This window comes from Amblyomma mixtum, chromosome 6 (genome assembly GCF_055824585.1).
Source record: "Amblyomma mixtum isolate Tamu chromosome 6, ASM5582458v1, whole genome shotgun sequence".
NCBI classification, from domain to species: domain Eukaryota; kingdom Metazoa; phylum Arthropoda; class Arachnida; order Ixodida; family Ixodidae; genus Amblyomma; species Amblyomma mixtum.
Window position 1 is genome coordinate 158,342,415 of NC_143017.1, and position 123,450 is coordinate 158,465,864.

The 123,450-nt window shown below is 46.6% G+C and overlaps 1 protein-coding gene across 5 annotated transcripts; it reads right to left on the reverse strand.

The window, feature by feature from the left end:
- Positions 1-12,064: 12,064 nt before the first annotated feature.
- On the reverse strand, positions 12,065-109,757 carry LOC149340955 (sodium-coupled monocarboxylate transporter 1-like). 5 transcript variants are annotated; one of them, XM_089549893.1, is made up of 18 exons: positions 109,636-109,749; positions 56,760-57,044; positions 42,448-42,639; positions 41,671-41,739; positions 41,551-41,602; positions 39,683-39,750; positions 38,662-38,742; positions 36,210-36,283; positions 34,281-34,421; positions 28,071-28,200; positions 25,007-25,095; positions 24,614-24,723; positions 23,704-23,771; positions 22,830-22,916; positions 19,462-19,622; positions 17,833-17,930; positions 17,073-17,203; positions 12,065-15,949 (listed from the first exon to the last, which is right to left on the reverse strand). In XM_089549893.1, the coding sequence occupies exons 2-18, from the start codon at positions 56,904-56,906 to the stop codon at positions 15,839-15,841; spliced, it is 1,809 nt and encodes a 602-aa protein (XP_089406019.1). In that variant the 5' UTR covers positions 56,907-57,044; positions 109,636-109,749; the 3' UTR covers positions 12,065-15,838. The 5 variants fall into 5 exon arrangements, 4 of the variants coding, with proteins under 4 accessions (XP_089406019.1, XP_089406020.1, XP_089406022.1 ...); XM_089549894.1 differs by lacking the exon at positions 109,636-109,749 and adding an exon at positions 108,216-108,331; XM_089549896.1 differs by lacking the exon at positions 56,760-57,044 and having other exon boundaries at positions 109,636-109,757.
- Positions 109,758-123,450: the final 13,693 nt, after the last annotated feature.

Genomic DNA, 123,450 nt, shown 5'->3' on the forward strand with positions numbered 1-123,450 from the left:
ATATATATATATATATATATATATATATATATATATATATATATATATATATATATATATATATATATATATATATATACATGCAGGACTTAGAACCAGCGAGAGAAAAAAAAGTATGCAAAGGAATGTACAGTAAGACAGGTGCTATATCTGAAATTAGTTTTGATGTGAGAAATGAACATGTATCTGTGTTAACTCGGATAGCAATGAATGACAAGGCTGCCCAGTTTCGGACCACTTCCGTGAAATACGAAATGTCTGCGATTAGACATATTACATGCGTTTTAATTGTGCGGCAACAATGAATGCCTACATTGATATATATGTTGCTTCTCGCTGTAGCGAAATAAACCGTAAATCCCTGCGCAAACCTCATTTCTTGCTGTTTTAAAGCTAAGCTCGCAGTCAGGGGCTGTACAAGAAAGGCTGCCTGGACTAGCTGGTACGGATTCATTTGAATTTTTTCGCGGTTGTTTGCGCTTAAAACGAATCAGGGACAGCTTGCTCTTTCATATATTGTCTCGTGAATAATTTACTGCCGGTTGCTGTCACTGAGATCAAGTGTTTCTCCGTTATAATAATACGCTAACAAGTTGGTACTAATATGCTAACAACATGTAGCTTTGCTATACGAGGGCATTGCTGTACAATTTTTCGCAATACTTAGAGAGCTTCGAGTCAGCCTCTTGGGAATCAAACACTAGAACCGCGACCCGGTAGGCGAGAGCACTGCAAGCCGCTGTGCCTTATGAAGATTTTAGATACAGCGCTTCGTTACGTTTAACGAGGCAGAACGTTGCTTCCGGTGTAGTCAACCCCGCTGAGGGGCAACGCATTCTTAAAACGCCCGCATCGACTCATAATGTACTAACCGCATGAAACAAATCTTCTCCACCGTGGAGGATTCCCCTAGATGTTTGATGAAACATTTGATATCAACGATTAATTGATCGCGTTTACCCGTCTGGGCTATTAACAGTCAGGTACGAGCTGTTACTTTTCTTTTATGCGTGGCGGAACAGCCGTCCAACATGCCGCCGTCAAAAGATTTCTACTACTTCACTCGCGCTGAAACTATTGTTGTGGCCATTTTTTAAATTCACCTGATGTTGACTATTGGTTTCGGCGCTAGCCAGCGGCTATCGCTTAGATTAGGTTAGGTTAGGTTGAACTTCGTTTCTCGGAAGTGTAGATTACAACGTTCGCACCTCGCAGATAAGAGAAATTTGCCGCCAGTTTACGTGCCGACGCTGCATATGGGTCACGCGGAAAGCCATATGTTGAAGAATTCAGATCAATTGCACCCACCTGGTGATCTTTACCCTGCTCCGAAATCTCAGTACACGGACGTTCCTGCATTTTGCTCCCATCCGAAAACAACTTTGCTAGCTCAACAATAACGCAGACTGAAAGAAAGAAAGGCCAAACACGGCACGAAAGCTTTCGACAACCTCGAACTAAGCAAGATAAGTGTGTAAAAAGTAAGCGTCCTTATTAAGCGGCTGCCAACATCTCGAACCGTGTGAGGAATTTTCAAACAGCACATCGCAGCGAAGTGTTGCCATGAATCAGCCTCGGTGCAACCTCGCGGCAACTAAGCGAAACGCACGTTTGTTCTTTTACTGAACACGACTGAGGTGTGTGCGCGCCTACTTGCATGTTAAACGGTTGTTGCAACAACGTGCATAATGCTGCATGCATGTGTGTACGTGTGTACGGACCGGTGACGGGTCCGTGGGGAGCACGGTGGTCAAGAGATGCAAGGCACGTGCCAGCGAGGGCCGCCGTCCCCACTTCCGTCGCCGCCTTATCGGGTGGTCAATCACTTTCCATCCTTGTCGGGCCGGTGTGGGGCTGCGTTCTCATCGACGAGTGGAATAATTTGAGTATCTCCGCCGTTTAACGCAAAGTGCAGGTCATCGTCGCGCAAGCCGTCGTCTGCTTCCATGGCGGCTGCAGCTTCACCATTTCAGCACTGACCACTGAGGAGGAGCACAGTTTTCCTGAACTTTCCTGAACTAGAACTGCACAACATCCGCACATTTTTGAAACGAATGGCGTCGTGCAGACTGCGCCATCTTGCACCGCTGAAACGAATGGCGAAGTGCAGCACCGCGAGAACCAGTTCACGTAGGCGAATCGAACGGACCTAGAGTGAGGACCATTCACTTTATGAGAACAAATAAGGTCATGACCGGGGAACCTTCACACCTATATACGAATTCTCCTAAATGGAACCTTGCTGTCGCTGAAAACTAAAAATTGCTTTGCACTTGGGCTGTGAGGAACGCCGTAGTTGAGGACCCCGGATAAGTTTAGACATCCGGGGGCTCTTTGACGTGCGCTGAAATCGCACATCACACGGGAGTTTTCATATTCCACCTCCATCTAAATAGGAGCGACGTGACCGCAATCCAACCCGCGACGCTGTGATAAGCTGCTGTAAGCCAACGCAACCGCGCTAAGCTGTAGGGGAGGACTTTAAGATGAGGATGTGGCATGCGCAATTTCGAACAACGGATTGCAGTTATAAGGGACATTGAGGACGCACTGAAGCTGGCCTCTGTCGAAGGTTTACCGAATTCTTACATGCACCCTACTTTCGATAACAACTGAGCTTTAATGAAGTAAAAAAGGGCGAAAAACAAAATTCAGTTGTCGGCGTCACTGGCCGATTTCGTAAGGAGACTGCACGCATCGACACAAGTTTTTGGCTCGTATGCCACCGGCTATTCACTTCAAAATGGTGATCTGTGTCCGTTTCACTGCAGCATCACGAGTTTGAAGGGAGCGACAGCAAAATTTTTGAGTGCAATTTTCTCAGCAATAAATATGTCCTCTCTCTCCGGAGAAACGTCAACGTAGCCAGAAAGCTCGCACCATGGAATCAATTTTCGCTAAGAAGAGCGTTTAGATGTTGTTGCCCTCAGTGTTCTTTAAGGCAGTTCTAGAAGGTACGCTTTTCTGGCCATTCACTCCTGTGAGCGATAATTTTTTTTGTGCGCACAGAAAAAAGTATTCATCGGGTACAATGCTTCTTACATGGCCTTTCTTCTATAGTGTCAACAAGAATGCGAGGAATTCCCGCCTGCAGCAGATAACAGTGGCGCCTACATATAGCTCGAAGAGCATCGCACTGCTTGCGTGTCTTTCTGTGTATCAACAGAGTCTAAAATAAAATGTTTCGCGCAAGCAAGCGAGCTGCTCGTTTATTTGTTGATATTAATGCCAAAGTGTTAGAAACCTCATGAGGTCAAATTCATGCGGTCAAAAACTGTCTAATTGACGCACCCATTATTGCATTGCAAACGCACAAGGTAATTGCAGAGGTGCGCGAATGTACGAAAATTTCGAATAGCGAATCGAATATCTTTCTATTCAATTTTTCGAATGAATCGAATAGTGTATTTTCAAAATTATTCCGAATGAACCGAACAGTGTAGTTTCAAAATTAGTCCAAAAGTTTCGCAATATCTTCTTCAACAATCGTTTCCTTAACAGCCGGCTACTAACTACCACTACATATGTTTCCGTCCGCATCGGTCACCTCCACAGAGTAGGCGCTCCGGCATGCCATAATAAACATTGCTTTTTTTTTATAATGATTTTTCAGTTTGCAGTGCAATAGCGTTAGCAGCTGGTGAATTTTTTTCCGAAAGTGACGTCACTTATGGTCTGGTGACGTCACTTTCCTCCAGCCAGTGGAAATGCTCCCGCCTAGTGACGTCACCTCTATCCAGAAAATGTGCGAATTTTATGACCGACGACGCATTTTTCCCCTAATTCGGCTTCTAAGCAGTCAATAAATATTATCTTTAAACATACTTAAACGCTGGTCGAACCAGCGACTAGCTAATTTTTGAGACTTATTGTGCAAGCATTATCGACAGTGCCAAGATGGCGCCGCATCCTCCACTACACGCTTTACTCCCTTCTGCCGCCGCCTGTGCGAATACCGGAGCACCGGAAAGAATTCTGCCGACGGGTGACGTCATGCACATCCATCCCGTATTTGATTGCCCAACGTTAATGCCGCTTCAGCTTGAAGGCATATGCCCTTTAAAAAATTATCGCTATAAATTTTCTGCGAGTGCCAAGACGTAGAGAACGCAAGTCGTTAACCTCACTGCCTTGTTTTCAAATCGCGGGCCGCCTCCTTTTTTTGTTTACGTTTTGCTCAAGGAAGTAAAAGGCCCGAACAAGGTGGGGCATATTCATCTTCGCTGCGGTATGCGAGGCTGCTTGTCGTACGTGCTCTGACGTGTTTGCCTCGCACTTGTTTGCATCTCCTTTGCCAGATGTATTGGCGAGAAGCAAGGGAAAGCAGACACTACTCCACGCGCACATGTTCTTTCTATAAACGAGAATCGCTCATGTATGCGAATCGTCGCACGACGCCGAGCCTCCTTGGTGCAAAAGAAATAACCCGCGCGCACAACCGTGAGATCTGCGCACAGCACTGAGGAAACAGCCCAATGTGAAAAACAGCAGCAAACTTTCGATAACTTCTTGCCAGTTGTGTGGCTCTTATCAGTTTATCGCAGCCGGAGGTGACAATACTTCGCGAAATCGGAGTATAACACCACGGTCTTTTCGCTCGTGTTCATACATTCCGCTGACGCAGTATCGTCCGTGTTATTCTGTTCTCATTAACGTGTGACACTGAACCCCTCAGTCACGAGGGGATCATTATCATCATCGACTCAATTAGGTGCACTCCAAGACAAAGGTTTTCCCCATGAGATCTTCGATTAACCCTTTTTGTGCCAGCAGCCACCATCTAACCTCCGCGAACATCATATCTCATCTGCCCATCCAAGCCCACGAAATGTCGACAAGGGCTTCTAGTTTCTGCAGTTTCCACTACGTGCTGCATGGCGCTGAGGATCAAAACTTACTCTGGGAATTTTGAATGTTTGGCACATTTTCATAGATTTTCTATGGCTGTCAAAAGTCCTGCGGTGATGTCTATAAAACATAAGGCAGATTCTGTAGCGCACAACGAGAGTAAGCCGTTAGTATCGATATCTTCGGACACTATTTCACGGGAGGTTGTCGTTTTCTCTCATTGTCATTTTAGCCTAATTACAAATGATATCCCCATTCAGTTGCGCGATGTTGGCTCCATGTGACCGACCGATGGTGCCAGTTGGCAATTTCCAGGAAAGCTGAAAATGCATCGCATGCCCTGGCCATAATCATTTCCTGTTTATGCTTTCAGTTATAGGATTTCATTGACGCTCGTTTTTTCCCAAGTCCATTGTTTTCCGTTCCTGTCCTACAAAGCTATTGCTACTACTTTTATCTCCACAGCTCGCTGCAGTGTGATCAGCTTAATTTCAAGCCACGAAGTGACGAATGCAGCAAAAACCAGGACCTGCCTCCATTGAGTATAAGAACTAGAATATACAGACTCGTGTCCCTATGCTGCAGCTCAGCTTTTCGGCGACGAAGTTCACCGCTTTCCCAGTACCGGCGGTAACACAACGGGCTAAAAGAAGTGACTGACACTGTGTCTCGCAGCTTGTAGTAACGTGGTGCATTTTGTACAGGCTGAATTGAATGGCGTCAGCTACGTATTCGCTTCTTCTCCTGTTTTTTTTTGTGTCATAAAACACAATACAACTCTTTCTTTTTTTTTTCTCGTTGTCACTCAACCTTGCCAGGTTAGACCAGCAAGCAAACGTAGCATGCTCAGTTCTCGCTTCGAACAGTTTCGAACTGTCCAAAAGTGACTATGCTGATTACTTTTGCTCAGAGGTAATTTAAGAACTAAATTAAGTATCAAACAACTAAGAACCGCAGAAACGATGTCAGGTATAGAACAGAATAGGCTTGGGCAGGTTGGTAATTCATTGCAACAGCGTAAACATAGCGCGGGAAACAACACAGGACAAAGACGAGACGGGACAAGCGCTGACTTTCAGGTATAGACAGCTATTACTGTTCCGAACAGAAAGCGAAGAAGTCCCGTACTTAGGTTCACATGCGCACATGCCCTTGTTCTTGCTGCCGGGGAGGACATGTGCACCCGTTGCTGAGCACTGGACAAGACAGAGCTGTGAAAATTTTTTTGCCAGATCGGCCACTATTGTACAATTCAACGTAGGAAGAAACTAGAGATGTGTGTTTCATTAGGTTACTCAAGTCCACCTACACTGATATCTTATCACTAAACTCACAGCAACTTCGTCAGCTGGGCAGTAGTTTCTTACTTTTTCCACCAGTGCACATAGCCCCTGTCTGCGTGGGTAGTTCCTGTGCACTATGTGATCTGTTATAAAGGTTGCCTATTTATATATCGAGCAAGGGAATCTTTTGTACCTTTATTTTTTTGTATTCCAACCATTTTGGTTTGCCTCAGCATATAGTAAACCCTGTGCACATATTTCCGGCAAATATTTAAAAATTGGTGATTGCATCAGGTGTCGAGACACAACATAATGGCTTTCGTGGGCGTACAACAAGAATCCAAGTTTTTGGCTAAAGGGCGCCTTATGGCCCTGACTCCGTTCATTTATGCGATGACAAAAGGTACAAACTGCAGCTAGTATAAGCACTAGCACATACTTCAGAATGAATTTGCGTGCTGTTGAGATCGTTCCACACCTGTTTAGAGGTCAGTCAACTGCTAACATCTGCGCGATGAACTGCTAACAGAGAAGGCAAGAGTAGCAGGGGCCATCAGGAAGTTAGGTGGGCGGATGAGGTTAAGAAGTCTGCGGGGATACGGGGTCGCAGCTGTCAAAGGGCTGGGTTAATTGGAGAGATATGGGAGAGGCCTTTGCCCTGCAGCGGCCGTAGTCAGGCTGAGATGATGTTGATGATGATGATGATGATGTAGAAACAACGGACGCTCTTACATCGAAGCTTTATATATGTGAGCAGCAGACAAGGTCGGTTTAATAAAGTCGGCGACTCCCTGGAATCTTTGATCCCGCCACATATGCCCGCATGCTCGCGGACTCACCTGGAAAAGCAACCTTATCCGCGGTCAAGCTGCCAAGGTGCAACGCGGCGTAGCGCTGCTGTCGCTCCCCGTAAAGTGCGGCATAGGCGGCAATGCCAGTGGCTACAGGGCGCCCCTGTTTCCGGCACCCACGTCTCTCCCGCTCATGATTCCATACACCCTGCTCCAGAAAACGCGCTGAGGCTCCCAAGTCTGCGTATGGATGGCGCTCCCGGCGCAGTAGTGTCGCAGTCCTCGAACTACAGACTTTTCGTAGCTATTTCGTAATTTTAACGCTATCTTCGTGCTTGTGCATCACACCCAACTATGTTAAATAGATTTGCCAAAACAATTCCTTCCTGAAAAAAAAAAAACAAAAAGCAGCATGCTTGCTCTTACCGTAACGATACCCTCAGAGGCATCTGACGTTCTCGATCGGTATATATATATGTGTAGAGTCGCCTTGCAGCATGCATGCCGGCTCCATTGCTAGCTCTCTCTCCTTTGAATGCGATGCATCTGGGCCGTGCGATTCGCCGCCACGGACTTTCTTAGCCCGCGCAACTATCGCGGACAGTGCGTCGGGCGCTATATACCAAGGCCTGTCTGGCCTTCCTCCTGCACTCGCGGTCTGGACTGGGCGCTCCCAGGCCGGATGCACTGCTTACTTGCCGTCGGCATGAGTCGTTGTGTTATTTGGGAAAAATTTAGAGTTGCGAACCTTTTTTATCATTCCTGAAGTGTTGGTGCTCCGGCAATCTTTATTCGGAAAGCGAATACGATTTCAATAAAAATTTGCTGAAGGGATAAAGTTCAAGCGCAGAGCATTTACGAAACGTAATATTTTCCAGGGCCGACGCCACTGAAACGTCAGTAGAGCTGTCGTTTGTTTCATGTGTTTAAAGTGCCTGACTTGGAGTTTCTAGAATGCTACATTTGCGTCTTCGCGGGGAGGAAAAAAAAGAAGAAAGCAGGCCAACGTGCATGTAGCCAGCCGTACAGGGTTCTTCAAAGGTTATTTATAATCTTCAACGTTAATTGTTGTACACTCTGTTTGCCTTCCTCTCTCTATATATATCTTTATTTCTGCGCGGCAAGCGATCTGGCTCGCAATTAACCATGATGGAGCATTTTTTTTTCTTTTTCGCGAAGAGAGCTCGCAGTTCAAACGGCTGAAAAGAGGCCGTCGAGCCCAAGAGGGTTCTCCTTGGTCGAGCCCCATAAGCTGAATGGAGGAAGAGGCGAAATGAAGAGGTGTTCATATTTCGGCTAGCATTAAAAAAAAAAAAACGCGCAAGAAAGAATGTCGACATCTATAGCGATTTTGTTCCCTTTTCCACCTAATTTAATATTCTAAACCCTGAATCATTGTTGGACGCCCATACGTACCTCGCATTCATGAATATGGAAGATTTACTGAAAAAGCAACTCACTCTTCTGTGGAAATTTTTTAGGTGCAGCGGTTGCGACGGCGTGCAGTACACCTCTGGGTCCCGGCGCGCACTGCTTCTTCGCCTGCGGCTGTGCGCTCCCAGCTGCTGTGTTTTCAGTGAAGTCCTCGGCCTTCGCGCCACTGCTTTACGTGAACCTCCCAAAGACGCGCATGCAGCCGTTAATTACTTAATACGCCTCCTCCCTCTCATTGCCATCTCTCCCTCCTTCTCGTCTTCTTTTCCTTTATCTTCAGTTGTCTGCTACTGTTCACTTTTTTATTCTCATTACTTGTCGCTTTATTTCGTTGTCATAGCCCAGCACTCTCATGAGGCGGCTGCTATCAGCTGCTGCCGAAACGCGCGCTTTTATCCTGCTACAGCTCATGTGGCGCCATCTGACTGTAATTCCCCAAGTGATTCGTGCATGGCCTCCGGGATAGGTGCACCGCGCTTTTCCGAACCAGCGCCTCCTTTATTTTACAGGAGGCGCTGTCCGAACCTCAGCGACGCAGGTGTTTCATCCATGTACGCCCTAGGTGCGTTTCGACTGCGTTACACAAGAAGTCGCGGCAAAACCACAAACGCACTAGCACAGCAATTGTGTACTTTACCTTCGGATGTCCAAGCAAGTTGCTTGCGTGATGTCCCCCGGGAGTGGATTCTTGCCTTCTAGGCTAGTATTCCCAGTTCCAGCTTCTATCTGGCATCCCACAGAGTGATGTCCATCTTCGTCGCCGACGACTGAGCCTGAGGAGTGGATTTCAGGACTCCTATCCTCGGCGCCGAGCCCGATGGATCTGCCTCCCGCGTTTGCATGCTCGAGAAGACAATCGACCATGTTGATTTCGCCTTTCCTCTCACTTTCACTTCAAGGACACGGCGGCTCCCTGTCTCGTTGGAAAGGCTCGGCGATCTATCACTCCCCGTTACATAACACCCAGAGACACCAGCCTCGCCAATCGACGGCGCTGCAGGCTGCGAAGGTTCTGCTCCACTTACATCCGCGGGCGTGCGCCGCTGACATCGCTGACGCCGCAGCGCGCTTTCTCGAGTGTGTTTACGTGTTGCACTATTGCGTACTTTCCTGTGCGCTCTTTGTGTCCATTTGATCCGCCTCCGCCAATGTAGGGTAACAGATCAGATTTAGCTCTAGTTTTCTCGCTCCCTCCTCAGTATGTTGCTGTCTCGCCCTCTTTCCTTGACATACACTGCGATGTGTGATTCGCATTGTTCTGCTGCATTAGTGGTCGTCACCGCATCTAACATTGTCGTAGTAAACGCTGGAAGGAAGTTGCACACCTGAGCGCATGTACAGGTGCCGTCAGAAGTAAATGGAAGGCAATATTAATGAAAAAATATAATCACTGCCCCCTGAATTCATGCATCCTTGAATACACATGTGCAGCCTAATTGTGATTGTGCGAATTGCGCTGTGCATCAACAAAAACGGACCACTGTTATGCTTTAGATTAAAAGAAATTAAAATTTTTCGACAACGTCGCCTTCCATTTACTTTTCACGGCTAGCGTACCTAGGCGCATGTCACTATCTGTGTTGAATGAATAGGTCCAGGAGTGCCTTTTTTAATGGGCGCTGACCTCAGGGCAGGATTTGTGCGTGGTAATTTTTCCTGGCAACCATCCATCATAACCGTCTCAAAATGCTATCTTTGAGCTCGTGAAGAGTTTACTGATGGGCTAGTTGGTTTCCACCCATTATATTGATCTCATTTAGCGCTAAACACACACCTCACCAAAAGAAAGAAGCACGCAAGACAAAACATGGGCGCTACTCACAACGTATTAAATCAAGGAAAGATCAAAGCGTATATATGCTCCCTGGCGTACGCAGACGCCAACTTACAAGAGATCTTGCAAATGAGCACGTAGGAAGTTAACGGATGAGATGTGAAAGAAAATATTCCTCCCTATAGTAGAGAGCAACGGAAGTATCAGTGGTAACCATATGGGCTAGATGGTGTGTATCAAACACAACTTCACCAGCGAAAGTACGAGAACACCAGGAGAAATAGAACACAAGACAACGCTTGTCCTGCGCCCTCTGACAGCGTTCTTCTGTGTTCTTCTCCTCCTGTTGTTTTCGTACTTTCACTGGTGAAGTTATGTCGCAAGTATCAATGACACCATCTTGTGCCGCTTTTGTGATAAAATAATCCTCCAATGTTTCGCGAGGCGTTTTTTTTTTGTTGCCTACTTTTGCCTAGGATTCTTACGCAACGGAAATGTGATGTACAATCAATGCAAGCAATGCAATGGTCAGCAAGATGAGTTCGTTCAATATTAACAATATTTTTTATGTGTTCTCTGAATCGGTCATTCACACATCGTCCCGTCCGGCCGATGTAGGATTTAGCGCAGCCCAAAGGATCTCGTACACCACGCTGATGGCACAGTCGACAAAACGCTTTGCATGCTGCATCTTACAGCATTGCTTTCGATTCTCGCAACTGATGCGACTGCTCAGCTGAGCAAGCTTCTTGGAGGCTTAAAAACATTCGGAATGTTAAGCCGACTAGCCACCTTCTTCAAGTTGTGGGAGACCTTGTGCAAGTATGGAACCACTTCCGGCCTCTCTTTTGCATCCGGAGAATTCACAGCAATCATGCGAATGCCGACCTTCATTTTCCTCAAAAGCGATTTATCCCCATCCACATCCACCACGAATAAATCACGACTGAATAAATTGGTTGTGAATAGTGCCGGTTTGCGCTAAATGAGATGAAAACTGGGGGAAAGCTTTTATGAATAGTAAAAAGAATTTGTTCACAAGAACGGGATGTTCACCCATCCCTGACTTCATTTATATCTCGAAGTAAGGTATAGCTTTGTGATTCAGGACTACAGTCAGCCTAATTCCTCGACTTGGAACACTGGTCCCCCGAGTATTTTCCTTAATTATTATGCCTTTTTCACCTGACCAGCCTTGTACAAAAGCATCTGCATTGTTGCACTGTCAGATGTTGGTGTCCTTTTTCCTATTACCAAAAACTGTCACTGCGTCGAAAACGTGTCTTGTATTGCCTTGTTTCACAGGTTGCACCTTCATTCAGCGCTACGAAATCGCCTCATCCGTCAACCATTTTATGTATCCCATCGCACTGACCGTTGTCACAAAGTCCGCATCGATTCATGCAAAACTAGATACTTCTACCAATCATTTTTGCCGCCTACCTCATGCGACTGGAATCACCTTTCCGCAGATACCGTAGGCATTAATATTGATGTGAAGTACCGCGTTGCAGCAACTAACATTTTATACTCAGTTGCAATTTGAGTATTTATGCAAATACAGTGTTTAGTGTTTACTTCATTTTTATGTTTTTACCACTCCCACTGTGTACCAGAGCGCAATGAGTGGGAAGTGTGTGTTCGCGATTTTGTGAACTATGAAAAATAATTACAGAGAAGCGGTGCAATGCTATAATGATCTTGAATACGTTCCGGCAACATAGCTCTAAATTATGTTCGCGATTAACGTCGCGGCAGGGGAATCTTGCCGCTCTGACGCTTGAGTACTGGGGCATTTTGACCCTCGAGCGGTCAGTGGTCGCACAGGTACCGTAGTTGCCTCCGATTTACTTTTCACTTGGAAACAAAAATGCTGGCGAAATTGGTTTCAAAGCAGCAGCAACAACAACAATTAGAATAAAAGTACGAAGAGGTATAATGTGGACAACTTTTATTTGCAATATTACAATAATGTATTTACATACAATAATGGTTTATGAGATAGCTGATGTGCATAATGCATGGGATGATGTCAATGAGCAACTCGCAGCAACAACTCGAGACGTGCGTCAGGTAACAACTTCAGAATCGACAGCACCAACACAACAATAAAAACTTATTTGCAACAACTTTAGGTAAAAACATACAAGGCACAAAGCGCGGAACTATTGCCTGCGTGTTAACATTACATAAGGGCACATCAGGACGGAGCACAGTTGATGTCTGCGCTGTCCTGACTCACCTGCCTTGTGCAGTCTACATCAACGACTAACATTCTTCTTAGTGAGCAACACGTGATTTGGGTGTGACTATACTGAGGGTAAGACAGGTCACATTACGTACTAGAGGCACGAACCATGGTCCGCTGCTTCAAAGTCCATGCTAAGATGTTAGACGTGGATAGGCAAGGCCTTATACTGCAAGCCCCGTGAATCAGCTCTGTACATGCGCGCATATTGTTCTGAGAGATCCTCGTGCGCTATCACCTGGTTTACCAACTTAAATGTTTCGACTGGCGAGGTATGCGGACAATCTGTAAGCACAAACAGCCCTAGCATATAGGGGCAACTCATCTGCTTCCACTGTGCAGCGGGTAGTAACAGGAAATATGACTGAAGCAAAAGTAAGAAGAAATCTCGGATAATTTCCGGCGGTCTGATTGCTCCAAAATTGTGTCTTGAGACCAAGAACACATGAGGAATAACGGGGCAAGTGGTGTACCGTTCTGACAAAAAAATACTCACCATAGCGTGCCCTAATGCGCTCAGCGACTAGGAACGATACGTGGAATGAGCATAACCTTAAAGGTGCCCTGCGACGTAGATAAAGCATGGGGTCTTTATTCTTTGTATGCAGAGTAAGGGACATTGTGAGTCCCGAACGCGCAATGAGATCACCGAAATCATAATATTTGATATTTTAATCTTCGCTAGAAATGCTTGTTTCGAGCCGATGGTGTCGCAACGCGGCGGCCATTGGCGGCAGCGGAAATGAGGCGGCATCCAGATAGGGCGCTGCCTTTCTCATTGGTTGGGCGTCCAGTTTACATATTGTTCCTTTATACTTGCGAAATGAATCCAAAATATTATGTCTCTGAGTACTGAAAGCTTTTCGCATGCCACAAAAACTGGAAAGAAGCAGGGAAAGCGAATGAAAACTAACAAGAATACAGCTAGGGGCGACATTTTCCATTCCGCTTCAAAACCTTCGTGGCAGCCAGCGCTGTTCAAAAAACCTTGGCTCAAACCAGAAAGCGCGCGCATCGAGACCGCCCGTGACCATACCAAGACGGCAGCGAAAAAAAAAGCCAGTCGACAAGAAAGGCCGGACAGGAGACCGGAGTCGAGTTTGGGGGGGAGGAGGGCTACTGCCTACCGCCTTCCAGTCCGACTAAAAAAGAATCTTCGGGGAGCTTCCTTTGTTGTTTGTCACCCCTGCCCTGAGTACGGCGTCGCGTACACGGGGGGAAGACGCCGTCAAAATGAGCGGATGTCTACAGCCCCGACAAAGCAACAACTGCATGCACGCTTCCGCTGCGTGTGCGCCAGGCGCGGTTCTGATTGGTAGCGCCCAATCTCGGTACTGGGTGAGTGAAATGGGCGAGTGAAGTGCGTTTTCGTCTGAGCTTTTCATTTCGAATTTTCAGAGTGGAATAACTTTCGTTTGCATGCTCCGATTTCAATAATTCTTTTTGCTCTGGTCTCTGGAAAGCATGATGAATCTATTTAATGATATTAACTGGTACCGAGGAAATCATCGCGGTGCCCCTTTAAGAAATCATGGCCGCAGCAAAAAAAAAATACCCAAAAAAGCTCACAGGGACACTAACTTCCATTGTGTTGGCAATGCGACTGCATTAGCATTTGTTGATGCCTTCACCGGAAGTGACGTTACGTCTGGTCTGGTGACGTCACTTTACTCCAGCCAATGGGCGAATTTTAAGACTGACCACGCATTTTGGCCCGTTGGGTCTTCTAATGCTATCTACACGTTTAATGTCGTCGAGCTCTGCCAACGCATTAAAGTTGCGTGGTCCGACTATACTGTTTTTCGAACAGCAGCTTCGGCTGAGACAGTCGGCTCATGTTACGTGCGACCTTTCACAGTGAGACTTTCTGCCAGCGCCTTCTGTATTCTCCCTTCCAGTGTTGGAGGAGGGGAAGGCGAAAAATTGGAAAGCTTTCTAGGCATGTCGCCGTGCGCGCCTGCATTTTTGTGCCGCAGCTATCAAGTCCGTCTTTCCTGATCATGTTGGCGCAGTCGTTCTTTAATTTCCTTGAAAAAAAAAAAAACGGGATTCTTGCTAAAAAGCGCCGCTATAGTTTCTAACTAAATTTTTTTTGTCACTGTCCTCCGTTTGCACACAGTGGCAGAAATATTCATGGCGCTTCTTATGGTTCAATCATTAATTTTGATGACCACCATTTGCCTCTCTAGATGAGGTAAGTAGACTAGCTAGCACCGATCCAAATGACTACTTGCACCGCGCCTTTATCTGATTAAGGATAAGCGCTGAAGTAAACGCTTTTGACATCGGAAAAAGAGAGAAAGTACGTTCGAGAGCAATTCTGCAGGGGATTAATTCAGGATGCACTAAGGTGAAACAAAAATTCACAGGGACATCTAATTACTTGCAATGCAATAGAATTAGAAGCTGTTGACGCCTTTACCGGAAATGACGTCGTTTTCCGGTGTGGTGACGTCACTTTCCTCCATCCGATGGCAATTATCCGGTTCGGTGACCTCCAGCCAATGGGCGAATTTTTTTGACCGACACATTCTTCCCCGATGAGTCTTTAATGTGATCGCGTTAATAAAGGAAGCATGGCCGAATTAATAAGAGCAAGAGAATTGTGAAGTGCGATAGTCCTGTGAGCGATAGATCGTCAAAAGCATCAGAAGGGCAAGAACCCTGCGCCCTCTAAGCGCTCGTCGATCTTTCTGAATTACGTAGTTAGGCCCCTTCTTTAGGCACAGGTACAACTCACACAGGCTTCTGACGTGGACAACTGTCGGCACATTCTCAATGACTTGTAGTTGTATGTGTCTTCCATTTGCGGTTCATTGATGTAGAAAGGTTTTATCCTTCCCAAGGAATTGCTCCAACTGATGTGCTATTTAATTGGGCCTAATGAGTTTGGACTGCTCTGGTTTCTAAGATCCCTTACAAACTTTTAGCCGTCATGACTGTTTTTAAAGAAAAGGTATATGCAATACGGCCGACAAGCCGCTATACTGGGGCCAGAACGGATCGGCAGATGGCATGACGCATTGAAATGACCTCATGGACTCAACAAAAAAGAAAGGGTGGGAGGGCCATCACGAGCAAGGAGCATGGTGCGATAAATATGTCCGGGTTTGATGCTTCTTGAAGCATCAGAGCCGACCGTGTGGAGTCGCCAAGATGTGACGTGAGGCAGTGTAAATGACATGTATGTGCCTTTGTAATGCAGGGCAATCACAACAGCCCTAGCCACTACTTTGGATCGCATGCTTGTATATGCGTCATATTTGGTCGGTGCCCCGAGGCGAGCACTTTCAATGATGTGGCGAACGTAGCTGATTTAAATCCTGTACAGAGCGTATAAAATAACCGTTGATCAGCTCCGTTCACAGTTGCAATCAACGCGTACAAATCGAGGTATGCATCAAGTGAAGTAGATAGTTAAACCGGGTAAAATATTAAAATATCACAGTCTTTCCGGCGCCTACATGGCTGTGTGTTCCGTGCCGTCGTCGTAGGTCATGGCGTAGTTGACGTGACCGTTTCGGTAGCTGCTAATCTCATGCGCCTTCTCTGGTTTCTCAGTTATGATTTCCTGCAAAAAAAGAGAAAATATTTGTTGCAATATAGCATGAACCAAGTGTTGGTAAATTCTTTATGTAAATTAAGTGGTCAACTGTACAGTGCAAGGAAGATAGACGTTTCTTTGATAGCACCTTTCATATTTGCTCGCTTAATGCGACCCTTACAGCTTTTCCTCCAAAACTCTGCAGGTGCTGTCCGGAATTTCGGGCAGAACATATCGCTGTTATATCTGTACATGCACTTGGCGCCATCTTTCGGAAGCATCTCCAACCAGAGAGTTTCAGGCTACTATGTGTACCACACGGTGCGACACATCAGAAGCAATTTTAAGCTGCTATTGGTGTCGCCGATAGGCAGAAAAAGCAAGAAATAAAATGTTCACTGAGCGCTGCTTTAAGGTGGCGGTCCCACTCTGACGGTGAGCGGTAACCATTTTTGGTGATATTTGTACGTCGACTGTACCTCGCTCGTTCGCTTCATAAATATGGTTCAGATATCTCCGAAAAGCTACTTTTCTCTGCTTTCAAAAGATGCATTTTGTTTAACGGTAGCTGCAAATTTGTTTCAACTGTAAAAGAAAACGCAAAGACGAAAACTGGCAGTTGAGCTCAACTTGTCTCAGGAAATGCAAAATTGTGAAAAACCTCTTGCACCAGTTCTTTTGTATTATCTCTATGCATGAATTATGCCAGCACTACTTGTAAAGAAAGAATGTGAAGAAACTGTTCATCCGTGCTCATTCCATAAACTGAGCATTATATTGTTACGGGCGAGAATACGACGAAGCGGGCAATGACACGTTACGAAGCTCTCGCGTAGGGCCGCTGTCACCGTATCTGTCAGGTCACGTTCTTTGGCTTGCCTCCGCGCAGCATTCGGTGGAGGCGTTGGGCGATACGGAGTTTCAGCGAAGCGCGATCCGTGGTCCGCTTCCACGATGCGCTCCCTTTAGAAGCAATTTGCGCATGCGCAGATAGTCACGAGGAGCCAGGTGAGGGCGGGTACCTGCCACGGCGCAGCAGGGTCCTTGCGTAGCGGATAACGATAGCAGAACACGGATCCCGCTGTGCTCAAACTATCCAGTATCTTGCCTCCGTGGTATTACCACACGAACCACAGTTCTGTCTACTAACCTCCACTTTCGCGGGCGCACATTTTTGTTCCTTGGTGCACGGCTGTTCCTCCTTGTGCATTGTCCTCAAGTAGAACTTCCTCATGGCCGGCGTTACTAAACTGGGGTCTACTTCAGCCGAGTTCTTGAGACCTGCGAGCAAAAACGGCAACTAGGGTCACATATGCCGCCAACATGTGAACGTCGCAGTGGTGGACCTCAAGGACTGTTCTGGTGCCAGTCAAGCTTGTATTATAACGAGGCGATCCACTTGTTTCCGAGGCAGCAGTTAAAGAATCTTTCCAAATTATTTTACTTTTGTGGAGAAGACAGGAAGGTATATCTGCTGGATTAAATGACTACGATCTTTTTCTTTCGCGGAGTCCTGGAAATTTGGATGACTAAGAGTGGTTTAACGGATTACTGGGGACAACTCCATCCAATTACTGTTCTTAGAACAGGATCTGACCGAAACGTGGATTCCCAATAAATGTTTACTTAAATGAAGCGTTTCTCAATTTCGCATATATATATATATATATATATATATATATATATATATATATATATATATATATATATATATATATATATATATATATATATATATATATATATATATATATATATATCTATATGGAGCGCAGAATACCTACGAAACTGCGCCAAAACTGAACGCGGTAGAAGGCTGCCTCTCTGCATTAGATGTCATTGTACGTGTGACATGAATGAAAAACAGTTTATCTCTGCGATCTCACGCTTACACGGACGGGAACACTCACCAAGCGCAAGCGTGATGAGGATCGCTACGAAAAACGTGACGAAGAAGCTGATGACTGGAATCCACATGTACGATATATGGTATAGGTCATATATGCCTCTGGAAAAGGAGACCAAGGAGAATTATTTACACACTGAATTACTTCGAATTCGAAGCAGCAAAAAATATTAAACTGGTTCTAGTCGACCTACCACACGGCGGCGCTTAGCTTCGTGCCGTGTTTAACGCGGAAAATTTTCGTTACAAATCCTTCCGGATGCCGGCACGTCGCGCTTCACACGCAAAATTCAAGGCCAGCGCGCGCCGCCGTTGCGTAAGGCAAGTAGTTTCTCGGGCTGCAGCATAGCTGATTACTTCTACACAAGGCGCTGACCGGCTCCGCTGGGACGGAAACGCATGAACAGGCGTAAGCAGTACGAACGTGAACCCGCAACCGGGAGTAGCGGCAGGACAAAGGGGCGCCTGTGGATGTTCTAAACGTTGAAGTCTTGCCTCTTGCGTGCTCTCTTCATAAACCATTACAGTAGTACGCACTATTTGTCTCGTTTCGCGTGTTCTGCCTTCTTAAAACCTTGAAGCTCATATTTTATAAAATTGTTGCTGCTCCTGAAATTGAAGGCACGATCCACTGCAAGCGCCAGGAGGAGCCACAGGCACGCGACCGGCCCCCTTTGGCACATGATAGCGTGTTGCCTTTCGTAATGTTCGCGACTGAAGGTTGTGTTTTATCAAACAGCGGATGCAGCAAATCTCTGACGCACCAGATAGGAGATGAAGCTTCAACCGCAGAGTAGAGTGCATTTAGTTGTTGACATGCCAAATAATTGACAATATCGCGCATACAAAGAGTTTACAAGCTAGCATCGAAGAAACTTACTCTCAGAACAAAGGTTTCTCGCATTGTTGCTTGAATACCATCACGGACAAGCATGGATGAAATTGAACTGCATTTAGATTATCGTAATTATGGCTGTATTACTGATACCAAGTAAGATTGTTACGCAGCGGCCGAAGGTACGTTAAGGTTTGCGGATTGCATCACATAGATTTAGCGCGGTAGCGCTATTCAACTCAAAAGTCACTGCCCATTCCGTGCCCGATTTGACTTTGGTTTAACCTTGACAAGCACAGCACAGCAGCAGTTTGACTTTGACAGTCAACGACCTTCGCCTATTTGGACCAAAATCGATGTCCAACCATAATTCAGCGTGCCCTACACCATGGCGACCACCGAATTTGGCCCGGGCCTGTGCCAAAATGCTATCTCTCGACCTTAGTATATAACCGTGGTTAAATAACTTCTTAAAATTCAGTTTATATCCTTCGGCGGGAGCACTATGTTTTCTTAAGCGTTGGCGTGTGTTATCAAGGTAAGGTTTTTGTTACTGTTACGTCCCGCTAAGCATGCGTTAGGGTGCGCATTGGAATAAATTTTCTGAGGGCACCAACCCAACCGGATACAGCGAGCAGAAGCTAAAAACAAATCCCACACTGGCCACAATATTAGGTATATTAATTGAATGAAGGTGCGCTCTAGATAGAAGCTATGAAAGTAATTAATGCTGACTGGCTTGCAAGCAGCCTACGCGACGCCGACAGCGCGAGGGACCATAAGCACAGAACTGCTTACCCTGAGTAGTAGGTCCGCGGCGGAAACACCCTGGCCGTGTAGTTGAACGGGCACTCCTCGAGTGTTGTGCGGGCGGGAACGGGGGCGCGTGGGTAGACCATACCTCCAATGGCGACCCAGAAGGCCAGTCCCATGCCCGTGAACATTGACAACAGGGCGGCCTACAAAGGCCGAAATGAATGAGTCATCAACGCGAGTCATTAAAAGCCTTTATGGCTTGGGCAGACTTGTCTTAAAGATTGTATTCTGTTCTCTGAAAATAAAGGTGTTTATTATTATTATTATTATAGCGCACCACCGAGTGTTCACTTCTCTCTATCCGTCTGCGCAGCGCATGCGTGGTGACGGTTTGCAACGGCTTCTAATCACAAATAGCGTATTGCCAGACCACCAAGCATTTGCGCATATCGTCTCTCCTGACTAGCTCTCGCCTGGAAGATCAGGAAGCACTGGCTCAACGGGCGAGACAGGCAGCCGTCTCCAATAAGGTCCTGGACTAAGGAGTCCACTCAATTTCTTGCTACAGAATAAATAGTTTAGTCATTAATTCATCCGAGCAAATATTGATGCACTCATGCTTGGCATCTTCACTTCGATGGAGGTGTAAAGGCTGGTTCACATGCAAGCGTCTGGGCGAATTGAGCGGCGCGCTGCAGAGAGAGGTTTCAACCTCAAAGGCTAGGAGTCGGCCGGATCCCTTGGGACCAGGCGGCAGCCTGGGCTTGATTTATGAGTTCTTTTTGCTTATCTGGGTCTGAACTACAGAGCACCAGAGCCTCTCGTGTTTCTTCATTTATAATGGTCCCTGAATTGTTTTCTATATGTGCGCATGTCCATATCATGCGGATGATGTTTGCCTGCCCCCTGCAAAGTTTGCATTTTTCGTTGTATTGCTCCGGGTGGCATTAGATTATTATGTGCGGATTCGGGTATGTGCCCATCTCTGTAACCACCACCAAATTGCTTCCTCCTTTTTGCTGAACCTAAAAATCGTGCTTGATGTCACCGCCGCCTTGTGTACATTGTCCGCACGTGCACAACTTCCTCGCTTTTGCCATCGCGCATCCGGCTTCGAACGCACGGTCCACGCGTGCATTGTTCAAGACCGCGGTAGGCTACTGTGACAGGGGTGCCGAACTGCGATATTTTCGGATGTCGCAAGCCATGTACTAGCACGTGCTTCGTGTTTGGGTCCTCGCTGCTAGAGCCTTGCGCGTACCCTTTGTACGGCTCTCAAAGGCGGTTTTTCTTTTGCACCTAAGACTCCCCCTGACGGATCTTAGTACAAGTGTCACGTGAACGACAAAGTTGCTGTAGCCCGTTTACACTCGGGTCATTGTCGCTTATTTGTTAGTCCCCTGAGGTGCCAAGCACGTGGGATTTCGAGGACGATAGAAAAAAGCATCATCTCGTGAGTTCAGGCCCCAGGCTGTAATCGCAGAAGCGTCTCTATATGTTAATTTTATTCCAGATCTCACTTTAGATCGTTAATAAACCATAAAGCAGAGCTTATATCGTTGCCGGATAGGAAAGTTTGGCGCTTGGACGGGAGGATATCTTGTTCAAACACGCCTATAAATAGTAATGTATTAATTACCTAAGGAGGCTATATCAACTTACAATTGCCTATATTTTTAAGGCCGCTTCTTCACTCAATAAAATTAAACGCCTCGTACAGCCTAAAGGTACCGTTCAGACATGCGAAAAAGAAAGGTGGTTCTGCGGTGAACACCTGCGGTGATCACGGTATTGGCCACAAAATGTTACACAAGCGTTTGTAGCCTGAGGTGCCAAGAACGTGGGATTTCGAGGACGATAGAAAAAAGCATCATCTCGTGAGTTCAGGCCCCAGGCTGTAATCGCAGAAGCGTCTCTATATGTTAATTTTATTCCAGATCTCACTTTAGATCGTTAATAAACCATAAAGCAGAGCTTATATCGTTGCCGGATAGGAAAGTTTGGCGCTTGGACGGGAGGATATCTTGTTCAAACACGCCTATAAATAGTAATGTATTAATTACCTAAGGAGGCTATATCAACTTACAATTGCCTATATTTTTAAGGCCGCTTCTTCACTCAATAAAATTAAACGCCTCGTACAGCCTAAAGGTACCGTTCAGACATGCGAAAAAGAAAGGTGGTTCTGCGGTGAACACCTGCGGTGATCACGGTATTGGCCACAAAATGTTACACAAGCGTTTGTAGCCCTCGAGGCGGTAAAATTCCATTTTCCTCTTGCTGCTATCACATGCTGCGCACCTCATTAATAGCTCCTTACCGTGCAGTTAGTGGATGGCAATTTTTCAGGAATTGTTTGGGAGCAGCGGGCTGGAGCACAAAAGTGAAAGTAACCTTCACTTGTGGGAGCTCCACAACAGGTACGAGGCCTTCTCGTGGAACGCAAGTCTGCCTACTAATGCCCTCGTATCGTTCCGTTTGTGCTGCGCTGGAACCCCTGAAGGGAATACAGAATGCGATGCAACTGCATCGGCAGCATTCCAATGCAGAGACACAAGACAGCGCACGCACTGCGGAAAGAAGAATGTTTTTGAAAAAGGGCGCTGCAACTGTCTGATTTCTGTGTCGACATCCGAACCGCACCGATAGGCAAGGGATGCCTGTAGGCGTGCTCGTGTGTACAGTAAATAATATGCGTCTGGGGCACGTAATCCACACCTTTCTAAAATATATACTTTTTAATGACGCACTCAAGACCTCCAAACATCTAAGAAGACATGTGCCGCGCTGGCCATTGAAGATGCCTTTTGATGAAGGAACGTGGGATGTTATGAGGAACCAGACATTCGAGGAAAATCGAAAGCAGGCAAGGCCATGAATACTTTAGCTTATAAATATGCAGCGTGGGACTTGTGTGTTGTGTCATCAATAACGAGCACCACAGTCAGCCGCGGTCTGTACTACTAATGTAGTAGTTGCACTGTTTACCAGCGAAGCTTGTGCGCCCCCCCCCCCAAAAAAAAAAAAAAAAAAACACCGTCAAAGCAGCAACCCTGCAGGATCGAACCTATAAGCAAAACACACTATGGAAACATCCTATTTATACACAGTCTTTGATTTTGCGTCTTTAGACACCGTCATTGGAAAGCATTGACATTTAAAAACGATAACCCCAAACACACTCTCATGTTCTAACCGCGAACAATGCCTGTCAAAAACAACTCGCTTGGCGTGTGGCTAATACGGGCAAAAAGAGAAGCACTTTTCGCCATCTCTTCGACCATGAAGCACTCTTCCCGCATTCAAACTCTGCTAATCTGTTCTTCTTTCTGCAAACATGAATGCATGTGGCCGGATGTGTGCACACTTCAAGAAACAAGTGCTTGTGCATGCACGCTCTAAACTCTCACCTGGCTTCCACACCAGGGAAAGAGAAGTCCCAGGAAGAAGATGGCCCCAGAAGCGCCTCCGAAGGCTCCAGTAGTGATGAAAGTCGCCTGCGAAGAGGGCGAGAGCGAAAGCTTAGTTTGTGCAGCAAGCTTTGTGAATAGTTAGGAAATGGACATACAAAAACTCTGCTTTGGATCATTTTAGGGCAAAGTTTAGTAGGCAGACAGCTCAAAACATAAACAAACACAAAACATTTTAGTGATGCTCGTATCTGCGCGCATGCCGACAAATCCTGTATTTAGCCAGTCTGATGTTTTTTTATCCTTTCTCCTGCTTTGGGTCTCCGTTGCTTTAGCCAGACACGCCTCGTTGGGGGCTGCAGCTGCTCGGTACACGAGGGCTTTTCGTGCTGACATGAAAACATTAAATGTACGCTTCGACTTCGCTGTAATCCCAGCCTGGACAGCTTTTCGTTTTGCTAGTTCGCCGCATGGTTTTAAATAAGCACATCACAACATCAGGGTGTCATTCAAATGACAGAGGTGAACATGAGTCACTCTGCTTCCCATGACGAACTGAAGCTGTGACGCTAAGTAATTTAAGACTCAGACTTGTAGCGGGTTGCTAGCGACGAAGTAAGAAATAAAGTAAGAAAATGCATTAAGAAAGGATAATATTGTAGTTTTACCTTTTAGCATAGCGTTTGGAGCGACGCGCTACCTTGAGGTTGCAGGTGCAAGCGCACATCTGCCACGCGTGCGCAGCTTGCTCTCCGCTCAAGCAAGTTGCGCACGGAGTATCGAGCATCACGCTGTGCTAAAACTCCCTGTTTACTGCTGGCACGCCATACGTAAAATGGTGCCAAAATGTAAGGGACAGTCAGTGCTGTCTTACCTGAAGGATGGAAGGTAAGCTGCCGGCGAGAAATGCGATGACCACAGTGAGAAGACCGTACGCAGCAGCTGAAATAGAAGAACGGAACTTCTTACTATCTATCATCCAGTTAACAGATGCACGAGGTAGCGTGAAATACAGTTTCTTTCAAAGTACCACATCGCACAAAAGATAAGTTTATCGATTGGAATGGAAGAAAGGTCGGCCGGAAAGGTTAACACTTGGCCTGCTTTGCGGAGGGGGAGAAGAAAGAGGGTCGTGATGGGTGACGATCTGATGAGAAGAGTGACGGCAATACAAACAGGCACATTTGTTGGCATCACAATCGCGAGTCAAAGCTGGTATTGCTCAATAATGGTGAAAACGCCTGCATTGCGTGGGGAGCTTTCCTACATAGTTGAAACTTGGTTCAGCGCGAAAGACGAACACAAAGAAAGGAAACGACACACACGGAGCGCTTTGTCGTTTCCTTTCTTTGTGTTCGTCTTTCGCGCTGAACCAAGTTTCAACTATGTCTCACCAACTAGCCTAGCACGAAGTTTTGTTAAAGCTTTCCTACACTCTACAGACATCACACAAAATTTGCAAGATTATGTAGTCATTGGTCATCACCGACGACCAACGTTGCTTTCACAATATTGAGGCTACAGCGATGAAAAAAAGGGTTCTATCCGTTTTTTGTTTCCAAGAACTAAGAGGAAGAGCGAATTATTAGGGGAGGGGGGGGGGGGGGGGCTTTATTTGTGATACTCATTAACAACTCAGTGCTATAGAGGGGATTTCATTTGATTGATGTGATTTGTTTTGACACCTGCAGATCAAAGGCATGTTATTTGGTATGGAAGGACGCGATTTTATTTCCTGTGGTCATTGCAGGATGAGCTAGATTAATAGTAATGCCTCCACTCACCAATCGCCTTTGTTGTCCACATGACGGCAGTTGGAGACAGCTTCAGTCTGGGTCTTAGGAAATCTTCCCACGTGATGGCTGCCAAGGCGTTGTAGCCAGATGACATCGTGCTGAAATCACGGACGCAGAGTGATCAGTGCACATCGTAGCTGGGGCTGACTGAACTTCAAGGATAGCCATGTTCTCCTTCCACTCGCAGTGCTAGGCCAATGGACAGGTGCCTGGCCAAAGACTCAGAGCTACGGATTCAGTGTTATTATCGCTGGAGTTAATAATTCGGAATTTCCCTTTCTTCCGGCTTCGATATGCTTGCCTTGATTGATAAGCTTATTTGGTCATTAACCAAATTTGGCGTATTTGGGCAGTAGAGATACAACAATGTATAAGTCCTACCTGAGTGATCCGCTGTAGACAGCCGTGACGAAGAGCCCCGTCAAGCCGGGCAGGTAGCCCATCGTGTCCATTACGAAGTACGGCATCAGCTGCGTCCCGAAGAAGTTAATTATCGTCATGCCACGGCTGATTGAACTTGTTTTAAGTATGAGGATATGATACAAACGGCATGTACATTTCTCTTGTTCCACCTTACTTAAAAGACGTAATTTGATCTTGTTTATGAGCTCAGGCGCTCGGCTTTAACGATTTGATATTGTCACTAAATGGCTTTAAGGTGCAGTCGTTGTGATGCTTTAGTTACAAATGGCCGTAAGGTCTGAAGGTGTTCAGCGCTACCCACTGCATTGTTTCTGGCGAGCGTCCATGCAATTATTACAATTACTATTTTCCGCTCCATTTGCGAAAGGCAAGCAAAGGTGAGTAATGCAGCTGTGGTTTACAATTTCCTTGCCGGTTCGTCTCCTTCCAGAGGGCTTCTAATTTACTCCCACTGCGGATGTTGGCTCGCTCCTCTTGGCAGCCGCCTTCAGAGAGCTACGGAGCAGGAACGAAACGGGAGTAGAATCGCATGCCGCTCATCATCAGCGGCGGCAGTAGCGGCTTAACTACGTCCTCTGCAGGACAAGGGCCTCTCCCATATCCCTTCAGTAAACCCTGTCCTGTGCCATCTGCGGCCGTCTCATACCCCGCAATCCTCCCGATTTCATCCGTCCATCTGTATATCTGCCGCCATCCCCTACGCCTGCCCTCGCTTGGAATCCACTTTGTTACCCCAAAGGATCACCGGTCTTCACTTTGTATTCCTTGCTCATGACCATTCGTTCGTTTTGATTTCGACTAGGATGTCATTAACTCACGTTTGTTCCTTGATACACTTTGCTCTCTTCCTGTCTCATAACGGTACACATATCATTTTCCTTCGACAGCTCGCTGCGGTGTCCTCAATTTAAGTTCAAGCCTTTTCATTAGCCTCCAAGTTTCTTCCGCAGAGGTGGTTAGTCACAATATTGTCACCGACAAACGCAGCAGGAAGCGGGAAGCACAGCGTTTTCTAGAATGAGGCTCGCTGAACCGCCGAGCTCATGCAGAACAAAGACGACATCGGCCACGCGCTGGGAGCCAAGGTTCGGCCACCAGGTGGCGCCGGCAGAGTGCCAGCAGTGTGGCAATATGAAACTGTACTACACATCTTCTTCATGAGGGTTACTAGTAAACTGCTATTCATCACCTGAAGGTACCTGTCAATCGCAGTCCACGCTATCCTTATCCTCTGAGTCATTTCTATTTCGTGTTTAGAATCTGCGATAACGTCTGCCCTATATGTAGACTTTTTCCTAACCGCTTTCAATGCTTCACTGCCTGTCGTAAACTGTTGTTCCCTTGTTCCCTTCCAAGACTGTTGAAACCTTTTTCTGGCCAATAATTTTTAGGCCTACCATTCTGTTATCAGCGAATCGGAGATTACTAGCGTTTTATCTGGTAACTTTTGCCCCCAATTCTTCCCCATCAAGTTATATACAAATGCCTCCTGTAAACACGCGGCCAATAATAGAGGAGAGATCGTGTATCCCTGTCTGAAACCCTTCTTGATTGCTGTTTTATCACTTTTCCTGTGGAGGAGGACAGGGGTCGCTGTGCAACCGCTACAGATATTTTCCAGCGCATTTAGATATGTCCCTTGTGCACTCTGGTTGCACAGGTCGCCACTCAAGCGTAAAATGTTAATTAGAACTTGAACCTCAGATCTTTTTTCTTTTTTTTTGCGAACTGCAGGCCCCAGTTCGCAAAGAACTACGGCCTGCACTCCAGCGACCTCTACCCCACTCAGCGTGCGATGCTTTTGAGGGTTGAAGCGGCGGATTTGGCACAACAGTCCGAGCACCGAGGAGTCGGCAGTGTCGGCAGCAAGTCAAGCTACTGGTGCGGCAGCTGTCACCAGCGAGACACCGTCACTACTAGTCGAGATTGGCGGGTACGGACATATTTAAATTCTGTAATGATAGTCCTCGTAGCGCTGGTTATGCAGCCCAGCGTCTTGGTAGGTTGACGAAGCGAACACGCCGAGCGATGTGTTTACTAACGTGGAGGCTCGTGCAACATTAGCTAGCCAAATGTGTTTTCCTCGTCGCAGCTGCGTGCCGCGGCGTGAACTTCGTCCGAGGAGCACTTAGAGGGGCACTTGGAGTTCGTCTGCTGCTCTCCACTTGTAAATCGAGGGGCGTCAAAAACGAAATCACGTGGGCAAGCAAAGCGCTTAACCATGAAGCGCCGAAAGATAACGAAACTCGGATGGCCGCTTGTTGCACCGTTAAAAGTTTTCTTTGGCTTCCACGGTTGCGGTTTTCTCTGTGTGATAAAAGTGCACTAGCGGTTTCATAATAAAACGCATTTGTATCCAAACGCGTAACCTTCATGCTCATTTGTCCGGCTCAAAGATTCGTGGCGGTTTTCGGTTATTTCGTCATCGCTCTTGTACGTACGACATTGGCCTGTGGCGGCGATACCTGGATTTTAGTTTTTGCTCTTTGTACCTTACAGGAGCACTTTAGGTAAGAGTGGTCTTTTTGTGGTTAGGAACTGGTGTTCAACCGATACAAACCTACTTCAGTTTCTCCCTGCTGTACTTTTAAAGCTAAGATAAGTCGATGACTTCTTTTGTAGTTGTGTCCAGGGCATCTTAAAAAAAAAACAAAGAAAGATATACAAAAGACAAAATTCCCCCGCGGTGGATCAGTGGTTATGGTGCTCGGCTGCTAACCCGGAAGACGCGGGTTCGATCCCGGCTGCGGCGGTCGAATTTCGATGGAGGCGAAATTCTAGAAGCCCGTGTTCTGCGCGATGTCAGTGCACGTTAAAGAACCCCAGATGGTCGAAATTTCCGGAGCCCTTCACTACGGCGTCTCTCATAGCCGGAATCGTTTTGGGACCTTAAACCCCATAAACCAAAAAAACAAAAGAAGAGAAGGATGGTAGTTACGCAACAATTTGATCCTTAAAATCACTGCGTGTTTTTAACTCTAAAAGCAAGCGAAAGGAAGAACTTTCTTTGTTCGTCACTTGCCTCGTCGTATTTGTTGATAACGGAAGCCTTGACCGGATCGCACTGATGGTAGATCGCAAAAAGCACCAGGCCGCACAAGGAGGCGAATGTGAGGATTCCCGCCACGCCCAGCATGTTGATGTACAGCGCCCTGCGGGTGAGAGCGTGAGGTGTGAACAGTGTTTCGCAATACGCACATGGCTGCCAGAGCGTGATAGCTCACAACATACGGTGCTCAGCATCCAAGAGAGCGAAGAAAGACTGTTTCGTAGAATTACTTTTAAAGCTGAGAAGGCAAATAATTTGACTACTTACACAGACAGACGGTTGTGAGTGGTGCCAAAAAAAAAAAAATGAATGGATAGGAAGTTGCTGCGCGACAATCTGCTTCACAGCGATAATATTGTCATGTGTGTTATTTGTGATTTTCCGCTTACTCAACGTGATCCTCAACCAGCGGGGTGCAGATCCAGTGTCCCCACGACCCGCTTCGTTTGAGCTACTCGTGACATTCTGGCGGAAGTGCCGTCTTATGCGACGTCATCCCCAACCTCCCGGTGCGTAGAGTCCCATTCCCAGCACCGGCCACCGCACATCTGCTGAGGAGGCCGAGATACGTGCCAGCCGGCGAATTCAAGGACTCAGCCCCGAATTCGGCATCTTGCGCAATTTACCACAAGGTCCGTCCCGGCAGTGCACATGGCTCGACCTACCGTGAGCCAAGGCCAGCAGACAGATTCTTCGCCCGTGCCTGCCGTGGTTTACCGCCTTGTCGCTCCTCGTTCAGCTGTCCCGTTCCGTGGCGAAGCCTCCGAAGACATCGACGATAGGCTTCATCACTATGAATGCGTGGCCCGCCACAACGGCTGAACTGCGGAACAGTGCGTGGAGAACTTGTATTTCTGCCTCGAGGGCACTTCCCGTCGCTGGTACGAGAACCACGAGCACACCCTTACGTCGTGGGATACCTGCAAGAAATAGCTGCGACACACTTTTGCTAACCAACATCGCCGCCAACGCGCAGAGGACCTCCTGCAAACCAGGTTCCAGGTTCCAGGTTCCCCGATAAAACTGTCACAAGTTTCGTCGAAGATGTGTTGCGGCTTAGTGCCCGAGCCGATCCCCGAGCAACCGAGGGAAAGAAGGTGCGCATTCTTATGCGGGGAGTAACGTCCGACATTTTCGGCGGTCTCATTGGGGATCCTTCCAAAACCGTGGCCGGCTTTATATCCGAGGCGACTAACATCGAGCGCGCCCTGGCAGCCAGAGCAGATCGTTATCGTCGGCTTGCTGGAGTTTCTAGTGCTTCCAGTCTTTGCGCTGACCACTCGGCGGCTTACCCGGGTGGCTTACCCGTCGACGCCATGCACCTACGCGAGGTAATCCGCGTAATTGTTAGGGAGGAACTCCGGAAGTGTCTGCCACCCAACGCTTGCTGCTCTTCGGCCCCCTTCACGGAGGTCGTCCGAGAAGAAGTGCAACGTGCACTTTTTCCTCGCTGCCCCGTCACCCCTCCTCCGGCACAGCCCGCCATGACGTACGCCTCCGTCGTCCGTAGCTCGTCGCCGCCTACGGTCGACCACCCGTCCCCCCCTCTGCAGCCCCCTCTATGGCAAAATTCTTCTTGAGGGTCGTCTGCAGCTGCTTCTTGACAGGAGTGTTGGTGTTGCTAGAGGTGTCACGCGGCTTCACTCTGGCTGCGCCCAAGTTCTCGTCACCAACTTTCGCAGCGCGCCGCAGCACCTCACCAAGGGCACAGTAATCGGCCTCATCGAGCGCCTCAGCGCCCCTGTCGACGCTGAGACCCTGACTGCGGATCCTTCCTGTCCGCCCCCTCCCCAGCACTCGGTGCCGCCTTTAGGTGTCAGCATTGCGCCGCAACTCTCTGCTCAGGAGAGAGACGAGCTCGTCGCTCTCTGGGTGAGTTCTACGACTGCTTTTCTACGCCACCAGGAGTTCGCTAGACACCAATAGCAAAACCCAGAATAATTACTGACGACGCTGTACGTTCCGTTCGTCAGTCACCTTATCGGGTTTCCTTAAAAGAACGTGAAACCATACAGCGTCAAGAGCGCGAAATGTTAGCTGATCATATTAACCTACCATCTCACAGCCCGTGGATAGCTCCGGTGGTGCTGGTGAAGAAAAGAGACGGCACCCTTCGCTTCTGTGTTGACTACCGGCGCCTCAGCAGAGTCACGAAGAAGGACGCATATCCACCTCCGCGCATCGATGACGCTCTTGATCGCCTGCGTCGTGCCCGTTAGATTTCGTTTATCGACCTTAAAAGCGTGTATTTGCAGAATGAAGTGGATGAGCGTGAACGAGAGAAGACTGCTTTCGTCACCCCGGATGGACTGCACGAGTTCAAGGTGATGCCCTTCGGACTCTGTACAGCTCCAGCGACCTTCCAGCGCATTATGGACACTGTGCTCACCGGCCTGAAATGGCAAACATGCCTTGTGTACCTTGATGATGTAGTCATTTTTTCAAGCACGTTTCATGAACATCTGGTTCGCCTAAAAGCGGTCCTGCTGGCTATCAGGAACGTCCGGCCTCACCCTCAAGCCTACGAAGCGCTAGTTTGCCTATGACGAACTGAAGTTTCTGGGTCACGTCGTCAGCCACGACGGCGTCCGTCCTGATCCCGATAAAACAGTGGCCGTTGCTTCCTTCCCGACGCCGTCGCACAACAACGCCGTGCGGAGATTCCTGGGCCTCCGCGCTTTCTACAGACGCTTTGTTCCCAACTTTTCGGATATCGCCGCGCCGCTTACTCGCCTCACGAAAGCGTCCGTCCACTTCCAGTGGTCTGATGAAGAGCAGATTGCATTGCACCATCTAAAACGGCGCCTGCCGGGTTCCCCTGTACTAGGCCATTTCGATCAGGACGCCGCGACTGAGGTACGCACTGACGCAGGTAACACGGGCCTCGGGGCCGTCTTGATCCAACATCAGAACGGCGCCGAGCGTGTCATCGCATACGCCAGTCGTGTTTTGTCGAAGGCGGAAACCAATTACTCGACAGCCAAAAAAGAATGCCTCGCAGTAATTTGGGCGGTCACAAAGTTCCGACCCTATCTGCACGGGCGCCCATTACAGGTGGTCACAGACCATCACTCTCTGTGTTGGTTGACCAATCTAAGGGACTCTGCAGGCCGACTTGCGAGGTGGGCTCTAAGACTGCAAGAATCCGGCGCTTCGATCGTCTATAAGTCTCGTCGTCGACACACTGATGCTGACAGCCTGTCCCGCGTTCCCGTCGAATCCGCGCCTACTGATACGGACGACTGTGACATCTTCCTAGGAAATCTAAGTCCTGTAGATATGGCGGCGCGGCAGCGACTCGACCGCGAACTTTACGACGGGATCTCACATTTGGAGGGTCAAGGAGGCGTAGTTCCACGTCCTTTTGTACGCGTACTGCCTAATTTATGCCTTCGAGACAACGTTCTGTATAAGAAGAACTTTGCCCTGAGCCCGAGGTCATGGCTTTTGGTTGTGCCCACTGATCAACGCGACGAAATTATAGAAGCGTCTCAGGACATTTGGGGTTCAGTCGAACGCTCGTGCGATAACGTTCGAAGTACTATTGGCCACAGCTCGACAAGACCGTTCGCCATTACACCAGGACCTGCCGCGAGTGTCAACGACGCAAGACGCCACCCGTGAAGCCTGCGGGACTCCTTCACCCCATCATCCGTTCCAGCAGATTGGTATGGACCTATTCGGACCTTCTCCTAGGTCGCAATCGGGGAACCGCTGGATCGCTGTTGCGACGGACTACCTCACGCGGTATGCCGAATCACGCGCTCTGCCGTAATCAACGGCTTCGGATGTGGCAAAGTTTTTCGTCGAGTCAGTAATTCTTCAATACGGTGCCCCAGAGGTCCTTATCACTGATCGTGGTGCCGTATTTATGTCCCAACTTCTGTCACAGGTACTGAGCTTAAGCCGCACCGCCCACAGCAAAACTACCGCATACCACTCGCAAACAAACGGGCTGACCGAGCGCCTTAACAAGACCTTGGCTGACATGCTCTCAAAATATGTCGACATCGAGCACCGAACCTGGCCGTACCGAAGTGTCACCGAAGTGTTGCCATACGTCACTTTTGCGTATAACATCGTGGTTCAAGAAACTACCGGATTTTCACCATTTCGCCTGGTGCATGGCAGAGAAGTCACTACCATGCTCGACGCTATGCTGCCCCACCAGCCAGCCGTCTACACATCACGCCGACGCTCAACTCGTCTCCCAACATGCGGAAGAAGCCCGACTGTTGGCCCGCCTTCGCATCCAAGCCCGCCAGCAAGTCGATGCTCGCCGATACAACCATGGCCACCGTGACGTTTAATTCAATCCTGGTGATCGAGTGTGGGTGTGGACTCCAATTCGCCGCTGTGGCCTTAGCGAGAAGCTGCTGAAGAGATACTTTGGCCCGTACGAGGTGATTCGCCGTATAGGCGGGTTAAATTACGAAGTGCTGCTGGTCGTAATGCGGGCATCTCACCGCCCGCCTAGTTGTTCACGTCGCTCGCTTCAAAGCGTACTGTGACCGCTCGGAGCACGTGGCCTAACTCTTCGGGCTTTACACGTTTTTCAGCCTTAATTTTTTTCTCGCTGCGTATTGGGACGATGCGCCTTTCGGGTGGAGCAGTGTCATGTGTGTTATTTGTGATTTTCCACTTACTCAACGTGATCCTCAACCAGCGGGGTGCCGATCGGCGGCAAAGAGCAAGAAGCTCGGAAGGAATCGCTCGTGAGCCCGGCCGCGACCGCTTGGGCTGTCTCTCGCGCCTCCTCTTTTGTGGTCCTGGTCCTCCAGTGTCCAAACGACCCACTTCGTTAGAGCGACCCGTGACAATATAATATCAGCCAAACAGCAGAAGACTCGAGGCTGGCTAACACCTAAGTTGTTCGTCAGCCTTGTGTTGTGTGCTCTTCTGTGTTTCCTTTCTTGCTTGCTGTTACTATTTTTGCGGAGAATCAGTGTGGGAGTTAACATTTTCTGCGAACCAAAAAGAAATTACTTAATCGTCGCATAAACAGGCTAATGTTGAACGAGTGAGATGGGACGTTGAAGGCGACTATCGCAAGCGGACACATGATAGTCGCTTCATCGATAACTTTTGCCAATTTTTAAGCGAGGCTTGTTTACGCTCCTTCTTCTAACTTTCTCTCCCTTTCTCATTATGCTAAAGGCAAACGTCACAAATAAAAAAGTGCTTATTTCCAGGCACTGTGTTGTAATATTCGCATTGCACGGAACTCTCAGTACAGAGGGCAAAACACATGCCTAGAACGTCCGAACTTTGTCTTCAGCAGGTCCCAAAGCAGCTGCGACCAGGGAGGCAAAAAATGACGATTAAATCCTGTTAATTTCACTGCACATGCTTACATAAACAGCATTTTGAACCAAATGTTATCACTAGATAACACGTGTTCATCTCGAAACACGCCCAGAACGCGTTCTAGACAAGCGTTTTGCCCTCTCTACATCTCTGTTGACCTCGAACATGTCACATAACGAAGGCGTTTGCTGAATAAAGATAGGTAGTCGCTTTATCTGTAGATCTTAATAACTCAGCATCAATGTTTCATATGCCAACCTGCATATACACTTGGTTTCGACTTTCCAACACGTAACTGTCCGGAATGCACGTTACAAGAAGGAAGATAAATTAATGCTAGAAGTCAAGCGTGACTGATGGCGTAAGGCTTAATAATAACGATACTCTGCTGATCAAAATGTACGTTGCTGTGCTCTGTGGTGATTTTTATTAATATTCGTAAGGTTTATATGCTTCAAATGATGTATCCCAGTCAGTGTAACGAATGTAATGATGGGAACATGTTTCGGGCTCATTGCGATTCCATGGAATGCAGCGCCCGACAAATAGCAGTAACGCCTTTAGACAAGCAATAGCCTTCATCCGCGCAAGTTAGCAGTCGCACTGCCGCGATAATGTCGTTACTGGCTTTGATTTTAAGACCTTTGATTGACTACGCATGCGCAAAGTATATTACTTCTTGGAGAAGTTTATGTGCATGGAGCAAGTTAGGGCCGCCATGTGCCGTGAAACCAGGGTTGCACCCTCTATAGGAGCTGTAGGACACAAGTACTACATGTACCATGTGACATTCACTGGTTGTCAACCCTAGTCTACTACGGCGTAGCGTTACTATCCAGCGTCCCCCCTGAGTGCGGTTATTGAGAAAGAACTCACACACGGGCCTTGCGGATGGAGCCGAGACTGCAGTACCGCTGGATCATGGTCTGGTTGGTGCAGAACCCCATTGTCCAGGTTACTGTTGCCCCGATGACGACGCTCCAGAACGTGAACGTCTTCTGAAAGTTGAAGCTCATGCTTGCCGTCGGAAGCAGTGCAGGAAAGCACGTTAGCGTAGACTCTAACCGCAGCCACTATCGCGTATAGGCATGGAAATAGGGCTCACGTGTTTTGTGTACGAGACTGGGTTTGTATACATCGCTAGCGACGGAAATGGCAGTCAGGTTTATTGAAAACAAGTCATTCATAATAGCAGCGACTGGGAGAAATCAACGACGAAGGCCCGAATGATAGAGCGCACGCAAATGCGCTGTCGTGTGCATTATATCTTGTTGATTGCGCCGAGTCTTCGCTACTAATTTTTTTTTTTTTTACTGAAGTGCTTAGGTGACGACGGCGTAGCAACGCACTTGACTCATGCGTGATAAACGTTGACCATTTTGTGATCACAATTACTCTTCCATTGTGATAACATTTAACATAATGCTGACAATGGCAAGACCTCTCTTCTCTATATAGACAGCAACGGCGGTGATGTTGTGTTGTAGGACCTTATAATTCTTTATTTTCCTTTAGGCTAGTGTGGCTGCACGGTAAAGACGCAGTCGTACTTATGCCAGACAGTTGTTTACAGGAATCTCGCATGACAGTTTAAAATGCGCCCAAAAAATTTCCACTGAATTGCTTCAGCTGTCAGTATTTAAACGTTAAAGACTTTCGGCGACGATGCAACGACTACATTCTGTATACTTCTCGAGCTATTCACGGTAACTTTTGTGGGATTGGCTTGGCTATAGTGCCAGTTAAGTTAATTAACAGGCAAAATATATTAAATCAAATACATCCTAATGACTCGCATGTAAGGCGCCAGGCCCTGTTATGTAAACTGTGAAACTCGTGGCAAACACTGTAGCTGTGGCCGAAGCTTCATCACCCTCATTCAGTTTAAGTTTTAAAAGTGCACTGAGTTCTCAGTGCCTCAGGGCTACGCTACGCGAACAAGAACTTATGACCCACTGGCCACCAGTGACAAAACTAGGCTTGTTATTTTCGTCGTGTGTAACACGGTGCCTTGCAAGTTGGTATTAAGCGGAAATTGAATGTGCGAAAACTTGCGAGAGAAAACATACGTGCTTGCCTTTCTTCAAAGATATTTTTTTTTTCTTATAGAAATAGACGCTGGTGCTTGGTTTACGCAACAAACTCCCTATAAAACATTGGTTGTTACCTTGCAGACGTGTCACTATATTAATTAAAATCTTAAGCGCTTAATCATAGGCTGTTATTTTCTTGTTTAGTTCACATTACACTATCTTGACGCTCCACAGCAAGCACGCCTTTCATTTCGTCATCATATTTTTCCACGTTGGTGTGTTAGCACGAGCAGGAACGGCAGCACAAAAGCTGATTATTCCAGAACTGTGGCAGACTGCCCAATCGGGCTGATTTTCTGAAGAAAAATTGTTTTTAACCTCTTTTAGAATGGAAGTTTGCGAATAACGAAAAGATTATTAGTCTGCGTCCAGTGCCTAATGTCATGACCATTTTTATACGTTATCACATTACAACGGGCTTCTGCGCGGAAGGGAAACGCTGTAAAGCTGAAATACACTGCCAAATTCGCATTTCCGCGATCAATTTATTGAACATCCGCATCATGTTAGTAACACCATGGAGCAAATACTGCGGTATGCGCGCTGCCAATTTTGTACCACATTTACGTTCTTTGTCTTTTTTGTAATTATTTATTGATTGAGCCTGCATGGGAAAATTATACGACACGCCGCAACGGTGAATTGGCCACCGCAAACACATTTTTCTTTACCATCAATGCTTTCGTGAGGTGTGGTGCATAAGTGTACTTACTCAAAAAACTCCAGCAGTCCATGCTTATCGACAACGCTGTAAACCCCGCTGGGCCCGCCAGTCATAATCAATCCCTGCAAAGCGAAAAAGGCGCCAACGATACTGATTTCGTCAGCGACGCAACAAATCTTCTTTGGTGAAACTACTCAGCAGTTGAACGTGAACCACTCTGCTACGCTATTCCATTGAAGCAAAACGGCCCAGAACAACAAAGAAAGGAAGAATGAAAAGCCACTCTTAGTGACTCACAATCATTGTTTCACAAACAGTGTGAAGTCTCGTTGTTTGTAACTCTCCTTTTTTTTCACACGCTAGGCGACTAGTCAAGGTTATGCCATCGCGTTTATTTTTTTTTTTTTCATAATGGTTGCTCTTTCTGGCAATTACTCCGCCGCGGTGGCTCAGTGGTTACGGCTTTCACACAAGGGCTTTCAGACACTGATGTAGGACGTGTTCTAGAAAAGGGATCTATATGAAGGGTATTCACGTGACATCACGGGTGCCGTTTTGTTCTACAGCACACAGCTAAAGCGGTGCAGGTGATAAGCCGATTAGGCATGCGCGCTGCTTTTCGCCATGCACATGTAGTACGCCATTGTGATGTCGGTGCATGCTCCCTTTATAAACACTTCTCACTTCTTCACAGCGGTGGAAACAATAGTTGCGTGTAGAGTAGTAATTAAGCGATTTGCTATGTAACGCGGTGCAATCAAAATACTCCTTCAGTAAGCTGGTATACTTTTCTTCGCGTCAAATTTTTAATCAAATAATGAAACTGAACCAACCAATCAATTAAATAATCAGTTAAACTGACACAGGGCAAGTTTATTTATGTCCACAGCCCATATAATGTAGGGCTCGAGCTGAACAATGCCGCAGTGTACAACAAACGCTTTTTCTGAGATACGACCGAACACAGGTCAAGGAAATGCGAGGTATGCCCACACTTTCTCGCAGGTTATAAATACTCTGCCGTGCACTGCTGAGAAAGTGTTTGTTTCCGTATATACAGGGGCCTTCTACTTCATTGTTTTGCGGAGAGATAGAAACCTGGCCGAGTTCGTTATCAGATAATAAAAGAACTGGTCCACTGTATCTCGGGAGTCTCATCGTGGAACTGCTAAACAATTTGGGCTAACAGAGATTATCTTTCACTGGCTGTGTTTGCGTGCTGCTCTTACAATAGAGGGCCTCCCTCAGGTTTCATTCTTTGATAAAACATACGCATAGCACAGCTAGAGTGATGGCCTGCTTCTAATGAAGAGCCTTGACCCCTACAGGAGATGTTTGTGCAGTTCTCAGACAACACGGACAGTATGATGCTTCCTGTGCAGCCTACACTGTGGTAAATCAAAATAAACGTCACATTCAGCCATCTGAAAATATGCGAATGAAATGTCATTCCTGAGAGATGTTATGCTGATATAAAAGAAAAACAGCGCGCACAGATCGTTTCTTGCACTAGTTGTCTTCATAACAATGAAAGGAGACTTTCGGACGTTTAATTTTTTTATGACAGTATATTGATTAGTTAATTCTAAGTTACAACTATCGCTTGCTGAGAGAAGTCAAATGTGCCCACAATTTTGGCTCCCAGGTAGCGAAATGAGCGTCCCAGCTGCAACGAAACTCTTTCGCCCATGTTTTGTTACCCTTGTTAAGGAATGGGTCATTTAGACGGGGAGCACTAACTTCAGATCTGCTCGCATTTGTGCCCTCAATATGCTTGCCAAAATAGGGTTTCAAAGCGCATCGACTGAGCCTGAGGAAAAGGCTACGCCGAACGACGAGCTAACTTCCCCCTTTCCTACCGTGGTGCGCTATGTGAAAGCTCATCAAACAATCGTGCGAAATAAACTACAGACATTTCTACACAGGGAGCCTGCTTGAGTTGCGTCACACTTCAGTTCTATACATCATCTGGATCATCCCATATCACCTTGCGGCTACGGGTGAAGTTCTATCATATCGGCTTGAAACAGTACCTCTGCTTTGTGAGCTTTGTGCGAGTGAACACTCCTAGCTGTCTGTGCGTGTCCTTAACTCTCTCACACAATGTTTCGTTCCAATGCTTATTGAGACTGCCTTTAAATCTCATCTTAAAAAAAAAATGATGTTCGTTCGCACTGTTTACGAAGTACAGTATAATGGAATGGAATAATGAAATAATAGATTTTTTTTCTATCAGAAGCTAACTGAATAGCAGTTGGATACATGCCACACTAGATAGTCGTCTGACCCATCACACGCTTCCGGTTTGAGGTTGTGCGCGGGGTCTGCAGCGTCAGTAAGTGTGACAGTGAGATTTTCTGAAAGTCTCTGGCCTTACATTGGTTCACAACTACGGTCTCTGATCGTAAATGTCGAGCTTGAATTATGCCGTAACAAATAAGGATATCATTTCGGAACCGCCAAAGTCCACGTCAGCGCTGTGGAAGTAAAACTGGAGTACCTTGGTTGCGACAAGCAAGAATCCGCAGACCATCAGCACCATTTGTATGACGTCGGTCCACACGACAGCTTTGATGCCTCCCTGCGAGAAAAAGAACGCCATAGTAATATATGCATCTGCAGCCGCTGTCCATTGGCAAGATATGTACAGCCAGCAATCTATTGAGGTAGCTTTCAATAGTTAAAACACATACATAAAAAAAACATACATATGCGCATATGCGTATGTGTGTGCGCATACCTATTTCTGGCATGAAAAAGAGAACTGCCCGCATCGTCAGTGTCGAGTGGAGTGCTCGTAATGCCTCTGATATAGAACAGCTAGGAGGGAAAAGGAAATAAGGAGGAAGAAACTGGACAGTAAACGGCCCAGAATGAGCTAAGGCCGGCCCGCCCGAGTCAATAGACATTTTCTTCATGAACATTCATACTATTACGCACATGTTTGACATTGTCTTCATGTGAATAATTATCGCTTATGATCGTTAACCACGGAGCCAAGTATGTGGTTGCACCAAAAAAAAAAGATCCAATTAGCCAGGACAGCAGTTTGCTTGGAATTCCGTAAAAGTGCGTACGACTCAGTGTCTGACAGTCACACTGGTCTTGAGCCTATCTTTTCCAGGAAAGGACCACCGACTTAATGCCCACCCCTTATCCTTCATCATGGTGCTTTTATCTTTATCAAAACGCACAGTGCGTTGCTGCGCCATTTCGGTTTACTGGGAGAACCAGCACCCTCTTTGTTTGTTTTTACGTGATAATTTCGGTGTAGGTTAGTGCTCTCCGCGTGTAAGACGCCAATGCGTGGGACTAGGGGTCCACTCGAAAGTGACAACAGCGTCATATTTTCTGGTGCCTTTGAAAGGAAAAAAAAAAATGATACTGCGGGATTCCTCGGGGTGCGTGGTTGTCATCAGCTCATAAAAGGCGTTCGCAATGCGCTATTTACTCTGAAATATTAAAAAGCACCGGTTTCTTGATCAATAGATAAACTGAGAAGAATGAGAGGCAGTGCTTACGATCGTCGTGTAGAAGGCGCAGACGGTCCCGTTGAGCACAATAGAAAGCCACACTGGGAGTCCAGTCACTGCGTACGGCACGTGAAAAAAAAAATTAAAAGTGTAACGTTGTCAGTATCAATAACACTTGGCCTGAGAGGCATGACACACCCTTTCTTTTGCTATAACCGCAGATGTGAGTCCCGAATATCACCTTGCGTCAGCACCTTACTACTCTGCGGCGCTCAGTGCTTATAGAGAGAATGCTATATAAGGCGGTGCACAGAGCATAGCCGCCATTTATTTATTCTTTTCACCTTTTTGTTGTTGGGATCGCAGACATAGTTTAGAAACGTCACTCTGTGTACACACATCACGCCACTGCTGCGCTCAGTAATACTAAGGAAGGCAATGTGTAGTGTATGACCGCTTTGTGCTGACAGACCCCGGAAAATGTATGTATTAGCCCAGAGCACAGAGCGTGTTGCACCGAGGGGAGGAAAAGGCGAATTTCATTTTGATAAAACAACATTAGAAGCATCCTTGCTGGTGTGTACTCCTCGCAGCGAACATTGCGAAGCAACTGACTCGTAACAATCTGATTGAGATGCTTTACCGCCGCGTGATCTTTCCTACGGTTGCACATGTCGACGCATAAGTCTTCTTCCTGACAATACCGAAAAGATTTGTACACATTCCAGTTTCCTTTTCTGCAGCAGAAAAAAAAAGCAACATCAAGCGACATCAAGCGACATCAAGCGACATCGAGCGACATCGAGCGACATCAAGCGGCTTCATTGCGCTATGCAGATCAGGTACATCGGAGTGTGACGAGCTTTTTTCGTTATCGTTCTCACGTCGAAAAAGAGAAAGGAGGAGCAACGTTGATGAGGCCGAAGTTTGCAGCTGCGCTGTAAATCGAAATAAGGCAAGAAGGACGAACAATACACTACATAAGACAATCTTCATGGTAGTGTCATACAACTCGATTGAAACCTTTGGTGGTGTGGGTACGCGTTGTGATTTAGTGCGCCTATTGCCTTTTCAGTGTGACCACGTAAGCATGAAATTGTACTGAAAATATAAAAAATCATGATCATGATCTTCAGCTTGACTGCGCCCACTGCTGGGCAAAGGCCTCTCCCATGTCTCTCCAACTAACCTGGTCCTTTGCCAGCTGCGGCCACCGTATCCCCGCAAACTTCTTAATCTCGTACGCCCACCTAAATTCCTGCCGCCCTCTGCTACACTTGCCCTCTTGGAATCCACTTCGTTACTCCTAAGCACCAGCGGTTATCTTGCCTTCGCACTACATGCTCTGCCCAAGCTCATTTCTTCCTCTTGATTTCGACTATGTCATAAGCCGCGTTTGTTCTCTCACCCACTCTGCCCGCTTGCTCACCCACTCTGCCACGTTACACCTATTAATTTTTCATTTCATAGCTCGCTCCGTTGTTCTTGACTTAAGCTGAACCCTTTTCGTTAGACTCCACGTTCTGCCCCTTAGCTGAGTACCGGTAAGTTACAGTTGCTGCATACGGAAATCATACTCTGTAATTAAAGCACGCTGTTCAGACTTTACGAGCGCCTCGGGGGAACTCGGGGGAACAGACAACAATAATGCAGTTAAAAAGTAGAATGATATTCCAAAGATTATTTCGCATGGTGTGGTTTTGTTTCCAGGTGCTGTCGGAACTACTCATTTTCTTATTTCGTAATTATTCTTCTTAAACTGCAGAGATTGATATAGAGTGAGGGTGCGCCTCGTCACTTTCTTTTTTATTCGTGCTCCAAGTGTACGCTTTGCTTCCGCAGCTAATGATGTTTTTTTTTTTATTCCTTTATGTCTCGAACAACACCGATAAAGGAGAATGCAGAGGGACACTCACCCGACCCAAGTGCCAGCGACGGTCCGTACAGGACGACGCCCATGTAGAAACACTGAAACGCAAATGATTATAACATTATCGTTGCTCTAACTGCATGCACCAGGATTTGCGGGATATTACCATCTGCACAACGGTCATTCCAGAAGCAACCTTTCGAAGCAACACGGAGTTGAACCGCTTCTCCAGGTACTGCGCAAAAAACGAAAAAATAATTGAATATGTTTTGTCGGCAACAAGATTCCTATTACGGTTATGTGTCATTGTTGCGGTACTTACAGATCAGTCACAAGCACTCAGCCTGTAACTCAAATTAGCACTAGATTTAAGTAAATCCTGTCAGAAACATGTGCGAAATATAGTTATTGCATTCGCAACTGCCAAGTGGTCCTTATGTGGTATTTCCTTGCTACAGACCTTAAAGACAAATCAAAAGTATACATTAATTATATCCAGGCTTGTTGGTCTAATCAGCTCACCGATTTGGACTTGTTATTGCCACGTGAAATTTGCTTAGCTGTTAAAATTATGCAAGCTTTCTATGCTGCCCAACTGAACTTCATGCTTAAGCATAGCAGAAAACAAGGCATAAGGGAGACGGGAGACGCCACGAGCGCTGTGTCGTCACATGTACAGGTCGAATCAGTATAAAAACGAATGCATTATAGGCTTTCAGTCAACGATTACTCCTCAAGCATACGGCACAAAGATATTGTTTGTTTTTCTCGGTGTACGTCTCTTCCATACAAAAGATACCTTCAACATATTCTTTTCTTTTAGGATCAATGCAATGGAAAAAGAAATTTGATTTTGGGTTGCAAATTAAGCTCTCCTTTTAATATTGTTGAAGCATGTACGTTTGTATTGTTCTTCCACCCCACTCAAAACAACATGCCCTACCTGATTCACACTGATCATGTCAATCTCGTAGTACACGGGCAGGAAAACATGAGCTGCCAAGAAGATGCCGATGACGACGCCGATGAAGTTAACCATATACTGGGAGCCATTGACGAAGCTTTCTGAAGGAACACCTAAGATGGCGATTGCGGACAAGAAACTGGCCATCATGGACACCGTCACCGGAAACACCTGTTCAGAAAAAAAAAACGAGAAAAAGAAGTGATTGTGCTAGCTCGTCTCATCACTGACGTCCACAGTCGATTGTGTTTATTCTCCAGCAATGACCAAGCGAAATTCAGGGACTATAGTCACTGAATTTGGAGTGAAAACACTCATTTCCTTGTAGCACGTTTAACGGCCACAATAGTGTTTCATCTGTTAACAGAACTATCATCCGTAACAAAGTACTTACATATACATTCTGGATACTGCAACGCTTTTATTGAATAAGTGTCTCATGTTTAGAACGTTTAAGGATTAGAAAATTAAGTAATACCATTAAGGCGCATGAGTGATTTTGTTGCGTCAGTGAGTTTTCCAGGCAGCTCCCGAATATATCCGGCATGAAATAAAAAGTAAAGAGAATCCATATCGGCATGGTGGCATGGACCTTGCTGTCTCTTCTGCGGTGGTCTTTCTGGCCGCTCCAAGATGTTCGAGTGTTACATTTTATTCGGCTTCCTAGAGCATAACGTGAAGCAGTCGTAGTGTTTGAAAAAGCATTACAAAGGAAGCCTAACTCAGGGCCATCTCCATATCTAATGTGAGACATATAGCGATGGAACACTCTTTCGCGGTAAAGACATATGTGCAGAGTATTCTTGTTGCTGAAATAACTAAACGATGACTGCGGCAGACATGATGCGATCAGTTCAATGAAATACTGCGACCGAGATGTGGACCAGGAAGAAAGGAGATCGGAAGTGTGTTTTAATAACTGCTCCATCATATGGTATATATGATGGAGCAGTTATTGCAGGAAAGGAAAATTTTTCTGCTTTTTTCCCAGCCATCCCTCACTCTCCCTTTCCTGCACACGTGAAATGATCTGTGAAGGTTACGAAGACCGCAGAAGGTCTTTGAAAAGCCTTACTTATACAAAAAGAACAGCTCACGGTGGACGCAACGGAACAAAAAGAATCACAGGTGCGGCCGCTGTACAGTAACGGCTGCGGACAGGAAATGCATGCGACATCCAAGGTCCACAATGCTGGCACACGTAGAAAATGCGTGCAAGTTAATGCGAAAGCGGACTGCGCCTGCAGTCCTTGCTCATGTCATCAATCTTGCTGTAGACGTGATGATGGCACGGCGAAGACGTTGTGATATATATCGCACCCTTAACGGCGGAATTATTCGAGGTTTATTGCTGCCGTCATCATTAGCACGCGGTCAATCTTCTTCGCAGATTCCTTCGTGCCTTGTTGCGTTCAGTGGATGTCATTCGCGGCTTCGCGCTCCCAGACTCGTTGTGGCGCCCGATTGTCTGGCCTAATGACTAAATTATGCCGCGGGATTAGGAAGGCGTAGCGGATTACTCCATTTGTTGTCAATGGTGTCTCGCTTTACTGCTTGCCTCAATGAGAGCTGGTCAATATTCTCGTTGCTTTCCTTGTAGGAGTTAGGCCCTCATTGTTCTCTGCCTGAAAATGGCGCTCCCATGAAGCACAGATGGTCTGTGGTGTTGTCGCAGTGCACTTTCGAAACAAAACGGATCATTATTAACGAAAGATGGGCTGAAGGGGAACAGCATGCGTCACAACTCATAGCGAAGTTATGCCACAGGTGCGCAGAACCAGCTGCTTTTCGCGCAGCAGTTGCGTGCGTTGCGAAGCAGCCGGCTGGCGCATACTGAATGCACAGCGCCCCATGGGCAGCGCTGAAATCATGCATCAACTTAGCGTTTTTCTCATTCTTTCTGCTCCTGTGTCTTTCTGGGCCGGTGCACCTTAATTATCAAAAGGGGAGCAAATTGCTGTAAACGTCATCCTACCCTGACATGAATTTATTCGAACAAGGTGAAGACTAGTCACTGGCAAAGCCAAAAGCGAACGAAAATGACTTTTTATGTTCCATACGGAACAGTTGTTTACAGTAAAGCTGTTGCTGAAAAAAGGGGGCTTATATAGCCTTCTGCATCCCTCGTAATCTTATCATTAAATGTGCCTTGATTCCTGCGATATGTTTCGGCCGTCGTGTTGACAGTTACGGACTCTTAATGTAGTCTTGTTAAAGGTTTTTTTTTTTTTCTGGTGAAACGATGCCAGCCTTATCTTAGCCTATCTATGATCGGGGTCAGCTTTGCGTGGCTACGCAGGGGAAGCCAAGAACGCGTACTGTAACATTTTTCACCACCACCACCAGCTTAAACGGCTGTCTTCTTCGTGAGCGCGTATTAAGAGCGCGCTTGTGAAAGCCTTGAGCATAGCTCTCGTAGCTTCCACTGCATAGCCAAAGAAAGCTGCCCCCGAGCATAGTGACCGGCAGTCTGCACATGTTTCGAGATCGCATTCTTTGCTGCACGGCTAGCTTCAACTTTGCCGCTCTTGTCGTGCTGCCCTCGTGCGTTCTAGTTTTTTCATCACTGTGCTGACAGAATTTCTGGGGTAACCGTTTCGCTCGAGATCTCATTTCGTCCTCTTCAGTTCCCTACCGAGGCATGCCAGATCGGAGCTGATATTTCTTGCACAGTTGACCAGCGACTCAATCGCTGATCGTTTTTCATGGGCTCTATAGTGGGCCGATTCAGGATCCAAGCCAATAGGCGATGCGCACCGCGATTTATGAGCACGTCCAAAAAAGAAAGGTGACCATTCGCTTTTCCTTCCAAGGCGAAATTTATGGATGTCCATGGCATTCAGGTCTCCAAGGAAGTCTTGTGGCTGCTGCTTGTCTAAAATGCAAGAACAGACGTCGAAGTACCTCAAGAACGCCTTCGGACATGGCGTGAACGAGTTTAGGGCTTTGTGTTTAAGAGCCTCCATTTTTAGCGTAGCAGCCGTGACTGAGACTGACGCTCCCAATGCGTTTCCAAAAATTCTGCTTTTATAAACATGTATTGGCAAAGCAGAAGTGAAGGGGTTCGCTGGTCTCTGTGGCGTTCGAGTATGTGCGATCGGTAAAAGATGGGTCATTCTTTGGGAGCTTTTTGCAGGTATCTACGGCGAGGTCAACCGAAATATTCGTCAGCAGCGAACGGACACCGAATGACAAGAGTTCAAAACTTTCAAACCAAAAGAAATTCTCGTTTCAATAAAGTTCTTTGAATTCTTAATCTGAGTCGCCGTTTTTCCTACCAACGTAGCCAAAACTTTCTGCTGATAGCCCAGCAAGCCGGAAAGGGCGATCTTGTTGAGTCTGCGATTGACCTTAACTGCATTCCACTTTAGCGAATTTTTGACAAGCCGTATATCGCGTGAACCGATCCATTAGTACTAAGGCGCCTGTAGCAAAGCGTTCTTTCGAAGGGCTGGAGGCCTTTGAAAATGTCAGAGAAGTTTCTGAATCTTTACTTTACTTTTGAAGTCGGGTCATTGCCCAGCTTACAGTAGCTCGTCGCGGCCGCGAACATGTCATTTTACTGTGGTGCGCGGAGCTGTCGAGAACAGCAGACACATCATTTAATTTGTCTGCGGGTGGGATGGCGATATTTTCGTTTCTTTACAATTATTCGCGGATGTTATTTGCTGACGAGGGGGCTTCTTCATTTTTGAAGCGACAGCTTCACTCTGCTAGGTAAAGCCGGATATTGGCGTGTGTGCAACATCACGAGCATGACTGGCAGGTGACGCCAAAATAGCAACCCAGGAGGCAGGTTTGTCACCTATAGGTCTCATGACTGCAGCGACATCACAACCTGCTCATCGGATAGTGAGCAAACTGCTCATCGTGGTAGGTGTCCATTAAATTAATGATTGGTCGCTCGGGAAGAGCAACATGGGCCACAAAAAGCACACCGCTATAAGCGCCTGCCATCCCAGGGCAGTGGCGCATCGCACTTAACCGCTGCACCACTGCACCACTGCGCTAGGAAGAGAACGAGGACTCCCAGGGGCCTATGTATGTATAAAATATAGAATGGCCTTCCGCATATATGGGAATTACCCCAGTACGCTATCGCGTCATGCTCTTAAGGCGGAGCTTAAGTGACCACTCTTTTAAGATTGCCGACCGGTTTCATTCAGGCTTCATCAAGAAGGCTAGCGAATCATTCCATGGCGCAATCTTCGGTTTATCCGACGGTTCCCCCTAATACCAGTGATGATATTACAACTATAGGCACTGAACTTTTAGGGTTGCTCTTTTTTACTTCTTTCCTTTGTAGTCCAGCAAACTGCATAGCTTTCTTTTTATGAAGACTTCGTGCTTTTTTGTTGTTCCCATCTTCTCTCCGTTGGCAGCGAGTTGTATCTCAGGAAAGACATCCTTCATATAGAATTCTAGCTGTCGTTCTGAAAAGAAAGTTTCCTGTTGTAGGTGCCTGAAGGTGCACTTATGTTTGACATTGTGGGCATGCAGGAGCTGCCGCTCGTCCTTCGTCACGACCTTGCGCCCGAAGTTGGTGTTCAGAGGCTGACGAAGGTTCAGTGATCTTGGGGCCACGTCGCAAGGTTTGCACTGCAGGCTGAAGCGTAAGCGCGTGTTGAAGGCTGCTAGGCGTGCTGAGTTGCTCGCGCATTTCAGTGGCATGCCTGTTGACCCAATTGGTGGCGAATGCTTACATATAGACTGGCGTTTAACCGAACAGCGCCCGGTCAGGATGTATTGAATCGACTCGCGGAGTACTGCTTATAAGCACCGGATATGCTGTTGCATTTTGCTTTATAGCGTCCCACGGAATTTCAGTCTCGCTGCTAGATGAACTCTCGTTCGGCTAATTTGCGACGCGGATAAAAGTTCTGCGCTAAGCATTGACTCTAAATTTGGGAGCGATGCCGTTCTCACGTTGCTTTCTCTTTTAAACTTGAAGGTCTCGTCAATGGCTGCTTAGATGAACAGACAATTTTGTGCCTTTTTTTTTTCAAATATGCACGCCTAGCTCTAGATCAGGTTTCAACACAAACAGGATGATGTCATTTTCGAAGAACATGGAGTTTAGGCCATAAATGAAGAAGTAAAAACGATCTCCCAACATTTTTCGGTACTCCTTTATCGCCAGACACAGACCAAAGCCTTTTGTTCCCAAACATTTCTTTTGTGCACTCAACAGAAGTCTCAATAACAACGCTGTACGCGAGCAGCTGTAGCGCTTTACATACAGGCAGTGCTGCTGAAATAAACGCGGACATATAGCAGCTTTTCGCTTGTTGCAGTATTAAGGCAATAAACGTTTTAATTCTTTCTTCACAGGTAAACTGCCATCGCTACATTTGGACGAGAGTAGGAACACTTGGATTTAGGCCGTTATTTGCAAAAGGAGCTGTTATACATAACACTCTGAAATTTTGCATTAATTTTTTTTTCTCTCACACACCCAGATCAAGCATATTTCGCTGTACCAACATTCAGATTTTCTTTGGTCTTGTCGAAAATAATGTGTCTGATATTGTCATGAAACCTGAAAGCACTCTCGAAAGTGAGGCGCTGAGTCGTGCCTGACCTTCTCGAATATAAACTCAGAAACCTTGATCCAGAAGCCTGGCGCTCGTTCATGGAACCATACTTCGAAAAAGTGACCTTGATCTACGATCCTGGGCTCGAGAAAAGCGGCGTAGTCGAGTTAATGCAGCTGCGTTTAGCGAGGTGCATGGTAAGTGCCACGAGAGGTTTAACGGCACTAAGCTGCGCACGAGATACGAGAGACGCCATAGCGGAGGGCTCCTGATCAATTCCGAACCCGTGGAGCTCCTTCTTTCACGTGCACTTAATCGCACAGCACAAGAGCGTTTTTACATTTCATCTCCTTAGAAATTCGGCCGCTGCGACCAGGGTCCAATCTCGTGACCTCGGCCACGCCACAGCCTCTGAGTATAGATATCGCGCCAGTATATCAATGGCGAAAACTTATATGCAACCGATAGATGCTTTCGCCGCAAAGAGTGCCTTTAAATATGCTTCAAGCGCGCTATTTTGCGTGGTTTTGAACTATAGACTTTTTCATAGTTTGGACTTGCACATTTGTATACGCCAGGGGCTTACGAAATTTTCAGAAATTCAATCGCATTATAGGACTCTAACGTCCCAAAGGGACTCAGGCTATGAGGGACGCCGGAGTGAAGGGCTCCGGAAATTTCGACCCCCTGGGGTTCTTTAACGTGCACTGGCATCGCACAGTACACGGGCGGGCCTCTAGAATTTTGCCTCCATCGAAATTCCATGACTGCAGCCGGGATCGCAGCCGCGTCTTTCGGGTCAGCGGCCGAGAGCCATAACCACTGATCCACCGCGACAGCTATTTTAAAAAAGTTGGCCTTTGTCGTTGCGGAGAGTGAATTTGTTAACAATATCCCTTATACTATTACATGCGCCGAAAGAGAACACCTCGAATACAGCGAACTAGATGCGCTACTTTTATTTCTCCCTACTTTAATTTCATAGTTTGAATGCGTCACCGCGTTGGCATGGTAATTTTGCGCATATCACCTTGGTTCATTCTTAGTAACCTTAGTTATGATATTATGGCTTATCTCGCCTCAAGGTGGGCGCCTCTTGGCGCGGCCAGCCAACGACAGAGGGCGCAAAGTGTATTTGTCTTATGCTTCGGATTCGAGAGAGAAGGCAATGAAAAAGCAAGCAATTTCAAAGGATGCACACATTTACGAAAACGCACTGCAGCTTACTGCATTAATCAGTATAAATAGTAAGCAATTATACAGTCGTTAGATGAACGCCCACCAGTTCCCGCCGGGTTCCATGCCCGGTAATTTAAATCCGACCTCGCCGTTCGAGTGACTGAACTCGATAAGCCTAAAAGCTTGGGGCGACCAGAAAAATAAAACAGTGCTAGTGTCGTTTTTCTTTTATCTTCATAGGTTTTTTCATTATGGGTTAAGTAGCGGCGCGTTTAGTATACGCGTCATCTGATACATGCTGTGCTGAAAAACACCGCGGCGTTGCATAGATTTGAATACTATATCGCAGTGGACCAAAACGCGCTGAATGCCAACTGCACAGGTTTCAGTGTACCGGTTGTGTGCATAGCCCATTAATCTCTGCCTAGCTTAACTAGCCTTCATCACGTTTGCACTTCTCTGCTAGTGCATATGGATCAGCTGTGCTGGCTGTTACTCAAGAATAGGTAAGTTTAAAGGGATTGCAAATGGCAGGGACCGACCTCCGCACCCTGCCCCTTTAGCGAGGAGAGAAATATTGCGTTGAAAAAAAAAAAAAAAACACCGCCCTTCCTTTACTCTAAGAATATAGGTAAAAAAGATGCATGGTGCTTTCGTTACCACAAGGCCGACGCCACCCATACCCACGGGGTGAGTTCTGTTCTAGTCATGCATGCGAGTTGAGCGGTCGCCGGTAGCCCAACAGCGCGAACATTGCCACCGCTCGTTTACCACGTGTACAGAGGTAGACACCTTGACAGCGGCGAAGACCACTACCTCTTGAAGCGGGAAGCCGCCCTTAACTCAGTGTCAGTCGTGTAAATTGTCCTGAATCGCTGTCGAAGGACTGAGAACGTTAGGCGCCTTTGAGCTGTGCACAAAAAAAAAAGGAATTAGATGGCAATAGGTCGTTCACCACTTTTTTTTTTTTTTGCGGTCCGTGTTAGCGGGCGCTTGTGTAGATGGTTTAATATTAGCGCAAGCAAGGCAGCAATGGGGGCTACAGTGGGATACAACTCAAGAAGGCAGCGGCTTTTCCCCGTCGAAAGACCGCCTTCCAGACAATGACGTCGGCCGATTCTTATGATCCTGCTAGCGTGACAATGCAGAGAGCGGCGCTACAAGGGAGAGCGGGGACTGTCCCCGACCATAGAGGAAAAAAAACTATCCCCTTTTATCTACCACTCCCTGCTTTGTCACGCTAGCGGTGACAGGAGAATCAGCCGATGCCATTGGCTGAAAGCGGGTCCTTCGACGGAAAAAAACACTAATTTCTTAACTTATATTCGAATATAGTATAGGTTGGTTATCTGTAAATTAATATTAAAGCTCTTTTACTTTTTATTCTCACAGAGACTCGCATCCAGCGGGTGAAATATAGAGAAAGAGAAATGGGGTATCGCTCTTGGAAAGCGAGCAGATCTAAATGCTATGTGACTGGTCATTTAATCTTGTCGTGAATGCTTACTCTTTGATGTTGTGACTTATGGTACCTTTGATTTGAGCGGGAACACACACACCGACAAGCGTGTTACAGGTGTTATGTGCTCACATTTGTGATGCATCTTTCGCGCTTCTTACACCATCGAGTAAGAGCTATGGGTTGGGCAGCTTGCCACTTTATGGGGGAGTGTTGTGGCCAACCCGGGTCTTACCCATCGGTAAAAGATTGTGCCTATTTATCGCACAGCAGTAAGAAACTGCGTTGTTTCTATACCGAAAGCCACCATTCTCCGCACCCCCAAACCTCTGTTGTGCGCTTGGGCGAGCTTTCAGCGCTTGCTGTCATCTTCTGATAGTGTGTACTCTTATTAGTAGCCTCCTCAATTCGTACTTCTCGGTGCGCTTATTCATCTTCCTTCCGTGACACGATCTTCGTTCAGTAATCTGCCCGAAAGAAAAGCTTACTGACAGAAGATTACATTGCGAAGATCACCATTAAGTAATGTTTCCGGGAAAAAGTTTACTCCATCTCAGTTTCTACTGAATGAAATCAGAAAGGAAAGACTGCTGAACGATGTTACAATGCGGATAGGTTACATTACGAAGGTTGCCATTTCGTAGCGAAATGTTGACGAATGATGACCGGTACTGAAGGATTTCCGAAAGATTAAAAAAAGTACGAATATTTCACCTGCAAAAAAGCGGTGTTCAAAAATAAGTCATGTCAGGTCAAAGACCTAGCATACACGCGGGCGCGTAGTTCACATTCGAAAGGCCACAGCTTGCGGAGGGATAAGTTGCGGAGGGCGTCACTAGGGGCAAGCTGGAACCAGCTGACACGCAAGCAACGAACATTGACGCACAACTGTATGAAATATACATTCCTCTGAAGCTGCACTCGAAGTCAAAACAGACAAAATATTACGGAGGCCAGTATTTTTAGAATCCAATGTGTCGCAAAAATTACTCGTCCCTGAAAGAGCACCCGTTACTCCCATTAGAAAATAACTGCAAACGCAATATCACCCACAGGTAGTGTCCTCAAGGAGTAACATGCTTCGCGAGGACTAAGCGGCGCAGTTGCACTAGATTTACTCCCTTCTCGCTTGGAATGTGTGGTAAAGACTAGAACACGTGTTCAACACACTTCTGCAGAAATGCGATCACGCCAGTGAATTCACTTGCAATAAGCACGCCACTTCGTGCTGACTGTGCGGGTTTGCCGGGTAGCAGACGTGCAGGTGTTTTCGCTTCTTGTAGCCCGAAGCGCGGCTTCTCTCCGGTGCTGAGTGTCGGAATACGGAGAATCCATCCCTCAGTCGAGAGCCTCTGTCGTATTATACGTGCGTTCATGATCTACCGCGCTTGCTGCGCTGCCTCCTTTGTGACGGAATGTCTTCGTCGCAAACTCGTCGCCTCCCTGTCGAAATATTACTTGCGAGCAAGCCTTCCAGCCAACAACTTTCCAACACTGGCTAGAAATCAGCACTTAAAAAAAAAAATTGGTTTTGATAAATTTTAGATTATAATGGGGAAAAAAATGAAGGTATCAAATGCGCCGGCCGACACAGAATAACAAAAAAGAGCGTACAGCCAATCCCGTGCTTGAGAAAGAGGAACGTGCATTCAGGACTGCTTCAACAGCCGTTAACTATCATTGATATTGTTAGCGTCTGAAGAGGCGCCGCTTATATTATACCTTTGGGAGATTCACAAAGAGTTAGACGGGGACGAAATAGTTTTTTAAAAATGCGGCTTACCTATATGGACAGTGTTCAAGTAAGGTGCAGATACTCCTTTACGTAAGCCAAATTTAGAGGTTTCATGGAGAAGAACGCCCTAAATCTTGCTGTTTTAGGTTTCAAAGAAACATTTTTCTCAGAGTGGAGGCACAGAGTGAAGACCACCTAACCTGATCATTGGAGTGACTATCCTCGAGACTCCTAGACTATTAATCGCCATTCTGTCTGATCTTTAGTTTGATGTCCGAGAACACTCTGTCATTTTTGAAATCGACTACCATCAGCGCCAGCAACACGCTGATGAGCTATCGGGTTTATAGCTCAACACTAAGACAAACCAAAGCCAAACCAAAGTGTATTGGTCACTGTAGTTGACAAGTTTGAAGTGGAACTGCTTGGACCAATTAAGCCGGCGGGCAAAAAGAAAAGCAATTTCAGCTAGTAGCTAAGCCTGCCACGAGCCCTTCTCAAAACTGGTATGTCGATAGTTTGATTCCAAGTTTTTTTATCAGGCTGGTACACGGCTACCTGGTTTTCTTCGCTTTATTATCTGACAGCCACTGGCGAAACACATTGAACGAGATAGTGGAGGCTATATGATAGTGCACATTCTATCTGAAAGCTGAACGTCGACATTGTTTGTGTGAGATCCGGCCACAAAAATCGCACCTATGTGCATTTCTGCTGAATACCAGAAAGATCGGGCGCCTGCAAGTAGCGTTACACTTTCGACAAGAAATGAACCTGGGCGTACTACTGGGCATGACAATTCGCAAGAAAATTCTTGTCCGACAGCAGCACTGTGATAAAAACGATGTGCGAATACGCTATCAGCAAACTGAGAGAGACAGTGACAGCTCGGGCACTATTTATCGGGCACTATTTATCGGGCACTACTATGTTTTCTGCGCGTGTCGCTGCATACAGCGGGAACATCTGAGGTTTCCTGCACTTCTCAACTCAGGTTTCAGTGAAACTTTGTATGCTATAAACAAATAAAACGAAGCCCCCGGGTTTGTTAGCAAGCTTCTTTATTCGCAGCCGCTAATAGGGGCTGTTCAAGGCAGTAATGATACACTTGATGAGGACGGCAACCAGGTCTTAGTTTACGAACGTTAACCCCCGGGATATGGCATTGAGGGCTCGAAGAGTACAAAAAATGTTCTCACTCATGGGCATACATTTTAGATGATCATCTTGGAAGGATAGTTAAGATGCATACGCAACTGGACTGCGTTAAACACTACGCAAATGTCTGATATAACTTGATGCAGGACACAAGCCTCAGATAGCATTACTCTTGATGATGAGGGATGAGTGACTGGAACCTCAAGTCAGCTCAGCGAGGAAACTCTGCATTCATAGAAACCATCTCACTTTACAACTTTCTTTTTGTTTATTTCTATTTGTCCGAAATTATTCTTTAGAGCTGTCCTTTTGCTTTGATTTTTTTATTTTGTTGAAGCCCGTGAGCATTAAGTGGCACGGGCTTTCCGGAAAGCTTTACATTTTTATTGTCCTCATTAAAGTCTCACAATAGAAAAGAAAACAAAACGTGACAGTTTAGTCAAACGTGACTACGTTTTGTTTTTCTTGTATCGTAAATGTAACGGGCGGTTGATAACCAGGCTTAGTTACAGGCAATGTGAGCGTTATGAGAAAGGATCGGCACTGGTTCTGTGAACTAGGTCGCACTGCTTGCAAATAGGTTTTTATTGCAGGCGACCACGACGTTAGCGTTCTCAGTCAGAGGAGCCAATATTCACTTTCGAACGCCTTCCTCCATGCCGTTCAATAAGGTCTGTTGGTAAGGCTGTGCATTGGCCTATGTGCGGGCAACCTGTGTAGCTCGAAGCCAAGCCGTTAAATTGAAAATGAGTAACTAACAACATGGTGTTTAGCCTCTTAATGCGAAACAGGTACGAATTATTTCAGGTGAGACCAAATAGAAAGACAATCACAGGCGCCTTCTTGCCGTGTTGCTCAGTACTAACAGTCCGAAAAGGAATTTCCATCGAAACATTCGAAATACAGAGGCGATCAATTTTCTTCCTCTATTCTCGTTCCAGCACCATGTACGCATCCACATATAGAGAGTTTTCATGTGACGTCATGGACGCCATCTTTGGATGCAGCAGATCCTAGGCAGGAAATGGTCCTTTGTCCCCTTGCTGTGGGTAGTGGCCTCTTCACCACCAGCGACCATGCACCCCATTCCCTACCATTCACCCATGGGCACCACTAACCTACAGTATTGTCTAACCTTTCTGACTAGTTTGGGCTGCATTGCCATAAAAAGTAACCGGTTGACAACAAGCGGAGTAGGGGAACAGCCAGGCTTTCGCCGTGCTTTCTGGACCCAAAGATGGCGGCGGAACCTGGCGTTTGCAACTCAAGAACGAAGTGCTAGATGCCACTCAAAGGAACCCCTCCAGCCAATGGTGTCGACCGAATCTCCCTCTTGACCGATCCCCTTGGACCTGCCAGGGTGAAATTGCACGGGCGGCCGATTCACCCTGGTGATTAACCACAGTTTAACCCATAGAGTTTCTTACTATTACCTAGAGGGAAAGCTGGCGGCGCTGCACTTCAGCCACCATGGACGCCCAAAGCATCATGGGGCGGTGAGCTACTTGTTGCGGGACAGTCGTAGTTTTTCGGGAACACAGAGTGGTACTACTCAGACGTTTCATTTCAAAAACGTTGTTCGTGTGTGCGCAGACGACTTTCGCGCGACCGCAGTGTGCAAAAACCATAGTAGTGAAAACGCGACGACACACGACGCCAATAAAAGGTTTTACTCTTCCAAAATGCCATTAAAAAACCTGTTAAAGTGTCTAAGCAACAACATTTTTTTTGAAAACATATTTACTTTTAAAAGTGCGCTTGTTAATTACGAAATATTAGTTTTTATAGCGTTCATTACTTGGCCAATAGGAGAGCGAGTCGTCTCTTATTTTGGGCAAACTTTGCACTTAAATGCTTTTCTGCTCGTTTGTTGCAATCATTAGACCAGATATTGAATGTTAGGACGTTTTTAGTTATCTAAGAGCTTTATTTTTGCATTATTTTTTGGCCAAAAGTTGCAGTTCCGCAACAAGTAGCTCACCGCCCCATGATGCTTTGAGCGCCCATGGTGGCTGAAGTGGTCTCGAGGGGTCGCCATGCAAACTCCCATAGACGGGCTGCCAGCTTTCCCTCTAGGTAGTAGTAAGAAACTCTATGGTTTAACCGGATTAACCACGGCGTCATGAAAATCGGTCGACGCCATTGGCTGGAGGGCCATCTTTGAGGGGCATCTCCAGCATCGGTCATTATCTCTAATCTGACTGCAGTTTACCACGTGGGAATCGCATGTATCAGAGCAGAAGGAAGACGTGAGCTTTCAACTGACTTATAAAGTGCATAAATTTATTTTTCTTTCTTCGCGTTGCCGATTTTGATTGAGGAGGGCCCTAAGAACCAGCCTGGATGAATGGGCCTGCTTGCAAGGCGTAATACATTTTGCTGGCGTTACCCGAGAAAGGCGGCTCTGATAACAATTGTGAAATGCCAAGAGCTCTAGTTTTTCTTTTGTTTCGGCAATAAACGCCAGTTCCAGTAGCCGAGCGCATGCTCGGAGAATCCAAATCCATGTTCGGCCACTTGACTCCGCTGTATAGTCCGGCTGCAAACGGCACCCTATCACTGAGACACGTGTATATTCTATTAAGTCTCGGCAGCTGGAGAAATAATTCTAAGGAGGATGACCCGAAACAAAATGCCCTGCTGAAAATTTTATAAAGCGGCTGGTAGTCTGAAATTAGAAATAAAACAAAAGCTGTGTATTTAGACGGGGGCTTATTATGAAAGGCAAGAACCGTCCAGCTGTGTACTGTGCTTAGAAGTCGGGGCCTTATTTCGCAGTGCCGCGACGGGCGGAGTTGAAAAGCCCGTTTATGCAGAGTAGCCTCGCTGACCATTGGCGGTGCTCATTGGGATGCGTTTCGTGAAATGCTGCCCGGCGCCCTGCACCGTGATCGGACTGCCGGGCTGCTACGTATTTCTTCATATTGGCGTGGCATGAGTAAGAACCTCGCACCATGGCGCTTACGAAGTTCGTCAGCCAAAACAGTGAGGACCACAGAACTGCATCATTTGGGGCTTCCGCCTAGCCCACTGAAGCGGCGAGGTGACTTAGGCTCAAATTAGAGGCAACATTGTACGACACCTTTAAGTTTCGCTTGGTGCTCTTTGGCGTTTAAATATATACGTCTCTTCACCTCTTACGGATGCACTACGCAGGCAACAGTGAAGCTCTACCTTCTGAGCTAGTGAAAGAAAAAAAAAAACCCTTGCGGTTCGATCAACTCACATGGAGCTGCCTGTTTCCCACGAGGAACTCCTTGTTGTTGGTGCTTCGCCGATCCTTCCAGGCGAAGTAGACGCCGATGAGCGACGACACTCCGAGCACGGCGACCAGCACGCAGTAGTCAGCCGCGTCGAAGTACCGCACGGCCATGGTGAAACCGCAACACTCGAGGCACCACCAACCAGCGCGTTCACCACTCGACGCTCTTAGATGGGCACCAAGCAGCGGACACTCTCTTCCTTCCGTCCGCTCCCGTCCAAACCCGGGTCGTCGTCACCGCGCACTAAGCTGCAAAAGTGCGAAGAGCGCCGTTAAAAAAGAAACTTTTCTTCCTCTCTCTTTTTCTCTCCTCTTTCGCAGTCCCAGGTGCGTTAAGAGAAACTGCGACGGCAAGAACGAAGCAATCGGAGAGATAGATGCGGCTCCTTGCTCTTTCCAGAGGGACTGCGCGTTGTCGTCAGAGCGCGGTTGTTCCCCTTTCCACCGCTCGTCACACAAGCGGAGCTTCGGGTGCGCACGGGTGACCGCACGCGCGCGCGCGCTGTATGCGGTTCTCCCGTCTTTCGAAACGGGGCCGTATTGCAATACAGGGGTGTGTCTTCTGTACCGCGAGGGCGATTTAATAAAGGGAAGTCAAGGAAAAAGCTCGGGAAGTACCTGTTGCGCAAAATAGATGTCACCACCCTGACGGATTGCTAGACCGACAGAGCCCGCGTGCAATGTAATGCCCAGCGATTATAACCAACGTTTAACAAAAAATGTAACCAAAACGCTAGGCACCATTACTGCAGCGCAAGTGATGTTGGAACCCGATAAGTGTTTGTCGTACCGCGATCAAGTTGCCTCTTCGATAATTCTGTAGTAAAATTATCGCTCTTAGCAGTCTTACAACATGACTTGTTCGTCTAAATCAGTGTTGTACTCATGCCGGTTATATGAGGTGAGGCGGGTCTATTGGTAATTTAGTTGTGTAAGTACTCTGTCACGTATGGGCTTGAATAAACGCGCAAAAAAAAATGATGCGCCGCCACATTCTGAAGCTAGGAAGATGCAGACTTGCGGAATGAAAGAAATAGAGAATAAAAGCTTTGAGATCGACATTACACGGCTTTCTTTTTGCCTGCGTCCAAGGGTATGACCACACTTGAGGAAAATCTGTTGATATACGCGCACAGCCGGCTTCTTTTCCTTAGGTCTCGCGATGGTATGTATTAATAGTTTGGGGCGCTTACCTCCGCAGAAGTAATTCACAGGAGGCTGTAAAACGCAAACAGTACCGTCGAGCGTGAGGCAGTAACTTCGCTAGTTCGACCTATCGTTTGAGCTCGATGCCCAGCTCTCGGCGATTGCGAAATACTGGAAGCCTTGCGGAAATTCTTAAAGAGAACGCCAGAAAAGTCAGTCTGAAGAGAAATAAAAAAGAAAAGGGTCAGACAGTAGAGGGTTGGGGTGCGGGGGGTGAAAATGCCTGGCGTGGTGACGCAGACGTGGTCGCTTCCCGTGACGTCAACTCCTCACGGAACGGCGATCGACTTCGAGAAGCGCACCATTGTCGAAGCGTGTGTGGTGCGGCCTTGTCCGTGACGTTCAAGGCCACACGTCAGTCGCGGTTCCAGCTTCAAGCGATGGCGCTTCTGTGACACGTCGCAGAAAGGCGAGGCGGAACACTGTATACCCGCTTGTTTATTCTCGAAGCGAGAAAGGATCGGGGGTGAAGGGAGCGATTTGCGTCCAAGTCGGTTGTATTTCTAGTGAAGAATAGCTGAGGAAAGAGGACGCGGAACTTGTTAATCTACTCGCCATCTGACCTGTTCAGTTGCTATCTGAACAAGGAAATTTTTATCTGGGCCACGCACAGAAGAAAGAGATATGACGATAGGGCGAAAGCCCCCGTGCAGTGTTAAGAATGCCTGGAATCACTTCTGACCTGATCAGGTCGCGGGGCTAGCGATAAGGTCGCTTGACCACAAGGAAAGCACGGTGGGCATGAAAACGTTTCAGAAAGAATTTCGGCGCGGTCAGATTTGAAAATAATAAAAGATCACAAACATCATGGTCTGGGTCGGCATTAGCTTTGTCTGTATTCATCCTTCTCGTCTCTTTTTATCAGTTCAATGCCAATGATTGACAAGGCTATCCAGTTTCGCATCACTTCCGCGAAATACGCAATGTCTGCGATTAGACAGAATACATGCGTCTTAATTCAGCTACAACAAATGACTGCCTAAACTCATATCTTGTCGCTTCTCGCTGCAGCAAAATAAATCGTGAACATCTGCACAAGCCTCGTTTCTTGCTGTTTTAAAGCTAATCTCACAGTCAGGGACTGTACAAAGGCCGTCTGGACTAGCTGGTATGGATTCATTTGAATTTGTGCGTGCTAGCTTCTGCTCAAAATGAATCTGAGGACTTCTTGCTCTTTCATATATTGACTCGTGGATAATTTACGCATTCTGGGTTTTTTTGCGCAAAAGACACGACACAAAAGAAACGAGGTAGACAGGTATGTCTACCTATCTACCTCGTTTACCTGCATTACCTGCGAGTATGTTTACCTCTTGCGAGGTAAACATACTCTCAAGATAATTTACGGCCGTATTGCGGGCACTGAGATCAAGTTTTGTTCAGCAAAACAATGTTTTGAAGAGACCGGTCAGCTACTCCACACAATGAAAGGCAAAAGTCGAAATACATACACGCTTGTAACCACGCTCGCAAGAAAAATTACGCTTTGCACTTGCCAAGCGTAAATTTAAATGGTACATCTGGTCAGATGGCGTCGTGCAACTCTCAGTCAATACGAAAGCTATAAATTCTGCCATATGTCGCTCTGCTATTCGAGAACATTGCTGGAAGATTTTTCGCTATACTTTGGGTCAGCCTCTCGGGCATCAAAAACTGTAGAACGATGACCCAGTAGGTGGGAGCACTCAAGCTGCTGTGCCTTACGGTGCTTTAGATTGAGCACTTCGTTACATATAACGGTACAGAGCACTGCTTCTGGTGGGGTTCAACCCCGCTGAGGGGCAAGGATGCTGCATTCTTAAAGCGCCCATTAGGACGCATAGGGTTACTAACCGAGTGAAACAAATCTACTCCGCCTTGGGGGATTCCCCTAAACATTTGACCAGACCTTTGAGATCAACGGTGAATTGATCGCGTTACCACGTGTAGGCTATGAACAGTCTGACGCGACCTGTTACTTTCCTTTTATGCCCGACGCAAGAGCCTTTTGTTTTGCGACTCAGGCGTTTTCACTAATTAGGTTTGATTAGGATCCTTTGTTTTCAGTTAGGTTAGAGCTTCGTTTATCGGGAGTGTAGATTACTACGATAGCACGCCGTATATTAGAGAAAGTTACCGCCAGTTAACGTGCCGACGCTACATATGGGTCATACGGAACGCCATGTATTGAAGAATTCGGGTGAATTGCAGCCGTCTGGCGTTGTTACCCTGCTCTGAAATCTGAGTGCACGTACGTTCCTGCATTTTTCCACCATCCGAAACCAACTGTACTAGCTCAACGATAACGCAGACTGAAACGTGGAAAGACCAAATTCGGCACGAAGGCTTTCGCCGACCTCGAACTAAGGCAGAGAAGTTGGTAAATAGTAAGCGGCGACCGTTCGAAAGAGTGCTTGGGAGACGAGGCGGCAGAAATGGTGGAAGGAGGAACGACCCATGTCATTTCGTGAGTGGAGACGACAGGCAATACCCCTTGCCCATCCTACTCATTTGCACAGGATAGTGTTCTGGCACAGCTGCTAGCGGTAACAAAAGAAAGCCTCCTCGCTCGATTTCACCAAAAGTTCGCCTGGTGATAATGACGGTACTTATGCGTTTGCAATCTCTGCAACTCGTCGTTTTTTTTTTCTGTGCGTATGCGTGCGCGTGTGTGTGTGTTTGGCTTGGTGCCAAAGCGACTCAGGCTATCAGGGACGCTGTAGTGGAGGGCTCCGGTAATTTTGACCGCCTGGGGTTCTTTAACGTGCACTGACATCGCAAAGAACACAGGCCTCTAGAATTTCGCCTCCATCGAAATTCGACCGTCGCGGCTGGGATCGGACCCACGTCTTTCGGGTCATCAGCCGAGAGCCATAACCACTGAACCACCGCGGCGTGAGTGTGGTGCGTGCGTGCGTGCGTGCGTGCGCTGTATATTGCACACGGAACTCGATCTCTACGTTGATCTTGCGTAACCATGTGCGCAGTTTGAGAACACAGTGGCTACACTGTAAAATCTAGATCACGTGCTGCACATAACTGCATCAGTCCACCAATAGGAGAGCTCGATGCCACTTTGAAACGGCACTGGCCCATCCAGGCACCCTAACAGCCAAGAAAACGCAGCGACGTTCGTGGTAGCGTTTGAAATGCCGCTTCTGCCTCTGTGTGGAGATTTTTGCAGCGCATAGCGCTCGTACCTACCCTGTTTACATAACCTCATTTCCGCTTTCGCAAGCACTTAGGGGTGCTCCTGCGTGGAGATAAATGGCGTATGCTTGCTGCATATAGTCCAAACGTCTGTTAGCAGAATTCACGCTTAACTGGCGACTTCTTTCGCAGTCTGACCTCCTAGTCGCATAAGGTTGTCTGTGATGCTATCACCGTAGCACAGACTTATTGACGGACGTCGTTTTAAGCTGACGACATAAATTGCCACAACGTGCGCGTTGCTCTTTTATGGAAGTTGAAGGATGAAGAAAAAATGTGTAAATTTCAATTGTAACTGAAGGTTACTCGGAAAACTTAAGAGTCTGATAAATTAGGTTACAAGAATGCATAGTGGGAGCATAAAATATCTTAATTTTACTGTGCAGACAGGAGCATGCAAGTATGCTCCGAGTGTGAACAGCGGCCCGTTGCCCCTATTCGCTACACTCATAGAGAAAAAAGAAAGAGAGCAGTTTGTGATGTAACACATGCAGAGCTTTTCGTTTGTTTCGCTCACTTAGAATGCGTAAAATGTGCTCTTCACATACACGTGGAATTAAAATTGCTATTGTGCTGTAATATCGAAATGCCAAAAAGCGACTTAAACGTTTGACGCTAGTGTGCTCATGTACACCAGTGTGTCTTTTTTTAAAAGTGAAAATTAGCTTTTCTCAGTTTTCAACACCTCGATTGCTAACTCAGGCACACTGTGGGTTTTGTATTTTTGGTCATTTTAATGTTGAAGTGCATTCACATCTGCATTGTGAACAGGGCTGCATTATATAGCTTTTCCTGTGTGAAAATTACAGTGAGTAGATCAAATAGATTGGGCTGAAATAATATTGCCGAACGTAGCATGAAACAATCTGCATATCGTTCACTCGTCGACTTGAAACATTCCGTCTGAGTTGTAAGCGCCGTTAATCAATGCCATGTCTTTCTTGGAAACGGTGATGTTGATTGAATCGACGATGTAATCAGGAAATTTTCGCACAAGTATTTAGCTGTAACGTGTGAATTTAGCGGAATGTGACCAAATTATCACACTCTATTGGTAGGCAGCCTAACAGAGCCGAAAAATGATGCGCCTGAATAGAGAAGTCTTTTTATAATACGATGAAACAACGACTAGCCCATCTTTCCCTCGTGACCTCATTCGAACACCACCCCAGAACAGAGGCAAGAGAAGGTAACCCGAAACTGTAGCAAATTTCCGCCCGAGGTTCTTTGGTATACTGAAAAAAAATTCCGACGATTACCTTAATTCCTAATGCGAAATTTGAGCGCAGCTTATCAACTGTTTCAGCTTTTCGATAGATTAAGGCAAAAAATTCGAGCAAGACATGCATGTACAATTACAGACAACTTGTTATCTTTCACACATATTCATTCTTCAAGAAACAATCCAATAACAGTTCTTAATTGCCATGAAGGAAGCTTTGTGGACGGAGAAATAGATGGATATATGCTCGACTTGCTGCAGCAATGCCTGGTTCTCAAAGACGAGGTCTGCGCAAGTATTTCGCGAGGTTGTCACAGCTGTGGGAGCCGTTACGAGCGAGAGGAATGGGATGTTCTCCCGCATAAGTGGCAAGAAATTCCCGCTTCTCTTTATACCTACATTAAAGTACCCACCCACTCTGCCACCCTGGTAGGTGGCAGCGTTTCTGGCACAACGCTGTCAATGCCAAAGCATGCAGCGCACATCTGTCACTAGCGCCGCGTAGCCTTCTCTCTGGTGCAGGTGTCCACCGAGATGTGTGAGAGAGGTACTACGCATTTCCTTTCCTCAAAAACCAATTTACAAATTTTACCCTCTGCTTTCCAAGACCGCCCCCCCCCCCCCTCCCCCCCTAAAAAAAATACCGAAGACACTTCGGAAATTCTAAAGTGTGCTTGGCGAAGGCCTTGTGGTCAACCCACTGCCGCTTCCTCGGACCGCTTGGCGCGGAATCACTGGGCCGCTTCGCAGCCATGCGTCTCACTCACTCGACTGCAACGAGACGTCTGGCGAATGAGCGGCGGTGCAGCTGCCACCGCCGACGCGCGCGCGCTCGTTCTGCCGCTACTGTGTGACGTCACGGTTGCTATGCACAGCTGCGCCCCCCACTGGCGCGCCGGTTGCTAAGTAGGGGAGGAGGTTGCGCTATTACTTTCTCATATAGTGAACTAGAATACTATAGTGGCGCGAACGGAAGGGCGCGGGCGTGCTCTTTGGCGTAGAAGCCACCAGATGGCGCCACTGCAACTTTTTCCAGCGGCGGCGTCGCGGCTCCGTTTGGAGCTTGTGTATGTTTCTCCACGTCGTTGTGTAGGTGTGGGGCTCTAATACGCCTGTAGTTAATAAACATGCATGCCATTTGCTTCAACTAGCTTCAAAGTAACCTGAGAGGCACTTTTTTTTTCCCGCCGTGCCCCTTGGACAGTTCGGCGATGATGAAAAACTGCGTCGTTGCATGCCGTCTGCTACCGAGAACGGGCAATCAGAGAGGCTCACGGTTTTGCCGGTGGGTGTTAATTGTCTAGATGCATATCTTACCAGGCTCATTTTGTTTACCTGCGATTATAGTTTGGTACTATGGGGTTTAATGTCTCAAAGCAACTCAGGCTATTGGGACGCCGTAGTCGAGGGCTCTGGATAATTTCGACCACCTGGGGTTCTTTAAAGTGCACTGACATCGCACAATGCACTGGCCTCTAGCTAGCATATCGCCTCCGATGAAATTCGATCGGCGCGGCCGGGATCGAACCGGCGCCTTTGGGGTCAGCAGCCGAGCGCCATAACCACTGAGCCATCGCGGCGGCTTACAGTTATAGAAAACTACATTCCTCATTCATCTGTCCGCGCGCCTACGTGTCATCTAGTTTACAGAAGTCAGTTTTTTTCTGAGGCGGTTAGGCGGCCTCAGAAACATATTTTGTTCACTGAATGTTACTCACGATTGAAAATATTTCCACCCCAATTTTCGGCAAGTCTTGTAATGTATGCATGACATATGCCAAGTTGAGAAGACACGGGAGGCGAGCATTGTACCCTTTTTTTCATTTATTTACCCTAAAGGCCCACCTGGGCATTACATAGGGGGGGGGGGGGACATCACGAAAGAAATACAAAGATCAAAATACAATGCATAAATTCAAAGATCACAATACAAATACAAAGATATACAAAGAACAAAAGACGACAGGTAAATAAAAAGGTAAATTTTACATACCTACTCTGCCCCACTATCTTTTAGTATTGAAAGAAACTGGTCGCGATCAATAGTGTTAACTACAGAATGGGGGAGGGCATTCCATTCTCTTATCGCCAGGTAAAGAAACGAGAATCTGACTTGGGTCAGTTCGCGCAAATGGAGGTTCGACTTTTTTATTGTGGTCAAGTTGATGAAATGTGCGCATGGCAGGCCTAATTAGTGGTTCGGAGTAGGGTGTGGGGTCAAAATATAATTTATGAAAAAAGGCAAGGCGTGATATCTTACGTCTGCTTTCCAACGTAGGAAGGTTAAGGTTCTCTTTTATTACGGTCACGCTTGAGAAACACGAGTACTGACGCGCGATGAATCGACTGGCCCTGTTTTGCAGTGTTTCTAATTTGTTAATAAGGTGCAGACATGTGAAAGGAAAATTAAAGCGAATATTGGTTTGATGGGAGGCGCATTATTGTCGTAATCAGCCGAAATTAGGTTACATAGCAATGTCATCCGCGGAATCAAGGCTGGGCTTGTTGCTTTCCTAACAAGATGCTTCGGAGATCTAAGTGCAACGACTTTTTTTCAGGTACTTAGCTTGGCGCTTCCGGTTGTTGCTGCTATTGATGCTTTTCATAAAAAAAGTTTGTTGGTTTGGTTGGTTTATGGGGTTTAACGTCCCATATCGACTAAGGCTATGTCGTAGTGGAGGGCTCCGGAAATTGAAGGCGGGTTGTTATATAAAAAGCAGTGAGCTCTGCTGCCGCATTCTCACAGTGGTCAGGACAACCAAGCCGAAGCTCTGTTTTTGCCTTAACCACCTGTTCAATATCAACGATATTGTCTGCATTTAGTTCTAGGAGGCTAAAACATGTCGTGAAGGCATTTTTTTAGGTCAGCTACAAATTTGTAGAGGCGAGCAGCGGGATACAGAAGACCACCGTTGTCTTTCGTGCGAGTGAACGGGGCTAGGTTTTAGTTACCAGCCGCCTCTTTTGTCAGCAAAAGCAAATTCAGGCAGCTTTCACAGCCCGTCTTCAGGCCACATTTTCTGGCGACATAACCAGCTATATAAAATATTAGCCGGCTGTCACTTGATGCCACAGTGCATGTGACACCCTCTGAACCTCAAAACTGTTTGGGTTGGTGTGGCTAGATGTGATCCCGTACAAGGCTTGTAATGCAGCATTTTTGCCATATAGAGCAATGGCTCTGCGGACCCTTTTCAGTGACACCTGAAATGTAGAAAATATATTACACAGATGTTCTCTTCCTGGTAAAAATACTGTGCGGCGAACAAAGACGCCTTAGGAGCTCCCGGATAACCGCTCCGACAGCCCGGAGCAAAGCAATGGGATTCCGTCTTCCTTTTCGGCATCGTGCCTCTCTGTAATATATAGCACCAACTTCACACACGCAATACGATTTTCTCCGGATCACTCACATCTCGAGGAGTCACGCCGAAACGTAGAACGCACAGAAAACACTTCGGTTCAGCGCCCGGAGAGCCGTTCTGATCGTGAGAAGCAGCACGGCAGCGGCAGCGCAGGCTGGCGCAGGGCTAGTAAAAGGCGCAGTGGCGCCCCTTGCGGCGAGGAGCGGCGTTTTGCTTCAGCCGCTACGCTGCCGCGCGCCTCCGTTCGCGCCACTAGATGAGTATTCTAGTTCACTATACTTTCTCATTTCCAAGCTCCCACTCCATTGCTTTCGCAGCTTAAACGGCATCCAATGCTGGTTACAACGGACAACGGCGACTGCGACGGCAACGGCGACGCCGCGAAACGCAGAAACGGGCGCCTAAGAGCTGCGCTCTAAAAAACGAATCGAAAGGAAGACTTTCGAAATCACACCGGCGCGGGCTCTCTCCGTGATTTACTGACGCCTTAGACCACTCGGTCATGACTGCTTTTTTTTGTCGACGTAGTATTTATTAAAATATCAATGATTTTGATTGTAAGAGAACTACGGAGGAACTATTGGGCGGCACCGGCCGAACCTAAGAACAGAAAACAAATTTAGCGCAACAGTACACTTGGATTAAAGGCAAGCCCGAGCAGACGATCAAATGTAGGCGCCAGACCTATTTCCAGGGAATGTGGCCATAGACGTCTGTAAGATAAACAATCGATTGAAAAAGGTGGGAAGAAACAACATGCTCACAACTGCGATCTATCATATGGCCTATCCATAAGGTCGGTGTCTAAGAAGAAAAAAAAACATAGGGATGTCGCAACGGAGTGTTGTACACAGCGCTGCCAACCCTACGAGTTTTTCCCTAGATCTAGAGAATTTGGACGTTGTTTAGGGGAAAAAGGATTTTTTGTATTATCTAGGGAAACTTCATTCGCCCGGAGAGTTTTTTTTTTTTTCTCTCTCAAATTGGGAAGACAGAACAAGTTTTTCGTTGTTTTTTCTCTACAACTGACGGAGGCCCGCAAAACACCGCCGCGCGCTCGGGTAAAGCCTGTTTCACATGCAAGTGAAAACGCTTTGTTGCTGCGACGCAAAAGCTATATAGAGCCATCGCGGCTGCTCCAGCAGTCAGAGCGGCGATTCTTCCAACAAGTTAAAAAATTTTTGAAGCACTGTGCTACTCGATTTTCAGTCGCTTCCATGCGAACCAGTCTTTACACTGAAATAATCGGACGTGTATGGTTCCTGATGTGGCCAGTGGCACCCGCTGCTCTGATCTCGCTGCACGAGCTCCCTGCACGACGTGAAATTCCTATTTACTAACCATACCTGCCTGTTTATTTTGATCAGCAAGGAGCGCTTGCTGGAAATCTTAGCTAGTCCAACTAGGGGAACCATTCGCAGTTCTGCCGCCGCGGTGGCTCAGTGGCTATGGTGCTCGGCTGCTGACCCGAAAGACGCGGGTTCGATTCCAGGCCTCGCCGGTAGAGTTTCGATGGAGGTGAAATTCTAGAGGCCCGTGTACTGCGTGATGTGCTGCACGTCAAACAACACCACGTGGTCGAAATTTCCGGAGCCCTTCACTAATTCACCCTTCACAGCCTGGGACGCTTTGGGACGTTAGACGCCCCAAAACTATAATTCCCAGTTCCACCACGACGAACAAAGTGAGTTGAGGTCATATGAGGCGCACAAAAGCAGTAACAGTCACTGCTTCATTGTTTTAATTGACTCAAACTGCTACGTCAGCCACCGCCTGGAGCAGTCGCAGCAAATGGACAAGCAGCTTTTACATCCCAGTTTACGTACATTCCTCAAGCGACCTCCAGTCATTTTGTACGTGGTATCCTGCGGCTGAAGTCGAAACCGATGCATTGTGAGGGAAAGAAATTCAGTTAATTCTACATTCCGATGCTTGTTTACTAATATCTTGCGTACAGTTATAAAAAAAACACATACACGATATAGAGCCGTTAATTTGTAATTTCCAAAGAGCGCTATGCGGTTTATCTTGTAGCTTCAATTTAGAAGTTGTTCATTTTAGATCCTTCATTTCAAATTTACAGCTAATTTTCTTATCAACGTCTGGTAATAGGGTAGCTGCATGATAAATCTTGCTACTGAACTACGCATAAATATACATTTTTTCCACAATTGAACGCTATTTTTCGTATCTAGGGAAATCTAGGGAATTTTATATTGCAAATTGGAGGAGAAGCGGCGCTGGAGGGTGGCAGCACTGGTTGTACAGTAGGTTAAGTCGCCGCATGGGAATTCAGATTAATGCACTACGTCAATCTTTTTCGGAGCATCTTGGAAGAGTACCACATCTTTACAACTAATTAAACAGCGTTCAGTTCTTTCAGGAGTGTCGCTGAGACAACAGTTCACGCAGCATATAATAATATCGTTTATCCTTTTCCTGAAGCCACGTTTTCATCGGCAAGGTCTGAATACGCCGCTTATAGAAGCCAGCCTTTGTGGATGGTGAGAGATTGGAGAGTGAGAGAAAATTTTATGGGTTTATAAAATGTAGCACGAGTCAGGTAGGCATTTTAAAAATGTATGCATAAAATGGCAGTCAGGGCAATAAAGAGCCCAACAAAGACATAAATATCAATTAATAAAGAAAATTAACCAGCGAACCATTAAAACGCGATGCTTATAGAAAAAAATATTGGCATTAATAGGGACTTTTTACCAAATCCTTATAAAACCCTTCCAGCTTGCCAGAGCCTGTACGTTCAGAAAAGCAGATGTAGAGGAGACGGAAAGAGAGTTTTTCAGATTTGCTGAGTGTAAGACAATTTCTTTGAAGGTTGTTATGCTGACGAAAACGCAGGCTGACGCAACCTGAATAGCAAGCTCACGAAAACGGGCGGAAACCAGGAAAGGAAAGGAGCAGTAGCGACCTCACTTAAGTGTACGCAGCAGGTGAAGAGGAGGGTGTGAAGGAGGGAAAGTGTAGTGTTCTGCGTAAGTCTCGTGACAGCTGTCCGGCGTGGGCAGTGCCAGGAAGTCGAGAAAATCTGGCATGTGCGCACTATGATGACTGATATTACTATTGTTTGACGTCCTGCACACAAGGCGCTTGGAACATGTTGTTGTGCCGCGCGAAGAATGCCGGCGCCAAAAAAAAAATAATAAGATAGTGTTGCCCAATTTAGTCGTCTGCTAGGCCTAGAGGGCCCAACAAAGCGAAAGATAAGCCACTGGAGCACCAATAGCAAAAGTACGCACATAAAAAAGAAAACGCAGAGCAGATATTGTGCATCCGTGCGAATTCATGGGAAGGTTAGACCCCGACGTCCATTGTTCGTCCCTAAAATATGACAGCTTAGGACAAAATAGGCTTCTTCCACTGAGCATACCTCGCATTTCGAAGACGAGTAAAAGCAGCTCGTAGACCCATTGTTGTAGCTTTACAAGCGATCAGCCCAATCGTACACTTCTTGATAAAGCGAACCAGATACATTTGACTTCGCCAATATGTTTTGTTCTCTGCGGTCTTAAGATGGTAATGCAAGAAACGGCACATTTCTCAATGCACATCAAACAATAGCTAATTGCACCACACATTAAAATATTTTCTGATACGACAAAAGTGTTGTTCGCGCTGCATATTAATCGTTTTTCTCTTTGCTCTGCGAGCCATGTCAGTGCTCTCACCAGACTGTGAGACAGACAGTGTGTGCATCCGCGACTGCCCTTCGCTTGGCCGTAATTGAATTTATTCCTTTACCTTCCATTCATCCATCAATACCCACACTTGCACGTGCTGGAATTACAGCCACCAACAGATGACACATGTCAAGGTATCTGGTTAGTTGAGTGCCCTCATGTCGCCTACTGTATAATAATCTTTTTTAGGCTCAAGAAAAATTATATGTGCATTACGTAGGATAATAGTACAATCCGTTCCTTCCCATTGCGGGCAGCTTATGCATGTAATGCTCAACTGAGACTGTGCTTCATATTCTCTTCGAATGTCCAGCGTACTAAAACGAACGTTCCAGGAGGAAAACGGCGCAAAAAAACGTGGACAAAAGAGACAAACACGACAGGGTCAGCGCCAACTTGCAACTGAATTTTATTTCGCACCAAACCCGCCTTTATGTAAGCCAACACGCCGTAACATCCGTGTAATCACGCACAGGCAGTAGAAAAGATCACTGTAAGATATCTAACACATGAAGAGCGATAGCAATCACGTAACATACTATCATGGCTAAAAAAACCCAACAAATGTATAGCAAACAACACTAAAGCGGTCATGGCCAAGCAACTCTTAAACACCAAAAATGAAACACACTATGAGTGATACGAGATGACCAACAAGAAACGTGGAAAAAAATCTTGGTCATCTCGTATCACTCATGAGTGTGTTTCATTTTTGGTGTTTAAGAGTTGCTTGGCCATGACCGCTTTAGTGTTGTTTGCTATACATTTGTTGGGTTTTTTTAGCCATGATAGTATGTTACGTGGTTGCTATCGCTCTTCATGTGTTAGCTATCTTACAGTGATCTTTTGTACTGCCTGTGCGTGATTACACGGATGTTACGGCGTGTTGACTTACATAAAGGCGGGTTTGGTGCGAAATAAAATTCAGTCGCAAGTTGGCGCTGGTCCTGTCGTGTTTGTCTCTTTTGTCCACGTTTTTTTGCGCTGTTTTCCTCCTGAATCATGAACCAACTAGCCCAATCTAGAGTGCTTCTTAAAGCGAACGTGCGCACTGTGAACAAGCCATGCAGTCCGCCACACAAGTTCCACTCACAGTGGACTCTATATTAGGTCCTTTAGGCTGCTACGGGGAGCATCAACGTGCAGTGAAATTGTTACCTGCCTATTTAGACGCTATTGGTGTCTTAGACAAACTTCAAATTGCCCGAACACTTGATCACTCGCTGTACATGCACAGAAATTCGGTCTCATCCAAAGAAGCCATCATGCAGTGAACTATTGCGTTATAACCTTCCTCAATGACATGCACTCTTTTCCAGCACCCTTCTCCCATCTTTACTCCCCTATTCCTTCCCCTACGCAGAGTAGCACGTCAGCGAATATTCACGCTCGCTAAAATGTTTTTCATTAAAGAGCCTTCTCTTGTTTTCTCCAGTGCTGAAGTGAGTGGATTTCATAAATTGCCTAGGAAGTCTGAGCCGTGTTTACTGAACCTTGGCCTTTTGCTTGCTGCTCGCGTGACTGAGAGGCCAAACAACAAACCAGCAGCTCTTCGCAGCGCTGACATGGAAAGGACACCCAAAGAGGGCAGTTGTCTCATGTGGGCGCACAAAATACATCACGGTCGGCTGGAAGTCCGCGAACGCAGAAGGACTGGTAACTCAGATGCACTATGCGCGTGGAGATATCGCGCACAAACCTGCAGACTACCCTTACTTGCAGCGCACATTTTATGCGCGGGTGAGGATGATGCGTATTTACTGCCTCGTATATAATACTCTTTCCGCCTCTTTCATCGGTTTTTGCCAAGAACGTGGGACACGCTGCTTGTCGGCCATATTTCGTTTCTAAATTTATGACTGGTATTTTACTTGCTTACGCACTCTTTTTTTTTTGTTTAAGTTCTCTCCTGTTCCTGCAGAGGCTGTGTTTAAAGGGAGACTGAGGATAAATAGACCTTCGCCTGCATCAATGGCGCAATGGGGTTTAATCACAAAGAAACCACTCTTAGTCAAAACAGAGCTTCTGTAAGCTCCAGATCCAGATAAAAAAACAGATCAGGTGTCGCCATCACCGGCAGATCTCATAAGTAAAATGTGGACGTTAACACCGTATTTTTGCCGTGAAATTTAGAGGCTACTCTGCACCGCCATTCAGTTCAAAACAGTGATCACGGAGTCCTTTTCCGTAAAGGCGTCGTGAGTTTGAATCGACTGGCGGGAGGATTTTAAAATTAGTTTTTCTCGGCCTTAATGCGTGTTTTGCAGCCGGACAAACGTCTGCATAGCCAGAAAAAGCCAGATAATCAATTTTTACGGAACAATAATTAGATCGAGTTGATCTGAGCGTCCGTTTAAAGAGAAACTACCGGTTGTTGTTGTTTTTTTGAAAATTTTGAAAGACCACATTGAATTTTTGATAGCCATGCCACAAGCGCCCAAGAAATGTCAGAACATGTTTAATACCTCAAGTTTGTTGATCCCATTATTTTGGGAGCTCTTGCTACGCGCCCCGATTTAACGTCTTTTTACGTACCTCACGAAGGCGATAATCCTTTAAAGCCAGTGAGAATGTTTACGTGATTATAAGCTGTGGTAATGAGCTGAAAATCAAGGCAAAGTCGTCCAAATGTAATATAAAAATTATTTAGCAGAAAATGGCCCTGCTTTTGCTTCAAACGTCGAAAAAGTAGCCGTAAACTCATGTGTCAGTGCATAAGCTGAGAGTATGTCGGATCTGCGGGTGGAAGCTGCGCCAGTCGCACAGAAAATGCAATATAGAGGTGTCTCATCGAACTGAAATTTTTGAGTAACTCTTTTGCTACTTGTTGTTACCAACAAAGTGGTACGCCTTTCTGGGTATGAAATAAGAACGGCTGTAAGTATTTCTCGGACGAATGGGTTCTGGCGAACTGTATACGTTTCGAATGACAGTAAGACTAATGCCATTAAATTTGGCGCATGTGGCACCGCGCCATTGCCATTAAAACATAAGGCAGCAAGCATTTACCATTAAATTTGTCCGTTTGGCACGGGTTTAAGTCCCCTATATCCATTGGAACAAATCATTTTTTTAATTGCCAATTATAACTACTTCAGCGAAAAAAAAATTAAAAAATGAAACTGCAAAATTGGCTCCGTGGCAAGAGCCGGTGCTTAGTGTGATGCAGCCACGGCATCAGAGACATCTTATAGTAATAATATTGCTCGCAGAATGGCTCAAATAACGACTACAAACAACTGCATTGGTCTTGAAACGTCTGAGATGATTTTGCAAGCCTGGAAACTTCTCTTCAGCATAATTAGAACCGGTAGCTTTAAGCGTATTATTAACGATAAAACAAGAAAAATTCAAATAAATTGCTCATTGCTCTCCACAAATCTCTCAGTTTGGTGATACTACCTTTAATTTTGTTGCTTACCTGTTGATTTTTTGGTTTAAGTACAGTCTTTGTCGAAAGTAACCATGGTGCATGGTTTGCTTCTAGCTCGTACAGTGGAGCCCTTACAGCTTCCCTGAAGCTTAAATGGTCGTTAAAGGTAAGGACTGGGGGTCTCCTTACCTTCCAACACCTTTCGGTCTTTAGGAAAGCCACAAGGGCTCCACTATACAAACTAGAAGCAAACCATGAAGCCTGGTTACTTTTGACGAAGACTGTACCTTATTGTCATAACGGCTTCAACAGTGCTGTAGTTCGGGGGATTTCCCTGTGGAGTTTGTTGAGTATATTCTTTGGTGTTGAGTAAATATGTTCGTTTCGCTAACATCGAAAGAATACCTTCCAGTTCAACATTTCAAAATTTAGAGTTCCAAGAACTTATAGTTTCCAAGTCTGCGCCACTTTGTAACTGCCTCTCGACAGCGGAACGCCATACACAACAGATTCTGCGCCGTCAGCAAAACTATTTTGGGTCGCATTTTCCTTTTTGTTTTTTGCTAGCACTCGTCAAACCACTCATGTACAGCTTTGTGTTGTCATTTATAACCTTATTACTTCTTAAAACCTTTTAACTCTTCTTCCCCTTCCCTCTTGAATACCTTGTTGTCTAGCATAAGGGCTGCTTCCTTCGTTAAGGTCGGCTGGAAACAAAGCTTGCTTTTATGTTTTCTTGACTTTTAGGGACATTTTTATACTCCGTGAAACAAAGTGCAAGCGCAAAGAACGATGTCGCTTTGGAAAGAGCGCAAGACCGAACTCAGCAATGCTCGGCTGTCTGTCCGAAAAGCTATATACTCCCGCTCAAGTATCGACAAAGCGACGTCTCGTATTACGAAGGATTCTGTCGACGTCTTGCGCCGCCAAAGATTAAAAAGAAAAGCAACATTCTGAACGTATCCCCTGGTGGCAGCAATATCAAAAGCGCATGACAAAGGGTGTAACGATCCGAAGCTCGTGACGAACGGTGGAGTCGGCTGAAAAACAACGGAACAGTCGCTGCGTCTTCGCTATGCGCGCAATGCCGCGAGACGTGCTTGCCTGGCGCAACACACCGAGGTTACCGAAGCGGAAAATGCATGTCTACATATACACAGCAGCGGTGGGGGCCACACGGGAAGTGGTCATTGGCCGGGCCTAATTCAATTTCCCAGCTGTGGCAGCGCCGGCGAAGACGTGTCTACACACTGATCTGGCTACAAGCCACGCGCACGCGGCGACAAACACCAGACCAATCGGTGCGTAGGTGTTTACGGGCATGCACCGAACGTGGGTGACTGCCTTAGTGACCGCTGGGATCGGTTTAACGCATTTTGCGCGATATCGTTAGGAACTCTGAAAACCCGGAGCTCTGAAAAACCGTCGTCCCTCGTTGGTCAGAAAAAGAAATCCTAGAAGTTTCAAATGAAGGTCACGAATTGGGGTACGGTCCAAATGAAGCCAAATTTAGCGAGGAGGTTCCTCTAAGTGGGTATTTTAAATATGGGTGTGATTCATTTAAAGGAATTAGCCGGCATTGGGGTTTGAGAACCCAATCCCTCGGCGGGACAGGCGGACACGCAACACTAGGCCACAAAGGGTCGTTGGATCAAACGCGTTTGAGGGGCAACTATAATGGATGCGTTATGGTGTGCATTACTTAGTAACGTGTGTTTCGGATGCGTATTGATGTTATAGGAATTGTATGAATATGTAGTTGCGTAGTATGTCGTGGAATGTGACCTAGAGGAGAAGGTTCTGTCGACTCTACGCTTACGGCGAAGCTTAAGCGTCCTCCTAATTTTTCAAATTTTCCCTCCCGGCGCAGCCATATTGGCACTGCGCTGTTGCCACGGATAATGGCTCGGAGAAGCAGGCTGTGACGCATGCGCAGCACTATCTAGAATGTACATGCGTTCAGTAAACCTGTGAGCTGTGAAAATGTCTAATCTTTAATTTGCCAATCCGTAATTAGTATTGTCAACTATTTTTCAGTGAAAGAGAATTTTTTGTAAATACATTCGTTTCTCAGTATGCCTAATATGCAACGGTAGTTAAGGACAATTGAGGGGAGTCGCTATGTGCAGCGCCAAGAAAATAGTCTCATTATCGAGTTGTGAAATTCGGCTCTGACAGGGCAACGCCTGTAAAGCAACTTCTCGGCGAGCAATTACTGGAACACCGCAGAGGCTCGTTCGGCGTGTGCGCTGGTCTACTCAAGAAAGAATTGGTCAGTAAATGCCATTGATTGGTTAGTGCTAGGTTCACGATCTTCCTTGCTTCAACTGTTCTCCGGAGCGAATTCTAGTAGTAACCTCAAAGCACCTTCCGGTTTGGTTTCTGTCCAGTCATTGTTCTGAGTGACTTGATCGCCAGAACTTTGGCAGGGTTAAAGCTGTTTAGTATCTGCCTCTTAATATGAAAGTACTGGGTCCGAATGTTACGTCGACCATGAAGGAACTGGATATTCTGGAGGTGAAATGCTTGGAAATAGTGCCAACTGATATCGTACCGAATCGTTCCATCGGCTTTATCAGCACGTGTGTGTGCAACATAAATTGCAGCAATCTTTTTCAAATGTCAGCATGCGCCGAAACTGCGAAGGGAATCCTAAAACCAAGAAAATTTAGCTGCGCTAAGCTCAGCTATACTCGCTGCGTGAAATAAGAACGTTTTACGAGAGTTGTGCAAGAACACGAGGGATCGCGACGATAGACACTTCTAAGAGAGTGGAAGCGTTCCGAGAACAAAAAAGGGGGAAAATATGATGCGAGCTGTAACGCGGATACGCCCTTCAAACCGCTCTTGCTCGACTCATGTCACATGACGTCAAGAAGTTTTCCGTCAAGTTTCGCCACGCTGCCTTCTGGGCCACCCTCCTCTTTTCTCTCTCAAAGAGGCCCTAGCGAGAGGAGGCCAGAATGGGAGAGGAGTATAAAGGTTCTGGACAATGATTTATTGTGTCACCGATGGGAGTTAGCGCAACTTGGCTAGCGTTGTTCGACATTGGACCTAGAGAGGGGCGCGTCGGGTGTTTTTTTCGTCACGGAGGCGAACTTCGTCCGGCAAGGTCATGCGGAAGAGAGGGCCACCGCTGCGGACGCAGTTAGTGGTCAGTTCACCGGGAAGCCCGATACTCTTTCTTGTCCGGAGACAAGTACATGAAATATTAGAGTCGGCCGAGCCCCTGCAGCGCTCGGCTGCCGATGGACGAGACGAACGCGATACGCGCCGTTCGGAATTGAAACAATAGAAGGCTGAATATGAAAAAAAGAAGAAAGAAGCCGTTCGAGACGTGACTCGCCTGAGTGCGACCGCAGGAGGAAGTGATCTGGCTCGTGCGTTGGAGGACTCTCAGAATAGATTTGTATATGTGTGAGTTTTTCTTCGTTTGCTTCACGATTAATCCATCATGCACGCGTGTGACGTTCGATAGGCGCTATAAAGAGGTCTACAGACGGTTCGAGCTCAAGCGCTTGCGTATTTGTACGCTCGCTTTCATGTCGGACTGAACACGGTGAAGTGGCAACTGGCTCTGCTTCGCCAGAGCGGTTGATTCTAACGACGTGTTAATGGCACGCCGCCAAATTCTTATTCTCGTTTATTGGTCCGTGAGGAAAACCCTCAGAAGTGCTCGGCCAGCCTGTCGAACCTGAACGTCCAGAGACTGGGACTGTACAACAGATTAGCATACATAATCACAAATTGCGACTGATGCTAGCCTAGAAGTTAGTCAGCCTCTAAGAACGTCTGAGCGTAAGAACGTACACCACGTCCTTTTTAATAGTGTCAGATTCGCATGACTCAACCCCGTTAATATTTCCTATGTTGGAATTTCCTAACGATTTCCTAGCTTGGGACCTTCAAAATCGCTAACCTTGGTAACAGTTGCGACAATTACAGGACGAGGGAAAATGTATTCGTTCCTGCCTGCTTCGAGAAAACAATTATACGGTACAGACGAATCCCGGACAAGAGCTCACCGCTCAAAAGCTCGCCAATTTTTAAACGGCCGAGACAAAAACTCACTGCTTTCTTCTGTCGCCCTCACCTCACCTCCATCGTAGCCTAATCCAGCACGTCCTTAGCCTTTCCTGCCCCGAACCTATCGTAACCTTACTATTAGCCTAACCTTAAAACTGAAAAATGAAAACCTAATTCTAACTTAACTTCACTTTAGACCTAATCTATAACCTATCCCTAACCAATACACTAAACTGTCATTAATTTATACAGTCAGTACAAGCTTTTTGCGGTGTGGTCTTCTCTAGTGAGCTTTTGTCCGCGCCCAGGTTAAACACATGCGTAGGGCGCGTCCCAGCAAAGGTCTCTGAGCGGCTATGCCTTGGTCGACAATAATCGGGTAAGTCGCGTATAGAGGGTGGAAGTTATGCCATTCTTCCTGTTCGCGAATTAGGTTTAGTTTTCAATACTTTGGGTCAGCCTCAGCCTATGGAATATTCGTGAGTAAGAAATGTGAGCCGTTGGAAGCAGTCGCCAACAGATTTAATTGGCCGCAGTGCAGTCAAATAAACGTGCATACATGCAGTGTTGTAGGCGTTACCGAAAAAAAGTAACTAAATACGTTACTCGTTACGCTAAGAAAAAAAGAACGCGTTACCGCCCTACGTTACCTACAAAAAAGGTAACGCGTTACCGTTACCGAAAAAAAGCATCGCACGTTACTTTGCCGTTACTCCATGGCAATAAATATTAATCAGTGCATCTTCGCTCTAACTGTAACCTATAAGTCGTCTTCTCTGCAAGGCTTGTTTTCCAACCAAAAGATCTCAAACCCTAACGACACGCTCATATTCTTCAAGCGAATGAAAACTCCGGTTGGTCGCACTCTGCTTGCAACAGAGTTTAGGCAGGAAAAGGAGGGAGGCCGTCATTAGTCACAGTGCTGTGGGGAGTGCGTTGTTCCTTGTTCTGGCTAGGGGAGAACGGGGAGGTATGACTATGACGGGAGAAAGTTGTAGCGACAGTGTTGTTCAGCAGGAAATTTTTAGAAAGTTTAGTGTGAGGTGGCTTACTACTGCCGGCATAGGAATTGACAAAGGCCCATTTCCTTTTTCCTCTACTTCGGTGTTACAACCAGTTGACTGCAATCCCCTTTTCTTTGCTGTACCATTGTACTCTTTCGACGGCTCTCTTGAAGCCATCTTGAAGTAAAGTGGCGACATTCCTGAGTTTTCTCAGAAGAGGGAACTGCTTCCACAAAGAATGCGAGAGTGTCGCCTGGGAACGAGACCTTTTGGCTGGAAAACAAGCTTACGTAGAAACTGACTTACAGATTTCTGCAAATCGTTCATTGCTGGCTCGGCAGGCGTCCACTCTTTAGAGAGTTGTGTGTGTGACTGGTTTGGGGTTGAAGGCAAGTGTGTGAATGCGTGTTCGTACTTTTTTTTTTTTCAGCTGAGTGCGTCGTCAAGGGCAGGTGTTTCTGGCATGCATGCGAGCCGCAGCAAGGGTAGTCGAGAACACCGGAGGCGGAGGCGGAGGGGAACAATTGAAATAAAAAGGAACTAGTAACGTGACACTTCACGTTACCGGAAAATGTTACCGCAAGTACGTTACCCGTTACAGTTCCGAAATGGTAACGAGTACGTTACTAAGTTACCGAAAAAAGTAACGCGTTACCGGTAACGCCGTTACTTGTAACGCGTTACCGACAAATGTATACCTACTAACCGCCCATGATCGCTATACAGGTCAAAGTCACATCGGCCAAAACCGTCATCGTTAGTCTGAAGCTTGCTTTGCGCGTGAACGAAATACAACAAAAGGAGTAGGTTAATGGGTTCGTATACAAGGATTTTCTTTTAGCATTCAGTTAAGCGCGACTTTTTTTTCCCTCTCATCAGAAGCTGACGAAGCGGGGTCGGTAGAGGAGATGCTACGTAGCAGAGACAGCGATAAGAGAGAGAAAGGAATTTTAATGAGGGAAAGGTGGAGAGGTCGGCCGGTGGTAACATGGCCCTGGCCTGCTACTCCACACAGGGGAAAGGGAAGAGGAGGAAAAGGAAAGTGCGAATGAAGGCTGATGATGGCATAATACAATGAGTTTCTCGGGTGATGTCTACACACACACACCACACACACCACACTGGCTGGCACTCGCATCGCGGTGAGTAGACGCACATAAAACTCATAAAACTGGTGTCAGCAATACAAACACCGACACATGTCATTAACCATGTAGGTTGTGCACAGGCGGTCACAGACGAGTATCCAGGCCTGTTTCACGCAAAAAGGTGAGCAGGGCCTTTGTCACACGGCACCAATCAGAACGTCTCGTCCTGGCGCCCAGAAGAGTTTCCTCAGAGAGAGGGCGAGAGTCCAGTCGTTTCACGGTCGCCTCCAATGTTGTTCTTTCAGCAGACAGCGATAAGAATCTCGTGGGGGAAAAGACGTGGTTTGAACCAACGTTAATGTTGGTTTGAACGAGGTGCAGTGCGATCTTCTTTTGCATTGGTGAATGGGTCGTCCGTTCTTTCCTCCGAAACTGAGCGAAATTAAACAACTTATATCCTGAACTCACACAATGTCGAGATATGATCCACAGGCGCGCGCGCATCCTATTTTGACAGAAGCTGATAGCTGACTTCCTTAAATATGACAGAAGCCAACAGCCACAGAAACCAAGGGGCACAGGGGATCCCCTGTGCCCCTTGGTTTCTGTGGCTGTTGGCTTCTGTCATATTTATAACGAGCCCCTCAATCCCCTTCCCTTGTTTGCTTAATTCCTCAAATATGGACATTTTAAACTTGTTCGATGTGATTGAAGAGGGGCTAAATATCTTGGTCTTCCTTTTTTTTTTTCATTCCATTGGAGAACGAAAAAAAAGAAAAAAAAATGCGATTAGAAAGGTGATAGTTTTGAAAAATTCTTCAGGGGGGAGTTGTTTTTGTGGTTTAGAATTGCTATCGAAGAAAGAGTTTCCTTTTTGTGCGAGCAGTCAAAAGCATGCATTTCGCGAGCAAGCCACCTAGAAACCACGACGTTCCCATGGTTGTTTTCGAGTGCAAGCGCCAGCAACCACTTCTTTTATTTCAAAAGACATCGGATGTAATCATTTTTTGCTATTAACATTCTTAATTCACATCAAATCCTTAAAAAAACTGAGGCAGACCCTACACACGCCACGCAACAGGAGAGTTTTTAAAGTGTATGTAATGTCCACAAATATTATCGAGACAAAGTAGGAAAGAACGTACCATATGACAACTCTTCCTGTTTTTATTTTTTTTTAATAAAAGGGTTTGGTTTGGTTTATGGGGTTCAACGTCCCGAAGCAACTCGGACTACGAGAGACGCCGTAGTGAAGGGCTCCGGAAATTTCGACCACCTGGGGTTCTTTAACGTGCACTGACATCGCATAAAAGGGGGCTGCGGCGTTACGCTAACGAGCATTTATTTTGAAACTGTGCGCTTCTCTGACGACTTTTATCAATCTGCCATATGATTTTTTGCACATTAGTATTTCGCGAATAACAGCTTAACCCGCGTAAATAAACTGGGAATATAATTTAAAAGAGTACGCCTTTTTGAACTCACGAGTACTAGACTGGCCAAGGCTGCAAGTATTGCACTGTGAAATGATCTGGTAGGTGGAACTGTCAGATGAAGTTGAAAGACTCTGCAGAGAATAATTTATCCACTATTGAACTGACCATCATCAATTATAGTAGCTGATTTGGCTGGTTGGTGAAATATAATAAGCGGTGCGCAGGGAGGCACGAACAAGACCCCTTATTGTCGTCAGACATGTTAACACGAGCCAAGTTCGTTCATTGAAGCTGTCAATCACTACCCCGTAGAACTCAGCTCATTCTTATTTTTCCCGCGATATTACACTCAGAGGGGACAATGTGCGGATATTATCCAAGGGAACGAGAAAGGCAGCGCGACTTTCCTTCCGTGTTTCGTCCTCGTCAAGCAATGTCTTGGCTAGGTGCAGTCTTCCGAGCCTTCACGCAATTTCATTTGAAAAGTGCAAGACTTTTCAGAGCTACTTCTACTCTCAGATTTGAGCATGCACAAATTTTGCTAATTTAAGGAATTTCCTTGCCGGACTCTTCTGAAAAGCTCGTCTTCCAACACCTCTTTTATATAAAAAAAAAGTTATGGTGTCAGTGCGTCCTCAATACGAATGAAAGTGGGACAAGGACTGCTGGTAGTCGCAGTTTGACCGTATTACAACTGTTTTCTCTTCATTTTTTTTTTGTTTTTCATCCTTCTATTCTAAGTAACGAGTCCACCCAGAACGTTAGATGGCGTTATTATGCTTTCTCCGTTCTGATTCTTTATGTTCGTCGTTTCATCTCTAAGTTTTATTTGCTCTTTTTGCGAGGCTGTAATGGAGAGCACTGTAAGTTCTTTCAAGTCGCACATCTTTCAGTGAAATATGACATATTACGCTGTGAGTGGTGGCATTGAGAAACTAATGCAGTGAGGCCATAAAGGCCTCGGGACAGCACAATGGACAAAGAAATCGCACACTCTGCGAAATCCTTAATTCAACTCTGCAGTGAAATCGCAGGGAGCTGATACGGTATCAACTGTCGGCAATATAAAATTGAGAACCCATAAAATTCGAGTGTATGACGGTATGTAACTATACATGTCACCGTCAGGTGAGTAAATACAAGAACAAAAAAAATTGCCTCGGCTAAGCCCTGGTTTAGTAGGTATCGTAGATATTTATGGCAAACGGATTCTCTCGCATCTACCGTTCAAACTCGTTTGTCGCTTCATCTCAGGTGCATAAGCGTTGCTTGAAGTGATTGGCTGTTTGGTCGCAGCTGCTGTGGCTTCTGCCTCCTCCGGCGCGCCTTTGTGATGTACTCGCTATTGCGTGTACTTTCGAGACGGAGAGCCATCTGTTAGCATTTTCGGGCGCATGACGGCAGACGGATCGTCGTTAGCAGCCGAGAGGTCTGGGGCGAAGTATGGAGCGGTAGCTGTCAATTCAGCCTCCGCTCCTGCGCTCTTACGTCATACGCTATTTGGCGGTGACTTCAGACCTGCCGATGGTGGTGTCATACAGCTGTGCGCTGCAGGCTGGCTTCACTGAAGTTTTGCGCCTGGAGACTGCTCTTAAACGGTACAATATAGAGCTCTCGCTGTAAAACATATCGCGATTTTTTACACACGATCCTGCAGAGAGCGCGGATTTGAAGTTGATAGAACAGGATTAAGGGTGACAGGAGTAGAAATGGGATTAATTGGAACCGAATCAGCAAAATAACTCGTTCTGACACACTGTGAGAAAACAATATCAACTGCACGTTGCTGTGGCCATCTAGGAAAATGCTTAGATATAGTGTCCTCGCGAAATTCCTTTTCACTAAGTATTTACAACTCCTCCGTGTTAATGGGCCCACAAATGTCTTTTCATTACCTAAGCTGGATGATGATGATGATGAAAAGCCTTTATTTAATAAAAGAGGTGAGGCTCTCTTAAAGAACCCCGCAATGGGTGGAGTCCCTATTCCGGGACCCCATTGGTCGAAGCCGCCAGCTTAGCCCTCTTGACCAAAGCCTTTTGGGCCTGAAGGTCCGAACAGCCAAGCAGGGCCGCCTCCCGTTCCTCTCTGGTAGGGTTGGGGTGGGGGGAGAGAGCTGAGTTGCGCTGGCAAGCCCAAACCATGTGGTAGGTGTCAGCCACCTCGCCACAGCGTTTGCACCTGCCAGTGGAAGCGTCGGTGGGATTGAACGGTTTTCTCTATAAGCGCGAGGATGCGTTAATATTGTGCAGTTCCTTATTTTTCCACGTAAAATGATCAATCGTGGAGAACAGTCGAAGTTTGTAGTGCATGCAGAAAAGATGCACACGCTATCTGATACGGAATCGTTCGGCTACAACCATACTACGTGCGGGCCCCTTGGTTATCAGTCCATCAACTAATTTCATTGCTGTTTTATTCTTTTGAAGGAACGCCTCTGCTATCGCTGCACTGCTGTGCAAAGACCAGTGCTTCTCTTGTCATGCTCCTCTGTCGAAAAAGCTGCAACACCTGGCGCTAAGAAGCGACTTTGAAGAGTGCGTGCAAAACAGCCTGCCTGCACAGAATTCGAGGATGTCTCTTTGGCTGAAAAAGCACCTTCCGTTTAAGAGGATCACAACAATAGGCGTTCACAGAGTTCAAGTGACTCGTTACCTGATAGGAATAACCTTTAATGCCCACTGTACACTACTGCGACGCCCGATGGTACCCATCATTGTATAAAATTCTCTTAGTGCTCCATGCTTTAGATTGCTTGCAGCGTCGACATCAACGAATTACAGCGATCCACGTCATACTGAGCATCACTGGCGTAGGGGAAGTCCGGCAGCTAAGATTCCCTACCATCACCGCATACCGCAGGTTCGTATTCGATCCTACTAAGCTATTCTTTCATTTCTCTCCTCCAATCAGAAAGCCCGCCTCTCACTAATTTATAGCGTCAGTGTATTCTTCATAGAGACCATTGAATTATAAAACTTCCTATAATCACAGCTACTTCTAGTAGTTGTTGCTGAGAAGTGTCCCACAGCATCCCCTCTCGTGGCTCCACCTACAGCCTGCTTTCGTGCTGAGTGAAAACAAAACAAAAAAAGAGCCACCGTGGTGGCTCAGTGGTTATGGCGCTCGGCTGCTGACCCGAAAGACGCGGGTTCGATCCCGGTCGAGGTGGTCGAATTTCGATGGAGGTGAAATGCTAGAGGCCCGTGTACTGTGCGATGTCAGTGCACGTTGAAGAACCCAAGGCGGTCGAAATTTCTGGAGCCTTTCACTACGGCGTCCCTCATAGCCTTAGTCGCTTTGGGACATTGAATCCTATAAACAACAAACCATAACCATCAAAACAAAAAATGGGCAGGGTAGGACCGCTGTACCTGTCCGTGCTTCGCAGTGACAACTGTGGGATTTGATCAGAGTGGGATTTGATCAGGGATTTGATTTGACCCTTCGTTTACATTGCTACTTTTCTCTTTCTAATTTCCCCTACTCTAATGGTGGAGGGTTCAATAGCCGAACAAGGGATTGAAAGCACTTCATTGCGCCACGATATTGCAATATTTTTTTTTTTCTTCGATTGTTTTCCACTCCAGCCGTCTGCTTCACCGATTTGCACACTATGTTGATGGCGAAGGCGTGGCTTCTGTGGAGCCTACAGAGAGAGCTGATAGACAGTTTTATTTGTGCGTCCGCAATGGCTTAGCGTCCGCAAGGAGCTTACGGGGACGGGAGTGCGCACGCGCGGAACGCTAGCGCGAGCCCACTGCTTTGCGCTCGTACGCAAACCAGCGCAGTTTGAGTTGCAGCCTTTGCGGGGATTGCGTAGTTAACGTTGGCAACATGGCGCATTAGCCCGCTTCGGACCAAATATAGCGTCGCTGCTGCATTCTTCGACCTGATAGCTCGCTTTGAATTCGCTTTCAATTTTGCGCATTGTCATCGTAATGGTGACACAGGTGACAAATAGTCATTGTTTTTAGATAACTTGACGATTTTCTCTGTTAAGAGCCTATGTGCGACGTAGGCTGTCGTCATTGCAACGACACTGGAAGTAATTTCCCACTTTCGTGGCGGCATTTACTTTTTCATTTAGTCGATTTACTTTTTAAAAGAATAGAGCCTTACAACTCTCGTCTGTAATTAAAACTTAATGCGTGACTACGGTGGAGCAGTTGCCGGCTGTCTAACTCAGGGTTATTTAACATGTAACTATTAACAACCTCAACATCAACCTCGTTGGTCAAATGTTTAGAGGAGACCCCAAGGTGGAGTAAATTTGTAATAAAGGAGCCGTATGGCTGCCCTTGGGTGGATGCCAATTGGTAATTTGCTTCCTTGTTATTAATTACTCCACCTTTGGGTATTCACGTAAACACTGACCAACACTGTTCGCAATTTGAGTTATTGATCAATTCACTCTCGCCCTACCATATGCTAGCCGTACCGGTCAGCTCAGTTGGTAGAGCGACTGCTTCGGTGAAGCCGTGGTCCCGGGTTCGGACAATGGACGCGGACGAATTTTTCTTGAACTAGGAGGTTTGAGTGTAAGCTGTATGGCTTTCCTTTGTACCCGCGTGTGGAAGCGTTTTGGTGGATGCTAGTGAGTAATTTGCTCCCTTATAGCATCAACCTCAAGCGATAAAGGAAGTGTGCCATGCGTTTCAGGCATGCACCGTCGTCACCGTTGATGTGGGCATACCGGTGCTCCCTGGAAGCTTGCGTATGGTACTCGTTTCATCGCTTCTCATTCAGAACGGCGTGCTGGGGTAGATCGGATGGGTGCGTGATGGACAGAGAGAGAGAGAGAAAAAAAAGAAAGGGGGCTGCCCCATCTGCGAGTTGCTGAAATGTCCGATGTCACACACATCCACATGCATCTTGTCCCGGCCTTCTAAGCACATCGCCCGCGTGCACGCTCTCTTCCCCGCGCAGCTCATGACGTATTTTTCTGAAGCTTTCCCGCATCCGCATGTCGCCTTCGGTGCAAGTTTGCATTCTTTCGTCAAGGACGTACACGCGGGCGCCGTCATGCTTAACAAGGTCACGCCTGATGCACATTTCTCGCCTTTTCGGCCGGAAAGATTTATTGGTGGCTGACTGTTTCGTGCGCATCCTAATGCAGTTGGTACTGGACAGCAATGAAACGCGCTTTTTGTATTTCTTTTTTAGCTTAATGATCAGGAAGAAATAGACGCACGTTTCAGCGTTTTCAGTGACCATGACGACGCCATTTGTCCTCCGCAGTTTGTCTGCGTGTTTCCGGTTGGATGCGTGTTTTGACAGGACAGTTGCATTAAAAAAAAGAGAGAGAAAAAAATACATGCGCTGCTTAGGCGCGTTCGCGTATACAAATGTGAACCCATGCACATATCGTTACCTTTCTGCGCATAAAATACACATTAATGAAAACAGTGCACTGACGTTGCCTGAAAAACCATGGCGGTCGTCGCTGATGCAATGTGAGATCCGGGATCAATGGTAGGCATGTTTTTTTCGTTCTCGATAAGCCTAGAGCAGGCAAGTACGCTCGAAACGTGTGAACGTCATGGAAAGTGAGCAGATTCAGAAGGTCATGAGGCGCGCCCGCATGCATGTCTTGTGGAGTCGGCTATACAGACCCGCAACAGCGTCTTTCCGGCGCTCTTGGTACAATGACTTTCTTGCACCCATCGTCAAACAGGTCGTTAAAGAGTATGTGAAACCACCTCGGCCAACAGTACGTACTAAGCGATCGCTTACGGCATTGTCGCCGAAGCCTGTGGGCCTAGCTAGCAATTGAAAAAAAAAAAAGCAGCCTATGTTTTATTGTTCATTGTTTAGCTGAAATTTTGCGTTACTTACTTCGAATAACACATTCTGGCTTTATCGAAGATTTGGGTTGATTTAGACCTCCCTTTTTTTCCCCTCTGAAACACGCGCTCGAGAATTATGAAACGCTTAAACTATGTCGGAAATTTATTCGTATAAATACGTTCTGTGCCCTTACAAAAATTTTTATGTCTCAACACGCGCTGCGTTCTTGCTAACCATATAGTGCGTTCTAAAGCCATGGTTAAGTTAGGCTTAGCTACACTGCTGCAATGAGGCATGATTCAATACAAATTCAAAAGAAATTAGTGAACAAATATTGTATTCACTGAAGTTCAATAATAACTGTGTCGACAGAGCGTGCACAACTCAATTTAAAGTTACTCTACAAATACTTCGTTGTGAAGTACTCAAAGACAATTTGGTTAAGAGGTAGGTGAGTGTATTCAAGGACTGTTAACTTTACGCTGAAGAACGTTGGAGTCAACAGAGCCACAACACAGTATAAACGGAAAACCAAAGCTTATTTTTGTAAGAGTTTTCATCTGATGGAAATTTAAAAAAAAAACAGGAGGGAAGGGGAGGGCACAGCATTAAACAAGTATGAAGGGACAGTACCTTGATTTAGGCTAATTGGTTTATAATCGATCAGAGCGGGGCGCAACGGTAGACCAGCGCACTGAAAACCAGAGCCTCATGTTTCTTGTGTGCCTTTCTGCATTCCTTTTCCTCTGCGGCGCCGTGCATGCCTTGTTCTCTTCAGTAGGGAAACTTTCACAATGCAATGATCTTGCGCGAATATGTCTGGATTCCCAGTGGCCATTTGCTGCTTCTCTTGTTTACAGATATTTCCAGTCGTCTCCCGATAGTAAACTGGTTTCCTCGCAGAATTCCAGTGCAAGAATGCTCTTTGTTATCTGCCTTGTGGGCTCTGTATAGAAAAAAGCATGAATGGAACTTTCGGAAAATGTTCTGGTCGTTCAGTCCATACCCACGTATCGGCATGAGGACTCGGCGCCTAAAGGAAGAGCGTTACGTTACACCGGAGCCGCTTATATTTTCAATCGCTTTCCGCATTTGCAATTGTAAAAAGCCATGGTGCTTCATACTAATTAGGTCAACACGTATTAGTAACTGCGGGCTTTCATTTTTTTTTTTCTGAGCTAGGAAAGCTGTGAAAACAAAGAAAATATAGGAGATGGCATGAAACAGGGGAACTGTTACGCCAGGTGTGCGGTGCGCATATTAGGCTTAGCAGTTTGAAAATTGCAATGTTGTCACTTTCACCTTGTTGTGTGGGTGAGTGTGTCCGAATTAAACGCGAATGGCACCACTTAAAGAAAACTATCACGTAGAAGAATGCTTCACCGACACTGCATTTGGTCTCGAAGCGAGAAAGCATCACGCCACCACGTTGTTCACCATAAGCTGTAACGTGCCCGCGGCCTATGGTTTGTTTCCGTCCTGTGTTTCCGCGCTAGGGCTGTGTGTCAAAATAGACACTTTTAGTTGGCCGTACGTAACGGGCTTACGTACGCAACGCTCACTACGTTGCGTACGGTATGAATGGCGCGTCCATCACACTTTTAGTTAGCCGTACGTTAGCGGTCTTCCAAGTGGACGTACCAAGCGCATCCTAAAATTCTCCGCTGTGCTTCTCCGCGCCATCTGGCGCAAGAAATAAGAACTGATGCTTGAAAAGTTCTTGACATCAGCCAAGCCAAGCCTCTCGCCAATCCTCCTCCAGCCGTTCTCGCTGTTTTGTTTGCTTTAGGTTGTGATTCTCGTGTGTTGCGCGACTACCACAGCAGCTATCGAAATGCCGAGAAGCATTTAATTACTGGTAACGAAGGTGGCTGCATCGGAAATCTTTTTTTTTTTTTGTTCCAAGAAAAACTATGCAAGCAGAAGAAAATGAAATAATTGACTGCTCCGCCAGGTGTCGTTGCTACGAGGTAAACAAACACGGTTAGGCCTACAGCTTGAAAATCGCCAAATTATTTAAAAAAACAGGGGCTAGTTATCGCTTATACTTCTGCGTGTGGGCGAGAGTGTGCAAAATAAAAGCGAACCGCTACCATTTGAGCGAGCTATCCCGTCGGAGAATGCAGCGGTTACATGCATTTATTTCGAAGCGGGCGAGCTGGGCGCCGCCATCTTGTCAACGCAACCCGTAACGCGCCCGTGGCGTACGCACGCAACGACACGATGCGTACGTACGTACGCAAGCGGCCCAGCGGTACGGAACGTTCTGCGCATGCGCACTCGCGACCCGCAACGTTCCTGCGTACGTAACGCCGTTCCGTATGGCCAACTAAAAGTGTCTAATGCTATGCCAACCAGCCCCAATCTCCACTTCGCTACGACGTGCTCCTACTGAAACTGCCGTTGAGCCTGTTGATCCTTATTCCCGAGAAAAGCGTAGGAGTGGGTCGAATGAATAGGAGGGATCAGCCAGACGGGCTGATCCCCGTCTGATCAGCGGGCAACATTGATCAGCGGGCAACGTCATTAAGACGTTCTCCAAGAGGATGAGAGCTGGTGAAGGCAGGCACTTGCGATCGCTTGCGGCACATAGGGCGCGACTAGGGATAAAGCCCTTCAGCCATCTGCACACATCCGTCGCTAGGCTTGGAAGCACACATGATCAGTAATAGACACAAAAAAGCAATAAACTAGATGCCGTTAAACGTGTTCAAAACTGTGAGCAAGAGAATAATTGGCGGACTCCTCCGACTCAACTTCACTCCGACCAGCTGCTCGGGATTTACGGGCTGATGGCTCTGAGCACGCAGCAAAAAAAAAAAAAAGAAGACTGTAAAGTCGACTCCCCTGTCGGAGTACGCAATTGGTGCTTCATTGGGTGCCTCAGCTTTGTAGCGCATCTGATAGACTGCGTCACGACCTAGTCTTGCAATCTGAAGTAGAATTTTTCGGAGCACCGCATGCCTCCTCTCCAGGCCAGCGGATGTGGAAGGTATGTACAGCCTTTCTCAAAAGTTTAGAGCCCAGGGGGTTTGCTTCTGGACCACACTGCTTTGCTCGTAATGCGTCCTCAGCGTCCCAAATCTCCTGAAGGTAAAGTTTTTTGGTCCTGCTCCCTCCGATGCGTAGGACTTCTTTAGTGCTACAGGAGCGCCACAATAGTGCTTAGAAGCAAACCCCCTGGGCTCTAAACTTTTGACAAAGGGTGTACATGGTTGGTTGGTTGGTTTTTTGGGGTTTAATGTCCCAAAGCGACTAAGGCTATGAGGGACGCCGTAGAGAAGGGCCCCACCTGGGGTCCTTTAACGTGCACTGATATCGCTCAGTACACGGGCCTCTAGAATTTCGCCTCCATCGAAATTCGGCCGTCGCGGCCGGGATCGAACCCGCGTCTTTCGGGTCCGCAGCCGAGTGCTGTAACCACTGAGCCACCGCGGCGGGTTGGTGTGTATATGGCTGCCACTTCTTGACATTGCCCGCATAGCAATCACGTTTTAGATTTTCTGCCTGTCCGCCTTCCCAACATCTTTATCATAAGCAGGAAATTAAACTCCCTTCTATCTGGCTCACCCGACTTCGGCGACAAGACCAGCTTTCTTGTAATAAATTTTGAATATTAGAAAAGTGTAAGGTACTGTTATGGATACTGTTATGGTAATGGTCCATTCTTCCGATCTGTAGCAAGATCTTTCTTTTAAAGTTTTTCTATCGCTCTCATCGACTGGCATAGAAAACCAAATGGAGAAAGATTTTGACGATAGTAGAAACGTAAATAGGAAAAAAAAATGTAAGCCTGGCGAGGGGAGATCTGCAGCTATATTGATTGTTATAGTGAAATCTGACAATATATGAAAAACAACCAGTTCATAAACTTTTTCCCGTTGAAAAATGCTTTTGTCCAGAATTGCTGGGTATGTATCGAGAAGTAACATTAAGAGGAAGCGGGAACAAATAATTTTCACAGCACGCTTCAGCAACGCCTATATGCGGGTCCTGTAGAGGACAGCGCGGAAGCTGTGAAAGAGCTCTGTTGAACACATTGCAAGTCCCCGAAAACGTTGGTTGTCGCTTATCTATATCTGCTGTTTCATACAATGTGCTATGGACATTGTGTATATCTTGTAGGCCACGTTTTGTCTTGTAGTGAAGTCCATTCGGTCCTCAATAAATCTTAGTATCAGGCGACGTTGGGCTGCGGTGGCTATACACTCTCCATGAATGGCGGTTGGAGGAAAAGGAATGCGGTACTTGGAAAACTTATCTCAAGCTCTGGTAGAGCACGCCCTCCTCGCCGACAGCTGTTATTCCCTTACAAAATTTTTAAGACAGTCTATAGACTGTCCATAGACTTCTGTCTATAAAGTTTATAGGCTCTCTATAGACAGATCTAGAGAACAGTATATAAGCAATAATAATGCTATAGACAATCTATAGATTTACGGCCATACACTTTTAGTTGATGTTGGTCTATAGACAGTCTATAGACTATTAATAGACAAAATTATTTATAGGAAGGCAATAGAGTCTACGAGAAGGCTGTAGACTGTCTATAGACCATTTTTATAAGAGTTAGCAATGTCGACATGCGGCGCGCCGTTATAACGTCTCCTAGAGTTACTGTATAGATCCCAGATTTGTGCGATTGTTTTCCTTGCGCCCCTCGTTTCTTCTATTGGCTAAACGCGATCACATGGTTGAAAAGCATACATGCATTGCGAGGAAGCCAACTCCTTTTCATCGTTTAGCACTAAACTGTTCTTAACGTCCATTCGCATACCTACTGTTCACATGCTTTAAAGCATTTTATTTTCCCGGAGTGTACATCGTCACTCAAAACGATGTTTTCTTATCAGTAACACACAACGTTTCTGATTTGTGGCCTTTACAACAGATTGCGCCACCAATCCACTTGGCGAGTATTTTGTTCATCACTCGTTGAGATAGACCTTGCTGCAGCCGACGCTTTAAGAGCAAGCTTTGTCATTCAATGCAACAGTAATTTGCCCAAAATAAAGAAGGTTGGCAGCCAGAAACAAGTGAATTGAGCCTTCACTCGCTCTATTCACTGCACCAAGTCCGCCTCTTGCGTGCAAAAGTTGCGGCTTTTCCTCATAATTTGGAAGCTTTCTGCTGCAACTCTGCAGACCTACACGCAACTCCAGGTGCGAACAGTAACTCCAGTGTGTGCTAGAGTTACTATAGGAGCCAGAGTTTCGTATCTGTTTTCCTTGCGCCACTCGCGCCTCTCCTGGTGAGAAGCGATCACATGGTCCAAAAACATCCATGCGTTGCGGAAAAACCCAACACCTCTGCGTCGATTTGCACTTGACTGCTGCCGAAAGTTCCTTAGTTCGCCTACTCTTCTCGTGCTCTGCGGCATTTCCTTTCGCCCCAGTGCACATGTCCGCTGAAAAGTCATTTTTGTGTCAGGAACATGCCGTTTTATGACAAGCTTTCTCGAAAGGTATTTATCAAGGATGGCGCAATCATCCACATGGCGAGTATTTGTTCGCGCCTCATGGTGCAGATGGTGCGGCCGAATCCACTGCGCTGAATTTCTTTGGAGGAGAAATTCTAGGCCCGTGTACTGTGCGATGTCAGTGCACATTAAAGAACCCCAGGTGGTCAAAATTTCCGGAGCCCTCCACTACGGCGTCTCTTATAGCCTCAGTCGCTTTGGGACGTTAAACCCCATAAACCAACCAACCAACCTAATTCGCAATAATCACGCAACCGTACCGCAGAGGGTGGGGGACCAAAACTTCGCGTCTTTAGCGCCATATCGCGGGAAGCTTCTGAACCTTTTGCAGTACTCGCTCTTTCATTGCCAGAGAAGCTTGTCAAGGGGAAACAGCACAACGTATTACATCCTGCCGTGATGGTACCTTTCAAGTAGGATTACGCACTGTAAATTGGCAGAAGCATCAACCATCTGTGAGCGTTACGCAGTGTCAGAATAAGGACGAATTAAGTTATGTATGGGTATCTGTACTTCGAGAAAAGGCGCCACTTTTTCGCGGGTCCACTGTCCTACGTTTACATGCCCCAGCAGGTCAGCCTGCAAACAGGCTAATGCGGCGCATCGCGACGCTCGCCGAGTCCGACCTTCCTGAGTCCACATCAACACAAGAAGAAAATTTTAACGGTACAACGCCCCTACAAGCAACTTCCCCGAGTTGATATGAAATAACTGCACAATAACATAATTTTAATCCATAAGAAAGAAGACGTCGAGGGCTTGATAAGTTACAGATCGATCAGCTTATTGTCCGTTGCCTATAAGGTATTTACTGAGGTAATCGCTAACAGAATCAGGACAACGTTTGACTTCCTTCAACAAAATTATCAGGCAGGCTTTCTTTCGTAGAGGATACTCGACAATAGACCATATTCATACTTTCACAGGGGATAGACAAATGTGCAGAATATGACCAACCACTATACATAGTATTTCACCTAAGATTTTACACAATTTTTAAAAATATACTTTTTGAGTTAGAATAGCGCTTTTTTGGCATAGCGTTGTCAGCGGTGCAGTACATCACCATACAGCTAAGATGTGCTAACTAGTAGGCTGGTTGACTTATATTGAATAGTTAACTTTTAACTATTACTGTTCGCCTCCTTAATTATTGAGAGCCGTGTAGCCTACCGTAAGTAATATTCATATCAGTTTTTCAATTTTGAAAACGTTGTTACTCTCTGCGCTGTCACCCAACAAATTTCTGCTATTTTTTGGACGAGTTACATGCACCTGAGAGGGGAGAGTGGGTCAGGGAACAAACGCGGTTTAATGTGACATCCTAGTCGAAATCAAGAGGAAAAAATCTGCTTGGGCAGGGCACTTACTGCGAAGTCAAGATAACCGACGGTCGTTAAGGGCAATGGAGTGGATTCCAAGAAAAGGCAAGCGTAGCAGGGTTCGGCGCAAGTTGATAGGTGGGCGGATGAGGTTAAGAAGTTTGCGGGGATATGTTGGCGGCAGCTGGCACAGTACAGCGTTAATTGGAGAGAGATGGGAGAGGCCGTCTCCCTGCAGTGGGCGTAGTCAGGATGATGATGGACTGTAGAATCTAGAGCATGAAAATACCACTGGAAATAGTCAAAATTCTTAAATATGTTTTACCCATTATAATAAAAGGGCAACGCCGACCTCTTGTCTTGAAGAATAATATGTTGAAATTTATGCCGTAGTTCATGCTCTCGTTATAAACGCATCTCTCATCTCCTGTTGTGTGTTAAATTCCAAGAAAATACTGCTGGCCTGCGGAGTAATTTCTTCAAAAGAAAAACTAAATGTCTCCACTTGACCTTCAAGGATGACGTTCTCTTTCATTATCAATAATCATCTGGGCAGTTTCACTTCTTACTGCTACAAGTCTCTGCTTGCCCTATCTGAACGGCTTTCAAGCACGATTTAAAAATGAGATAAAAATTAACAGCATGCCTTAAAAATATAATATTTCGGAACCGAAAGAATTCATACTATCAGCATTTGTGGTCAAGATTATACATGGGTGCGCTGACTTGGTAGTTTTGGTTCTTTTTTGAAAGCCGCACAGTCAGAACGCATTCAAGAACCATTGGAGGCTTCTCTTCTATACAGAGCCTAGAGCACTTTCGGCGTAGCACGAATTTGCTATTTCAAGTTTCAGCATTATCCTTATGAGTTGATAACTTTTCTGAATAAAGGTGGAATGCCTCAGAACCTAAAGTTTGATGTAAGCTCCCTCTTTAGAGAAAGGGGGGGGGGGGGGGGGGGGGTCCGCGAGCCATGACATTATCCCGACGAGTGGCATACCATAAGCAGTAGACAACGACGTCTATCACGGGCTAGAAAAGCGGCAACAAACTGTAAAAGAAATGCACTCCAAGTATGGAATACAGCGCTCAAATTTGTGTCACAGTACAGTAGCGTCCAAGCTCCTCAAAACTACAACAGTGTGCTAGCCGCGGTACACGAGACACTGCTGACGACACAGCTACACCCACAGACGCGCTACAACGATCAAAGAATATTCGGCTGCTCCGCCACGAAAGAACAATTCTAGCACACTTAGATAACAGATCAGTATAAGCTATCCGCTGCAGCAAACCACGCGACGATACTCGCAACTCAACGCTAACAAATGATGGGGATGCTGACGTCACAGCCACTCCCACTGAACACTGCGAGAGTGGCTAAGAGCCGTGCCGAACCCGTAAAGAAGGCCGCTCCCTCATAACACTAATCATGAGGCAGCTGGTCCGCGCCGCATGAACCACGAAGTCCGCGGACAGCGCTTCGCGCTGGTCTGCTACCGTGCGCTGCTCGCTCGACCATTGCTCTAGTCGGATACAACTCAAGAACGAAGCTGCTTTTCCCCGTCAAAGGCCCCCCTTCCAGCGAATGGCCTCTGCCGGTTCTCACGAACCTGTTTGCGTGACAAAGCTAAGAGAGGCATGGCATTGCAATGAGGGGACTATCCCCATAACATGGCGGGAGGGGACTGTCCCTTCTCATCTGTCACTCCCTGCAGTGTCGCGCTAGCACGCTAATGAGATCAGCCGACGAAATTGGCTGAAAGGGGGCCTTTGACAAGGAAAACCATCTTCGTTTTTGAGTTGTATCTGACTTTAGATCCGTTTGCTAGACCACGCGCTCCACCCAGCCAGCAAAAAAACCTGCCAGACATGCACAATGGTGTTGCACTCGGATGCACCCGTTCGCACCCGAATGACGCAGGATGACGTGTGCTCGAGCCGTGCAGTCTTATGCGCAGAGCGGTAAGGAGGTCATGGGTGCCACAGCTTATTTATAACACTATAAGTGCGCAATATGCAGTTGAATATATTTTCATCAGAACGACTGCGGTAATTCATGACGTGCAGCATGTTCGCTTGCCACGCAACTGAAAAAAAAAGGGAAAGAGAGTACGGACCGGATCAGCTTGCAGTAGATATTGCCTTAACCAGAATTACAGTGCACAGTTGTATATATTATTTTGTATTGTGCACCCTAAGATATTCCTAAGAGTGGCGTGCTCTACGTATTTTCATTCCTCATCAGAAGGTCCGTTCGATTCGCCTGCACTCCCTGCATTATAATTCTGTAAAGTTCCGCGGCGGTGCCGCGAGCGCGCAACGCCAGTTCATGCAGTTCAAGTGCAGCATGGCACTGGCTGCTTCCGAAACGAATGGTCGAGTGCAGGCTTGGTCGTCTGCTATAGCCTTGGCGTCACCACAAAATTGCAGCCGGCAGCGTGGCGCCCATAAATCAACGGCTGCCAACATCTCAAACCGTGTGAAGAATTTTCAAACTGCACATCGCAGCGAGGTGTTGCCATGCATCCGCCTCGATGCAACATCGCGGCAGCAAAGCGAAACGTGTGTTCTTTTTTTGAACACGACCGAGGTGTGCGCGCGCCAGCTTGCATGTTAAGCGGTTGTTGCAACAACGTGCATCATGCTGCATCCTCGTGTGTACTTTTTAGTTAAGATAACCGACTTCAAGCACGGTTATAACTTTCTTATTTCAAATGAAAGGCGCCGGTGACAGGTCCGTCGAGAGTACGGTGGTCGAGAAACGCAAGGTACGTGCCAGCGAGGGCCGCCGTCCCCACCTCCCTCGCCGCCTTCTCGGGTGGTCAATCACTTTCCATGCGAGTCGGGCCGGTGTGGGGCTGCGTTCTCATCGACGAGTGGAATAATTTGAGTACCTCCACCGTTTCGTCGCGCAAGCCGTCGTCTGCTTCTATGTTGGCTGCAGCTGCACCATTTCAGCACCGACCACTGAGGAGGGGCACAGTTTTCCTGAACTTTCCTGAACTAGACCTGCACAACGTCTGCACTCTTTTGAAACGAATGGCTTCGTGCAGACGGCGCCATCTTGCGCCGCTGAAACGAATGGCGAAGTTCAGCACCGCGAGCATGGTACCTCCATGACCGCGAGAACCAGTTCACGTAGTGCACGCGAATCGAACGGACCTAGCGTGAAGACCACTTACTTTAGGAGAACAAATAAGGCCATGACCGGGGCACCTTCAAACCTATATACGAATTCTCCTAATTCCAGCCTCGCTGTAGCTGAAAAATAAAAATTGCGTGACACTTCAGCTGTGGGAAACGCCGTTAAGGACTCCGGATTAGTTTAGACACCCGGGGGATCTTAGACGTGCGCTGAAATCGCATAACATCCGCGAGTTTTTACATTCCGCCTCCATCTAAATATGGCCGACGTGGCCGGAATCCACCCCGCGACATTGTGATAAGCTGCTGGAAGCCAACGCAACTGAGCTAAGCTGAAGACGAGGACTTTAAGATGAGGATGTGGCATGCGCTATTTCGAACAATGGCTTGCAGTTATAGGGACATTGAGGACGCACTGAATCTGGCCTGTGTCACCGAATTCTTACAAACGCGCTACTTTCGATAAAAAAAAAAACTGAGCTGTAATAAAGTAAACAAGACCGAAAAACAAAATTCGGTTGTCGGCGTCACTGGCCGATTTCGCAAGTAGACTGCGCGCATCGACACAGCTTTTTTGGCTCGGATGCCACCGGGTATAGGCTCAACCGTCATTCACTTCGAAATGGTGATCTGTGTCCGCTTCGCGGTAGCATCACGAATTTAAAGGGGGCGGCAGGAAAATTTCTGAGTGCAGTTTTCTCAGCAATAAATGTGTCTTCTCGTGCCGTACAAATGTCAACGTAGCCAGAAAGCTCGAACCATGGAATCAATTTTCATTGAGAAGAAAGTTTTGATGTAGTTGCCCTCAGTGTTCTTTAAGGCTTTGGATCTAGAAGGTACGTTTTTCTGGCCAATCAATCCTTGTGAACGCGAATTTTCTTTTCTTTTTTTTTTGCGCACAGAAGAAAGCATTTATCGGGTACAATGCTTCTTAGATTACCTTTCTTCTATAGTGTTAACAAGAACGCAAGGAATTTCTTCCCGCGTGCGGCTGACAACAGTGGCGTCTCCATATGCAGCTCGAAGAGCATCGCACTTCTTGCGTGTCTCTCTGTATGTCAACAGAGACCAAAGTAAAATGTTTTGCGCGAGCAAGCGAGCTGCTCGTTTATTTGTTGATATTAATGTTAAAATATTAGAAACCTCATGAGGTCAAATTCATGCGGTCAACAACTGGCTAATTGACTGGAGGGAGATGACGTCATCAGAGAGGTTAATTTCTATTGGCTGGATAGAAGTGCCGTCACCAGGTTGGATGGGGCGTCACTTATGGTAAAAGCATCAACAGCTTCTAATGCTACCATTCTCGATTCAAAACAGGGCAGCAAACACGGAGAGAAGGGAGAACAGAGAGGACGTGTTTGCTGGGAAGCTTTGAATCATAGATCTATCTCAATTCCCCCAACTTCATCCATTACTGAATTGCAACACACGTAAGGTAATTAGTAGAGGTTTGCGATTATTCGAAAATTTCCAATAGCGAATCGAATATCTTTCTATTCGATTTTTAGAACGTATTGAATTGTGTATATTCAGAATTATTCGAAACGAATGGAATATGTTGTCAACTTTTCCAACAGTTTAGAGTAATTAGCAGGTTTAAAAAAAGGCCCGCCGTACTTTCCAACGACGTCTGTTCCAAAAACGGACCACATCGACGCCGCGCACGATCCTTCCGCGAAAAGTATGAACCGGATGAGGAGTTCAGCGCAACGGCGCGGTCCATTTGTATGGTGGCGTTCATAATGCTTGTACGCAGCCTTTAATACTGGACGATGAGGCATGCAGGACTCATTCAAATTCAGCAGAACCCTACCTTTATGCTCGATCTCGGAGGCCATGGCTCATACGTCGGTGCCATCAGTCTCATTTCCTGCGGTGTGGCTCTAGTGCCGCTGAGTACCCGCTGGTTTTCTAATGGGTACAACGCTTCCTTGGGCATGGCTCTCGACTTTTGTCGGGTTAAATGCTTGTAAATAGGGTCTTTAACGATACCAAGCAAATGGTAATTTTTCCTATACCTGCACCTTGACGGCCTTAGAAATGCTTGGGAAAAGGGTCTTTGACCAAACCAAGCAAATTATAATTTTCTTATACCTACAGCTTGATCTTCGTAGAAATCCTTGGAAAAGGGTCTTTGACCAAGCCAAGCAAATGGCAATTTTCCTATACGTACAACTTGACTGTCTTAGAAATGCTTGGGAAAGGGTATTTGATCAAACCATGCAAATGGTAATTTTCCTATAATTGGAACTTGACAGTCTTTGAAATACCTGGGAAAAGGGTATTCGACCAAGTCAAGCAAATTATGATTTTTCTACGGCTTGACGGTCTCAGGATTATTATAGCGACTTCTTGTTGCGAGCCGTTAGTGGAGATTGGTGTTGCGTCTTTTAGCAGCTATAACTTTCAGTTCATAAGTACTAAACCTATAGCACCGTACGGCAGTGCCACCGCTGGTACCTCAGGGTTTCGTACGATAGCACGTTTTGTGCGAATATTCGCACAAGTAGCAAATATTAGTACTAATATTCGATTTGAATTCGATTCGGTCCTATCACTATTCGATTCGTATTTGATTCGGTTTTTAGCTACACTGTTTGTATTCGATTCAGAAGCGAAGATACATTATTCGTATTCGATTCGGTTTGGAAAAAAAAAATATTCGCAGAACGCGACCCTGTGAATTTCTGGAGTTTCACTTGTAAGTAAAACTAGTGGCTAATAATCGCTGTTCGTGATAAATGGTATTTCTGTGTTCGTGTAAGGTCAGCAAAGGCCAATAAGCAGCAAAAGCACGCTTTCAATCCTTGTCAGCGAAAGAATAAAGCTACTGTAATTGTTAGAAAGGCAGGGCTGCACATTGCCTCTGAAGCCTTTACCGGCTTTGGTAAGACCACAATTGCACTGTGCGTTGAGCATATAAAATGCAGACCTTTTTTACCTAAAGGTCTAGCCGCGGCTGGCGCAGGACAGGATTAATTGGAGAGACATGGAAGAGGCCTTTGCCCTGCAGTGGGCGTAGTCAGGCTGCTGCTGCTGTTGATGATGATGGTTAAGAATATGAACGTCTTTTTCCGGATGACTCTATCAGTTCACCGCCTGTGTCTTGGCCACTCCCCTGTAGTGGGTATGTGCCATTCTACTTGAGGCCAACCAACCAACCGACTCTATCAGTGTTTGAGCCAGCCTTAACGACGGGTGATTATTACAGGGACGAAAACGTGTCAAGAGATTATGGCGAAAAGGAAAATATTGTGCCTCATATTGTAAGCATTGAGCACTGGAGTATCGAAGAAACGAGGATTTATCATTTTCGCTTAACACTGAAAATCGCGTAAAACCAACTGAAATGCCATCTTGCGGCAAAACCCTGCGTTATTAGTGTATTCTATCATGTGAACAACTCGGTAAAATGCCGCTGATTTGATAATGCTGATTGTTTTTTTTTTTCTTTCAGCAATGTTCGTCGTGTTTTATTATAGCAAACGCTCTCACCAATGTACCCTTCGATTAAAAGCAACGTTCCACTTGTATCGCCGACAGTGCGCTTTTAACTTTTGTCACTAGGTAAAGTAAAGGCTTTTAGCGCAAAACGCCTAAGAAAGAACGGGGAAAAACACAGACACAAAGGAGCGCTTCACTAGGTGTCACTAGGTGACGCCGCAGTGTATCGCATTTCTTGGATCAGCAATCACTGTCCACTAAAACTTTCGCCCAGCTGCGGGTGTGGAAATTAAAATGGACTGTACGCTATAATAAAAATATCTAATGTTCTGTCTGGCAGGTAAGGTTCATATTAGTGCCTGCTACATCTATTTTGCCTGCGCGCAATCGTCATCGCGCTCGCTGACCGCGGCATAGAGTTAATATAACCAACTCTAGAGGGAAAGCTGGCCATTGAGCCCATGCGTTCCAGTGGGCAACGCATGAACGCCGCCATGATCCAGCGCTTTGTATATGTTGCCAGCTGTTTAGACACTCTCTAAATCTGGACAAAGAACGGAGTTGGAACCTGGCAACGTAGACCGTGAGAAGATGGCGGTATGCAGAGTAGCTATCGACTACTCTAAACTGCTGTAAACAACGGGAAAATCGCCGCGTTTAGACCATTTCCAATTGTATGCAGTGTCGCATACCGACTGCAGTTTCATGTAGGTGGCTTGTGTGTACTGAATTGTTATTTGAAGGCAAGTACCGCGATTGTGACGCGCTTGGAGTGTATTTCGTCCGTAGAGCGCGCGGGATTTTGCATGTCCTCTGTTGCCGAGTGCAAATACACGTCGGAAATTTGCTTTGGCCCCAAAAGGACGAACACAATTCGCAAAGGAAACGTATGCACAAGGTAAATGGAGCAACTGCTCTGCCTGGTTTCTTTTGAATGTTCAGCGTTTTGTTATATTAAATGTCGAAGGTTTGTTAAACTACCGCGGGCCTCTCGCATTTTTTTTTTACCCTTCGCCTTCGCCGAGCAAGACTGCGCCGTGTCTTTACTCGCGCGAGACGAGCTCATAATGGGTTTTTTTCGTACGCAGCAACGCCCAGAGCTTCATCACGAACGACTGAAACAAGGTGGAGGCAGAAATATATGAAACAGCATGTACCACTCGAGAAACTTTCGTTCGATGTGTAGCATTGTGCACACTAAATTGTGGGTGCTTGGTTGGTTGTTGTGGTGCTTTTTTGTTTTGTGCTTTTCTTCTAATGTATGACACTACTTTTTTGCTGAGATTTTTTTTTATTCCTATGTTTGGTTTAAAAACCTGCTTTTGAGAAGCTAGTGCCGCTAGTGCTTTATACGCACAGGATACAAAAGTGTCCTGCGATTACATGTATGCTGTCTTGTTTTCATGCCGATTTCCTGTCACTGGCTCTGTTCGGAGCGATAATGAGCTGTGTCACATGCTTGAGCTAAGGATCGTTAGTGTGTTCCGTCTAATAAACAGTTGGTAGAGCGCGTATGTGTTGTCCTTCTTCTTGTGCCGTTGTCGTTGCGGGGCCGTTCATTTCAACAGTGTTACCTTTAATTAGCGCATGCATTAGTGCTGAAAAACGTAATAAAAATGCATTTAAGCAAGAACACCTACATCCTTTATAAGTAGCACCAATGTGTACTCTGTCAAGCAGATTGAGGCAATGGCGTTAAGAAAGCCGAATACCGTGAATAAGTAAACGGCAGCAAGGTTGATTCGCTTCGTGTCATCGGCCTTTAAAGAGAAATTCCGAGAACGGGAGATTTTCGTTCACATCCTTTGCAGTACAGAATTGTCGCGAACTGTGCATATGTACCACTTCCCACGTTAACTCGCAACATGACTCGCAAAATGATGCGAAATGTCCGATTCTTTTGGAGCTTTTGACATGCATCAAAGCTCGAAGGTGGCATCGCGGTGCACGAGTACAGCCACTGTAGCACGAGAGCGCGAGTGACTCCTTGTTGTCGTATGCAGCTCCTTGCATTAAGTGCCTTGATCCCATAGCTTAAGCAGCTTGAAATCAGATTCGAAAGCAGAAGTTTTAAACCGAAACTGCGAGAGCGTTTTCTCAGTTTACTCGTGAACATGTTCACAATCGTCCGATATTAAAAGAAATGACCACAATCAGTATGCTAAAGATTACAAAACGTATTTAAACATTAAAAATACGCGTATGAGTGACATAAAATTATTTTCTCTGCCGCAGTTTTCCGAATTCAAGTTCAAACTTCACCCATCCTTGACTTCGCTAGAAAAAACTGTGCTGGCCACATTAATGTGCTGTAAGATGGCGTCCAAGATGGCGACTTACATGCGTGGACCGCTTTGCTGGCTCAGCTTTACCCCCCTGGACCGCGGTTTCCGCCACCGGGATACATTAAAACGAGCGCATACCCTGATCGAAAAATTCTCGGTAAGAACCTTCTACAGTGTTGACAACAAAACCGTTGCCGAATCAAGCACCTTCGGCAGGAAGCTTTCCGGTGTGCCAAAAAAATAAATTGGGTGCTTAAAATTCAGTGTCTGGTCCATTCAACTTTCGAGCGACTTTACTTGTGGGAGACAATCGGCGGAACCTATTCAAAGAGAATTAGCAACCCGACTAACCAGGTGGAATGTGGCATGTGGTTAGAACACGGACGTACACTCGGATGTCAGACAAAAGGCTGGCGTTGAACTGGAGCTATTCATTGAGGTACCCAGTGCCCGCAAACAGAAACTACACGGCTGTCGCCGAAGGCCAGAATCGCCATGGCTCTCGGCGACGCTGAACTGAGAAATGCATGAAGAACATTCATGAAGCGCCTATTTAAACGACAATCTCGAGTGTTAGAGAAATAGCTGCGCGCAGCCACAATCATCCCGAGGAAATCTGGCCGCCTTTCGCGTGGCAAACAACATAAGGTCGCGGACCGGCTGTGTTGAATAAGGTACATGGAAAGAGCAAGTATTATAAAGCTTCTCAGCAATATTTTTCTGTGTACTTTTTTTGCGGGTAACTCATTAGTGCCGAGCTAAGAACAGCGACTCGTCAAGAAGTGGCTTACGCCTTTATTTGCTACACAAATTAAACACGAAGAAAAATATTAAAACCGCCAGTAGATAAATAAGTTAGTTTTATTGGGTTTGGTGCAAGGCGATAAGCCACCCATCCAAATACACATAGACAACCAGCCGCCGCGGTGGCTCAGTACTAATAGCGCTCGGCGGCTGACCTGAAAGACGCGGGTTCGATCCCGGCTGCGGCGGCCGAGTTTCGATGGAGGCGACATTCTAGAGGCCCGTGTACTGTGCGATGTCAGTGCACGTTAAAGAACCCCAGGTGGTCGACATTTCCTGAGCCCTTCACTCGTAGCCTGAGTCGCTTTGGGACGCTAAATTCTATAAACCAAACCAAACGATACGCATAGATAATCCCCAGCGGTAAACTAACGAGCACAGATAAAGATGTAACATGTCAATCCACTACAACCGAGCTTATCTATGACTGCGACAATTGCATGCATGGCCCCTCAACTATAGCTGTAACGAGATCATGAAATTATCAAGCTTGAATTTAGCCAGCGCAAGCTTGCGCCAGCACCTGCTGGTAGGCTATCCGGCAGCTCAGAGTAATTCCCTCGGATGTGATACACTCTTATAATCTCTGTTTAACACAGACTTTTTTGGTTTCACATAAGTTCATCTGAATCTTTTCTTTGAGATAATTTATCTGGAAAGAGGCTAGTTTCGGCACTTTTTATGTAGAACACAAACCTTTGCAGCGTTCTAAGCGAGACTTATGTGGAACGAGCTGACTTGGTGTAGCAGCAAGCTTGTCGTTTTTTGCTCCTAGATTATGTGTAACCTGGTGTCACTTTGCTTAATGCATTAATGTTTCTCGCATGTACGTTCCGTGAAATTATAGCTTCCTGCCTGTCGATATAGTGGTGCTGCGCACCAGCCAACACTAACACAAACCAAATACCAACGCACGGTTCAACTCATGTGAACCCCGTCAACACATCTCTTCTCGGGAACGAAGCTGCCCACAATGCGACTCGAGGATTTTGCCATCTGAGCCGCCGGACCGTTACATCAGCCGGATCCATGGGAGGATGTAGAAAATCTCACAATGTACCAGTAGATCCCAGAACACTACAGACTAGACGGACGGACAAACCCGCCAGCCCACACAGCACTAACCATGGCACATTCAGCAACATGGAGAAGGTTACAAACAGATATCTTTCCACACCCTACACTATATCATAATGCATACCCCGAAACTCTATAAGAATTGTTATTACCGCAAGTTTGAAAACTGCGTTTCGAACCCTTTATTATCGAGCATGAACTGGTGCCACTCATTAGGCAGCCAGAATGAGTTGCGCAGCATAGACGGTGCGTTTAAGTGCAAAAATATGCACGAGTGGAATATGCTGAATGTTCATCTGTCTTAGGACCCTGCCATCGAATCGCAGGTATCTGAACTTAAATCTGTACAAAACCGAGTGTCGCAATCTATACTTTCCAAAAACCATCAAGCTCCTGTGGTACCACTATGAAAACTACTTTATCATTGCTAGTGCTTTCAGAACGCTGAAAAAGTTTCTCGCTTATGCCTGTTTCTCCAATATCTTCTTCAACAATCCTTTCCTTAACAGCCGGCTAGTAACTACCCCTACATATGCTTGCGTCCGTATCAATCACCTCCACAAGGTAGGCGCTTCGGCACGTCATACCAAACATTGTTTTTTTTTTTATTATGAGTTATCAGTTGGCAGTGCAATAGCGTTAGCAGCTGGTGATCATTTTTTCCGAAAGTGACGTCACTTATAGTCTGGCGACGTCACTTTCCTTCAGCCAATAGCAATGCTCCTGCCTGGTGACGTCACCTCCATCCAGAAAATGGGCGAACTTTATGACCGACGACGCATTTTTGCCCCATTGGGCTTCTAATCAGTCAATAAATGTTCTCTTTAAACATACTTCAATGCTTTTCTGAACCTAAAGCTCGTTAATTTTTGAGACTTTTATTGTGCAAGCATTATCGACAGTGCCACGATGGCGCCGCGTCCTTCATTACACGCTTCACTACCCTCTGCCGCCGCCTGTGCGAATACCGGAGCAGGGGAAAGAATTCTGCCGACGGGTGACGTCATGCGCATCCATCCCCTACTTGGTTGCCCAACGTCAATCCCGCTTCAGCTGTAATATGCCCTTTAAAAAATTATAACTATTAATTTTTCTGCGAGTGACAAGGCGTACAGAACGCAAGTCGTCAACATCGCGGCGTTGTTTTCAAATCGCGCGCCGCCTCCTTTCTTTTCCCGTTTTGTCCAAGGAAGTCAAAGGCGCGAGCGTGGTGGGGCATATTCATCTTCGCTGCGGTATGCAAGGCCACTTGTCGTACGTGCTTTGACGTGTTTGCCTCGCACTTGTTCGCATCTCCTTTGCCAGATGTATTGGCGAGAAGCAAGGGGAAGCAGACACTACTCCACGCGCACATGTTCTTCCTATAAACGATAATCGCTCATGTATGCGAATCGTAGCACGACGCCGAGACTCCTTGGTGCACGCGGATTATTTCTTTTGCACCAACATGAGATCTGTGCAGTGCACTGAGGAAACAGCCCAACGTGAAAAGCAGCAGCAAAATTTTGATAACTTCTTGGCCAGTTCTGTGACTCTTGTCAGTTTATCGCAGCCGGATGTGACAGTACCTCGGGAAAGTGGCGTATAACACCACGGTCTTTCCGCTCGTGTTCATACATTCCGCTGACATAATATCATCCGTGTTATTCCGTTCTCATTAACGTGTGGCATTGAACCGTTATGTCAAGAGGGGATCATTATCATCATCGACTCAGATAGGTGCACTCCAGGACAAAGGCTTTTCCATGAGATCTTCGAGTAAGCCTTTTTGTGCCAGCAGGGACCATCTAAACTCCGCGAAGTTCATATCTCATCTCCCCATCCAAGCCCATGAAATATCGACAAGGGCTTCTAGTTTCTGCAGTTGCCACTATGTGCTGCATGGCGCTGAGCATGAAAGCTCACCCCAGGAATTTTGAATGTTTGGCACATTTTCATTGATTTTCTATGGCCGTGAAAACTCCTGCGGTGATGTCTATAAAGCATTATAAGTCAGATTCTGCAGCGCATAATCAGCTTTGGTTTAGGTTTATTGGTGTTTAACGCCCCAAAGCAACTCAGGGTATGAGGGACGCCGTAGTGAAGGGCTCCGGAAATTTCGACCACGTGGGGTTCTTTAACGTGCACTGACATCGAACAGTAGACGGGCCTCTAGAATTTCGCCTCGATCGAAATTCGGCCGCCGCGGCCGGGATCGAACCCGCGTCTTTCCGGCTAGCAGCCGAGCGCCGTAACCACTGACCCACTGCGGCGGGGGCATAATGACAGTAAGCCGTCAGTATCGATATCTTCGGACACTATTTCACGGGAGGTTGTCATTTTTTCTCATTGTCATTTCAGCTTAATTACAAATAATATCCCCATTCAGCTGCGCGATGTTGGCTCTATGCGACCGACCGATGGCGCCAGTTGGCGATTTCAAGGAAAGCTGAAAATGCACCACATGCCCTGGCCATATTCATTTCATGATTTCAGCAATAGGATTTCATTGGCGCTCGTTTTTTCCCAAGTCCATTGTTTCCATTCCTGTTCCATAAAGCTACTGCTACTATTTTTCTCTCCAGAACACGCTGCGGTGTTCTCAATTTAATTACAAGCCGCGAAGTGGCGAATGCAGCAAAAATCAGGACCTGCCTACATTGAGTATAAGAACTGGAATATACAGACTCATGTATCTATGTTCCACCTCAGATTTTCGGCGATGAAGTTCCACGCTTTCCTTATACCGGCGGTAACACAACGGGCTAAAAGAAGTGACTGACACTGTGTCTCGCAGCTTCTAATAAGGGGGTGCATTTTGTACAGGCTGAATTGAATGGCATCAGCTACGTATTCGCTTTTTCTTCTATCTTATGTGCCATAAAACACAATACAACTTTTTCTTTTTTTCTCGCCGTCACTCAATCTTGCCAGGTTAGACCAGTGAGCAAACACAGCATACTCCTCGTTCAGTTTCGAAAACTGCCCCCAAGTGACCATGCTGATTACTTTTGCTCAGAGGCAGTTTAAGAAGTAAATTAAGTATCAAATAACTAACAACCGCGAAAGAGATGCCAGATATAGACAGCTATTACTGTTCCGAACAGAAAGCGAAGAAGTCCGTACTTCGGTTCGCACGTGCATATGCTCCAGCTCTTGCTGTCTGGGAGGACATGTGACCCGTTTCTGGGCACTGGACAAGATAGAACTGTGAATTTTTTTTGCCAGCTCGGCCACTATTCTACAATTCAAGGAAGGAAGAGACTAGAGATGTGTGTTTCATTAGGTCACGCATGTCCACGTACACTGATATCTTATCACTAAACTCACAGAAACTTCGTCAGCTGGGCAGCAGTTCAAAGTAGGAGTTGGGTGGGGAGATGTTTCTTACTTTTTCCACCAGTGCACATAGCCCCTGTCTGGGTGGGTAGCTCCTGTGCACGATGTGATCTGTTATAAAGGTTGCCTATATATATATATATATATATATATATATATATATATATATATATATATATATATATATATATATATATATATATATATATATATATATATATATATATATATATATATATATATATATATATATATATATATATATATATATCGGAGCAAGGGAGTCTTTTGTACTTTCCTTTGTTCTATTCCAACCATTTTGGTATGCCTCAAGATAGAGTAAAACCTGTGCACATATTTCCGGCAAATATTTAAGAAGCGGTGATTGCATCAGGTGTCGAGACGCAAGATAATGCCTTTCGCGGGCGTATAACAAGAATCCAAGTTCTTGGCTCAAGCGCGCCTTACGGCACTGACTCCGTTCATTTATGCGATAACAAAAGGTACAAACTTCAGCTCGTATAAGCACTAGCACATACCTCAGGATGAATTAGTGTGCTGTTGAGATCGTTCCACACCTGTTTACAGGTCAGTCAACTGCTAACATCTGTGCGGAAGCTGTTTACCGGTCATTAAACTGCTAACATCTGTGCGATGAACTGCTGACAGCGAAAGCAAGCGTAGCAGGGGGCGGCAGGAAGTTAGGTGGGCGGATCGGGTTAAGAAGTTTGCGGGGACACGGGGTCGCAGCTGGCAAAGGACAGGGTTAATTGGAGAGTTCGCACCTCTTTTTGGGCTAGTTGGTGCATACTTGAATTAGAGAAAAAATAGCGCAAACCGTGCACACCACGAGAAAGGAACGAGGACGAGATACAAGCGCTTGTGTCTCGTCCTCGTTCCTTTCTCGTGGTGTGCATGGTTTGGCGCTATTTTTTCTCTAATTTAATTGGAGAGAAATGGGAAAGGCCTTTGCCCTGGGGCGGGCGTAGTCATGCTGAAATGATGTTGATGATGATGTAGGAACAACATCATCTTACATCGAAGCTTTACATATGCGAGCAGCAGACAAGGTCGGTTTGCTTAATTCGGCGACTCCCTGTAATATTTGATCCCGCCACATATGCCCGCATGCTCGGACACTCACCTGGAAAAGCAGCCTTCTCCGAGTTCCACCGGCCAAGATGCAACGCGGCCTAGCGCTACTATCGCTCCCCGTCCAGTGCGACATAGTCGACAATGCTAGTGACGACAGGGCGCCCCAGTCTCCGGAACCCACGTCTCTCCCGCTCATGATTCCATACACCCTTCTCCAGAAGTGCGCGCTGAGGCTCCCAAGTCTGCGTGTGGATGGCGCTCCCGGCGCAGTAGTGTCGCAGGGTTCGAAGTAGAGACTTTTCGTAGCTATTTCGTAATTGCAACGCGACCTTCGTGCTTGTGCATGGCACCCAGCTACGTTAAAAAAATTTAGCAAAACAATTCCTTCCTCAAAAACAGAAAAAAAAAACAGCGTGCTTGCTCTTTCCGTAACGATACCCTCAGAGGCATCTGACGTTCTCGAGGGGTAGTGGTAGAATCGCCTTGCAGCGTGCATGCAGGCTCCATTGCTAGCTCTCTCTCCTTTGAATGCCATGCATCTGGGCCGTGCGATTCGCCGCCACGGACGTTCTTAGTCCGCGCAACTATCGCGGACAATGCGTCGGGCGCTATATACCAAGGCCTGTCTGGCCTTCCTCATGCTCTCGCGGTCTGGGTTGGGCGCAACCCAGGCCGGATGCACTGCTTACTTGCCGTCGGCATGAGTCGTTGTGTTGTTTGGGAAAAATTTATAGTTGCGGACCTTTTTTATCATTCCTGAAGTGTCGGCGCTGCGGCGATCTTTATTCAGAAAGCGAATACGATTTCAATAAAAATTTGCTGAAGGGATAGAGTTCAAGCACAGAGCATTTAGAAAGAATAGAATATTTTCCAGGGCTGACGCAAGTGAAACGTCAGTATAGCTGTTTGTTTCTTCTCTCTTTACATGTGTGCCTAAACTGCCCGACTTGGAATTTCTAAAATATTACATTTGCATCTTCGCGGTGAGGGAAAAAAATGAACAAAAGAGGCCAACGTGCATGTAGCCAGCCATACAGGGTTCTCCAAAGGTTATTTATAATCGTCAACATTAATTGTTGTACACTCTGTTTGCCTTCCTCTATATATATATAACTTCATTTTTGCGCGGCAAACGATCTGGCGCGCAATTGACAATGATGACGCATTTTTCTTTTTTTTTCGGGAAGAGCGCGCGCAGATTAAACGGCTGAAAAGAGGCCGTCGAGCCCAAGAGGGTTCTTCTTGGTCGAGCCCCACAAGCTGAATGGAGGAAGAGGCGAAATGAAGAGGTGTTCATATTTCGGCTAGCATTAAAAAAAAGAAAAATGCGCAAGAAAGAATGTCGATATCTATAGCGATTTTCTTCCCTTTTCCACCTAATTTAATATTCTAAGCCCTAAATCATTGTTGGTTGCCCATACAGACTTCGCATTCATGAACATGGAAGATTTACTGAAAACGCAACTCACTCTTCTGTGGAAATTTTTGCGGTGCAGCGGTTGCGACGGCGTGCAGTACACGTCCGGGTCCCGGTGCGCACTGCTTCTTCGCCTGCGGTTGTGCGCTCACAGCTGCTGTATTTTCAGTGAAGTCCTTGGCCTTCGCGCCACTGCTCTACGAGAACCTCCCCAAGACGCGCAGCCGTTCATTACTTAATATGCCTCCCCCATCTCTCTCATTACCATCTCTCCCTCCTTCCCGTCTTGTTTTCCTTTATCTTCAGTTGTTGGTTACTGTTTACTTTTTTTTTTTAATTTTATTATTTGTTGTATTTCGGCATCATCGCCCAGCGCTCTCATGCGGCGGCTATCAACTGCTGCCGACACGCGCGCGCTTTTAATTCTGCTTCAGCACAAGTGGCGCCATCTGGTAGTAAGACACCAAGTGATGTGCGCATGGCCTCCGGGATTCGCGACGAACGCAGTGCAGCTCGCCTCTGCGAAAGATTTCGTTGTGACAAGATACGTGTGGTCGTTGCACAGTAAACTTGCGTAGTCCTCTATGAAGACAAGAATAAAATTCCAATAAAGAAGGGTTTCAGGAAGCGAGAAACGATCTCTCCAATGCTATTCACCGCCTGTGTACTGGAGGTATTGAAAGACCTAGATTGGGAACAGTTAGGGATGAAAGGTATTGGAAAATAACTATGTAACCTGCGATTCGCTTCTGACATTTCTTTGCTGAGTCAATCATGGGGTGAATTGCAAAGTACGATCACTGACTTAGGCAGGCAATGCAGAACGGTTCTAAAACTTTAGATGCAGAAAATTAACGTAATATTTATTAGTTTCGGAAGGAAACAACAGTTTACGTTTGGTAAATAGGTGCTAGAAGTAGTAAGAACTGTCTCTTAGGGGAAGAAGTGTCCGCAGACCCGGGTCATGAGAGTGAAATAATCAGAAGATTAAGATTCGCGTGGAGCACATTTAGCAAGGTTCTCTCAGAGCATGAACAGTAGTTCGCCAGTATCACTCAAGAGAAAATTTAAGTGCATATCAGCTGTATCTTACCGGTATACTCATCTGTGGGGAAGACACATGGTGGCTAACGAAAAGGGTTCAAATTAAATTGAAGAGAATGCAGCTAGCTATGGAAAGGAAAACAATGCGTGTAACATTCAGAGAAAGGAAAAGAGCAGAGTGGGACAGGGAAAAAACGCGGCTTAATGACATCCAAGTCGAAATAAAGAGAAAGAAATGGGCTTGGACAGGACACTTACTGCGAAGACAAGATAGCCGCTGGTCCTTAAGGGTAACGGACTGGATACCAAGTGAAGGCAAATGTAGCAGGGAACGGAATAAAGTTAGGTCGGCGGATGAGATTCAGAAGTTTGCGGGGATAAGTTGCCCGCGACTGCCACAGGAGAAAGTTAATTGGAGAGTCATGGGAGAGGCTTTTGTCCTGCAGTGGGCGCTGCCACTCTTATGGCGATGATAATGATGACGTGTAATAAGAAGCGCATGCACAAAAGTGTGTGTCCTATAGGGCGAAAAACTTTGTCTGCTATTGTGTTTTACTCAATTATTGAGGTTTTCTGCTCTGAATATACCCGATACGAGCTGCGCAAGCAATATTTTTTTTTCAGAATCTGGATAGAATCCGCGCGCAAACAACATAAGAAAGAACATACCAATTATAGCGTGCGACCAGCTACTAATCCTCGAGTATCAGTAAAAAGCATGCTCTTATTTTTTTTTGCGGCATACTTTTTCTGTGAACGAATTATCCCATAATGCTCGAAATTTGATGCAGAGGTAAACATATATCTTATCACGGACTGCGAACAGTATGACCTATCGTGCTGCTTGCGCCTGCGTATGCCGGAGAGTGTTAAACCACCTGTCGAAAAAGACGACAATGGTTGAAAGTTTCCTTCCAGCTCTTGAGCAATTGATATCGCGCTGAGGGCAAGTTGTGACTTGATCTTTGATCTTTTTCTATTCCACATAAGGGAAGTTCGTTGCTGTAATCGACAAGCGAAAATGCCTTTGCTTTAATGCCATACCCCTTTTGTACTGTGCTGTTCACTTAGAGTGCATTCGCCACAATGTCTTATCCATCACTTCTGGGATCGGCGTTTTGGATCTTTCTACGAACATGTAACGATGGTTCTTGTGCGCTTTGGAGAAGTTCGTGCGAACAGCGGAATAATTGACATTAAATACTCTGCGCATCGTATCTTATTTGTTTCTAAGAAGGCAAACCTGAATTTATTTTACTTATTTTTGCTTGTTGCTGCTCCCGCAGAAAGTTTAAGCTATTTTATGGGCGCCTGCTTCATGCTGCATGCTGCGTATCGGTGTTAAGAAAATAAGCCTCTTTCTATCTATCGTTTGCTTGCGACGTGACGTCGCGGGCACCGCTGCTTTAGAAATGCTTCGAAGTGACGCAGCACTTCACGTCTGAGCTTAAAATTACCATGTTACTAACAAGACAGTATTTACTAACCAGCATTCACCCAATTGCAGCCGTACGGTTACAAAGGAAAACTATACAGCTCTCGCAAACTCCGCACTTGAGCAAAATTCGTCCTATTAAAGGGCTCGAATTCCAACCACCGCCTAATCGGGGTAGTCGACAGGTCGAAGCAGTGACCCCGGGTTCGAACCCCTGATCAGGGCGAATTTTTCCTTAAACTAGAAAGTGTCTGTGACAGCTGTACAGCCTTCCTTTGCAACCGTATGGCTGCTCTTGGGTGGATGCTAATGAGTAACCACTCAGTTATTACATATATATTCCATATTAAGGATCCCCTAAGCATTGGACGATCATACTTTGTTCCAGCGTATAAATAAAGCACAGGGTTAATTGGAGAGATGTTGGCAAGTCCTTTGGCCTACGATAGTCGGGGGGATAGCGGTGATGACGAGGGAAGGAATTCTATCCTCTCGCAGCTGGTCGTTTTAATTCGTAAGCGGACTGTCTTTAGCTTAGGCAGCGCGAGAAGCTAGGCAGTGGAGGGAGGAGTGGAAGGGCGCAGCCGAAGCTTTGTCTCCAGCCACAACACCTTCTCTCGCCCTCCCATTTTCCCTTGAGAAACTCCTACGCGGTCGGCTATGTGCCTGCTTCTCTAGACGCTGTTTAACTTTAGAGAGACAACGACAACAACCCTCTAACTCCGATTCTCTGGCCATTTCTGGCAAGTTTGTCCGTGAGCAAAATGAGCCTTTTTAGCCGAGAAAATTCCATTTAAAAATCGTCCCGTTAATCGATTCCAACCCGTGACGCCCTTACAGAAAGGAACAGGTTGCCATCATTTTGAGGTAAGTGGTAGTGCAGCGTAGCCTCTGAAACCTGCGCCGAAAAATCAGCGCCGAAGCTGGGAAATCAGCCGGTGATGGCGATACCTGTACTTCGTTTTGTGAGCTCTTCGAGCTTTTAAAAGCTCAGTTTGCGATGAGAGCTGTCTCTTGGTGATTAGAAAGCAATAATCTATCGATGCAGGCCCACTTCAATTTTTTTTTCTCAGTGTCACATCAACATGGCACTTCTTATCGTCGGTTCAGTTTGACGATAACTGCCAAGGGGTTGGTTAATGGGAAAACAAATATATGATGCAATTTAAGAGTGTGCGTTTTTGGGCGAGTCGGCCAGTCATGATTAACAAAGGGTACTGCGCACATACAAACAAGGACGAAAAGGGTACGCAACAAACGCGGCACACAACTGCGCTTGTTGTGTACCCTTCTCATCCTTGTTTCTATGTGCGCCGTACCCTTTGTCGAGCTATGGTACAACTGCATCGAATGGAGTAAACGATATTGCGTGACTTCATCTTTGTTTACAAGAAGGCGGATAATAGATATGATTTGGGAGGGGGGGGGGGGGTCGTTTTTCCTGAGCGGTAACTGTTTTATGTTTTATTGCCGGACCGCATTGACCCCTCTTTTTATGCAAATAACAACGCAAGATGGATGACGCATATGTTGCCTCCATCTGCAAAAGCTCACCTTAAGTCCAGCCATGGTTTCACACATATTTTCATCATGAAAACCTTCGCCTGCGTATTTTATTTATGCATGCTGCAGTCATACAGAGTAAGCTTAGAGCAACAAGCACGCACGCACACGCACACGCACACGCGCGCACACACACACACACGCACACAACGCACACGCACACGCACACACACAAACACACATGCACGCACGCACGCGCACACACGCGCACGCACACGTACACGCACGCGCACACACACACACAATGAAAGATAAGCGCCTGCAACTCAAACAATGCATGATACAGTCAGTAGAAAGAAACAGGAATAGTATGTGGGCACAACGCTAGTTATGTCATATAAAACACTGTTTTTTTTTTTCACAAGCAATGGCATCACGGGACGAAAATATGCTTGCCGGCAGTACGTTCCACGCTGGGATTGTTCACCGAAAAAACGAGCATTTCCCTCTACTGTCGCGAGCAAAGTACAGGTGAAGGCTATACGGTTGTACTAAAGCGAGTCTGTCGGGCAGATCGGGAACATGACGAGCAGAACCAATAATAAACTGTACAGCCAGTAAAGAAATTTCATTCTTGCAACTGCTGTCTTTTATACACCTGGTAGTCATGAGAAGAGATGCGGAGATTGAGCTATGAAAAGCGCTGAAAATGAAGTGAACGGCTTTTCTCTCTGCCACTTCAAGTTTCTTAATGTATTTGTAAGAAGAGATCCCTGCCACTCAAGCACACTCAAGTTGCGGTCGGATCAGTATGCTGGCACGCAGTTTTGGTTTTTGAGCAAAGGAATGGGCGCACTGTCTCATTTCTCGGTCGACATCTCAACGACGTCGTGAGGAAAGCAGTGGAGAAGGCAATGAAAGAAGAAAGAGAAAAAGAGGTGCCGTAGTGGGAGCCTCCGGAATAATTTCGACCACTTTGGGATATTAACGTGCAGTGACATCGCACAGCACAAGGACACCTTTCGTGTATCGCCTTCACCTCAACGCAGCCGTAGCGGCCGGGGTCGAACACAGGAACTCCGGCTCAGTCATCTGAGCACTCTAACCACTGAGCCACCCCGGCGGATGCATGGATAAGTTACAAAGATGAGGAGGAGGTAAAGAAAGAAGGGAAGACGCGGAAAAAGTCTCCCTTTCTGTGGACACAGGCTCAGTGTGTAGGAATGGAGAAAAAGAAGTACAAGTACATGCCGCACACCAAATCAAATTATCCAAAGCTGTGTAATAGGGATATAGGACCACAGAAAATACATCGATAAATATTGGCGCATACCTATATATACAAAAATGCGACCACAGCTCCAATGGGCTCAGGGCATAGTGGACAAGCATGAGTATTTTGTCAGGGGATAAATTAAGTAAGCGAGAAGACACAAACTGGAATCAACGCACCTGTTAAACACTTCACACATTATGTGTGCAATGCGCTAACTTTCCTAAGCAAATTTACACGTATACTCACAAGATCTTTTACTGCTAGGGCAACATGAAAGCACTAGATTTGTCAGCTCATGAAGTTGGCCTAATTGATTTTCCATGACTACGGAATTAGCGCAAAAAATGGGATGTACAGAAGAAGCGCTAGTGTTCTCTCTCCTCTTCCGTGTGTCCCGTTCCTTGCGATAATTGCGTAGCCGCTAGATTTGCCAGTTTCTAAGGTGCGCTGGCTGGAATGAATGAACGCAGTCAGGCAGTTGTAGACAGAAATACAAATTGCACCTACTTGTCGGATCCACGCGTTGGCTGCACAAAGAAAGGGTGACTTTGCCGGCAGCCTCATTCTTCGAACTTTTGCAGCTATCTGCGCATTTTCTATTCAGAGAAGCAAGACTGAACCCATTGCTTTAGCCGTCGCGGTGAATCAGTGGTTAGAGCGCTCGGCTACTGAGCCGGAGCACCCGGGTTCGAACCCAGCCGCGGCGGCTGTGTTTCGATGGCGACGAAACGCAAAAGGCGCCCGTGTGGTGACCGATGTGACTGCATGCAGTTAAAGAACCACAGGTGTTCGAAATTATTCCGGAGCCCTCCACTATGGCACCTCTCTATCTCTTTCTGCCTATAGAGTGTTTAGATGCAGCTGGATCGAGGCACCCTGTTTCTTTCTTCGCTTCCAACTTCCTCCCTTTTCTCACGGCGTGGTTGAGGTGTCTATCGAGACATGAGACAGGGACTGCGCTGTTACTTTTCCTCGAAAACCACTGAACCTATCGCTTCCGTCCGAAAACATGCGAATGCGTGCTTTCTCTCAAAGGCAACGCGAAAAAAAAAAAAAAGATGAGGCTATCGGTTTCGTCACGGTCGCTGCTAATCAGTCAGATCAATAAATCATTCGTAACTATTCAATAGCATCCAATTGTCGCTCACGATCATCTTTTCGACTGCGTTACACAAGGAGTCGCGGCAAAACTACAAGAGCCTTAGCACAGCAATTGTGTACTTTACCTTCGGATGTCCAAGCAAGTTGCCTTGCGTGATATCCCCCGGAAGTGGATTCTTGCCTTCTAGGCTCGTATTCCCAGTTCCAGCTTCCATCTGGCATCCCACGGAGTGATGTCCATCTTCGTCGCCGATGACCGAGCCTGAGGAGTGGATTTCAGGACTCCTATCCTCGGCGCAGAGTCCGATGGATCTGCCTCCCGCGTTTGCATGCTCGAGAAGACAATCGACCATGTTGATTTCGCCTTTCCTCTCACTTTCACTTCAAGGACACGGCGGCTCCCTGTCTCGTTGGAAAGGCTCGGCGATCTATCACTCCCTGTTACATAACACCCAGAGACACCAGCCTCGCCAATCGTCGGCGCTGCAGGCCGCGAAGGTTCTGCTCCACTTACATCCGCGGGCGTGCGCCGCTGACATCGCTGACGCCGCAGCGCGCTTTCTCGAGTGTGTTTACGTGTTGCACTATTGCGTACTTTCCTGTGCGCTCTTTGTGTCCATTTGTTCCGCCACCGCCAATGTAGGGTAGCAAACCGGATTTCGCTCAAGTTTTCTCGCTCCCTCCTCAGTATGTTGCTATCTGGCCCTCTTTCCTTGACATACACTGCGATGTATGATTCGCATTGTTCTGCCTCATTTGCTGTCGTCACCGCATCTGAACAGTTTCGTAGTAAACACTGGTAGGAAGTTACTCATCTGAGCACCCTTATAGGCGCTTGTGGCTGTCTGTGTTGAATGAGTACGTCCAGGAGGGCTTTTTTTCACGGGCGCTGACATCAGGGCAGACTTGGTGCGTGGTAATTTTTCCTTGCAGCCATCCATCATAACCGTCTCAAAATGCTATCTGCAAGCTCATAAAGAGTTAACTGGCGGGCTAGTTGGTTTGCACCCATTATATTCATCTCATTTGGCGCAAAACATAAGCCAGGCAAAAGAAAGAGACACGCAAGACAAAACACGGGCGCTACTCAGAACTGATTTAATCAAGGAAAGATCAAAGCGTGTATATGTTGTCTGATCTGCGCAAAAGCCAACTCACAAGGGATCTTCGAAATGAGCACGCAGGAAGTTAACAGATGAGATGTGAAAGGAAATATATCTCCCTGTCGTAGAGAGCAAAGGAAGTATGAGTGGTAACCATGTGGGCTAGTTGGTATGTATCAGACATAACTTGACCAGTGAAAGTACGAGAACACCAGGGAAAAAAGAACGCAGGACAACGCTTGTCCTGTGTCCTGTGACAGCGTTGTTCTATGTTCTCGTTCTCCTGTTGTTCTCGTAGTTTCACTGGTCAAGTTATGTCGGAAGTATCAGTGACACCGTCTTGTCCCGCTTTTCTGATAAAATAAGCCTCCAATGTTTCGCGAGGCGTTTTTTTGCCTACTTTTGCCTGTGATTCCTGCGCAACGGAAATGCGTTGTACAATCAGAGCAAGCAAGGGTCCACAAGATGCGTTCGTTCATTATTAACAAGTTCTTTTGCGTGCTCCCTGAGTCGGCCAGTCACACATCGTCCCGTATGAATGTACTACTTGCCGCAAAACAGGGCGATCTCGTACAACGTTGGTGGCACAGTCGTCAAAACGCTTTTCATGCTTTTTCTTACACCATTGCTTTCCATTCTTGCTACTGATGCGACTGCTCAGCTGATCAAGCTTCATGGGGGCTGAAAAGGCAACCGGAATGTTAAGCCGGTTAGCCCCCTTCTTCCAGTTGTGGGAGACCTTGTGGAAGTATGGAAACATTTCGCAGCGCAGAATTCGCAGCGAATGCCGGCATTGATTTTTCTCAAAAGCGATTCGTCCACACCCACCACGAATAAATCACAACTGAATAGATCAGTTGTCAGTTGCGCCGTTTTGCGCTAAATGAGATGAAAACTTGGGAAAAGTTTTATGAATAGTAAAATAAATTTGTTAACAAGAGCGGGATTCTCATCCACCCTCGACTTCATTCGGTTGGGGTTCAGGAGTACAGTCAGGCTAATTCCTCGACTCGGAACACTGGTCCCCCGAGAATTTTTCACCGGACCAGCCGTGTACAGAAGCATCTGCATTGTTGCACTGCCAGATGTTAGTGTCCTTTTGAAATTAACAGAAACATGGAGGCTAACAAAGAGGGTTCAGCTTAAGTTCAGGACAACGCAGCGAGCTATGAAAAATGATAGGGGTAACGTTAAGAGATTGGAAGCGGGCGGAGTGAGTGACGGAACAAACGCGGGTTTATGACAACCTAGTCGAAATCAGGAGGAAGAAGTGGGCTTGGCCAGGGCATGTAATGCGAAGGCAAGATAACCGCTGGTTCTTAAAGGTAACGGAGTGGATTCTAAGAGAAGGCAAGCGTGGCAGCAGCTGGCAGAAAGTTAGTTGGGCGGATGAGATTAAGAAGTTTGCGGGGATACGGTGGCCGCAACTGGCGAAGGACAGGGTCAATTGGAGAGACATGGAAGAGGCCTTTTCCCTGCAGTGGGCGTAGTAAGGCTGATGATGATGATGATGATGATGATGTCATTGCGTAGAAAACGCCTCTTGTGTTGCCTTGTTTCACAGGTTGTACCATGATTAAGCACTAGGTGATCGCCTCATTCATCAACCATTTTATGTATCCCATCGCACTGACCGTTGTCACAAAGTCGGAATCGATTCATGCAATACTAGATACTTCTGCCAATCATTTTTGCCGCGTACCTCATGCGCCTGGAATCACCTGCCCGCGGATATTGTCGGCATTAATACAAATGAGAAGTACCGCGTTGCAAAAACTAGCATTTTATGCTCAGTTGCAATTTGAGTATTAATTCAACTGCAGTGTTTAGTGTTTTCTTCATCTTTGTGTTTTTACCACTCCCACTGTGTACCTGAGAGGTGTAAAAATGAAAAAAAAAAAACAAAACCAAGAAGGGCTCTAAGAGAAATCTGCCTATAGGTTATTGCCTGAACGTTATCAAGAAAACTGGGAGTTTACGGCTCATGCCGATGTCTTTCGTGAAGCAAAAATGGTTTACCCAAAATTGCACGTAAATCTCGGACTGAAAAGAGCATCAGGAATTTCGAGTTTACTGAAAGAGGCTAACGAAAATGCACATGTGACCTAAGCTCACCTACTTTTGTTTTCCAGCAAAATAGTAATTTTTTATGTGTTCCGAAGTCATGAGCTGTTGATGCGCGGGCATACGTCCTAAGGCCTCCCGCTTCGCGTCGAACCTGTTGCGCGAGCTGGTCCTTCTTCAATTAGTTCGTAATGTCAACGCGCACTTGCCCTGCCTGTCTGACCTGACCCGAAGAGCTTCAAGCTATAGTTGAGGGTCCGTGTAGACGACTCTCGAAACAGAAAAACTCTCGAAACAGAAAACAGAAGAACCCGAGCACGGGGCACGCATTCAGAAAGCCGTGCATTCGTCATTTCGACGAGGATTGCCAAAGAGCACCCGACCAAGAACAGCCTAACGGGAGCAAACGGCACGAGAGGCGTCCTTGAAAGAAAGGAACGTATACTCCGCGGCATGCTTGAGATGGCCGCGTGCGCGACTGCGGAGACGCAGGTACACAGCGCACACGAGGTGGCCTACGTGGAAGCGGCTCGAGGCCAACGGAGCTACTGAGGGGCGACGGAGACCGTTTTATCTTGAGAACAAAGGGTCCGCCTGCCACCGGAGATTTCGCCTGCGAATGGGCGGCTCACGCTCTCAACAATCTAAAAAAAAAAAGAACATTCACAGGCATGCGAGAGAGTGACAGTCCACCTGTACGAATATACACACTCGTGGGTAGGGCTTCTGAAAAGGAACCCGGATGACACGTATATGCGGAGACTTCGAAGCCCGTGCTTACGGACACAAGCGGCTAGGCGTCAAAGTGGAACGCTTATAATAACGCGCTATTGACATAGTTCGGGTCTTCTTTTAGCTTTGACCTTAAAGTATCGTCGCCGAAGACACCGTTTTCCTGCTTTCATTTTTTTTCTTTCTCCCATCAGCGAAAGAGAGCACACCTAATCCGCCCACCCCCACTCACTATATGGCCACCTCCCGAGACGACGACGGCTACGTCTCCGAAGAACTGCGCTGGCGGGTCGGCGTCTCAATTGTTTGCCTAAGCGACGACGACGAGACGCGATCGTCTTCGGGCTCAAGAGTTTCTCGAATGCGGTCGGGCAGCCAGAGCGCCGTAGCTTCGCATACCTAAGCTTTAAATCGGCGACTGCGGCTACCGTATTTACTCGCATAATAGACGCTCTTTTCTGAAAAACAAAAAAAGAGGTTCTGGTTTGGCAGGTGCCTTTATTAAGCAAGGTACAATTAAAACTACGGCCCAAAAAAAAAAAAGCAAACGGACGATCGTACGAACTGATGCGGCAAAGCTGCGACGGCAATGGGCTTCTGTGGCTGCTGCTGCTGCGGCATGGGTAAGAGGGGGGGGGGGGGGGGCGGGGGGGGGAGGCACCATGTTGGGAGGAGCTGAGGGGGGGGGGGGGGGGGGTGGTACTGCTGCTTGGGCTTCTGAAGGGCGAAGGAGGGTGGAGTGAAGCCTTTTGCTCTCACACGTCGACGCCGCGATTAAGCAAAATTTTCCAGATTTTATTGAGGAATGGAGGGGGTTTGTGTTTATCGCGAGTATATGTGGTTTAAGCAAGGGTTGGACTTTTGGGTTTTGCTGCAGAAACCTCGGATAGTGAAGCCTCCACCCTGCTGAATCACCAGCCATCTCCCCCACTGCGCCCCCCCCCCCCCCCCCCCCCCCCCCCCCCCCCCCAACCCTTAGGTATAGAGTCTGCCTATCCTCCTTTCGCCACCATCGATCCACCTCCGCACACAACCCCGCCCACTTTCACCCTCCAAGAGGCGCCATCCACTACCGATCTTCCCAGCTCTAACCTACGGAGAAGCCACCCAACTACCCCTTCCCTCCTCAAGGCCTCTACCCACTAGAAGCTCACGCAGCAGCGGAATGAACAAGTTATCGGAGAAACTAGGCTAAGGCTTAGTTAAAATATTCGGCGAGAGCCGTCATTGGCAGCAGATCTGACACTTAGGCGATAGCAAGCTTAGTAGTGACTCTTCCGACACTCTCACTGGTGCACCAACGTTAGTTCCATTAACGTTGTGGTGCACGGCCCTTCTAGCACGAACGTTACCTCGTCCGAGGTGCCAGTTCAAGGTCCACCCTGTTTGGTGAAGAAGCTGTGGTCTGTCTGTCTGTGTGTGTGTGTGTGTGGGGGGGGGGGGGTCATTCGCACCTAATCCAAGAGGCCAAGCTGGTAGAGGTGGATGACGGTTGGTGGCGCCTCTGAAGAATGGTGATGAGTTAGGGAGGGGGGGGGGGGGCAGCGCACACAGCGCTCCTAGCGGATCGGAGCAACTTATGGGCACCCTCCTAGTCCAGAAGGTGCCCGGAGGTGCAGTGACTCTTCAAATAAGACTGCTACGCCGCCACCACAGTGCCTCTGTCATTCCAAAATATACGGTCGCCAGGTGGGCTTCTTTCAGAGTCGCTTATTCTATAGTTTAACCAGGTTTCTGTTATTACCACTGTGTGTTGGACATGGACAATTACGATGCTTTCTTAATCGGCTGTTTTATTTATTACACTGCAAGCGTTAACTTTAAGGCATCGAAAACTTTTTGGTTTATCGCTCTTAATTTATTCTTGCCGTTTTGGACAAGCTATGGGAATCCTTTTGTTTTGCAGGCTGTTCCATTGAAACCTTTCATCATCAATCTTTATCTTGTCGTAAAGGAGCTTAACATTGCTATCGGCCAGCTTTTGCTGAGCAGCACTGTCCCAGAGTTGCTTTATAACTTGTCTAGTGGCTAATCAGTAGCCCTTCGAGACAGAGATAGATTTTCCTTTTATCTTTTTTCCATTTATACAGCTCGATATCACGTGGGGCAACGTCGCTCTGAGCTGATCCCAGGCGAATTTTTTTTATGATTGCGGCACTTGGTTCATCCACAGAACAGTGATAGCCAGAAACGGACGATGGGGTCTCGGCTCAGCTGGAGTAGACGGTGGTTGCTGCCGCGGGAAGGCAGCTACATACACGCTGAAGGCTCGATTCCAAGAAGGAGCGCCGTGACGTGGTTCATGAACCAGAAGCGGTTGTTAAGCATGCTCGTTCAAGTATCGCGTGTGTGTGTGCTTATATACATATAAACATGCACAGCTGTGAGCTGATACACGGCTCACTTAAGTTCGCGGAACAAATGCGGAGTTCGAGATGGCACGAATTCAGCTTGCGATTCGCTCAACGGCGAGAAGCATGGATGTCTTATCGCGCCTCTTGGAGGTGGCGTGATTACTCCCGAGGTTCGCGTACATGCATGGAGTGTCCTTGTGTACGCGGACACGCATCAAAGTTGCGCGCGCACCGTGCGACGTGAGACGGAATCGCGACCGACTCGTTTTCTGGTCGTCCATGTAGCAGCGATCGAGGGCGATAAGAGTCATTTCTCGAGTACACGTACTGTACGTGCGGGGTGGTTCCGCGCCTTCTGTGCATGTGCTGTAATGTGCTCTTTGACCTAAAAAAATAGAATCGGAGAAGGAAATGGCAATGGGGCATAGTGCTTTTTGTTTTTCTGTCGCTTCTTCCGAGCTTTTCTATTGGATTTCTCATTACTGGTGCAGTGAACTTTACGGATCGGCTTGACTGTTTGCTAATTCATGGCTTCCTTCTCCTTCTTTCTCTGTGCACAATAAATGTTTGAGCTAAATTTATAAAGATGGCAAAAGAAACATTTTAATCGTACACATGTTCGGTTCCTCATTCACTGAGGTGAGGGCTAAGAGTGAGCTGTGTGATTGCGGAGCCTGACCACACCTTAGCTAGGGAGCATTTGGGCTGCTTACGTGGAATTTAACGCCAAAGATTTCTGGCGTCGCTGTCAGTAACATTTAAAAGTGGTAATAGGATCAGTCATTTGCGCGGTGAACAGCATTCGACAATGACGCTGCCAATGGTACTTGATCATGCCACTTTCCATAGCACAGCATTTCATATGTAAGAGGGTCTAGGGTTTCCTCACTGCAATGCGAAATAGCAGCTATAACCTGGGCCCCCTCGATTTGGTTGCAAGCGTGTCCAAATAAATGAAATGAAATAATTCGGCTGGCCAGCAGCACTTGATAGTGCTGCTGGTGATAAGCATTTGATAGTGCAGTTGGTGGTAAACATTAGATAGCGTCGAATTATCGCTCACCGGGGAAGCCGACGTACATGATCTGTCGGCTGGTCCAGGGGTTGTCTGTGGCGCGGATGGCGAACCCAAGTGCTGCTCCGCCTACCAGGCCAGCAGCCATGAGCAGAGGAAGCAGCCGGCTGTACACGCCCTCCACCACCTGCTGTGGGCGTTCCTCTTCCACCTCCACCGGCAACGGACCGCTGCCGCCCG

Bases quoted from the DNA above. Each gene is read 5' to 3' on its own strand.
- LOC149340955 (XM_089549893.1), bottom strand. From the start codon at position 56,906: ATGGCCGTGCGGTACTTCGACGCGGCTGACTACTGCGTGCTGGTCGCC. The intron at 36,284-38,661 runs GTACTCCAGTTT...TTCGCTTTGCAG, and splicing joins TCTTGCTTGTCGCAACCAAG to GGATTGATTATGACTGGCGG. The intron at 15,950-17,072 runs GTTAGTAGACAG...CTTTTTTTGCAG, and splicing joins GTGCGCCCGCGAAAGTGGAG to GAAATCATAACTGAGAAACC.